This window comes from Anabrus simplex, chromosome 2, assembly GCF_040414725.1.
Source record: "Anabrus simplex isolate iqAnaSimp1 chromosome 2, ASM4041472v1, whole genome shotgun sequence".
Lineage (NCBI taxonomy): Eukaryota > Metazoa > Arthropoda > Insecta > Orthoptera > Tettigoniidae > Anabrus > Anabrus simplex.
In genome coordinates this window covers 1,043,986,671-1,044,130,849 of record NC_090266.1, presented here as the reverse complement: position 1 = coordinate 1,044,130,849, position 144,179 = coordinate 1,043,986,671, and the positions used below count along the sequence as shown (strand labels likewise).

The 144,179-nt window shown below is 39.2% G+C and overlaps 1 protein-coding gene across 2 annotated transcripts; it reads right to left on the bottom strand.

Moving 5' to 3' along the window:
* Positions 1–36,595: 36,595 nt before the first annotated feature.
* LOC136864674 (lysosomal-associated transmembrane protein 4A) lies at positions 36,596–136,639 on the bottom strand. Of its 2 annotated transcripts, none has more exons than XM_067141981.2 (6): positions 136,495–136,639; positions 108,570–108,682; positions 99,358–99,601; positions 61,411–61,549; positions 58,188–58,344; positions 36,596–38,862 (listed from the first exon to the last, which is right to left on the bottom strand). In XM_067141981.2, the coding sequence occupies exons 2-6, from the start codon at positions 108,672–108,674 to the stop codon at positions 38,542–38,544; spliced, it is 966 nt and encodes a 321-aa protein (XP_066998082.2). In that variant the 5' UTR covers positions 108,675–108,682; positions 136,495–136,639; the 3' UTR covers positions 36,596–38,541. The 2 variants fall into 2 exon arrangements, with proteins under 2 accessions (XP_066998082.2, XP_066998083.2); XM_067141982.2 differs by having other exon boundaries at positions 136,480–136,590.
* Positions 136,640–144,179: the final 7,540 nt, after the last annotated feature.

The window sequence follows — 144,179 nt, the reverse complement described above, 5'->3', positions numbered from 1 at the left end:
AGATATGCAAAGAATTATGTCACCTTTTACAGCTGAATCGTGGGGTTGTCCTTGAAAGCGTGGAGGGGACGTCGTCCTGCGGCGTCTGCGTCGTCTTGCGTTCGGCGTCGGCGTTGTCTTCCGTCGTTGGTGTTTTCTCTGTATTAGTGTTGATGGCGACTCGAACCTGAGGCAGGAACGGGGAAATGTGGAGCTTCCGCATCGGACGTCATGGGACTCTGGTGTGACACCTCTCTAAGGCGAAGCACACCGAAATAGTTCCCACAGTCAATGATGTTGAACGCACTTTAGCAGCAAGGATAAAGTCAGAGTCACAGTTCCATGAGAATAAGATGAAAGGAATTATCGTATTTGGAAAAATAAACAAACGAAAACAATCTAGGACCTTCCGAGGTGCAGTGATTAAGCACTTCACAAAGAAAATTAAATTCACCGGGTACAGTCTCTGCACTGTACACCATGAGCACAATATTCACACACTTGTTGAAATAAACGACAGTCCAAGTTCTGTTACGTCGTAATTTTCAGAAGATTATCACTGACACTTAAGATCATACGTGATTCAGAACAGGTTATGATGGGAATTGGCATGGTCCCTCGGAAAGAAATTACGATACCGTATTCCACAAGTTAATACTGTCTTTAAGAGGGAATGTTGGCACAGTTTATTACGAACACCGTTCAATGGATAGACACAGTCTTTAAATGAAATGAAGGCTGGCACAGTTTTATAACGAACACAGTTCAATGGATAAACACAGTCTTTAAATGAAATGAAGGTCGGCACAGTTTTATTACGAACACAGTTCCGAAAAATGGATAAACACAGTCTTTAAATGAAATGAAGGTCGGCACAGTTTTATTACGAACACAGTTCAATGGATAGACACAGTCTTTAAATGAAATGAAGGCTGGCACAGTTTATGTTAGAAAAATTATCGCTGTTTTCACACAGTCTTTAAATGAAATCAAGGTTGGCACAGTTTATGCTAGAAACATTCATAGTCCACAAACGAAATATAATCGCCCAGTCGTACAGACTGATAAAAACGAAATTACGTTTTTGTTCATGCACAAAGTTCAAGCCCACGGAGAAAGCTTCCAACACTAACGTTTCCGAACTCAAGTACACAGCCGGACCGAGTGACGAATTATATCGCGACGTGCTTACTTGCACACACACTGAGCTCACGGCTTACTGCCGACTCCTCTCACTCTCCCTGCCTACGGCACACTGCACACTAGCGCTGTGAAGAGGAGGCGGACCGCCTGTTGATTGAATCGGATAATACGATTACAGCGCTCCTCCGGAGACCTCCGGTAGTCCTCCGATTGAATTCACTGGCGGAAAATTCAAACGCTTTGATGTGGGCAATGTTGCAACGGTGATCTTAGGAGGAATTACAATTTAGATTTCAGTACTAATTCCACAGATGCATGTGTTCCCCTACGTTTGTCATTCAAATGATGTAGTCGCTTCAAGATCGCCGCATTATTTGTTACGTTATGAATAACAGATTTTGATCTGCTGACGTTCAGTTTGCAATAGGTGCAGGTGGATAGAATACTGTAGATTGAATATTGGCATATATTATACTGTTGCAAATGCGTTAACAATATTATTAATACTGGTAGTAAAATAGTTTAAGTGGTAATTATATTCCATTGCATGTAAACATGTATTATATACGATGTTCTTACATTAATTATACTCGTAGCTCATTTATTACGGAACAGTACATCCGGCTCCATGGCTAAATGGTTAGCGTGCTGGCCTTTGGTCACAGGGGTCCCGGGTTCGATTCCCGGCAGGTTCGGGAATTTTGACCTTAATTGGCTAATTTCGCTGGCGCTGGAACTGAGTGTATGTGTCGTCTTCATCATCATTTCATCCACATCACAACGCGCAGATCGCCTAAAGACGTCAAATCAAAGGACCTGCATCTAGTGAGCCGAAATTGTCCTCCGACACTCTCGGCACTAAAAGTCATACGCCATTTCAATTTTTACTGAAGAGTACGAACTGATTGAAACTGGTTATATGCTGTACTGGGCTGAGTAGTTCAGACGGTAGAGCGCTGGCCTTCTGAGCTCAAGCTTGCGGTTTCAATTCCGACTTTGCTCGGCGGTACCTGAAGGTGGTCAGGTGTACCGGCAGTAACGGCGATTGGGAATTAGAAGTATGGGGGGGGGGAAATATAAGACAACAAAGTACCCCAGTTTGTGGGATATAGCGGGGGGGGGGTATATACGTTATACATTAAAACTGAAAAAAAGCTACTAAATGGAATTTCGACAGAGAGGTAAAGATTCTCAGCCTACCAACTTACCTGTGTTGATAATATTTATTTGAGATTTTGATTCAATACTATACAACTTTGTCCTTGTGGCAGCCTCCGCATGGGGGAAGTTGTAATAATAAAAAATAAAAAAAACCTTCACGAGAGGAACAATATTACACATGTATTTCAATTAAATAGACGTACGGCGTGATTATATAATTAAAATCATTTAGTATTTGACTACAAACTAAAAAAAAACTGACACTAAATAGACTGCCAGACTAACGAATGCACGCGTACCCTTCCTCACAGCACATACAAAGTCTCCACTACAGTATTCGCTGTGGCGCTATACAAATCGGTTAACCGCGTGAACGACTTTGTTGCGTATTTCCGCTAATAATTTCGTTATTAATTAAAGCAAATAATTAGCTGATAAGACAACAGGGCTTGTACAAATTGCTTGTTTTAATAATTCCTATAATACCTTGTTTCATCCAGCTAAAATGGAATACAAATGCAAAGTTTTCTCCACAAAGTAGGGGGGCGAGACTGTCCCCTCTCGCCCCCCCTAATCGCCGCTACTGTACCGGCACATGAAAGAACTCCTGTGGGACAAAATGTCGGCACCTTAACGTCACAGAAAACCACAGAAGTGGTTATGGGAGTACAATTTTAATAATAATAATAATAATAATAATAATAATAATAATAATAATAATAATAATAATCCTTCCATCAATTTACCCTCCAGGGTTGGGTGTTCCCTCGGACGCAGAGAGGGATCCCACCTATACCGCCTCAAGGACAGTGTCCTGGAGCGTGAGACTTTGGGTTTTGTTTTATGTCGCACCGACACAGATAAGTCTTATGGCGACGATGGGATAGGGAAGGTTTGGGAGTGGGAACGAAGCGGCCGTGGCCTTCAGTTAGGTACCATCCCGGTATTTTCCTGGAGGAGAAGTGGGAAACCACGGAAAACCATCTTCAAGGCTGCCGACAGTGGGATTCTATCCCACTATCTTCCGGATGAAAGTGGGTTCGAACCCCACTGTCGGCAGCTCTGAAGATGGTTTTACGTCGTTTTCCATTTTCACGCCTAGAAATTACTCTCCTTAGCCGTTCCTATCACATCGTCGTCATAAGACGGCATGACGTAAAGCAAATTTTTACAAAAGTAATCGTCAAATGAAACACGAACGATAAATGAGAATGTATATATTTCCTATATTCTCCTTCGTCATACTTATAAAGCAGTATTTACTATGTCGCTAGCACATCCGTTGCGCACCACGGATGGAACGGCAAGCGAGGCACATATTCAGTACTGTTGCTCCGTCCTCTGCTCGCCCTCCGCTCGCGTGCCGAAGCACCGATTGGTTTCCCAGCAACAGTTTACTACCGGAGAATACCGGAGGGAGCGCTCACTCGCACTACCGATTGCAATCATAGGAGCAACTGCTCCGTTCCCAGCTCTATTCGCAACAGTAGCTCCGAGTGTAAGGATTTAGTGGGCTGTAATTTCAAACTTACGTCCATGAATGTAGGCGCCCTATAAAAATCGTTACCTACATAAACAAAAATTGATCTATATCACCGATATTCCATACAATACCCCTTAACAAAGAACGTATAGAATTCAGAATAATTAATGCATCCTCTCAGTTGTTATCAAGAAAATGCAATTATATCGACATATAATACATATAAACCCTGTAGATACAACAAACAATATATCTTCCTCAGAAAAGTACAGGCCCTACCTGTGCAGAACTTACACAGTGGTTCGTTCATTATTATTATCATTATTATGGAAATCATCATCATCATCTGTTTACCCTCCAGGTTCGGTTTTCCCTCGGACTTAGCGAGGGATCCCACCTCTACCGCCTAAAGGGCAGTGTCCTGGAGCTTCAGACTCTTGGTCGGGGGATACAACTGGGGAGTATGACCAGTACCTCGCCCAGGCGGCCTCACCTGCTATGGTGAACAGGGGCCTTGTGGAGGGAAGGAAGCGGCCGTGGCCTTAAGTTAGGTACCATCCCGGCATTCGCCTGGAGGAGAAGTGGGAAACCACGGAAAACCACTTCCAGGATGGCTGAGGTGGGAATCGAACCCACCTCTACTCAGTTGACCTCCCGAGGGTGAGTGGACCCCGTTCCAGCCCTCGTACCACTTTTCAAATTTCGTGGCAGAGCCGGGAATCGAACCCGGGCCTCCGGGGGTGGCAGCTAATCACGCTAACCACTACACCACAGAGGCGGACATTATTATGGAAATATTCCCATTATATTGGCGCTAGAATACAGTAATTTCGAGTTAAATTAGAATTCGTTTTTAATTTCTGGACATATGTAAAACACGTGAAAGACGTGGCAGAAGTAAGGGATGATTATTTACGAGCGGAGGGAGGAGTTCAAGCGGTTCAAATCTGTAAATGCTGCTCTGTAAAACATGGCACAAATGACTCCTAACCACTGGTCTTGCGGTGTAGGTGGCAACGCGTCCGCCTGTCACCCGGCGGCCCCGGGTTCGATTCCCGGCCAGGTCAGTATTTTAATTGTAAATTATTAATATCCCTGGCCTGGGGACTGGGTGTTTGTGTCATCCTTAACGTTCCTTTCCTCGCATTTAACAATTTACCCTACCGCCATTTGCATAATACACGCAGGTTTCCTCATATATGGTGCAAATAGGGGCAAAGGATCTTCATAGGTCGACGCCCCGAACAAATAGCATTAAAATAAGTTAAAGAAGGAGTGTAGTTTCGCGCAAAAACAGCGACGTCATAAATTCCTGTGAAAATGCTCGTTCATTCCTCCCGTATGAAGTTCACACTACGCGCTTGTCATTCAATGTTTTTTTTTCTTTGCTAGTTGTTTTACGTCGCACCGACACAGATAGGTCTTATGCGACGATGGGATAGGAAAGGTCTAGGAAGTGGAAGGAAGCGGCCGTGGCTTTAATTAAGGTACAGTCCCGGCATTTGCCTGGAGTGAAAATGGGAAACCACGGAGAACCATCGTCAGGGCTGCCGACAGTGGGGCTCGAACCCATCATCTCCCGAATACCATCTTCAGGGTTGCCGGCAATGGGGTTCGAATCCACTATCTCCCGGATGCAATCTCACAGCTGCGCGCCCCTAACCACACGGCCAACTCGCTTGGTCGTACCGACTGTAACAGCCTGCCTGTATATTGGTGGGAAGTAGCTGGGGGTAAGATAACTTTCTTCTTTAGCATGCCATTCCTCTGGTTCATACATTTTCCGATATATCTGGTACGTAACACACTGGTTCATCATTGTATTCGAGCTATAAAATCCCTACTCTGAGCCACTGATTGGAATGAGTAATGTGCATATTTAACGAAATAATGACAGAGGAATGGTCACGGCAGTCTGCGACCTGGTTATTCCAGTTCTGGAACTTTGGACTCTTAGATCGGCACCGTAGTACTGTTCGTTGAAAGTGAGAAAGTGTGCGGTTTTTCATTTGATCGAAGTAGTATAATTGGGTGGTTCGGCCGCCTCCTCCTCCTTCCGCGGCGCGGGAAATTTGAATTCTGGCGGGAAATTTGAATTTTGGCGGGAAATTTGAATTTTGGCGGGAGATTTGAATTTGTAAACAAAGCCACGTGCTTTTTGACAGCTGTCATCGACAACAACGCATCGCTAACCTCACTGCTGCCATCTTGACGGGCCTAAACCTCAGTGGTACCAACTTAACCTAACTAGCATGAGGTAAACAAAGCCATGTGTTTTTTGACAGCCACGTGCTTTTTGACAGACAACAACGCATCGCTAACCTCAGTACTGCCATCTTGACGGGCCTAAACCTCAGTAGTGCCAACTTAACCTAACTAGCGCGTGGTAAACAAAGCCACGTGCTTTTTGACAGCCACGTGCTTTTTGACAGATTTGTAAACAAAGCCACGTGCTTTTTGACAGCTGTCATCGACAACAACGCATCGCTAACCTCAGTACTGCCATCTTGACGGGCCTAAACCTTAGTGGTACCAACTTAACCTCACTAGCATGAGGTAAACAAAGCCACGTGCTTTTTGACAGCCACGTGCTTTTTTGACAGCTGTCATCCACCATCTTTAAACCACAGAGCACTGTGCTGCCCTCTTTCGTCACCTGTCATCGGCAGTGCTGCCATCTTGACGGGCCTAAACCTTAGTGCTACCAACTTAACCTCACTAGCGTGAGATAAACAAAGCCACGTGCTTTTTTGACAGCTGTCATCCGCCATCTTTAAAGTACAGAGCACCGTGCTGCCCTCTCTTTCGCAGTAGCTGTAAATTCGTCACCTGTCATCCGCAGTGCTGCCATCTTGGCGGGCCTAAACCTTAGTGCTACCAACTTAATCTCACTAGCGCGAGATTTGAATCGGTAAACAAACCCATGTGCTTTCCTGACAGCTGTCATCCGCCATCTTTAATCAACAGAACACCATGCTGCCCTCTATATCTTTGAAATGTGGTGGCGGATAATTTGAAAAATGCTTTTTGATAGCGGCCATCTTTAATCAAGAGAGCACCGTGCTGCACTCTATGTAGTAGCGGCAATTTGAAAACTTCTAAGTGCCCCTGTTTGATCTATAGAGCACAGCGCTGTCCTCTTTAGCTACTTACCTTTGAAATGTGGTGGCGGATAATTTGAAAAATGCTTTTTGACAGCAGCCATCTTTGAGCACCGTGCTGCCCTCTTTAGCTAGATACCTGTGGCGGCAGGCAATTCCACATGACAGCAGCCATCTTTAATCAAGAGAGCACCGTGCTGCCCTCTATATGGTGGCGGCAATTTGAAAAATTCTACATGCTCTTGTTTGGAAACAAACCCACGCGCTTTTTTGACAGCCGTCATCCGCCATCTTTAATCAACAGAGCACAGTGCTGCCCTCTTTAGCTAGATACCTTTGAAATGTGGTGGCGGCAAATTCCACGTGCTCTTGTTTGGAAACAAAGCCACGTGCTTTTTGACAGCTGTCATCCACCATCTTTAATCAATAGAGCACTGTGCTGCCCTCTTTAGCTAGATACCTTTGAAATGTGGTGGCGGCAAATTCCACGTGCTCTTGTTTGGAAACAAAGCTACGTGCTTTTTGACAGCTGTCATCCACCATCTTTAATCAATAGAGCACTGTGCTGCTATCATGCGGGCAATTTCGTCAGCTGTCATCCGCCATCTTTAATCCACAGAGCACAGTGCTGCTCTCTGTAGTAGCGGGTAATTTGAAAAGTTCTGTTAGCTGTCATCCGCCATCTTTAATCAAGAGAGCACCGTGCTGCCATCTTTAGCTAGATACCTTTGAAATGTGGTGGCGGAAAATTCCTACGTGCTTTTGTTTGGAAACAAACTCGCGTGCTTTTTGACAGCTGTCACCCGCCATCTTACATCGCAAACCTCAGTGCTACACTCTTTAGTTGAAATATGGTGGCGGATAATTTAAAAAGAAAAATTCTACAGCAGCCATCTCTCGACGCTAATTGCACAAGATGGTGGCTATACATGACTCCTTAAAGGTGCTTATGCAAGATGGCCGCTATACATAGGTTCTTATGAGACGCCCTTGGGATGCTTGCGTAAGATGGCGGTTATACAAGGCTCCTTATGAGACACCCTAGGGATGCTTGTGCAAGATGGCGGTTGCTCTTATGAGGTGGCTTAAGGGTCCTTGCACAAGATGACTAGAGACGCCCTAAGGATGCTTGCGCAAGATGGCGGACGCAAGATGGTGGCTATACACGACTCCTTATGAGACGCCTTAAGGGTGCTTGCGCAAGATGACTGCTGCTCTTAGCTTAGAGGCTAACGTGTCACGCTAGTTCGATTCATTAAATTTGGGGCTTAAATGCAAAATGTTAAATATCTCGAAAACGGTACATCGTAGAGCAAAACGGACAAAATCTTTCTGCCCAATACCTCGGTTCGCAGTACGAGGAACATGATAGCATAAGTCTAATGATGAGATCGACGGTTCGGTTCCTACTTAGGCCCTTTGGCATTCACTCTGTTTTAGCTTGTATTGAAGCAAGTCTTCGTAACATGATCAGGTCTAGCTATGGTAGAGAGTATAACGTGCCGTGCAGGTTCGATTCATTAAATTTAGGGCTTAAATGCAAAATGTTAAATATCTCGAAAACGGTGCATCGTGGAGCAAAACGGATAAAATGTTTCCACCTGATACCTAGGTTTTCAGTATCAGGAACATGATAGCATAAGAAAAACATAGTCTAATGATGAGATCGACGGTTCGATCCCTACTTAGGCCCTTTGGCATTGGCAGCTATCTAATTCTGCAAGATGGCGGCTATACATAGCTTCTTATGAGACAGCTTAAGAGCGCTTGCACAAGATGGCTGCTGCTCTTATGAGACTCCCTAGGGGTGCTTGCGCAAGGTAGCAGCGACAAGACGGTGACTATACACAGCTGCTTATGATACGGCCTAGAGGTGCTCACACAAGATGGTGGCTGCTCTGATGAAGAAAGCTAGCTTTGCATCGTGCAGGTATCTTTACAGCACTAAACCTCATACCTTTGAAATGTAATTTGAAAAATTCGACGTGCTTTTTCATAAGCTGTTAAGGCCTCCTCTTATGTCAAGGCATAGCTCCATCGAACAAGTTTAAACCTGCATCGGGATAGCTAGAGTAAGCGCGTGCTGCAGTGATGACGTCATTATGCATGTTTAGACTTGCAAATCACAGAAGAAACGTAACAAGGCTGGAATCGAAAACTGCACTCTATGCTGTTAACTTTATCATGTGATCGAAACATTGATTGAAGTATTTAGAACACGCAATAAGTAGAACCAAACACTGTACTCGATACAACATGTCAGGGGATACCTTTGTTCTAAGAAGATTAGATTACCGCACATTCCTTGTAGGGCTAATAGGCTAAAGGGCTAATGGGCAAAAGGGCTAATGGGCTAAAGGGCTAAAGGGCTAGGGTGCAACAACCTCATCGATCACTATCAGCAAGAACGCTTGTACTTTGTTAAGTGTAGAAAATTAATCTTTATTTGTAAATGGTTTCATGTTCAGAACAAGGAATGGAACCTAGGGGTTACGTCTTACCTAATAAAATCCCCGAGGTGCGATGAGTTACGTTTTTGGAACTAGTGTTTGGAACACTGAACTTTTCAAGATGATAGCAGAGAGTTTAGCAATGGTCTGTTGTTGGATTATAAATTCCGCGCTACAACATGCATAAGGTAGCAGCCTTGAGGTTTACCGCCGTAAAGATGGCAAGAGTGAGGTTAGCAATGTTCCGTTGTTGGATTTTAAATTCCGCGCTATAACATGCATAAGTTGGCAGCCTTGAGGTTTACCGCCGTAAAGATGGCAGCAGTGAGGTTAGCGACGCTCTATTGTCCTTCAAAGTGAGGTTAGGGTTCGTCAAGAAGACAGCTGTCAAAAACGCACGTGGCTATGTTTACCAAACAAGAGCACATGGCTGTGACGTCACGGTCATGTAATCAATCCTTAGCGTGACGTCGTTAAGAGCAGCATTAGGATTAGCTATGTTTATAAAACTTGGGAACAGAGCAGCAGTATGAATAGCCATGTTTTAAAGCGTGTACACATCACCTATCGATTTTACATGCATCGACTATCGTACTAAACTTCTTCAGCTATGCATCGACTCTCGTACTAAACTTCTTCCGCTAGGTTGTGCTGCTATCTTAGCATAACTTATACACATGAACTTAAAGTACGAAGAATAGCCATGTTTCAAAGCGTGTACACATTACTTATTGATTTTGCATGCATCAAATATCGCACTAAATTTCTTCCACTAGATTGTGCTGCTATCTTAGCATAACCTATACCCATGAACTTAAAGTACAATGAATAGTCATGTTTCAAAGCGTGTACACATCAACTATCGATATTGCATGCATCGACTCTCGTACTAAACTTCTTCCGCTAGATCGTGCTACTATCTTAGCATAAGCTATACGTATTAACTTACAGTACAAAGAATAGCCATGTTTCAAAGCGTGTACACATTACCTATCGATTTTGCAAGCATCGACTCTCGTACTAAACTTCTTCCTCTAGATTGTGCTGCTACCTTAGCATAACCTATACGCATGACCTTAAAGTACAAAGAATAGCCATGTTTTAAAGCGTGTGCATATTACTTATTGATATGACATGCATCGACCCCCGTACTAAACTTCTTCCACTAGATTGTGCTGCTATCTTAGCATAACTTATACACATGAACTTAAAGTATAAAGAATAGGTATGTTTCAAAGCGTGCACATATTACTTATCGATTTTGCAAGCATCGACTCTCGTACTAAACTTCCTCCTCTAGATTGTGCTGCTACCTTAGCATAACCTATACGCATAACCTTAAAGTACAAAGAACAGCCATGTTTCAAAGCGTGTGCATATTACTTATTGATATTACATGCATCGACTCCCGTACTAAACTTCTTCCGCTAGATTATGCTGCTATCTTAGTATAACTTATACACATGAACTTAAAGTACAAAGAATAGCCATGTTTCAAAGCGTGTACATATTACTTATCGATTTTGCAAGCATCGACTCTCGTACTTAATTTCTTCCTCTAGATTGTGCTGCTACCTTAGCATAACCTATACGCATGACCTTAAAGTACAAAGAATAGCCATGTTTCAAAGCGTGTGCATATTCCTTATTGATTTTGCATGCATCGAATCTCTTACTAAACTTCTCCCGCTAGATTGTGCTGCTATCTTAGCATAACCTATACCCATAAACTTAAAGTACAATGAATAGTCATGTTTCAAAGCGTGTACGCATCACCTATCGATTTTGCATGCATCAAATATCGTACTAAACTTCTTGCGCTAGATTGTGCTGCTATCTTAGCATAACCTGTACGCATGAACTTAAAGTACAAAGAATAGCCTTGTTTCAAAGCGTGTACACATTACCTAATGATTTTGCACGAAACGACCATCATACTAAACTTTTTCCACTAGATTGTGCTAAAATCGTGTAAGTGTGCTGCTATCTTAGCATAACCTATCGATTTTACATGCATCGAGTATCGTACTAGGCTTCTTCCGCTAGAGCATGTAGCAATCGCTTTTGTGTATCCCTAACCCATGTGCTCGAACTTAAAGCACAAAGAAGAGCTATGTTCTAAAGCGTGTACATATCACCTATCGATAATGTATGTATCGAATATCGTACTAAACTTCTCCTGCCAGAGCGTACGACTACCGCTTGTGTGTGCGCGAACTTAAGGCATAAAGAATAGCAATGTATAAAAATCTTGTAAACAAAGCAGCAGCATTAAGTATAGCCATGTTTAAATGCGTGTACACATCGTGTATCCATGATGCACGCAGTACTAAACTTATTCCATTAGAATGTACAAAGTTCGCATGTGTTTGTGCTGCTATCTTAGCATAGCATATGTGCATGAACTTAAAGCATAAAGAATAGTTATGTGTAAAAAATCTTGTGAACATGGCAGCGGTAAGAATAGCAATGTTTACAAGCGTTTTGATAATGCATGCATCTTCTACTAGAGCGTGTGACCATCGCTTGTATCTGGTGCTATCTTAACATAACCTATGTACACGAACGTAAAGCATAAAGAATACTTATGTGTAAAAATCTTGTGAACATAGCAGAGTGTTAACTACGTAGGTGTAGACATTGATCGTTTCATGCTGACGCAGCATACTACGAACCCTAACCTCACTTTGAAGGACAATAGAGCGTCGCTAACCTCACTGCTGCCATCTTTACGGCGGTAAACCTCAAGGCTGCCAACTTATGCATGTTATAGCGCGGAATTTAAAATCCAACAACGGAACATTGCTAACCTCACTCTTGCCATCTTTACGGCGGTAAACCTCAAGGCTGCTACCTTATGCATGTTGTAGCGCGGAATTTATAATCCAACAACAGACCATTGCTAAACTCTCTGCTGTCATCTTGAAAAGTTCAGTGTTCCAAACACTAGTTCCAAAAACGTAACTCATCGCACCTCGGGGATTTTATTAGGTAAGACGTAACCCCTAGGTTCCATTCCTTGTTCTGAACATGAAACCATTTACAAATAAAGATTAATTTTCTACACTTAACAAAGTACAAGCGTTCTTGCTGATAGTGATCGATGAGGTTGTTGCACCCTAGCCCTTTAGCCCTTTAGCCCATTAGCCCTTTTGCCCATTAGCCCTTTAGCCTATTAGCCCTACAAGGAATGTGCGGTAATCTAATCTTCTTAGAACAAAGGTATCCCCTGACATGTTGTATCGAGTACAGTGTTTGGTTCTACTTATTGCGTGTTCTAAATACTTCAATCAATGTTTCGATCACATGATAAAGTTAACAGCATAGAGTGCAGTTTTCGATTCCAGCCTTGTTACGTTTCTTCTGTGATTTGCAAGTCTAAACATGCATAATGACGTCATCACTGCAGCACGCGCTTACTCTAGCTATCCCGATGCAGGTTTAAACTTGTTCGATGGAGCTATGCCTTGACATAAGAGGAGGCCTTAACAGCTTATGAAAAAGCACGTCGAATTTTTCAAATTACATTTCAAAGGTATGAGGTTTAGTGCTGTAAAGATACCTGCGCGATGCAAAGCTAGCTTTCTTCATCAGAGCAGCCACCATCTTGTGTGAGCACCTCTAGGCCGTATCATAAGCAGCTGTGTATAGTCACCGTCTTGTCGCTGCTACCTTGCGCAAGCACCCCTAGGGAGTCTCATAAGAGCAGCAGCCATCTTGTGCAAGCGCTCTTAAGCTGTCTCATAAGAAGCTATGTATAGCCGCCATCTTGCAGAATTAGATAGCTGCCAATGCCAAAGGGCCTAAGTAGGGATCGAACCGTCGATCTCATCATTAGACTATGTTTTTCTTATGCTATCATGTTCCTGATACTGAAAACCTAGGTATCAGGTGGAAACATTTTATCCGTTTTGCTCCACGATGCACCGTTTTCGAGATATTTAACATTTTGCATTTAAGCCCTAAATTTAATGAATCGAACCTGCACGGCACGTTATACTCTCTACCATAGCTAGACCTGATCATGTTACGAAGACTTGCTTCAATACAAGCTAAAACAGAGTGAATGCCAAAGGGCCTAAGTAGGAACCGAACCGTCGATCTCATCATTAGACTTATGCTATCATGTTCCTCGTACTGCGAACCGAGGTATTGGGCAGAAAGATTTTGTCCGTTTTGCTCTACGATGTACCGTTTTCGAGATATTTAACATTTTGCATTTAAGCCCCAAATTTAATGAATCGAACTAGCGTGACACGTTAGCCTCTAAGCTAAGAGCAGCAGTCATCTTGCGCAAGCACCCTTAAGGCGTCTCATAAGGAGTCGTGTATAGCCACCATCTTGCGTCCGCCATCTTGCGCAAGCATCCTTAGGGCGTCTCTAGTCATCTTGTGCAAGGACCCTTAAGCCACCTCATAAGAGCAACCGCCATCTTGCACAAGCATCCCTAGGGTGTCTCATAAGGAGCCTTGTATAACCGCCATCTTACGCAAGCATCCCAAGGGCGTCTCATAAGAACCTATGTATAGCGGCCATCTTGCATAAGCACCTTTAAGGAGTCATGTATAGCCACCATCTTGTGCAATTAGCGTCGAGAGATGGTTGCTGTAGAATTTTTCTTTTTAAATTATCCGCCACCATATTTCAACTAAAGAGTGTAGCACTGAGGTTTGCGATGTAAGATGGCGGGTGACAGCTGTCAAAAAGCACGCGAGTTTGTTTCCAAACAAAAGCACGTAGGAATTTTCCGCCACCACATTTCAAAGGTATCTAGCTAAAGATGGCAGCACGGTGCTCTCTTGATTAAAGATGGCGGATGACAGCTAACAGAACTTTTCAAATTACCCGCTACTACAGAGAGCAGCACTGTGCTCTGTGGATTAAAGATGGCGGATGACAGCTGACGAAATTGCCCGCATGATAGCAGCACAGTGCTCTATTGATTAAAGATGGTGGATGACAGCTGTCAAAAAGCACGTAGCTTTGTTTCCAAACAAGAGCACGTGGAATTTGCCGCCACCACATTTCAAAGGTATCTAGCTAAAGAGGGCAGCACAGTGCTCTATTGATTAAAGATGGTGGATGACAGCTGTCAAAAAGCACGTGGCTTTGTTTCCAAACAAGAGCACGTGGAATTTGCCGCCACCACATTTCAAAGGTATCTAGCTAAAGAGGGCAGCACTGTGCTCTGTTGATTAAAGATGGCGGATGACGGCTGTCAAAAAAGCGCGTGGGTTTGTTTCCAAACAAGAGCATGTAGAATTTTTCAAATTGCCGCCACCATATAGAGGGCAGCACGGTGCTCTCTTGATTAAAGATGGCTGCTGTCATGTGGAATTGCCTGCCGCCACAGGTATCTAGCTAAAGAGGGCAGCACGGTGCTCAAAGATGGCTGCTGTCAAAAAGCATTTTTCAAATTATCCGCCACCACATTTCAAAGGTAAGTAGCTAAAGAGGACAGCGCTGTGCTCTATAGATCAAACAGGGGCACTTAGAAGTTTTCAAATTGCCGCTACTACATAGAGTGCAGCACGGTGCTCTCTTGATTAAAGATGGCCGCTATCAAAAAGCATTTTTCAAATTATCCGCCACCACATTTCAAAGATATAGAGGGCAGCATGGTGTTCTGTTGATTAAAGATGGCGGATGACAGCTGTCAGGAAAGCACATGGGTTTGTTTACCGATTCAAATCTCGCGCTAGTGAGATTAAGTTGGTAGCACTAAGGTTTAGGCCCGCCAAGATGGCAGCACTGCGGATGACAGGTGACGAATTTACAGCTACTGCGAAAGAGAGGGCAGCACGGTGCTCTGTACTTTAAAGATGGCGGATGACAGCTGTCAAAAAAGCACGTGGCTTTGTTTATCTCACGCTAGTGAGGTTAAGTTGGTAGCACTAAGGTTTAGGCCCGTCAAGATGGCAGCACTGCCGATGACAGGTGACGAAAGAGGGCAGCACAGTGCTCTGTGGTTTAAAGATGGTGGATGACAGCTGTCAAAAAAGCACGTGGCTGTCAAAAAGCACGTGGCTTTGTTTACCTCATGCTAGTGAGGTTAAGTTGGTACCACTAAGGTTTAGGCCCGTCAAGATGGCAGTACTGAGGTTAGCGATGCGTTGTTGTCGATGACAGCTGTCAAAAAGCACGTGGCTTTGTTTACAAATCTGTCAAAAAGCACGTGGCTTTGTTTACCACGCGCTAGTTAGGTTAAGTTGGCACTACTGAGGTTTAGGCCCGTCAAGATGGCAGTACTGAGGTTAGCGATGCGTTGTTGTCTGTCAAAAAGCACGTGGCTGTCAAAAAACACATGGCTTTGTTTACCTCATGCTAGTTAGGTTAAGTTGGTACCACTGAGGTTTAGGCCCGTCAAGATGGCAGCAGTGAGGTTAGCGATGCGTTGTTGTCGATGACAGCTGTCAAAAAGCACGTGGCTTTGTTTACAAATTCAAATCTCCCGCCAAAATTCAAATTTCCCGCCAAAATTCAAATTTCCCGCCAGAATTCAAATTTCCCGCGCCGCGGAAGGAGGAGGAGGCGGCCGAACCACCCAATTATACTACTGATCGAGTATTTTATATGATAACACTGCTTTCAATCGCTACATTTCTACTGACGTTTTTGTAATGACCTATGTTGAATTCAGTTAGGAAAACCACCAAGTCAGTCTTTCTGAGAATCCCGTAGCGAAGCACGGGTACATCAGCTAGTAATAATAATAATAATAATAATAATAATAATAATAATAATAATGGCTTTACGTCCCACTAACTACTTATAAGGTTTTCGGTGACGCCGTGATGGCAGAATTTGGTTACGCAGGAGTTCTTTTACGTGTAATTAAATCTACCAACACGAGCCAGACGAATTTGAGCATCTTCAAATATCACCGGACTGAGCCAGAATCGAACCTGCGAAGTTGGGGTCAGAAAGCCAATGCCTCAAACGTCCGAGCCACTCAGCCCGGCATGCAATGATAATAGTATTAATTATTTCATAACGAAGTAATTTACAGTCACGGACAAGGCCTAAATTATAACATGTTTATATTTAAGAAAATACATAATTATGTTTATACGTAAGAATGCTATGTGTAATATCGATAAATAGTTAAGGTATTAACTGAGGGGCCTAGTTTCGCACAATAGTAGCGACAAGTTTTAAATTCCTGAGAAAATGCTCTTCCATTTCTCCCGTACCAAGTTCACACTACGCGCTTGTCATTCAATCGGAGGTTCTGTTACATAATTATTATGTCTGTACGTAAGAATGCTAGGCCTATTTGTAAAATCGCCAAATAACTGAAGTATTAACGGAGGGGCGTAGTTTTTCACATTAATAGCGACAAGTTATAAATTCCTGTACAAATGCTCGTTCATTTCTCCCGTGCCAAGTTCAAATTACGCGCTTGCAATTCAATCGGAGGTTCTCCGGAGGCAAACGATTGAAAGCGCCCGGAGCCTCCGCTCCGTTAACAGCACTACTGCACACTCTGATTTACCCCAAGCTGGCGATTCGCTTATATTGCCGAAGGTCGGTGGGCGTGGCTACACCTGTGGGCCCCAAGAAAATTTTATATCTTGGCCATCTTTACACTGATTGACATGAAATTTCGGCTAGCAGCGTTCAATAATCCTGCCTGCAAGGTGACGTTATTGAAATATTGATATCACATTTCGTTCATGCTGCAATGCTATGGAACACGAAAGAACCTTCTGCGTGACGTCGCTTGACCTTGGCCGGTGTTCTAGAACAGCGCGAGCTTGCTTGCAGTTCCCACAATGCCTGTGCGCTCGGCGCAAGTTTTAAATGCTTACGGCCGGGTGTTAGCGAGTTCCTCTCAATAAATGAATGAAACGTGAATGCTCGTAGGGCGTTCCCGTTTCAATATAGGATATATTATAAGGGCGCCCGGAAGGGGTGAAATCGGAAATTTTTTTATTAATTTTTTGCAGTTTTATATACCTGTGACTTTCTTATTTCGAATACTTTTTGTTTCAGACTTCTGCGACGTTTGAAAGGGTGTTAATTTTATATTATCTAGAGTGCTGCAGAATGTTTCAGAACGTGGTCATTTTCTGCGAGAGGATCTCTTTGCTGCAGGAAAGTACAACTTTCAATTGTTGGCTAACCTGGATGGCAGAATGATTGTTATTTGTTTTGGCGGCTTCTCTTACAACAGTATTCAGCAGCTTTGTCTCCATTCCGTTTCATACATTGAACAAGATAGCTAGACATACAGTAGTAACAGGATTTTCAGGGTGCACAAGAATGTGGGACAGCAGAAAATCACTGTTGTTATTCCGAACGTTATAGGTGAGTGTGCAAACGTGTGTTCCCCAACTGACTACAAAAAAGATGCAGAATGAACAACCACAGTACGGTTTGTGTCCAAAAGGAGAGGACAAGTGGTGCAAATGCCATAAAAATGAAGGAAACTACGACCACAAGCACAGTCTCCCGTATGCAATCGTGGAATCCAAAGGACCAGTCTTCAGAGACTCATCCTATGAAGAACTCCTCCAGAAATGCCTTCACGGTAAAACCCAAAACCCTAACGAATGTTTAAATAATTTGATCTGGACTCGGATAGCCAAGAGAGTATTTGTGAGTATAAGAAAAATCCACTTTGGTGCTTATGATGTAGTGGCAACATACACTGGAGGCAATATCTCGAAGAGCGAAGTTCAACAAAGACTATGAATACCTCCAGGACACAACCCTGAAACAAATGTCAATTATAGATAAGGAAAGAAAAAAGAAAGCAGATGCAGCAGAAAGGGAGCTGGTGAAGCTTGGAAGACAGAAGAAAAGAAGTGTAAATAGAAGATTACACGATGAGATGGAAGAGAACCCAGATGATCCTCTGTATGGATGTGGAATGCATAACGAACTTTGAGGCTCGTTTCCTGAAAAGTAGTTTTTTATGTATCTAAGGAACATTTATTCGGATGCCATTGAACGTACATCAACCAAACTTGTAGGTTATATATAACTAGTCATTCTACGTATTTTAACACGTGATTTTTAAAATCAAAGGTACAATTTCTGAATTATGGAACAAAATGTCTCATTTTAAAACCTAAAATTTTGATGTTTACTGAAAAATGTATATTTTCAAAAAACAGAAGATATTAAAAAATGATGTCGTCTACTACGTGCGAGGGTTGAATAAATGTGTATACAAAAAATACTTTCCTTGGTTCATAACTTTATGAGAAAATGTTCCTTAAAAACGCCCATTTTAACATGGCAGACATAACCCCTTCCGGGTGCCCTTAAAATAGGTTAAAATCAACCATCTTTGGTCGTTGGGCGTATTAATGCTTCCTAACGGACCAATCAACGCTGCCGGCTTCGAATGAAACTCAGGGGTATGCTTTTCTACGGCAACTCCCAAGCGGCAAGTCTAAGCTTGTACGTAGCATCAGGTAGCACGCTGGACAGTACCCCAGTAGAGAACTATATACTGTAGTAAGGGTTTGGTCCACTGCGGCTTGGAATGTGTCGTCTCATTGGAGCGATGCGTGGCGTCATCAGTCGGACAACAGTGGGCAGCGATACTGTAGGCCAGGTACAAAGATTTCTAGTCTGGCTTAATTCGTGCTATTGCCACGTCATAATACTATAGGCCTACTGATAACGAATTATAATACCAAAGCCTTCATTCTAATAGCTGTTGATAAACGTGCAGTATATACTTTTGCTTGCATTTGCTTACAGTGCAGTAACCGCAAGATGACTGACTTCACATATTTGAAGATTTCAAAATTATTTTACGCTTATTGGTGTTTTCCTTTAAAACGCTTTTCAGCACTGTACAGATCCAGAAAATGCAAATAATGTTTAACACAATCATGCTGAAATGTTTCATTTAAAAATATACTCTATCTGGTCGCTTTAAAACAGCCAGTTTCAGTATATTTTTACAATGTCTTTTTACGTCACACTAACTACTTTTAAGATTTTCAGAGACGAGGTTTTGTCCCCCAGGAGTTTTTTTACGTGCCAATAAATCTACCGACACGAGGCTGACGTATTTGAGTACCTTCAAATATCACCGGGCTGAGCCAGGATCGAACCTGCCATGTTGGTTTCAGAAGGCCAGCACGCTATAGTCAGAGCTACTTAGCTCGGCAATTTCAGTATTAACTTACTGCTGCTAAGTAAAAACAATTACTACAATGTGGACCAGAATACATACATAGACTAAAAATAGAGCAGAATAATAATAGCATAACCAGGACAGCAACATTCATAATACTTACTTCAGAAAAATTCCAGTACCTGTCTGATCTTAATTCCGGTGGCTTAGTAGGATATAAAAAATAAAAAATCATGGAGAAAAACCATTCACCTGAACATGTTAACGAAAGTCGTTAGGCCGTTCAGGTGGGCTTACTAATGCTACAATTACCAAGCTTACCAGCTATTACAGGAATGCTTTTGTACAGAACACACCTAATATTGCAAACATGAAAAATGCTATCTATGCCACACTCTGGCATTACATGTCCACTGACATTGAGCCCCAACATAAGAAATGCCCCCGAGGCTTAGATTATAGGCACTTCTATAACAAAAGCATAGCAGAGTCGTGATTAAGTGTCGGTCAAGCTTTATGAGCCATTAGTGTACAGTGTATAAGATTATGCCTGTGTGTCAGAGGCTGGCCTCTGGTACAGATATTCATACTTATACATACTTTCAGCCAACTAAATATTAAGGTGATATCTTAATTTTTACATGAATTAGAAATTTCAGTCCCAGTGTCCGTTAAGGAAATTATTGATCACATGTTGAAAGATGGTATTATTCGGCCTTCCAAATCGGCGTGTTCATCGCCCATTTTTCTTGTACCGAAACCCCAAGGTTGTTTCAAGCCTGTCATGGATTACAGGGCTTTAAACCGTAGGGTCGTACTACAATCTGTGCCCCTTCCTGATCATCATTCTTGTTTTTCATGGTTTCGCAAGGCTAAGATCTTTACCATCTTAGATCTTAACCAGGCATATAATCAGATACCTCTGGTAGAAAACTCCAAACATCTAACGGTTTTCGCCACTGACTGGAATTTGTACGAAAACAACCGCGTGCCTTTCGAGCTCCCCATGGGCGCGGCTGTCCTTACTAGACTGCTGGAAAGGGTCTTCTCCGAGATCAAATTTGAATATCTTTTATCATCATCTCGATGATGTTGTTGTGTTTTCGGAGACCTTTGAAGAACACTTGGATCACCTGAAGGAAGTCCTGAATCGCCCTCTATACCATTCTTAGGGCACATTGTGTCGCCCGATGGTGTTTCTATCGACCATTCTAGAACACAGGCTATTACTGATTTCAAGCCTCCTAAGAACATCAACGGAATCGCTAGGCTCATAGGCATGGTGAATTTCTTCCGGAAATTTATTCCTAATTTCGTTAATAGGGCGCCCTGTACCTACTTCATAGGAAAGGTGTCAAGCTCGAATGGGGGGCCGTCGCAGCAAGCTGATTTGAGTATCTTAAGTTAGCTCCTTGTAACGCCCCAGTATTAGCCATGCCCGATTTCTCGAAGAAATTCACAGTCCAAACCGATGCCTCTTCATCTGCTATCGCTGCTGTCCTTCGAGAAACTGAACTCGGAAGGCGGTCTATCGCCTATGAGTCTAGGACTTTATCGGCTCAAGAAGCCAAGTACTCCATCTATAAATTAGAAGGTTTGGCAGTCCTGTTTGCCTTGGAGAAGTTCCACCTCTATCTGGACCATGTAAAATTTGAATTAGAAACCGACAATCAAGCTTTAAGTTGGGTTTTAGCTAGGCCTCGTCGTTCTGGACGTATTGCCCGTTGGGCTATCAGAATTTCAGCCTTTCAATTCGACGCGCGACACATTAGAGGATCAGAAAATGTAGTCTCAGATGGACTAAGCATCATGTTTTCTAGTAATGTTGAGACCAGTGAACAGGATAGTAGTTCTCCCCCCATGCCCATACCTTCTAGTGTTAGTGCTATTTTGACTGATAACCCTACGTTATTTCGTGCTATCGAGAAATATCCACGAGAAGATCCAATGCTGGCTCCTATAATGGACACCCCTTCTCCTGGAGAACATGTTGTCCCTTATGTGTTGAGGAACAGGGTTTTGTGCTGCCCTTCGAGGCACGATCAAAAGATGAAAGCAGTGGTTCCACTGTTCTTGAGCTCATTATCTTCAAATACTATCATGAGATCCCATCAGGGTGGCATTTAGGCATCTTCAAAACCAGAGAAATGTTTATTTGGAAGAGAGTGGACGACGAAGTCAGAAAAATGGTTAAAGATTGTAATTCTTAGTTGCTTAGCAAGCCCACATTGTCGACTAAGCTAGGGCTATTGTCATCGCATCAGGCATCCCGCCCCATGGAGCGTTTGTACATAGACTACATCGGACCTTTCCCTCAATCGAAGGGAAACGGGAATATGTTCATCCTTGTATGCGTAGACGGCTTCACTAGATCTTCATGGTTATTTCCGACTAAGCTGGCTACCGCTCAGTCTACCATTTCTTGTCTTAATACTATCTTCGCTTCTTTTGGTCCTTGTCAATATATAGTTTCCGATAATGCAAAGGCTTTCACATCTAACTTATTCCGAAAATTCTGTTTTGATTTGTCCATATCCCATGTAACTACTTCCGCTTATTACTCTCTATAATCTCTGGCTGAGCAGGTCAATCGTAATCTTCGATCTGCTTTGATAGCTTTCCATTATGAAGATCATTCCACGTGGGATACTTCTCTGCATTGGTTATCTTTTGCTCTAAATTTTGGCGTTCATGTACCACAAGTTCACTCCTGCCTCTCTCATGTTTAAGTTTGTTCCCAACACGCCGCTGTCTAATCTTTGGTCCCTCAATGAGATATTGCCAGAGACAATAGATCCCAATAATATTAGGGACCCGTGGAAGAAAGCTAAAAGTAACCTTAAGGCTCCTCATGAGAAGGTTAGAGAGAGATATAATCATTAAAGGAGGCCAACCAATTTAAAGGTCGAAGATCAGGTCATGGTTAAGAATTTTGTGCCTGCAGGCAAGCTTGCCCCAAGATATCACGGGCCGTGTATTATTTTGGATTTCTTAACAACGGTCACACTTTTGGTAAGCAATCCAGCCACCGAGATGATATTTTGAGTTCACCTTTCTCACATAAAACCTGTATAAATTTCTTGTTTTTGCAATATAGGCCACTAAGTTATGGCAGTAAGAAATCATCTATATTTATTTCCCGAACAGCTCAGTAACTTACAATCCATTAATTAAATAATTTTATAAGGGGTATGGGGAGGCCCCCTGCCCCGCCCATATGCATCTTGGATATTATCCGATTGCTGTTTTTTCCCTCCCGTTACCTTTCCCCAGCTCCCAATTCACACACACATCCTCGAAAGCCGCCCGCCTCATCTGAACCTGCAGGAAAAAAAAAAAAAACCATCCTCTCGCTCTCCATAAAAACAATATCTGTCGCCAAGTACACGACTCGGTGCCCTCTCTGTCATCTGCGGCATTTGACACAAGTCCCAGAGATACATATTACTCAGCAAGGCAGACTTTTTTTTTTTTTTTTTTTTTGCTAGGGGTTTTACGTCGCACCGACACAGATAGGTCTTATGGCGACGATGGGATAGGAAAGGCCTAGGAGTTGGAAGGAAGCGGCCGTGGCCTTAATTAAGGTACAGCCCCAGCATTTGCCTGGTGTGAAAATGGGAAACCACGGAAAACCATTTTCAGGGCTGCCGATAGTGGGATTCGAACCTACTATCTCCCGGATGCAAGCTCACAGCCGCGCGCCTCTACGCGCACGGCCAACTCGCCCGGTAGGCAGACTTTCACCAACTAAGTACACAAGATGGTTATTTTAATTTTCAACACCAGTGTAACAGCCCAGCTCAAATTTTAATATTGTATGTGTAACAGCTCAGATCCAATTTTAATTGTACATGTACAAATGTTACTTATTAGGAGTCTTAATTTTAGATTAATACCAATGGCAATGTCACATATCTAGTGTCAAAAATTTCACTTTTAGGTTCTGTATTGAATCAAGATTTACATTCAAAATTGCTAGGTATGGGGATCGCCTATTCAATACAAGAAATAGTGATAATTATAACGTCATCACATATTCATTTTATTCGGGACCGGTTTTGGCAATAGGGTATGCCATCATCAGCCTAGGAAGTAAGACAAAGACAATAGAAATAGAGTACATTGCATTTCTTAAATTTAATAACAATCCTTTTTTTTAAATGTATGTGCTTGGAACCGAATTACTTTACATACATACAAGAAATTTTATCATTAAAATTGAATATCAAACACTGCTGTGTTTAAACAAGTATAGACACAATGAGTGATGATGCTTGTTGTTTTAAGGGGCCTAACATCGAAGGTCATCGGCCCCAGACACAATGACTAAACTTAAGATGGTACGATTGAATAATTTTATAGAAGAGACCTTGCAAAACCAAAAAGGACTTGAGTCAAAATCGTAATTAACGAGCTGTTTTGTCGATAAGGTTCGTACTGAGCAAATAGGTCTGGAAAGGGAAGAAAACTGGAATAAACTCACGTGATAAAAAGGAACAAGCAGCTAAACAAAGTTGTATGAGACCCACCCCTTCACGATGTCAAACTATGCGGCCGTCTCATCTGGCCAGTGATGCTGGTGTGGGGTGAGGGCCCACCTGCTCTCGTCCAGTCTTCTTCATAACAGCGTGCTGGAACACCATCCTTTCTGGCAAGGGCTGAGGGTAGGATGGTAAAGGGTTTGTGTCACCTATTCAATACGTACAGATTTTAAACATTTAGGAATTTATTATCAAATCCATTTGAGACATGTTTCGCCCTTCACTGAGGGCATCATCAGTCAAATTACCTCCACATGGCAAAAATCAGGTACCTGATTAGTAATTAGTATTTTTAGAATGTCAAATGAGGTTCTATAGGCGTAGTCAAGCTGAAAGTTGTCTGGTTGAAGTCCTGGGTTCAGTACGGTGAATTTGGTCGGCGTGGACGGACACTCATTGGGTATCACCGAGTACACGGTGCATTTGAATGGCAACAATGACGGCAGTTATTTGTTAATTGTATTTTTGGGAATATGTTGCGGATTGGAATCTTTCGTTTTTAGTTTAGTCAACTTCAGTAGCTTTGAATATTGTGTGAAAACATGCGTGTGAGACTTTAAATTGATAATATTCCGTAAATGAAAACATGAAGGACCTCTAAAAATAAAACTATGGAATACTTTTCCCTACCCCCTGTGATTATAAACTAAGGTTGGACCGCTCTGCATATTACTGATGTGTTAATGCTGCAATCGTCATCCAACGACTAAAACAACGGGATGCACTGATGCTAGACATCTTTTTATCCTTTCTCACCAAACTGCTCTTGTAAATATGTATATAAGCTGTAATTTCTCAACTGTCCAATTAGATATTGTAAATTTTCTGTATAGTTACCCTGTCAACCTGTAATCAATCAACCAACGGCAATAATTAATGTTTACGAACATTGACACCAGATACTATATACCCTTTATCCCCTGACTGTTTTAAGTAAATGTTTGTATAAACTTTAAAATTTCCTATGATTTTCTAAAGAGGCACCAATTATTCTTCGGAACACCACTGCTGGACTCTGCTAAAATACCCAGTGATTTTATGCATTGGTGCCGACTACTATGTCTATAAACTTATATGTTTAACTGTATCACCAGTGGACAAGTTTTTCTTGGTTGCTTAATCTTCTCATTGTAACGTATCTTAATGTTTGAATGTAAATATTTGTATAAACTTTATAATTTCCTATGATTTTCTAAAGAGGCACCAATTATTCTTCGGAACACCACTGCTGGACTGTGCTAAAATACCCAGTGATTTTACGCATTGGTGCCGACTACTATCTGTATAAACATATTTTGTCTAACTGTATCACTAGTGAACAAGTTTTTCTTGGTTGCTTAATTTTCCCATTGTAATGTATCTTAATGTTTAGAATTTTAATTACTAATCAGGTACCTGATTTTTGCCTTGAGGAGGTAATTGGACTGATGATGCCCTCAGTGAAGGGCGAAACATGTCCCAAATGGATTTAATAATAAATTCCTAAATGTTTAAAATCTGTATGTATTGAATAGGTGACACAATAAACCCTTTAGCATCCTACGTTCAGTATCTTCAATACGGATTAACAATGATTTTTAACACTAACAAGGGCTGAGGTGCGGTAACATTACCGCCTACTCCACCTTCAAGCAGTGCTTTTTACCCAATCTGCAGCGACCATCACCATGACTACCCCTCTCATGGTAACGGAAGAGGTATATCTGAGGGTACTCGGGGGGTGGGGGGGGTCCGGGGGACCCCACCCAGGTATCAGCAGCAGCGGCTGTTCTTGCCGTCAAACTTGAACGGTGCATCCCGGATTTCTACAGCTTCAGGAAGACTTCAAGATTGTTTTCGACATAATTACTTATAAATGAACTCTCATCAAGAAATTTCCTGTCTATAAAATTCAACTTCAAATTTTTCTGAAAAGCAAAATTTCAAACTGTCTCCGTGAGGAAAGATTTTGGGGCGGAAGGTACACCCGCCCTGTTCATTTAAATGAAGCACCTTGGAGAATGCCATCTACAATCTAAAACCTGCAACTAATACAAGAAGTTTGGACATTTCTCTACAAATGTCTACTATAAACTTATGTTATGCCCTTTGGTGTTAAGATTGTATTCTAAGGTTTCCTAAACTGAATTGATTATCCTTTGTTTTTGGTGTGTTAAAGTTTAAAACACACTTACCTCTTCCTGCCAACGTAAGATGTTAGCCAATAGAAAATTGGTGCATCGCGGCTTAGCCTAGTGTGTTCTGGAACCTTCCTCTCGGGTATAAAAGCTGGCACATTTTCGGACCAGGTTGTCTTATTGATCATTCCAGTCTAACAGAGTGTGTGTTTATAAAGGAGGCGGCGGTGCCTCATCCGTCGTCGAGAAGTCCATCAGCTCAAGGTAATGGCAGTCCTGGTTTAACTAAGTGATAGTATTTGAAAGCTAGCTCGAGGGGAAGGCTTCCAATCTTTAATAATGCAACTTTAATTTTCTAAAATGTAAATTCCAACATTCTAATGAAATTTTCAAACAAGCCAAAGGAACTTCACCAAAATCAGGGAATAGAGTGAGCAACACTCTCGTGTTCCCTATCATCTTAATTTTGAGGTGACTATGATTTTGTAACCTTTTTCAGTTTGTAATCTTTGTAACTTAAATACTGTCTCCATCTAATCACCTCAGTAGTATAGGCTTAGCCTCTGAAACTTAGGGCCATAAGCCCAAATAGAGTATCAGCTTTTTGTTTCAATTTTAAAGGAGCAAAGTATCTGCCTCCTCACCATTTTTGGGCCAATAACTTTAACCTGTTGTTTTTCATAAAGGCCTGGTACCCCTGTTAAGCTTTCTTCATTCCTTTTATGTAAGGGTGTTAAGACTGTTGAGCATCTAAGACGGTGAACACTGTTGGAATTTGTAAAATGCAGGTTGTGCCTTTGATAGGCCTGGACGTTTCTAGAAATAGGTTCCTAAATGTAAATTTCATAGAGCATAGATGCTTTTTCTATTAAGGTAAAGGTGTTAATGTAAATGTTGAATGGTGCCTTTGGAAAGCTGGAATGGTGTAATGTTTGGTGAATAGTCTCCTGGATAATTTTCCTGGAGCAAAGGTGCTCTTGTAATTTATTATATTATTTCTATATCGCATTATTGTACCAAAAATCTTGTTTTCGCTTAGCAAATTGTTTGTTAAAAAGGAACACCTGAAAAGAAACCCCCCCCCCCCAAAAAAATGGAAAAAAAAAGAAAATAGCAGAGGAAGAAATAAAGCTTTAATTTTAAAGTTTTAAATTAATCTTCTGATTGTCTTATATCGACTCATTCATGCCCACACGTTCTTTCACCTCTGTAAACCACTGTATCCCTGTAACAATAATAATAATGCTGTCATTTTCTACAACACACATTTAGTCAACAAGCAAAATAGGTTTTCAAAAGTGGGGGTGTATAAAACTATAATGTAATAAGTGAGAAGCCTCATACATTGACCCAAGGGTAGAATGGTGTTCCACTCAACTTTATGGAAAATTGTTTCATCTGCCTAGATCAATATAAAAACCCAAACTAACTTTAATAAATTCATGGAAAAATCTAACATTGGAACAAAAATCAAAATCCCCACTCCAAATCCAGTCTTTCGTCACTCTCTCGGTGGCCTCCCAATCCACCTCCATCCATCCGCCCTGCCTTTAAACTGTAGCCACACCTCCCCTCCCCTCCAACTGACCCCTCCTTTTGTTCCTTCCGATACACATTTCCCTCTACTTGGATCAGTTGTTTGTTCCTGGGTATGTGCGCATAGTTTGACATCGTGAAGGGGTGGGTCTCATACAACTTTGTTTAGCTACTTGATCCTTTACATCACATGAGTTTATTCCAGTTTTCTTCTCATTTCAGACCTATTTGCTCTGTACGAACCTTATCGACAAAACAGCTCGTTAATTACGATTTTGACTCTAGTCCTTTTTGGTTTTGCAAGGTCTCTTCTATAAAATTATTCAATCGTACAATCTTAAGTCTACTCATTGTGTCTATACTTGTTTAAACACAGCAGTATTGCATTTGACACAAGTCTCGCAGATACATATTACTCAGCAAGGCAGACTTTCACCAACTAAGCACACAAGATGGTTATTTAAATTTTCAACACCAGTGTAACAGCCCAGCTCAAATTTTAATATTGTTTGTGTAACAGCTCAGATCCAATTTTAATATCTTAATTTTATATGTACAGATGTTACTTATTACGAGTCTTAACTTTAGATTAATACCAATCCAATGGCAATGCCACACATCTAGTGTCAAAAATTTCATTATTAGGTTCCGTATTGAATCGAGATTTACATTCAAAATTGTTAGGTATGGGGAGCCACCTATTCAAAACAAGAAATCATTATAATTATAAAGTCATCACATATTCATTTTATTCGGGACCGGTTTTGGCAATAGGGTACGCCATCATCAGCCTAGGAAGTAAAACAAAGACATAGGACATAAAGTACATTACATTTCTTAAAATTAATAACAATACTTTTCTTAAATGTATGTGCTTGGAACTGAATTACTTTACATATACTCAAGAAATTTTATCATTAAAATTGAATATAGAAAGGTGTACACGAAAAAGATTTGTACAGTTAATATTACAAAAGTGGAATGAGCTTTTTTTCACATTTTAAGAACAATATGGGTCGTTAGCTACTTTGGAGTCATAATGGTATAATATATGAAATTGAGTTTCTTAGTTCAATATCAATATTTGTAGTCATATAAATAGGCTGATGGACTAGTTACAACAACCAGTTGTTTACTTAAATTTCCTCGTAGGTGTTCAATAATTAAACTTGGATATAGCAAGAGATACCTCCAGAGTTTTTACAAGATCCACTCGATAATACTACTCTCTCAAAACCTCGCCTATTTTTCTATATTAACTTGCAATTTTTTAAGTTTCTATTTACGGTCACGCAAAAACCAAGCCATACAATGAACTTACCCATTTTACTTAATGAACTTTTAGGGATATAATAACATGTGATACTGTGTCATATCATTAGATTTTAGCTATATAAGATATTTTTATACAAAATCCACACAATGATAAGTCCAAGTTGAATGCCTCAGAAATTTTAATTAGAACACATTTATGAGGAACTTCTTTCACTTGCATAACAGGTTGTAGCAACTAGTTCATCAGCATATCTATATTGATCACAAATGTTTAAAAATTGAATCAAGATGTTCAATGGTTCATGGTGTGGGTTACTGTAGTCACGTCCTAGTTCGTGAACCATGGGCAACGGCTGAGTGGCTTAGTAAGTGGTCCTGACAGTCGGGATACCAGTTGCTATTTAATGGGAGTGGGGCATCTCGGACATATTCTGAGTCATGGCCCTCCTTGTGCTCAGGCGGCTAGGACTACACAATTCACCGGTGGTCCATAACCAGTTAGAGGAGAGATCCTAACTTGGAACATGTGCAAGTAGGGTAGCATCCTGCTTCATGAATTTACCGAGCTTAGAACACTTTAAGCAAGCCTCGGACCTATGGGAGTAACAAAGTCCCACTCCCATTTGACAGGCGAGGGACTCCTTGGAAAAAACTTGGCGAACAGAATGGAATTCGATGCAGAGCTATCAATATTAATGGGGCTTATGGAAGAAAGAAAGTAGAAGTGGCTGAGTCAGCAAAGAGGATGCATCTGGATGTGCTAGGAGTAAGTGATATTCGGGTAAGGGGAGATAACGAGGAAGGGATAGGAGATTATGAAGTGTACTTGACGGGTGTCAGAAAGGGAAGGGCAGAGTCTGGGGTAGGGCTCTTTATCAGGAATACCATTGCACGCAACATAGTTTCTGTTAGGCATGTAAATGAGCGAATGATGTGGGTAGATCTGGCAGTTGGAGGAATTAGGACTAGAATTGTCTCCGTGTATTCACCATGTGAGGGTGCAGATGAGGATGAAGTTGACAAGTTTTATGAAGCATTGAGTGACATCGTGGTCAGGGTCAACAGCAAGGATAGAATAGTGCTAATGGGCGATTTCAATGCGAGAGTTGGGAATAGAACTGAAGGATATGAAAGGGTGATTGGTAAATGAGGGGAAGATATGGAAGCTAATGGGAATGGGAAGCGTTTGCTGGACTTCTCTGCTAGTATGGGTTTAGCAGTTACGAATACATTCTTCAAGCATAAGGCTATTCACCGCTACACATGGGAGGCTAGGGGTACCAGATACATAATAGAGTATCATAACAGACATCGAATTCAGGAAATCTGTTAGGAATGTACGAGTTTTCTGGGGATTTTTTGATGATACAGACCACTATCTGATCTGTAGTGAACTAAGTATCTCTAGGCCTACGGTAGAGAAAGTGAAATCTGTCTGCAAACGAAGAAGGGTAGAAAATCTCCGGGACAAGGAAATAAGACAGAAGTACATGGATATGATTAGTGAGAAGTTTCGAACTGTAGACAGTAAGAAGGTTCAGGATATAGAAAGTGAATGGGTGGCATACAGGTATGATGTAGTAGCAACAGCAAAGAAATGCCTAGCAACGACTGTGTGTAAAGATGGGAAAAGGCGAACATCTTGCTGGAATGACCAAGTGAGAGCAGCTTGTAAACGTAAAAAGAAGGCTTATCAGAAATGGCTCCAAACAAGGGCCGAGGCAGACAGGGATTTGTACGTAGATGAAAGAAACACAGGAAAACAAATAGTTGTTAAATCCAAAAAGAAGTCGTGGGAAGATTTTGGTAATAACCTTGAAAGGCTAGGTCAGGCAGCAGGGAAACCTTTCTGGACAGTAATAAAGAATCTTAGGAAGGGAAGGAAAAAGGAAATGAACAGTGTTTTGAGTAATTCAGGTGAACTCATAATATATCCCAGGGAATCACTGGAGAGGTGGGGGGAATATTTCGAACATCTTTTCAATGTAAAAGGAAATCATCTTGGTGGTGTTTTGAACAGCCAATCTCATGGGGAGGAGGAAAATTATGTTGGTGAAATTACGCTTGAGGAAGTGGAAAGGATGGTAAATAAACTTCATTGTCATAAAGCAGCAGGAATAGATGAAATTAGACCTGAAATAGTGAAGTATAGTGGGAAGGAAGGGATGAAATGGCTTCACAGAGTAGTAAGATTAGCATGGAGTGTTGGTAAGGTACCTTCAGATTGGACAAAAGCAGTAATTGCACCCATCCATAAGCAAGGGAACAGGAAGGATTGCAACAACTATCGAGGTATCTCATTGATTAGTATACCAGGCAAAGTATTCACTGGCATCTTGGAAGGGAGGGTGAGATCAGTCGTTGAGAGGAAATTGGATGAAAAACAGTGTGGTTTCAGACCACAGAGAGGCTGTCAGGATCAGATTTTCACTATGCGCCAGGTAATTGAAAAATGCTATGAGAGGAATGGGCAGTTGTGTTTGTTTCATAGATCTAGAGAAAGCATATGACAGGGTACCAAAGGAAAATATGTTCGCCATACTGGGGGACTATGGAATAGAAGGTAGATTATTAAAATCAATCTAAGGCATTTATGTTGACAATTGGGCTTCAGTGAGAATTGATGGTACAATGAGTTCTTGGTTCAGGGTACTTACAGGGGTTAGACAAGGCTGTAATCTTTCACCTTTGCTGTTTGTAGTTTACATGGATCATCTGCTGAAAGGTATAAAATGGCAGGGAGGGATTCAGTTAGGTGGAAATGTAGTAAGCAGTCTGGCCTATGCTGACGACTTGGTCTTAATGGCAGATTGTGCCGAAAGCCTGCAGTCTAGTATCTTGGAACTTGAAAATAGGTGCAATGAGTATGGTATGAAAATTAGCCTTTTGAAGACTAAATTGATGTCAGTAGGTAAGAAATTCAACAGAACTGAATGTCAGCTTGGTGATACAAAGCTAGAACAGGTAGATAATTTCAAGTATTTAGGTTGCGTGTTCTCACATAATGGTAATATATTAAGTTAGATTGAATCAAGGTGTCGTAAAGCTAATGCAGTGAGCTCGCAGTTGTGATCAACAGTATTCTTTAAGAAGGAAGTCAGCTCCCAGGCGAAACTATCTTTACATTGGTCTGTTTTCAGACCAACCTTGATTTACGGGAGCGAAAGCTGGGTGGACTCAGGATATCTTATTCATAAGTTAGAAGTAACAGACATGAAAGTAGCAAGAATGATTGCTGGTACAAACAGGTGGGAACAATGGCAGGAGGGTACTCAGAATGAGGAGATAAAGGCTAATTTAGGAATGAACTCTATGGATGAAGCTGTACTCATAAACCAGCTTCGGTGGTTGGGTCATGTGAGGCAAATGGAGGAGGATAGGTTACCTAGGAGAATAGTGGACTCTGTTATGGAGGGTAAGAGAAGTAGAAGTAGGCCAAGACGATGATGGTTAGACTAAGTTTCTAACGATTTAAAGATAAGAGGTATAGAACTAAATGAGGCCACAACACTAGTTGCAAATCGAGGATTGTGGCAACGTTCAGTAAATTCACAGAGGCTTGCAGACTGAACGCTGAAAGTCATAACAGTCTATAATGATAATGTATGTACTGTATGTAGATGTTCAAATAGAGAAACCAAATTTTACATATACCACAAGAACTGGAAAGTAGCTAACATTTGCGGACACGCAGACCAAGCTATACAAAGGACTTATACTTTTTGTTTACTCAACTTTTGTGGATATAATAACCTGTGACACAGAAGCCATACTATATTTTAGCTGTATAAGACATTTATTTAAACTTCACACACTGCTATATCCAGGTTGAATAATTATTGAACATCTACAAGGAACTTGAAGTAAACAACTGGTTGTTGTAACTAGTCCATCAGCCTATTTATATGACTACAAATGTTGATATTGAACTTTTTTTTTTTTTACTAATGGCTTTACATCGCATTGACACAGATAGGTCTTATGGCGACGATAATACTGAACTAAGAAACTCAATTTCATATATTATACCATTATGAATACAAAGTAGCTAACGACCCATATTTTTCTTACAATGTGAAAAAAGCTCATTCCACTTTTGTAATTTTAACTGTACAAATATTTTGGTGTACACCTTTCTATATTCAATTTTAATGATAAAAACCCTTGTACATATATAAAGTAATTCAGTTCAGGCACGTACTTTTTTAAAAAGTATTGTTACTAATTTTAAGAAATGTAATGTACTCTGTGTCCAATGTCTTTGTCTTACTTCCTAGGCTGATCATGGCATACCCTATTGCCGAAACCGGTCCCAAATAAAATGAATATGAGATGACTTTATAATTATCACTATTTCTCATATTGAATAGGTGGATCCCCATACCTAGCAATTTTAAATGTAAATGTCACACATGACAAAATTTGACTAGTGGACTTTAAATTCACTAATTATAGCATTACAGACAGATTTTTTGCCTCTTTTGTAAAATAATTTGTAATCTGTAAATAATATTTTTGAAGTGTTAATTTGATTGTATTTGTACTATATATTGTCAATTTTACTCCATGGCTGAAGATGACCCATAATGGGGTCAAAACCAGTCCCTTTTTTTTGCTATTGGCTTTACGTCGCACCAACACAGATAGGTCTTATGGTAATGATGGGATAGGAAAGGCCTAGGAGTTGGAAGGAAGCAGCTGTGGCCTTAATTAAGGTACAGCCCCAGCATTTGCCCGGGGTGAAAATGGTTAAACCACAGAAAACCATCTTCAGGGTTGCCGACAGCGGTATTCGAACCCACAATCCCCCGGGTGCAAGCTCACAGTCGTGCGCCTCTAACCGCACAGCTAACTCACCCGGTAAATCCAGTTGCAGGGTATAAGTGATATGAAATTATATTAAATGGTATTGAATAGGTGAACCTTCATATTAATTTCTTATTAATGTGAATGTTTGTGAACACAGATCATGATGAAGTTTATCATCATTTTCCTTTATCCAGCTGTAGCCGGGTAGGGGCAAATATGGTTCCTCTCCACTTTCTTCGGTCTTTCTACCACTCCTCCTCCAACACTGTGTCCCAGTCCAGGTTTCTTTGCATAATACTGCATTGGATTGTGTCCTTCCATCTCAATCGTGGTCGTCCATGGCCTCTCCTCATTCACTTTATGTGCCCAAACAATCTTAGTCAGCTCTTCTCTATTCTATCATTCATTTTTTCCACTCCAATTTCTTCCCAGATTTCCTCATTCCGTATTTTGTCTCTTCTACTCTTCTGTATCATGCTCCTCAAGACCTTCATTTCGGCTGCCTGTATTCGACTCTCATCCTCCTTTGTCACTGTCCAAGTTTCTGCTCCGTAAGTTGTTATGGACATGTAAAACATCTTTTATATAGTTTCCTTTGCTTCCATTGGCACATCTTTGGCCCATAACATGTTTCTTACATTACGATAGAAACCGCATCCAGCTTGAATCTTCTTACTAATCTCAGCATCCGGTTGAGCCTTCTCCATTAATTCACTTCCTAGGTATTTGAACATATCCACTACTTCCAGGGGCTTGTCTGCAAGTCTAATTTGACCTTTCCCTTCTTTTTCCCCTCTAGTCAGAAAGCCACTGCTTACTGCTTGAGCCTCTCAGTCTGGCAATAATAAAAAATATCAGGATAAGAAAGAAAGAAAAACTTCACAACAAACAAGAGCAAAGTACAAAAAACACAGAGCACTCATACAAATGGATATACACCTAACTGTATGAACCACATTCAATACAACATTAGGCACTGCTTCATATGTCTTCCTCATACTGAGCATACTGTTCATAGACAATGAATTTTGAAAAATAAGCTTCATATGCCTCTCACACAGAGTGCAGAGAGTCCTAAAATAAGAGAGAAAGCATTCTGAAAAAAAGTCCGACCAAGGGAAAACAAGGAAATTAACCGTCTACAGAGATCTTTAATGGCTGAGAACTACATTCTGATTACTTGACAGAGTCCCTGTTGAAATTACTGGAAATGTTTCACATTTCCTCTCCTTTCCATATGATCCTAGTGTGATTTTGCTCTAGGCAAGTTTCATCACTTTGGAACATCAAGACACAGAGTTGTTCTCAGTTACTGCAGATTTGTCTGATTAGAATGGGTATTATTTTCACACTCCTAGAAGCATGTCCCAACCTACGTCTCGCCACAAATACAGAGCGTTCCGAACACCCCACCAGCAGATGAAGGTGTTACTTGAACTAAGATAACACTGAAAAATGTGGCTTCAAGCCAAACTATTTTTACAAACATATGCAAGGCAATGAGCTAAAGGTTTATGACATCAGAACTTTCCCAAATTAAGTGAATTTAACACTATCTACTGATTTCATCAACTGTTTAAGGAATAAGTACACAATCTAGTTTTGTGAATTAACAGAATGGTAATTAAAAGTGCTTCAGGACAAGCTATAAGCACATCGATTTTTGAAAAGAAAAAAAAAAATTATATTTGTGTCTAAATAATAGGTATTAAAAGTTATTGTAAAACTATTTTAAATTTAGTACTTTCATTGGATACTTGCTTTAAATATGAATTTAGTTCAAGTTATATTTCACAGAAACTTGTTTATTTTTCATAAGTACTATTTTGCCGAAATACATGTAATAGAAATACTGTAGTTTGTATATGAATATTTTGACAGAAAAATGTAGAGTTGAATATCACTTCAACTGTGATTGCAATAATGAATCACATCATGATGGAACTATCAAATTTTGTTTTAATAAGTAATTTTATCTCCCTCTCAACTGTAGTGGAGTTCATTTACGAATTCTGTCAGTCAGTTTCAATGTCAGAGGACAGGTGTCCATACTGTACTGGGGAAGAAACTGTACATAAAAATATACTGGAAAATTTAAACTTTTGTTTTTTTAAACAATTTTCCAAACAACTGGTGGAATATTTACCACAATTTTTTTTAAATCAGTGCTTCTTGTTTGTATGTAAAATATAAAAATAATTTGTAAATTTCCCACAGATACTCAGATTTTGTCAACTGTCAATTATGATCTTAAATATGCTCAACAGCTGGGAACATGTAAACTTATTATACTTACTGCAACTTGTCAGGTAGCCGACAGCTTGGATAAGCTAGTGTTTGATACATCTACATGTTTTTGATCAAGTGGGTCGTGCAAAATACCATGCTTTAACAGTCATTTTAAAAGAAGTACCACAAGCCATCAAGGATACATCAAATGACTTATAAGGTATCCATTTTATGTCACAATAAGTCATGATGAAGTTAAATGAAGTCAAGATAATCATCAATAGGATATGAACAATCAATACAATTACTGTATAATGGTATTAAAAGGTTTACTCATGCAAAGGACACTCATGGAAAAGAACCTGCTATCACTCAAGGTATTACAGTATTTCACAAAAGTGGAGAGAAAAATCAAACATATGTACAAGAAATCTCATTTACTACAAAAGCTGCAGAAATTTCCATTTCAAAATATACTGAATTAATTTCCCTCCAATTCCGTTAATGACGGAAATACTCTTGGTGCCTTTCAGCTCTCACTTTTCTCCAATTATAATTTTCTTAAGACATTTCTTATGTAACATATGTCTTTACCAAATAAATCTCACAAAATAAATAACATGTCAAAATATTTCAAAGAGGAGAAATATACGGATAATTATACAATTATACTTCTCATTTTCAATGATTTATTCTCCTATTCATATCTTTCCATCCAGTATTCTATTTTGAAGTATTCAGTCCTGTGTACTTTATAAGGAGAAAAAGTACAAGATATCACAGAGGAGTGGTCAGTGAGTTTGCAACTACTGTTACTCCCATTTAAAAAATACTGCAACTCTAATTTCTGCACAATCTTTTTTCAATAAAAAAATAAAAAAGGATTTATAAGGAGAAGAAAACCATGCATGCACACTCCTCCTCCCCCCCCCCCAAGCCACAAAATCATTAGTCAAAGAATTAGCAGCATTGAGATGATAAAATAAGCAACAATTCAACAAACTTTGTATTATTTCTAAATACTGCCAGGGGCACATATCTGCAACCAATCTGAACTCCAAACCAACTATAATATTATTCTCAAATACATTTGATTATTTGTTTCATTTCATGATTCCAGTAAACACCTACAGAAATATTTTTAAACATAAGCCTATTTGTAAAACTAACTCAAAATACTGTTTTAAAATAACAAAGAACACACAGCAAAGACATGGGCATTTTTCTTCAGTATTATAGTCATATGAAGAAAAGTAATCTTACAATGTTTATATTACATATAAGTCAAGTCACGCAAGCAAACATGTTCTCATTTTAATAAAAAAAGCTATAAACATCAGAAAGAAAGTACCAGGAATGCCAAATGGTAGTACATAAAAACAGATGGCACTAGCAATGCCAAACGTTGCACTACTCAATTTATAATTCATAACAATTAAATGCCAGCAGACATATACTGGACATTGCTTTATATACTTCCGTTTTGTATCAAAATGTCACTTCGGCATACATAATGCACTTCAGCCCTGTAAGCAAAGTTTCCAAGATAGTCAGCTTTTTACAAGTAAACTATCAAAGCAACAACACTCGCACACATATGCATATTGGTGTAAAATATGTTCAGTACAGATAACTAACAGTAATATAAATGACACCAAACATGTAGTTTTACATACAAATGCAACAAATGTACTCTGACCTCTTCTTCTGTAATTACTAATCTCACTGAATTAACTAGAAGAGTAGAATAAGGTCATTATTACAACCAATAAGAAAGGGAGAAACATGACAGCAATTGGTCTTCCACATAACAAGGACAAAATGTAACACCTCTTGTCAGTGCAAGGAGATATAATGGAACATTTCACACTATTGTTGCCTATGTATAAATCTATTCTGCATACTTTGTTTCCTCTTTACTGATAGCAATCTCAAAACTTCAACATAAATTACAATGTTTTGATGAAGTATTATGCATACTTAATGAGTAGTAATGCAATATCCTTTAACAATCCCTAAACCATTCTGACTATGTAACGTAAGTTACTTAAGAATAATATCAGGATGTAATGGATTAGTATGTCCAACAAAAGCCTAAAAAATAACTTTGCTACTAAATAAACAACGAGATAGAAGATAAAGAGCATTTATCATTGACTGTACCTGACGCCACATACATAGATGTGTATTACAATGAAAGAAATACACAGAACACCCAACTTCAAATTATCTACAACTTACACTAAAAATATATGCATGTACTCATGTTGTAAGCTTGTCACAACTGAAATATGGTTCCCTCTTAGTTTCCTTCACTATCCTGTAATTCAGAATTCTACAATGAATACATAGTTGAATAAAATAGCAACCCATAGTAAGGAACTACTCAACTGCTAAAGGATCCCAACTACAAGCTTAAAAAAAAGTGAACCAAATGACATGACAACACCCCTGATCTCTGAAGGGCATTAGGAATTCAACATAAACCCTTTGTTAAAAATTAACAGTTATAATCTTAAATGTAGCCAAAAATACCTTGTTAACATTCTGCATTCTGATACCCATATTTTCATTCATTTTGTAAGTGGATGGCATTCCTAGTGAACACATCTCTATTTTTAGGCATTAGGGTGTGATTCAGAAGACTGGCATGGAACAGGAAGAGGAACAGGAGGTACGGCTGCAGGTACTGCTGGAGGATTTGGTGGTAGAGATTCTTGAGCAACTTCTGCAGCAGCAGTTGCACATGCATATGAAGGTGGAGGAGTAGGGAACTTCTTCACAGCAAAGCGAGGATCACACATTGCAGTCTCGTAATCAGGCAAATCTGGCAGAAGAGACTGGCTGTCAGGATCAATGTAATGAATAGTTCTCTGTGCAGCAGCAATACGGAGACTCAAGTACTTGTAGCAACTCCAAACCACACCAATGAAGTATGCCTGAAGAAGAGTAATACCAATTTTCTATATTTCAATCAGTTCCACTGAACAGAAAAATATTATTTCAGATTTAATATTTGGTTGAAACTGGTTTGTACATAAAGTAACTTAAGAGGCAACTAACTACACAGCCCAGAATTACACAGAAATCAGTTTTATTTTTGGGGACTTATTTTCATTCGATGATACCGCATTTCACCGCATAATCGTCGCCTCCATTTTCAATACAAAAAATCGGATTTTAAAATTTCTACACACAATCATCGCATATTCAAAATGTGTTCAAGACGCTTAGAAGGTAAATGAAACTTCAATGTAAATTGCATGTGAAAGAGCAATTTAAGTACTGAACGTGTATGGCATATGGGGAGTTTAACAACACAGTCACAATTGCTAAATACTTTGCCATTGACAATGCGGAGACTTCTTCAGATGACTGGGATCTCGCCATGTTGATCAGCTGTGATCACATGACGCCAGATCAATCTGCTGCTCCAGCTGACAAACGCACGAAAAGAATATCGTAGAAGTCCACTATACTGAGTACGGTGTATAACGAGAACCCCATTAGAACGACAAGTTTTGTCTGTCCCTTCAAAAGTCCTATACTAAACTGTGTATTATCCTTTGGTTACAGCGAGAGCCCTATCTCTGCTGCATCCGTTATTACAAGCGATAGAGCGAGCGCAAGAGTTCTTCCGTTACCGATATATATGCATCTCAGCAATTATGTTGTGCACGATCGATCACCTTCAGCATCATTTCCTCACTATGTCCACTAGCGAGCTCTCTCGTCGACATTCGAGGGCGACATCAGAGTCAATTAGTAATACCCGTCGACTAATGTTCCGTACAGAAAATTCGAAATAAAAGAGAACATGTTTTGTAATAAGTGCGTAAATAACGTGGCCGATAGCAGTTGTTAACTAGTTGAAAATTAAGGCTGAATAAACGATCCCTTAATTTTAATGCTAAATACTGGAATTAGTAAGAATGGGATACACCTCAAGATATGGCAGAGTGCATCAGTGATTTTAGAAGTTAGTTTATGTTTTCTCGCGTCTGATTAAATTAGGTATGGAAAGGCTATTATCATGTATTTTTATAGCGAGAAGGTTATCATTTCTCTACTAGCACTGGAAGTATGTTATCATCATACGTACAATACGGTTAAGTTAGGATAGGTGACGCTGTTTGAATAAGAAAACTGTAAAGTTTGCCACAAAATGCGACCAACCATGTTCAGTACGGTAAGTTTTCTCATCATATGCACTGCGAGCACTCTCGTCGACATTCAAAGGCGATGTTGGAGTCGATTAGTAATACCCCTCGATTGCTGTTCCCTATAAGAAAATTTTAAATTAAAGAGGATAACATGTTTTCGTAACAAATGCGTCAATAACATGGCCAATAGCAGTTGTTAATTCGTTAAAAATAAAGGCTGAAGTAAACGCTCTCTTAATTTTATATACTGAAATTAAATAAGAATGTGGTACCAGTACACCTCAAGATATGGCAGAGTGAAAAATGAAAATCCACAGCCTGTTTTCAGTCATTCGACCGGGTCGGGAATGCAATGAATGAAGCCCCAATCTAGCTGCGAAGACAGGAAATGTGCCGGCTCCCGAAGCCTGTCGTACTCATGTGGGGCAATGATTAATGAATGACAGATGAAATGAAATGATATTGGAGTGTGTTGCTGGAATGAAATAGACAGGGAAAACCGGAGTACCCGGAGAAAAACCTGTCCCGCCTCCGCTTTGTCCAGCACAAATCTCACATGGAGTGACCGGGATTTGAACCACAGAACCAAGCGTTGAGAGGCCGGCGTGCTGCCGCCTGAGCCACAGAGGCTCTATGGCAGAGTAAATCACTGATTTCAGAGGATAGTTTATTATTTTCCTGTCTCTAGTTAAATTTCAGAAAGGCTATTCCCAAGTACATTTTTAGCGAGGAGGTTATCATTTCTCTACTTGCGTCTGAAATGTTTTCATGATACATATACTGCACCCATAAGCGAATTTACGTAATTAATTTACAAATTAAAAGTTGAATATTTCGCATATGGGATACTACAGTAGGCTGTGAATCTAGCAGTCACAAAGGGACTTTCTGGCGCCAGTCTAACAGCCAGGAAAATCCACGAAACTCTTCTTAGAGCACGACCAACTTGTAAACCGCCCTGAGTACTCCATCCAATAAATTTTATGGTACCGCCTAGGAGTGACAACTTTCTACTTGGTTCCCACGAGAAAATCACGCATTGAGGCCTGACCTACTTAGCAAGGACAAAGAGACAACGACAATACCCACCAACCCTTGGGAGGAAATGGAAGCATCCACGCTACGAAGAGCGCGAAGGTCTCAGCCAATCACAAAATTCTAAATTTGAATGAACTGTCATAGCGGGAATCTACAGTCAGTATTTCGCTATCTGAAGCCCGGAGTAGTGGTGAAAAACAGTGTCCTGACTTCTTTATAATATTTGGAAATTTATCAGTGCGAAAGTGTGGTTAATTAGTGCCTACTTAATAGAATTTTAACTTCACACGGAATAGTAGTATTGTCCAGGAAAATGAACTGTCATGGCGGGAAGGAGCCATTCGCCGGAAGAAAATAACGCCGGTGACGCGCGCCGTCGTGTGGATTATCCTGTGATCGTTTCCCACGGCGCAATATAACAAGTAAGTCAGACCGAAATTAGGAAGTTTTTGTACATAAATTTTGAAACTTTAACCTACGGATGTACGATAAAGCGCTCCCGAGGGCTAGATCACTACGCCACATCCCTTCCACAGAACTATTTTCAAGGTGGGGGGAGAACTCATTACAAAACCCCAGCGACCAGGGTGTTGAATCCTCAGTGAATCTTGAGTGATAGAGTGACAGTGGCACAGTGTGACGGTGTGACTGTGTATTTCACTGTATTCTGTTCGTGGGTTAGTTGAATCTTCAGTGTGTTTGGAGTGTGTCAGCTAATTCAGTTAGTCAGCTTTACTTTTGGCTGGTAAGAAAGCGATTAGAGACACTTGTTGGCATTTGAGAGAGCCATGTATTTTACTTGGGAGAGTAAGATTTCAGAAATGAACACTTTAACAAACTTTTACTATTTATGCAGAGATAACAGGCAATAGCTACACTTTCAACACTGGGCTTAAATGAACTCACATCACGAGTCGAGAGGGACAAGTCCATGTTTTCAGCATAGCTACATAAAACCTCTCTAATCCACGGGTAGTTTTGGACATTTGTTGGAAAGCTATTTTATTCTTCATTTTGGAGGACGATCAGCATAAAATTTCTCCACAACATTGGAAACTGTACTTTAGCTTGCTTTCACCACTTATAATAAACTGTTTTGGCAAGCGAGATGTTTGCAGGGAGAAACTAGTAAAGGCAGACAGGGAGGAGAATGACTTTTCTTTAATGAAGGCTGCAGTGGTAGACTTTGAGCAAACTGTTATGGTCCGTAGGGGTGAATGATCGGTAAGCTGTATATAAACAAAAGCTGAGAGAGCGGTGTGCAGATCAGCAGGTGATTTTTTCAGGCAGGTAGCGGAGAGGAACTTCCAACTTCACGACGGGAGTCTGCAGTGCTATCGTCTAACCTTCACTGGAGTGCGAAGAAATGCGAGTTTTTTTTTTAATGTTAATGTAAGCGTGTGTAACGGCATGATAAAAATGTATCAAGTTTGCGTGTGTGAAAATTTGGAATACCACATCAGCTTCAAGATGGAATTCTAATTCACCATGACGGAGTCCGGAGGGTAATCCAACATGCCTCCATCACCCAGGTATGAGCATCAATAGAATAATGTAAATAAATATGTAGGACCGTGCCTAATCGATGATCAATGTAGCTTAGACTGTTAGGTAGGATTGTAAATAGTTCACATTTTAATAATCATAATATAACTACTATAATAATAATAATGATAATAATAATAATAATAATAATAATAATAATAATAATAATAATAATAATAATAATGTTGCATTTTCAGCTAGGGTTATTTCCGCACTTCCTTTATGTAGATGTGTTTGCGCATTTATTTTGGTTTATCCTGTAGTATGTCACTTTGACAATTTAGGAAGCTATGTTATTTGATCTCTATGAGTGTAATGCCGATTTGTAACAGTTATCATCATCCTGTTATTAGATCGTTGGTTTTGAGTCATATTTCTGTTGGAGTTTTGATCTTGTAGACGCCGCCTTGTTGTTTTTAATGTTTATTTTGCTATTTTGGCGCTTTCAGCTGGTTTTATGTTGTGGAATCATCCTTCAGATGACCGTTTCTGGTAGTACTTATCCTGTGTATTTTTGCGACGATTTAGGTAGACGCGAGTATTTATTTCTGTGTAGTTGCGGTTACACATCTTTCAATATCTGTGATTTGAGAGGCAATCTTTTCTTTCTTTTTGTTATATAGAAACAGTGAGTACCAGGAAGCCATTGATGACTCAGCTCTGATATTTTGTGATATGTGAAGCAGAGAATGATCTAGAGATCGAGCTAAATGAGTAATATCCCTGATGATCTACGTTGATAATGGAAAGGTGATATTTGGACCATGTCATGAACTGTCGTAAGAAATAGTGATGTGCACGACAGATATTTCGCCCGCCGGATACGAGCGAGGCCGTATTATGAAGTACTACGTCGAGATTAATGATGAGTAAAATAGAATTGGGGAATGAATAATTTAACCAAGAGTGTTAAATATGTTGCGGCATGGGTTATGATTGTAGGCAGAAGCCTGTATTTGTTTTAAATAATTCCAGGGAAAGTAGATGCTCGGCAAAATGTGCTAGCCGTTGTACATGTGAGCAGAGCGACGAGTCAATGTGTATTTGATAGTCATGTAAAGTCATGGATGACGTGAAATAATGGTAATTATTGTCCATAAAGGTTAAGTAGTATCATGGCCAGACATTTGTCGTCTGAGGTTAGAGATTGCCGTCAAATTCACAATATTTTTGCTACTCGCAGTGGGGTATATTTTCTGGAGACTCCGATTTTATTTTGCGCATTCCATCCTTATTAATTTCCAGTAGGCCGCGATGTTGGGATCTAGTGTTGTTTATTTGTTATTCTTTCTGAGCGTACCTTTATTACCGTTTATTTGTAGGATGTGATCGTATGTGAATTATTTATATTTGATTTGATGTAAATAGATAGGTGTAGATAGGCTAGTTTTGACTTCTGTATTTTTCTTATGTTGGAGCAGTGTTTCTCCGTTAACAGATTTAATTATGTAAATAAAATTTCATGTGTTAGGTTAACGGATCATCGATTAGGTCACAGTCAAAACCATAGTAGTGGTATGCTCATACTAGACGTTCAGTAATTACCAAACCTTTTTAAAATCCACTATATTTTATTTACGAAATGAAGCGATCTTTAATAAACCAATTGTATAAAAACTGCCGCAATGAATGAGGTAAATAAGATGGCATCTGCCTCCATCTAGTGGTGATACCACAAATAATGAGTTGATAATGGAATGCAGTTAGCGGCAAATTCAGTAAAATTTTAATGTACAAGGATCGCTGTCATTTGAAACGTAAACATGAGGCACTTGGCCTAATCATTTGGATTACTTTTAAGAAGTCCAGTCTATCACAGTCATGCAAGTGAAGTTTAAATAATTAGATGAGTGGTTGTAACACTCAGATTCATGTTTCAATAATTTATTTTGTTTAATCACGAGGTGTTTGAATAAGACAGTGGTTATGTGGTAAATGAAGTGTGATGTTCATGGCTGTTTTCTTTAAATTTTTTCCTTATTTGTTACACATGGTTAGCGCAATCCACGAGTATTTTAAGTTGGGTGTTTTCCCAAATGAGCCACATGTGTTAAAGATTTGATAACTCCTCTGCGTCAGTGGATTGATGACGTAACAAATTACTTCATTATGATTCAACTACTTTTAATTTATTTGAGAGATGTTTTCTACGTAATATAATTCTGTACTTAAAGTGAGGTGGTATTTCTGACCAGAGTTTTCGTATTTATTCACGTTATCGTCTTGGAGACAGTGTCAACATAGTCTGGAATATTTTAATTAATTTGATTGACCTTCAGTCAGTTTATTAGGCAGACTTTTGTTATTGTAAGGCAGATCCTCAATCTTTAATTTTCTTAGTCTCATTTATTTCACTTCGTTTACTTTTTTTACCAGTTTAGTTTACTTTCATTTTGGCACTTTGCACTTTATTCAATAAATCAGTCTTTTATTTAAATTTTAATTCAGTCTTTGGGTACCGTCATTTTATAGTTAGTTTACCCCTACTTTTCATTTCCTCACTCCTTGATCGACGGGTGGCCTATCTTCGGGGATAGCGGACGGTCCACGACTGAGGAAGAAGAGTCTACATGCAGCGGTGAGTATCATTTAAATGTCATTTATTACAGGAGCAGCCGGCGCACAGAAGAAGGAAGAGTTCACCGCAGTTTTTGCCTTGAAAAGGGCACAATACAGTTAGGTTAGCTGACGCCGTTGGAAGAAGAAAACAAATATCTGCCACAGAAGCTTCTGGAGTGATACTGTATTTCTCCAAATCCAAGACGATGTTTATTTCTCAGAATCTCATGTGAAAAATCAAGGGTCATCCTGAAATCGCGCCCTAACAGTAATGAACACCACTGGCAACTACCGCGGTAACCAAGCCGCTTCCTTTCACCCCCGTGCATGCGTACACACAACATTCACTGACAAACGATCACCTCTTTAATACATGTACATCGCCAGCTGTGGCAACCGGTTGTACAGTGCCTCTGCGTAACGTCACGGGATCTCAGGAAATAGTGAAAAAAGAACGACGTTCTATTAGCCTCTACAAAAACGGTTTTCAAATGTGCAGAATGGCATCAAAACATGGGAGCCTTCGAATTCTTAGAGTTATAATAATGCATCTACTGTAACTGACGCTTATTAAAATTAACTTTTAAAGACAGCAGGGATATTTTCGTGATGGGTAGTCGTATTGTAAAGATACGTGGAACGGGTATTACCGACAAATTTTCAATGGGTTCTCGTTGATATTATAATGCCAATTTTCAGTTCATGTTTATTAAACACTCTGACATGTAGAATAATTGTGTAGCCGCAAGAACATAAGGCATAGGCCTGACTAAAGCCAATATTCGGTACTTGCGTGAAGACAAAGATAGCTAAACAATGCGTACTATACAAAAAAAATGCATTCAGTGGCTCACAAGGATGCTTTAAAGAAGTCTAAGATGAAATTGTGAGGTATGTGCCTGAAAAACGCAAGGGCAGAATGACCAGTCCACGGCGCAGTAACCTCGCTCATTGACATTCAACGCCCACGATTAGGCCCATACATTGCTAGCCACTTTAGTTGGCTGAACATGGCAAGCGTGATGCGCGTGAAGCAGCCGGTTGTAGCTGACACTGAGTAAAAACCGTTTTATAGACAGCAAGAATATTTTCCTGATGGATCGTTGTATTGTAGAGATGCGTGGAATAGATATTGCCGGCAAATATTCAACGGGTTCTCTTCGATCATATGATGCCAATTTTAAGTTAACGGTTATTAAACCTGCAGAAATAAAGAATAATTATGCAGCCGCAAAAAAATACGGCATAACTAAAGTCAGTGTTCAGCGCTGACGTGAAGCCAGATATAGTCTAAAAATGTGTACTGTACAAGAAACGCGTTCATATTACTTTATAAAGTACTTTTTAAATTGATTTAAATTTTTGGAAGAAAAAAGTGGGGGTCGTATTGCATTCAGGGTCGCCCTGAATGAAATTAAACATACATTTTCACATAGTATCGGATTTCGATGATGATGATGATGAAGCAGCTTGTTGTTTAATGGGGCCTAACATCGAGGTCATCAGCCCCTAATGGTACAAAATAAAATAACAAAAAATTCAAAATCATCCACTGACCAAAATTAAAAGAATCGTCATGAAGAAGGAATGGATGGACATGAACCAAAAAACAAAAAACAAAAAAATGAGCAAACAAAAAAGGAGTGGACCCAACACAAAAAAAGATCATAGATAATTTATTACTGACCAAGGGACCACTCATGAAGCACAATCCTGAATCTAGGATGCTTGATGTCTAAAGGGGTCCAAAATCCAGGTCTAAGGCCCCTCAGATGGTAAATGTCACGAGTAAAGTAGAGCCATGGTATTTGTCATGTTGGGGTACTAATCAAAAGTAGCGAAGACTCACGGTGTTCCACACAAGATGGCACTACTCGCAAGTATTGTACTTCGTATAGGTAACGCAAACCTATGGTGTTTCTCACACAATGGCGCGACTCATAGCCAACGCAAACTGATGAGGTTCCTCACCTAGGTGTACTAACCACACTATCCCATGGTGTTCCCCACATAGTGGGTACTAATCACAGGCAACGCAGACCCACTGTGTCGCTCATATAGTGGTACAACTCGCAGGCAACGCCCAGACCCGCGGTGTAGCTCACATGGGTACGACGCACGGGTACTGGAAACCCCCAGGCCAAGCTCATGACTGCTACTAATCACAAACCTATTTTGTACCGAATATAGTGGTACAACTCGCAAGTACAGACAACCCATGGTACGAATCAAAAGTAGTTTCATGGTTCTAATTCAATCATCCCTTGGTCGCCCCTTTTAGTCTCCTCTCACGACAGGCAGGGGATACTGTGGGTGTATTATTTGTCTGCGTCCCCCACCCACACGGGGTAGAGAGAGAGAGAGAGAGAGAGAGAGAGAGAGAGAGAAGAAGAAAGAAGGTATCCGTCACTTCGAAAAATGAAGTAACGGATGAAGAAAGGCCAGGGCCACCAAGAGCGTGAAATGAAAGACTCCCTAGGCTTCGAATGCTCTAATACCATCGGGGTCGGAAAAGAACAAGAGTTGACCAAGGGAGGTCGGACAGGATAGACGAAGGGGAGGAGCCTGGCACAAGTAAGTGGAAGCAATGCCAAGACTCAGCTAAGGGCCTCGTGGTCGCCAATCCACACTCTCAAGTTGAGAGCCCCTTGGGCTCCTGTTAGTCGCCTCTTACGACAGGCAGGGGATACCGCGGGTGTATTCTACATGTGCGTCCCCCACCCGCAGGGGGTGTATCAGATTTCAAAAAATACCAAACAAGTAAGCTGTATTGTGGGTATAATCCACAAAAACCCAAGTTTTGAACAAGCTTATTGCCATTTCATACAACTTTAGTGTGTATAGGGGTATTCCCGACTTTTACGAAAAATCGGGTATAACAGCATTCTGCTATAGCGAGTAAATTTTCGCTGTTGTGAATTCTCGCTACAGCGAACTTCTACTGTAGTTCGCGTTTCTTAGCTTGTCTTTTGATTTCCACCAGTTACGCACCACCATTTCACTTAGGGAAAATTATTTCCTCAGCTCCGTTTCCATACTGATCATTGAAGACAATTACGTTTAGCTTGAAGACCGCAGAATAGTTTCTGTAATTACCCATGATCACAAATGCTTCATGCATTAATATATTGCTATGTAAACTACTGCCATTAACTGTTCAGTATTATTATATTATTATTATTATTATTATTATTATTATTATTATTATTATTATTATTATTATTATCATCATCATCATTATACAAAGGGCACTAGGAAAGTTTTGCAATGTGAGTGAACGCTTTAGACTTTTTTCAAAATAATTTCCACCACACTCAATACACTTCTCCATACGTCGAAACCCGTCACTGAACCAACTCTGCCACTTTTCTTTGGTTACATTTTCACACTCTTGATCCCATGCTGCCAGAAGCTCCTCGTCGGATGCAAAACGTCGCCCTTTCAGCTTCACCTTCACTTCTGGGAAGAGTGCGAAGTCACATGGGGCAAGATCAGGACTGTATGGAGGGTGATCAAGCACAAGTCAACCCTGATCTGGCAAGAAAATCCATTGTTACATTAGCACGATGTGCTGGAGAATTGTCGTGATGCAAGAGCCAAGTGTTGAGCTGTGACCTTGGACGGAGCTGCTTGAGAGCTTGAATGACCTGAGGCAGACAAGTCTCACTGTACCACTTCACAGTAACTGTCCTTTGTGTTTCTAACAAAACCAGAGTCAGGATGCCCCGTTTAGTGAAGAATACTGCAATCATTCTTTTCTTCACTGACCTTGAATTTCGCACAGTCACAGGAGTAACCTCATCTTCAAACAGCCACACCTTGTTCTGGATTTTGTTGGGACATCATAATAATAAAGCCAAGTTTCGTCACCTGTAACGATGCTACTGACGTTACGCGAAGTCCCACTTTCAAACTGTTTTAGCATTTTTCGGCACCATTTCACTCGATGTGCACTTTGTTCCTCTGAAAGTGAATGGGGCACCCAAAGGGAACAAACCTTTCTAACATGGAGATGGTCATGTTGAATGAACAGCTGGTGCAGGGATGTGGAGGGTCTCTTCTACCTGCCGATATGTCAACCGCCTCTCTTGCTGCCACATTTTCCTCAGTCACTGATTCAGACGGTCGCCCAGAACAAGGATTGTTTTCAACCCCAAAATTTCCCCTCTGGAACTCTTTGTACTAGTGGAAAATTGTTGTCCAATGTGGACAGTCTTTCCCCAGCACAGGAGTAATTTCCTCCAGGCACTGGTCAACAGTTATCCTCGAGCAAAATTTTAGCGGATAATTGCGCGATATTCACCTTTAGACTGCACTGACATCTTAACTTGCTTACAATCCCACTTCTTGGTAACAACTGGTGTGAAGGTCACACCTTGCTGTCTTGTAGACCGGTTTTCACCCCTTTTTTCATCCCTCACCATAACAGGGGTGTTCAGCCAATTGTTTTTGCATATTGCAAAACTTTCCTAGTGCCCTTTGTATTATTGTATTAAGAATACTTCTACAAACACACCAAAAAACAAAATAAAACTTAAATTAGCACACAGAGAGAGAGAGAGAGAGAGAGAGAGAGAGAGACACACACACAGTAATCATGTCACTCACAAACACACACTTGCATCTGTACATTCCAGATCAGTTGATCCTTCATGAGAGTCGTCTACCTAATAAACATGAAATGGGGAAAACCTACATTATACCCCCAGGACATGGAGGGCCCACTTGTGCTGAACTACAAGAGTTGCAAGCAGGGGTGTACCTACTCAAAAATTTCCCAATACTGGAATGTTCGGTTATGTACTATAGGAGACCACAAGAATGTGGCCCACGGCGGCTTATTACACGACAGTGTTAATAAAAAAAAGGACACATTCATTTCGATGTTACCAATGACAAGAACAAATACCGTACTTTCTCGTGTAATTAAAGCACTTTTCTGACGAAAACTATGGATGCGTAAATTATTCAAGGAATCCCGATATTAAAAAAATTATTTACAATTCATTTACATTTAAAAGATACATCAAATATAACATAAAAAGAATTGGTTCAACTCCTTTGTGGTTATCGTCATTTGACGCAAAATTCTGGCATGAGATTTTTGCTTAAAAGTCAAATGGGGTACATCAGGTAAGTTGGACATGTGTGTTTTAACTCTTTGCAGTCCATAACGCTCCAGAGCGCTTGAGTATTATCAACCGCCTGCCACGCTGAACGCTCCAAAGTGCTCGTCACACTCGCGTTCATTAGAAGTGTGTCGAGAGAAATATTGAAGGGTCATGTGAAACCCCATTATATTCCCTTGACTCAGCAAGCTGCGCTGACATTGTTGACAGCATTTCCTGTGTGAATTTCCCAAGCAGACCTACTACATAAAGACAGTCTTTCAGTTATAGATTATTCTTGTTCAACTTCACACCATGTCGTCTAATAGCAGAGTTGTGTCGAAAGGTATGAAAGAATACAAAACTGAAGATAAGTTAGAAGTTAGTGGAGATAGTGAGCTTTCTAGTTGTGGTTCAGAATTGTATTCTGACGAATGTAGTAGTGATAATGATTCCAAAAATCATGAACGTGAACAAATACTGTGTGAAGATCGAAGGACAGGACTACAAAGAAATGTTACTAGCGATATCTGGATGAACTGAAAATATAGGAAAACAATGCTGGTCCAAATCACTCTCTACCTTCCGGGAGTTCAGAAAAGATCTTTTTGAATTATTTGTGAAATCGGAATTTTATGAACCAGTAGCAGAAAAACAAATATTTACAAAGAAAAACTGACACTGTTGATACTACCTGGCAAGACACTAACGCTGATGAATTAAGGACATATGTAGGAGTTCTAATTTATATAGGATTGGTTGTTTTACCTGAAAGAGACTATTACTTCCTAGGAGACTTTTGCACGTGCCCCTTAGTGAGGTGGGCAATGACGCAAATGGTTTAGGAAACTTGGGCAATATTTACGTCTAAGTAACCATGTAAACAGGCCAACACCACAAGATGAACATTACGATATTCTGTGCAAAGCAAGACAAGCTCTGCAACTTACCGCGAAAAATTCGGAATTTTGTACTCACATGGCCGGGAACTGACAGTAGATGAAGCTACGATAGGTTTCAAGGGAAGATTTATCTTGAAACAGTACCTCCCAGGAAAACCCACCAAATGGCGTATCAATGCATGGGGTATTGACAGTGGAAATGGCTACGTTCTGAAATGTGAGATTTACAAGGGGAAGAAAGAAACACGGACCAGAATTTATTAGGAGAGCAGGTGGTTTTACACCTGACAGAGTCATACTGGGGAAAGGGGCATCACGTTTACTTTGATAACTTTTTCAGTTCTGCAAAACTGATGAAATTACTGCTAACCCGTAACACCTATAATTGTGCGACAATGAGGGTAAATAGAAAGGGTTGGCCTGATCAGTTTAGGAAACCTGCACAGCTGAAACTGAGGTGGGGAGAATGTAGGAAAATGCAAACTGAGGGTGTAACAGCAACAGCGTGGCAAGATAAACCTACGGTTCTTATGATGTCAACAAATTCAGATTCTGTGAATGATGGTACAGTGAAATGAAAAACCGGTGAATGCAATGAAGAAATAGAAATTGTATGATCTCGTGCTGTCATAAATTACACAAAACATATGGGTGGCATGGATATCAGTGATCAGAAAAGAGAATACTACGGGGTTGGGCGATCGTCGAAAAAAAAAAAAAAAGTAGGTGGAAATTTTTCATTTTGTGATCAATGTGTGCGTTGTCAATAGTTTCATTCTTTAAGAAATAAGTAACCGACCAACTCTCTCAGCTCATGGAAACAGACAGCTGAACTTCCAGCGCAACTTGGTACAACAGCTGATCGGGAACTTCACGTCCTGCAAACATACGGGCAGGAAAAGAAGTTTACCCATCGGCTGTCCATGCCCTAAATTATTTCATTCTCTTGTGAAGATACATGATCGTGCCAAAGTGTGTGCTTTGTGTTTACAAATGAAAAATAGGGCAGCTTCTGGGCGAGGCAAGAAACAACATTCAAATGTAAGCAGTGCAATCTACCAGTGTGCAGGACAGGGTGCTTTTTGGAATACCTTCAGGAGCAAAATGTGGATATTCAAAATTAGGGTGAGTACACATTTATATGCATTAATCAGTTAGGAACGTAATGCAAAATAAATTACATTTATATCTTTATTCAATTGACTTCTAGTTATTTTCGTTTAAAGGGTGGTATTTCTGCTGCTGTGCCTACTGGTATTTAAAGGACGGCCGGGCATCCGCCTTTAAGGGGGGAGACCCAGCTTAACAAAGGAAAAAAATAGGTTAATATTCATTCGATTATTAAATATGCTACAATTGTTGTTAACAATTGCTGCACATATCCCAGTATTGGCATGCTTCCTGGCAACCAGAAGCAACTTTAATAATGTCAGAATTTTAATAATTTTAATATTTTAAAATAAAATGTTCAAAATTTCCCACATTTTTAACAATATATCACGTTTCCCTTATACATTCCATGTTTATAAGAATTTTCGTACTTTTCCTTTTTTTAAAGTGTGTATCAAAACTCCAGCTACAAAATGAACCTCAATCATTAGCATAGACTGTGATTTGGATTTTTTGTGACGTTTTTATTCCGAGCACCAGAAAATATTAATAGTTTTTAAAATAAAAATGTTATATAAAATCTAATTTAAAATTCTATTGATCTGAACGAGGTAAAGATTGTAGTACAACACTATGGGAGGAAACTCTGAAAAATTCATAATTATCCGTGAATCAGTAAGAGGGTTGTGAAGGTTGTGGTTTAGTGTAAGAGAAGGCCTAATGGCCTTAACTACGCCAATAAAGACATTTATCTATATATCTATCTATCTGATAACTGATCTTGTGTAGTTGATGCAAGGTTCATGGAGCGTTACACCACCATCGATAGCATCCCATAAATGCTTGACTGGTTTCAGATCGGGGGATCTGGAGGGCCAATCCATGGTCGTAACTTCACTGGAGTGCTCCTCCAAACACCGCGTGCCACCACAGAGTGGTGACATGGCACATTGTCTTGTTGAAACATGGCATCTCCATCAGGGTACTCGAGGGACAGAAAGGGATGGAGATGGTCTGAAAGAATGACCATATAACGTGCACCTGTCAGCGCTCCCTGCAGTCGTACAATGGTACCCGATTGCGACCATGAGAATGCTGCACAGACTAGAACTGAGCCACCTCCCGCCTGGACACAACCTTTTAGACACGAAGGATTCATAGCTTCATGGGGCATACACCACACACTCACACGCCCATCAACTCGATACTACTGGATTCGGGATTCAACGGACCATACCAAACATCGCCACTGTTCCATGCGGCCCATGCACGTCGTTGAGCTCTGTGCCAAGGGAAGCGAGTTGGTCGTCGGCTCCTGCAGCCTATGCAGTGCAGTTACTTCCTTACAGTCCCGGCAGAAATGGGTTCCCGACACCCAACAATCAACTGGGCGGTGATTTGACTCACAGTAGCCCATCCAGCACCCAGTATGGTTCTGCGGAGGCAATGTGGGGTCAGTTCGTTAAACATTTGTAGTCTTCCCCCGTGGTGGTTTACGCAGATGGTAACATTATCTCTCCTATATTAAAGATCCACCCTCGACACTGTTGACCTCCGAAACCTGAATTCGCATGTAATCTCCACAATGACATGACCCATGTGCCGTGCGCCGATGATCATCTCACGTTCAAAGCCTGTTAACTCGCAGCGTGTTGCCATCTTCATGACACTGATGTGACAGGCTGCTCAGCTATGTCGCAGCTAGCCGCAACGCTCAGGGATCTTACACGGCACATTTTCTAATGAGACACACCTTCTCGTGACTTTTGGCCACTTGGTGCATGTATTAAATGATATTTCAGTCGGACCTGCAGCATGTTTACCTTAGATTGCAGTACAGAGCAAATGGCGCATGCTCACGTTGTTCCCGGATTTCTACTACCGAGTACGAATTCAGTAGCTGAATTGAACTTCCTTGAATTATTGTCATAAGGCGCATACAGTAAAACCTCGTTACTTCAAAGTCGTTGGGATGCGAAAGTCAGACTTCAAATTAAGTAATTTCGAATTAACCGCCAACTCGTAGTTCAGAAATGCCAAACCCTTGCTGCATCACAAAACATTCTTAAGACCCGTTACTGCATGCAATTAACTTTGATACACAATTTAAACCTTTCAAATGCCATAGAAAAAACTATTTCCAAAATGTATCCAACAATGTGAATTTACAGTATTCAAATAATACACTTGGATAATTCACTGACAAACATAACCTCACGCAACGTAAGAAAAAAAAACATGATTCAAAGACAAGGAGAAATCTATGCTGGCTTTCCAGTGCAAGTTCTTTATTCATTGGATTACTGGACTATATGCATTTTAGATGTCCTGTAGTGTACTTGCACAGAATGTATCCGATGCTCTTAAAACATCGTGACTTATCAAACTTTGATTGAAATAATAACAATAAGTTATTTATTAGACCATCTAATCAATACAAAGTCTAGTCTTGGATGATTTACATAAATTTGTTAACTAATTGAGGTACATGTTTGGCCTTCCCTGAAGGCATCATCAGCCATAGTCTTAACCTTAAATTAAAAATAAGCATCTAAATAACATGTAATAATGAAATGAATTTTAAAATCTTGAGGAGATTTGAAGTAAAATAACATTAAAAATAACAATGATGGTTTAAAAAATACAATGTGATGAGATATAATAGTGGAAGTATTAACAAAAATAACATTAGAAGGCTGCTAAAATAAGTGCAATGGATAAGATAACAGATTGTTATACAACAAGTAGTAAGATTGCATAAAAATAAAGTTGATAGTCTGGTGGTTATAATTAGACGATGGCGAAAAATCGTATATAATCAAAGTAAAGAAGATAGAATAAAAGTCAAAGGTTGGTCGAGAGATCCGAAGTTAATCATAATCTTGAAGATAAAAGACGAAAGTCAGAGGCATATGGTGAAGTTGTAGAACACGTTGAGGATATGAAGTTGTAGAATAAAAGTTGAAGAACAGTTTTAAATAGGATCTCTATGGACCATCTCAAAATTTGAAGTAATGCTCAAATGTTGCAAGTTGTGAGTTTGTAGATATTCTAGTTGAAAAGGCATATAATAGTAGAATCTGTAAAAGGAAGCAAGAAACGTAGAGTTAATTGTGTGAAAACACGTTTGAAAATATTGAAGTAGAATCGTGTGCACTTTCCATTTGATGGTGGCAAAGATAGCTTGTAATGTTATGAGTTAGAAGTATTTGCAACAGTAGACTTCTTGCTACGTGTGTTATAGCTGAAGGTTTGTGTTGGAGGGGGATCTGTTTGCGTTGACGTAACTATTGGCTTGTTTGTAGTATTTGGAGGGGGGCTGCTATTGGTGGGAGGGAAGGAAGAGAGTGTATTACTGCGCATGTTGTATCGGTGTAAGGCCATTGGAGGGAGCGATGTTATGGTGGGTGTGGCTATGGGTTTATTGATTGTATTTGAATTAGAGGTATTAGCGGTGGGGGGAAGGGAGGGAGGTATATTAGCTGTAGAGGAGGTGGGAACGCTAATTGATGTGAGGTTGAAGATTTTTAAGAATATGTTGGTGAGGGGAATTGATTCTCGTAATAAAATAAGGATCTGTTCATATAAGGGTCTTTTTTTTAACAATAGTGTCATTTAGTCTTTATTAAAATGTTGGTCGAGGAAAATAAATAAGTTTTCATATTCTGTCATGAGTTTACTTTTATCGACTCTTTTTAGGATATGGAGGTCTTGTTGTATTGTGGTGAATTTGTGCCCTGTGTCCCTCGTGGTTGGCCATTGCAGAGAATTTGTTGTGTCTTTGGGCATTGTAATGTTCGGCGTATCTGGTGGAGAAGCTGCAGCCAGTTTGGCCAACATAAGAAAAATTACATGTAGAGCATTTCAATCTGTATATTCCTGATCCAGAGTAACTATTGTCTGTGATGTTAATAGAGTTGTGATTAAAGAATAAATTACGATTAGTGTTTTTTGTTGTGTAGGCTATTTTTATTTCGTGCTTCATTAATGAATTGGTTATCGGATAAATACTATGGTTAGTGAACGTGAATTTAGTGTATTTTGGTTTGACGGGTTTCAATGGAGTTAAATTTGTAGCTAGTTTCAGTTTGGTTTTATTAATGATTTTATCAATTTTTTTATTAATGATTGAACACGAGTATGACTTTGAGGCAAATTTTTCCTCCAAGCCAGAGGAGAAACCCCCTCTTCACTGCTAATTTGGGATAAAATGAATGTAGAATTTAATAAAAATGAGGAAGAAGTTTTCCTTAGGAAACGGCTCTTTTCAGGGTTCAATGTTGAGTTATTTAGTGAATTGTGGTGCTATAATTTGGCATAGCCCTAATTGTTATTCCAGACTGGGCCACAGACCTTAAGTATGCCCACTGCTCATTCAAAACAGCGTGCCAGAGTAGGGATCGAATAGCTGGAATACTATGATGAACCAGAGAGTTACGTACCCAGCTGTATCAGAAAATGTATGAACCAGACGAATGGCATGCTAAAGAAGAAAGTTTTCTAACTCCCCGGTCATTTCCCGCCAATATTCAGTCAGGCTATTATACTCGGTACGCAACAGCAATCCCATCTATCAGAGTTGAGAGGCAGCATAAGAGACAAAGAACATCACTACAAACAATGGTCAATGTTATGTTATTGTTGATCAATGTTATGCACTTGCGATATTGTAGCCCTTCACATTCAGTTTTCTTCCGACGCTGAAATACCACTCTTATCATAGTCGGTAACTTTAAACTGAATGAAACGTAAGTGACCAGAAATTGTATTCTCTATAAATTTTTTCATGTAGTACTTTTCGAAAGGACCAATAACATAGGTATTTAAAAAATACATTTTAAGTGCCTTTCCCTAAACTACAATTTCATCCACGGTGAATAAAATTGTTTATAGCTTAGACTATAGTTTCTTATTCCCCGACTCTATATACCGATTTTCATTCAATTCTGTGAACCCATTTTCTCGTGGCTCGGCGTTGATATGGACTTAGCAACAAAAATACAAATTTAGGAATATCTGTGTTATCATAGCTGCTACGGTAAAAATCTATAAGACATAAAAGGTCGGAAATTTAATTCTATATAACTTTGGTTATGTAGTATTTATCGGTACGACCACTAATAACATACATATTTGAGAATTAAATGTTAGGCCTTCCACTAAACCACCATTTCACTCAGTGTGAATTAAATTATTTATAGCCTAGATTTTAGTGGCTCATTCTCTGACTTCGCATACCAATTTTCAATGAGATAGGACCATTAATAATGTAAATATTTAAGAATTAAGTTTTAGGCCTTCCCCTAAACTACCATTTCACTCAGCGTGAATAACATTATTTATTGCCTAGATTATAGCTGCTTATTTGCCAGCTTTGCATACCAATTTTTATTAAGATAGGACCACTAATGACATAAATATTTGAAAATTAAATTTTAGGCTTTCCCCTAAACTACCATTTAATTCAGCGTGAATAAAATTATTTATATCCTAGATTGTAGCGACTTATTCTCCGACTTTGTATACCGATTTTCATTAAGTTCTCTTTAGCCATTTTCTAGTGATGCGTGTACATACATACATACATACAGGCAGACATTACGGAAAAGAAAAAAGTGCATCTTCTTGTTACTGTGGACATGACCGATAAAGAAATACAATTCTTTTGAAATTCTGAGCAATGTACAGACAAAACTTATTTTATATATATAGATAAAATTTCACTATAACAAATTAAATTCTGAAGTCCCCAAAATTTTGTTATACTGATATTTTACTGTACTTATGAAAAGCAAATAAATAACAGAATGAATGGATTAATATACCAATTGATACTAACCTTCAGCATCATTGTGAACATAAATGTCAACAAAACAAGCAGAGACAGACACTGAGGATTCAGCTGCAACAGCTTGTCTTGGAATGGTAGATGAGGATTGTCAGCAACCACACGATGAATGTCTGGTAAGTAGCACAGGTATCCAACAGCAGTCAAACTGAAATAAGTTGTAAGTTAAATAGGATAATAAATTCAATGTTAAGCACAACACTTGATACAGGAACATTTCAACTTCCCACAATTACCTGCCAGATATGCAATCTGTAATATCGTTAGAATTGTGAACAATTATGTGGTATGTGGTCCACCATCTGTACAATATCACATCCATAACATTCATACCTGAACGCATTTATTATTTCTATTACAGATTTTTCTTTGTTTATAAACTGAGCAGCTTGAATCTTTTTCATAACTGATAATACATAAAGCAGTAAGTGCAAATCATAACTACAAATCGGATGCAAGCCTCGATACATACTGACGTTATATTCAGTCAGTGGCTAACACCAGGAATTTATAATCTTGGAGGTCAAAGTTATGAACATGTTTAAGAAGAAGATAATGACAATATCACATTCTTTCAAAACATTTATTTAATTGGACTTAAACTGTGAGTACCAAAGAGAAAAACTTACTAGAACAGAGGGTGACAATGAAATTCCACTTTAATCACCATGCAATTACATGTTAAATTAAAATGTCAGAATTTTTGGAAGCTTATGGTTTTCTTCCCTCTCATCTAGTATTTCACATCTTTTCATCCACAATTTTTACAGGTTTAATGAAAACGGGTTTTACTGAACCTGCATAGCATTAAAAGGTATCTCAGTCATGCATATAAAGGAATAGTCCGGCTCCATGGCTAAATGGTTAGCGTGCTGGCCTTTGGTCACAGGGGTCCCGGGTTCGATTCCCGGCAGGGTCAGAAATTTTAACCATAATTGGTTAATTTCGCTGGCACGGGGGCTGGGTGTATGTGTCGTCTTCATCATCATTTCATCCTCATCATGACGCGCGGGTCGCCTACGGGAGTCAATTAAAAAGACCTGCACCTGGCGAGCAGAACTTGTCTCCTGACACTCCCGGCGCTAAAAGCCAAACGCCATTTCATTTCATATAAAGGAATATTATTAAATAGAAAATAATTACAACACAGTATGGTTAAAAGAAAAAGAGTATGTCACAATATTTACTTGGGGACAAAACATGATGACGTCGCCTCACACCACTACCCTCCAGCAACAGCCTGATGTCTATTAGGGGCTAATAGGATTTACTATGTCTGTCGTAGTCAGAGTTGCCAAATCGTCTCCCTCATTAGCACCAAACGAGCCAGAGCAGGAATAAAATCTTCTTATGGAATCTATTTGTCATTCCGATGTAAACTGAATTACTATTATTATTATTATTATTATTATTATTATTATTATTATTATTATTATTATTATTATTATTATTATTGGAGCTTTGGAATTTAGCCATGAAAAAATAATATTGCATTATGGGGATCTAAAGTAGGTTACGAGGTAACGAAGAGAGACCCTGAATACCAAAATGCAAACTTAAACGACCCACAAAACTGGACTAGCTCAGTGATAGTGTGACGGGCTACTACCCGAAGTCGGCAGGTGCCGTGGGTTCAAATCCCACCGGTTGTTCTTGAAATGATTTCTGTAGTTTTCCATTTCACGTAAATGCTGGAACATTATAAGGCTGAAATAGCCACATAAATAATAATAATAATAATAATAATAATAATAATAATAATAATAATAATAATAATAATAATAATATAATTTCATGCTGTTGTTGCTATTATCATATAATTGTTAACAGAATGAATGTTCAAATTACCCAATTTTATCCCACCAATAGGCTGCGCAGTTTGTAATATAAACCATTTTGGAAAGTGAAAATGATAATTTATCCATACTGAATGAAGAGAAAACTGAATTATTATTAACTTTTCATAATTAGTATAATTATTGGCTCCTCCGTGTCCCAGACGGTAGCTTCTGACAGTTAAGGGAAATCAATACAATTTAAGGCATTAACTCCCACTTTAGGGTGTTATGCAAACCATAAAATGTTTCAAATAGGTTTGGATTATTGTTATTTATTTACTTTATTTTCATAAATATTTGTAAAAAGGAAAAAAATACATTTAATTTGACGTGTGGGTCCCCAGAAAAACTAATTATTATCATTATTATTATTATTATTATTATTATTATTATTATTATTATTATTAACAAATACATCGCAATTGGGAACAGGTGGCAATGGTCACTTACATTAATGTGATAATAAAGTAATACAAAAAATACTCAAAAACTGTTCGACGAAGCAGGTCCCAAGTGAAATAATCTATTTTATCAAATTTAAATTTCTGCTTCCGAACTTTCTTTTTAGTGGGGGTTACATAGGTGTTGACATCACTGATTTTAACTATTTTTTTTCACCGTAGTAACACAGATTCCTGTCGCTTTCGGCGCTAAATTATTTAAATTTTTACAAGTTATAACACCGCCATTTCCTAAAACACCTCGTGAGAAACATTTTAATGTTCCTCACCAAATCACAATTTGTTTTCGTAATGTAACACCTCTGCCAATCACATTTTTGTCACTTTTAGTTGGAGTTCTCGGGTGAGAAGAAGGAGGAGGAGGAGGTGGTCCAGGCAGCCGATTTAATTCCGCTTTGTTACACTGCGATTCTTGATTTACCCACGGCCGGAAGAATACCGACATATTACTGCTCTTGCGCTAAACTGATAAGTTATACATATTACAAATGTCAGTTATTTCATATCTTACTATTAATAATGCTCACTAGGTCACTGCACTGCACTCGGCATGAAGAAAGAGTCAAGAGTGAAGAGAGTGAATTGGCAACCTCTCCATACCAAGCAAGGATAACACGAAGCTCATTAACTCAGAAGGGTGCAGGGTGGGATTTACAGCTGGCTTCCAGGTCGCTTCCAAGAACTGAGGTCGTCATGTTTTGCCCCCAACTTTAATTACACCTCTTCTGAGGCATGGGGAAAGAATCGTGCATTCAAAGATCCACCAGAGAACAGGTTGAATATTCAGTAGTAATGAGTGGAGCAGAAACATTTTGTCACACTGAACTTAAAGTTCAGATGATCTACTGTACACTACTTGCTGGGAAGCCATTTCTGACCTATCCTTAATTTACTTTAAAAGAATAATTTCCTTACCTGGCAATGCAGAAGTCAAAAACTTGCAAGCAGAAGAATGGCATGAGGTAAGATGGCTTTCCTTTAACAGCTCCAAACACCATCAGAAGTGTGATAGCAAAAGTGCAGAATGTCACAACAACACCTACATTTAAGTCTTCTGTAACATAAAATAAAAAACGCACTTATCTTACAACAGTGACAAACAGGGTTCAGATGTTTAGGACCTAAAAATTGTCCAAATTTGCTCTTAAAAATAGCTAAATATAACCCACAAATGGATTATATGACCACACATATAGTGTACTTCCAATGAATGATTTTCGCCACTAGTTCCTTTATATTACAGATTCAATTCATTACACTGGTCGAAAATGAATTTTTGCCAATTTTTTTTTTTAACAAACAATCTGCTTTACGTTGCACCAATATAGATACATCTTTTGGCAATGATGGAATAGGAAAGGGTTAGGAATGGTAAGGAAGCAACCATGGCCTTAAAAGCCCATTACCTACGGTTGCCATACAGCAATTAATGTCTTAAAGAATTTACTATTATCTGATTTGAAAGTTTGTAGTAATATTGGTAATTGCTCTATTAACAGACTTTTTATATCGGCCGCGTCGGGTAAGTGAATACATACCATTAGATCACTGTAAAAGCACAATAACACACAATATTATTCACGTGAATTTCCTTTGTTACAGACTTACCATCATTCAAATATTGTGAAATAAGAAAAAAATCAACACCTCACGATTTTGGATTGAGGGTTTTGACTAAACCCTCACAAATACAAACTACTACCAAAGGAAAATCTGATTGTCAAAACAAGACTAGTTCGATGAAACTACCTAATTCAGCATTTTACTGTTCAAAACTAATAAATTACAGTAGCATGCCTCAAAATTAATACCTGAAGCAGAATTCCAACGTATCCAAGATTTTAATCTTCAGACACCAAAAGTTTTATCAAAGATTACAACTCAAATTTTAACATAGAAGTCAAATTACAATTGTTTTTAATAAACAAGAACTTTGGAAAAAAAAATTAGCCAAATTTTCAACATTTTGAAGATATTACTGTGTTTTGGACGTCAATGTCTTTAGAATTAACGGATATTCCAATTTTAGTATAGTCATTCATATTGTTAAACTATCAATGTGTTCACAAATTCCTACATTTATGTATTTTACTACTTAATTTTAGAATTATAATTAAGCACAAACTTGTCAAAGCAAATTAAAAATGACAGGTCTTAACCTTGAGATGATTACATAGGCTGAGGATGCTTGAAATCAAGCGAAACATGTCCCAATAAAACAGTGTTGTAGCATTATGATTTTCTAACAACATAAAATCAATTGTATTGAAAAGGTGGAATAAAAAACACAATTTTTTAAGCATATTATAGCAAATTTCAATACGGGTCTAAACATGAGATTAGTTACATGTAAAGCATTCTCACTAGCCGAGACTGTTGATATTATATATAATGAGGACATCAATGGCAATGTTGACATACTTGTTGAGCCTCCAGAACCAAATATTGATACGGATGAGGATTCAGAAGAAGATGAAGGAGGGTAAGTTATGTTTAACCCGCCAGTGGTCGCTATATGAGCAAAATGCTCACTATCATTGAAAATCATCTACTCTTTTATACCATATGTAGTTTCCAACTTCAGCCCTGATGAACCTTCGCACTGCAGTTTTGAGAGAAGGACGGATGCATTGAAACGCATATCTGTGACCTTGAGAAGGGACAGGGAAGGAGAAATTTTCAGCGAGCGTCAACGGTGAGCATTTTGCTTCGCGTGCGACCAGTCACGTTGGCGCTAATTTCTGTGTATGTTGTAGCTTCGCTATTGTTGTATCTTGTCTGATAGTTGAAACAGTTCTTTGCAACTCATTGTATTAATGTGTAATTAGTGCGTGACGATGGCTTCAAGTCGTGACATTTTAGCTTCATTTGATGAAATTCCTACTGATCAACTCAAGGGCGAAAACAATGACTCGGACTGTGAAAGTGAACATAAAATGGATACTGAACCATCCTAGACAGAAAATCGTGCTGATGGAACCGTACCTGGAGAGTAATCTGTAGCTGGCAAACAACAAATGTTGGAGGTAAATGAGAATTTCATGTTTAGTGACAATATTTATATAGCTAAGTATAAGGTGACAAAGTAGGGCAGACACCCACCAAGAAGAATTCCACGCTCGCGGACTTGTCCTGTAAATATAGTGACTCATCCTCCTTGTGTAAAGGGCATTGCGAAAGACGCACAGACTATTTTAGAAAACTGGCAATTGTTTTTTCCAGATACAGTTATAACCATTTGAGGTTTATTACTATTTGTAATTTTATTTTATTTGTAATTTTTAGTGTCCTTTATAACAATGAGATTTTTCTTATGTTAATTTAATGTGTTAATACATTTACGCTTGAAATCTTTTGGTATTTATTATGTAAACACGTTATATCATACCGTGAGCATTTTGCTCAACGCGCGACCACTCGCGTTACTTTCATCTTAGCGACCATTGGCGGGTTAACTGTACGTACCAAACTTCTAAGGTAACATTTCTTGGAATTATTATTATTATTATTATTATTATTATTATTATTATTATTATTATTATTAGAGACTGGTTGACAATCTGACATCCCGACAGCTACGAGCTTACGCTGAAATAAGATTGGCTAGTGGGTGTGACCTACAGTGACAACAATGGCTCAACACAACCCACAACTCCGTCGGATGTGGGCACAACTTGTCATCCTCCAACCTCTACTCAAGCAAAATCGTGGATATTGGAAAAGAAAAAATCAAAATTGAATCGAATGGGTAAAAGAGGCAGATTTTGACGCTGAACCCCCTTTTTTGTTTCCAAATTCAGATTACTCCACGTATGAAAATATGTCTATAGTAGACATTTTTGAACAATGGACAGTGAAATTGTTGAGAACTTAGCTGTGGAAACTATTATTATTATTATTATTATTATTATTATTATTGAACCACCCAGCTCCAAAAATCACTGTGGATGAAATACAGTATTTTATTGCAATTGCATGTCAGTGGTTACAATAATTGCCATCCAAGCGACACTACTGGGACTCAAATGATGACCTGTCATTTCCTGCATTGTGCAGACAATACACGATCAAACTAAAAGACAAGGCATGGAAAATCAGGCCACTGTATGGAGATGATCGAAAGATGATGCTTCGAAAATTTAATTCCCGAAGAACATCTGGCTTATGACGAAAGCATGGTGAAGTGTTCACGGCGCCATTTTATCCACAGAAAGCCAGATAGATTGACTGATTTATTGATTGATGTTTGTTGTTTAAGGGGCCTAACATCGAGCTCATCGGACCCTAATGGTAAGAAATGAGACAAAATGAGATGACAAATTAAAAGTCCAAAATCTTCCACTGACCAGAATTCAAAGCGTGAGGACAAAGAATGAATGGATGGATATGAATTTATAACGGTCAGTGGAACCGACCCACAGTGCCTCGCATGCAATGAAGCTCGCACAAAACAATAGTATTACGGACCAAGGGACAGCTTATATAACACGAAGCTGAATAGATTATGCTTGTTGTCGAAACGGGTCCAAAATCCAGGTCATCGGCCCCTCATAATGGTATTTATCGCTAGAAACGTAGAACCATGATATTTGTCATGTTGCAGTACTAATCAAGAGTAGCGTAGGCTGGCGGTATTCCACACATTATGATACTACTCGCAGGTAATGAAATTCGCACATGTATTACAGACCTAATGTGTTTCGCACATTGCGGCACCACTGACAGGTAACACAAACCTATGGTGTTCATCACCGAAGTGTACTATAGGGACTCGTACTATCCCATGGTGTTCCTCATATTGTAGGTACTAATCATGGGCATCCATCATCCCATGGTGTCGCTCATATAGTGCTACTATCACAGGTACTGTAAGAGCTGTCGCGCTCTTGTTTGCTACTAATCAAAAAACCTATTTGGTACCTAACATAGGGGTACTACGTACAATGAATAGCAACCCATGGTGTTCCGCGTGTGGTGGTACTAATCACGAGTTGTTTCATGGTTCTAATTTGATCATCCCTTGGTCGCCCCTTTTAGTTGCCTCTTACGACAGGCAGAGGATACCGTGGGTGTATTCTTTGTCTGTGTCCCCCACCCACAAGGGTGTGCCACTTAGATTTGGAGACAAAATCTGGAGTCTCAAAAAGAAAGACAGGTGGCTAGTAAATTTTTAGCTTTATCAGGGCAAAGGTCCTAAGTGTAATGCAGATTATGAGAAGTCATTCTGCAAGGTGGTTACCCTGTTACTGTGCAAGTGGACGAGCTTCCAGATGAGACAAATCACTATCATCAGTTTTACATGGATAATTTGTTTTCGTGCCCTGCACTATTCTCCAACATCACATCCCTTGGTCATTCAGGTAATGGGACCATCACAGAGAACAGAATTCCAAAAGGATGGCTATTGTTGAACAAACAAATGTTCTGTAAGAAGGATTGTGGATATTTTGAGACAGCAATGGAGATAAATGATGGACTTCTAGACATCGGAGCTGTAACCACGATTTCCTCTTCATGTGGCACAAAGGAATTCAAAACATGAATATTAAGAATGAATGGATGAATATCAATTTAAAATAATCAGCGGATCCAACTCTCAATACTGAAAGTTAAACTGACTTGAATTCAATCAATTTGAAACAATCAGTGGTTCCAACCTGCAAAACCCCACCTTCCAAGAAACTGTCTTAAAACAATAGTATTACTTACCAAGGACCTGCTCCCAATGCACAATCCTGAATCGATGATGCTTGTTGTCTAAAGGGGGCCCAAAATCCAGGTCAACAGCCCCTCATAATGGTACTTATCGCTAGTAAAGTAGAACCATAGTATTTCTCATGTTGCGGTACTAATCACAAGTAATGCAGACTCACGGTGTTCCACACATTATGGTACTACTCACAAGTATTGTACGTCACACAGGTAACGCAGACCAGTGGTGAATCACACATAATGGTACTACGCATTGGCAATGCAAACCCCGGTGTTCCCCCACATAGGTGTAATAAGCACAGGTGCCGGTATTCCCGTAGTGTTCCTCACATAGTGGGTACTAATCACAGGCAACGCAGACCCACGGTGTCACTCATACAGTGGTACTAATTACAGGTACTGTAAACACAAAGTGAATCGCTTTCTGCTGGTACTAAACAGAAAACTATTGTATACATAACATACTGGTACTACTTGCAAGTAAAGGCGACCCACGGTGTTCCCCGCGTGATGGTACTAATCACAAGTAGTTTCATGGTTCTAGTTCAATCATCCCTTGGTCACCCCTTTCAGTCACCTCTTACGACAGGCAGGGGATACCGTGGATGTATTCTTCGTCTGCGCACCCAACCCACAGGGGGTTGGTTGGTTGGTCCCCGAGAGCTATTTTATTTCGTTCAAGCCCGGAGGCAAGCCAGTTAGGACCCCCCTACATTGAATCAATAACAGTAAATTTTCACCTTTTTGATACTTATATTTGTTTTAAGCAAATTAATCATTTACAGTTTCATTCCATTTGGAACATCTTCAGCTGTATTACAACGCTTAGGTGAAATTATAAAGTATATTTATCTTCTTGAAAACATCTTAATAAGTACCTAGTTATGCTTAAAATCTATGTGAATTTAAAAAGTTAAAATAATTAAAATCAATGTGGAAGGTTGAATGGGGCAGTGGAATGGGAAGGGAAATTTATTTACTTATTTTAACCATTTCCATTCCACCACCCCATTCAACCATCCACATTGATTTTAATTATTTTAACTTTTTAAATTCACATAGATTTTAAGCATAACTAGGTACTCATTAAGATGTTTTTAAGAAGATAGATATACTTTGTAATTTCACCTATGCGTTGTAATATAGCTGAAGATGTTCCAAATGGAATGAAACGTGTACTGTAAATAGTTAATTAATTTGCTTAAAACAAATATAAGTATCAAAAAGGTGGAAATTTACTGTTACTGATTCAATGTAAATAAGATTTGCTACGGGAAATGAAGCTGATTTCTTGCAGTAGGACCCCGCTATCCGACACCTGGAACGTGCCACGTGGAAGTATCACATCTCCCGCTGCTATGCCAGCGTAGTAGGTTCGTGGAAGTACAACTTATTTATGGGTGGTACTGATCAGATGAATCAAAATTTCAGCTGTTACCAAATCGGAATCCAGTGGGGGGAGGGGAGAAATTGGATCTGGTGTCTGATTACATGTATGATGGATGTAGCCTTACAGATTAGCTGGATATTGTACAACAAAGCCAGCAGACAAAGGATCCATCGACTGGATTTCAAGTGACAGTGAAATCGTACCTAAAGCCCTGCATGGGAAACCAAAACAGTGACTGGGTGTGGGTTAGTAATAGAGATAAACCAATTATTCAACCCTTTGCAGGCTCTCCAGGGGTATCAGGAAAACTGAGAAACAAATATTTGGATAATACTGCATCGGAGTTGTCTGTATTCTTGGAGGTTATAAACCAGTCGTCTCCCACATTGTGTGGGGAAACAAATATTTATGCTATGGAACAATTATCGGACCCACCTGGAAAAAGACGGTGAAAAATGGCTTGACACTAATGAGGATGAAATTAAGGCCTTTACCCTCTGCATTCTGACATCCCCAGTTCGTAAGCCTTGCATCCAATTCTATTGGAGCAAAGACAAACATATCGAGATCCCAAATTTTCGAGAGACAATGAGCAGTGTGAATTGCCTCTACATATACCCGAATGTTTCGAGATTTACCACAAAAATCTTTGTGCTAACATCACTGTTGTCGAGTGCAATTATTTTCAATGCTTCACTGAAAACAGTGCGTGGAAATTCTGGTTGCTGTTCCATTTACGGCATTTATTTCTGACCGGTGCACAGCAGTTCTGGACCGGGTGGCTTACACGTGTTGAGGAAGATTTAAATCTGATTCCTAAGCGAGCATGCGGGACCATTAAAACTGAAGCGACAGAGATCAAACCTACCAACTCCCGAATGCAATTGAAAGTAGTAAATATATATTTGTGTGTATATATAAATGGATTGATTTCATATTTAGTTTGAGTTTTGCCCCATCAAGTACAGTTTTCTATTTATTTGATAATTCCATATTGTTAATTTTCATGCAGCTCACCGCAGAACTTCCCGGCATGGCACTCATGGCACTGGAATTTCTTTCTTATCTTCTGCTGACGCATGACTTTTCGTCATAGATAAAGCTTATCTTGTCCTTTCATCCACATAGAATCATCTCCCTCAGTCACAGTTTGTATATCGAATACAACACAGTCTTACAAGTAATAGTGAATCTTGTGAGATAGTGGTATGAAGATTATGTGGTGCTGTGTAATTTACATCAGAAGTATCTGGCGTCATCAACAAGATGAAAGCTAGAAATTCCTCTTTCTCACTCCAAAATCAAAACAGCGTACAATCACTCCATGGCTTCAGAAATTGTACCAACTATACTTTGGTAATTTTTTTGATGATCAAGATAAAGGATTGGCACCACATATGTATGTAAACCTTGTTCAATGGGCTTAGGGGACCGGTAAGAAAAGAAAATGTCAATGCCATTTATCATCCCTATGATATAGCAATCTTTGAATAACTAAACTCATGACTATTATTTTTGTTGTGTAAATAACAAGGGTTTCTCAGCAAAAAACAAACAAAAAATTATATACACAATTACCTATAGAATCTGCAAGGAGGGCCCTATCCCTCATGATGAAAACTTACCAATTCTGAAACCTCCAGAAAATGAAGTTTTCTAGAAAATGGAATGTGACATAGGTATTGGTTGTAGAAAATTAGAATGTGCTTTTTATCCTGAATTCATTCCTGAGGTGTCTGGTTCCAAACCACAGCAATTTACCCAATATGATCTGAATGATCTCATTAGAGATCTTTCACCAAAAATATGAACACAGTAAAGAAATCAAATCAATACAATTTACACCAGTGGCATATCTGTGGAGATTTGAAAGCCATCGCCATGTTAATGAGCATGCAGGGAGGATTTGCACAATTCTGCTGTTTCCTTTGTCTACGCCAGAGTCTAAATACAAGTGAACATGTCAAACAAGAGTGGAAAGTTGGAAGCAGTTACATGATGATGATGCTGCTTGTTGTTTAAAGGAGCCTAACATCTAGGTCATCGGCCCCTAAAGGCAAGAAATGAGATGAAATGAAATGTAAGGATAATTAAAAATCCATAATCCTCCACTGACCAGAATTCAAAACGTGGGGACGAAGAATGAATGGATAGATATGAAGTTAAAACAATCAGTGGATCCGACCCACAATGCCCCACATTCCCAGAAACTAGCCTTAAACAATAGTATTACTGACCAAGGGACTGCTTCCAAAGCACAATACTGAATCAATGATACTTGTAGTCTAAACGGGTCCAAAATCCAGGCAACGGCCCCTCATAATGGTACTTATCGCTAGGAAAGTAGAAGCATGGCGTTTGTCATGGTGCGGTACTAATCAAAAGTAGCGTAGACTTGCAGTATTCCACACATTATAGTACTACTCACAGGTAATGTAATGCGTACTTGCAACACAGACCTATGGTGTTTCACACAGTGTGTCGCTATTTACAGGCAACACAAACCGATTGTGTTCTTCACATAAGTGGAGAAACCACAGGGACTCGCGGTATAACGTGGTGTTCCTCACATAGTGGGAACTAATCATAGGCACGGCAGAACCATGGTGTCGTTCACCCATGGTGTCGTTCATTTACAGTAGAACCTCGATAATTCAAAATAGATTCATTCAAAATCCCGCCTAATTCGAAGAAGCTCTCGTTCCCGGAAACATGAGATACAGTTTTGCATGTTATTTAAATTGTTTAATTCGAAATACGGATAATTCGTAATTCGAAGTACAATGTCGGCCCCATTACCGAAATTCAGACTTTTAATTCGAAACTGCCTTTACATTTTAAAACAATAGTATGTTACAGAGTAATTTCAACTCTAAATTAATCCGCATCATAATAGAATGCATTTTCCGGAACGTGGAGGGGTAGCTTTCTGCACTTACACTCACTTCGGCGGGTCTACAGTGCGCTTCATGATTTCTAAGTTGAATGAAATCGGAATTCTTTTGTATTCAACCTTTTAAGGAACGCCGCAATATCACGCAACAGGCAGTGTGTGGAAAAACACAATCCGCGAACACTGGCGATGCCGACAGTTGACGAAAAAGCGTGGCTCACATAATAAATTCGTAGGCACTGAACAATATTGTCATTGCCGATGAAACTGCACTGCTTTATTTTAATGCGAGCCCAAATGGTCTTATGGTTTTAAAGGAGAAAGTGCCAGCCAGGGAATCGTACAAGGGTGGGGGATGGGGGTCATTGTAGTGCGTTGCAATGCAAATGGAAGTGAGATACTTTATCCCCTCGTCATAGGAAAGTTCGATAAGCCACAATGTTTTAAGGGCGTCGGGCACTTTCCATGCCAGTACAAAGCATCTAAAAATGCACACAGTACAGCAATCCAAAACATAATGCATTTGCACGGGGGAACCAGCATAATTTATCCTAGTCTTTGAATTGTGTGATTTCTTTCCTTCGTTGCGTGAGGTTATGTTTGTCAGTGATTTATCCAAGTGCATTATTTGAACACTGTAAATGCACCTTGTTAGAGACATTTCGGAAATAGTTTTTTCCATGGCATTTGAAAAGATTTAAACTGTGAATCGAGGTGATTGCATGTGTTAATGGGTCTTAGAATACTTTGTGACGTGGCAAGTGTTTAATTTCTGAAGTACGAGAGAAATGCTATGTCGGGAAATCGCACAAGGATAGAGCTATAGGAAAGCTCAATTTTAAGGGCATCGGGTACTTTCTGTGTAAATACAAGGCATATAAAATGCATACAGTACAGTAATGCAATGAATAAAGCACTTGCACATGGGAGGCAGCATAGATTTCTCTTCGTCTTTGAATCATGCTTTTTTTTTTTTCTTTCGTTGCATGAGGTTATGTTTGTCAGTGAGATATCCAAGTGCATTATTTGGATACTGTAAATGCACCTTCTTGGATACATTTTGGAAATAGTTCTTTTTTAATGGCATTTGAAAGGTATAAACTGTAAATTAAGGTTAACTGTATGCAGTAACGGGCCTTAGAATGTTTTGTATCGCGGCAAGGGTTGGCACATCTGAATTGCAAATTGGCGGTTAATTCAAAATCACGTAATTCGAAGTCCGATTTTTGAGTCCCAGCGACTTCGAATTAACGAGGTTTTACTGTAGTGGTACAAATCACAGGTACAGTAAAATGCATCCTGAGCGCACACTGTCGCTACTAATCACAAACCTATTGTGTACCTAACATAGTGATATTATGCGCAAGTAAAAGCGACCCATGGTGTTCCCTGCGTGGTGATACTAATTACAAGTAGTAACATGGTTCTAATTTGATCATCCCTTGGTCCCCACTTTCAGTCGCCTCTTACGAGAGACAGGGGATACCGTGGGTGTATTCTTCGTCTGCGCTCCCCACCCACAGGGGGTTGTGTGTTTGGTCCGTGGGAGGTATTCTATTTCCCACAAGTCTGCCAGCATGCCAGTTAGAACCCTCCTATCTGCCACCTGGGAGTATCACCTCTCCCCCTGCTAAGCCAGCGTAGCAGGTTCGTGGGAAGCAGTTACAACACAGGAGAAGAAAGCTTCCAGCATATCCCACTACTTGACCCAATAAAAAAAAGTACTGCTTCCATCTCTCTATATAAAGCTTGGCTTAGGAAAAACCATTTTAAAAACACAGAAGAGGTGGTTCAAAAGGATTCCTATATCTCAAAAAACAAAAAAGGTGTCTTGGTAGGCCCACGATCAGAGAGCTATTGCAGGATCAAAAATTTGATGAAAATTTGGATGAGACTGAAATGAAAGCTTGGAAAAGCTTCAAGTGGCTGTATATGAACTTCTTAGGAAAGACGAAGTCTCCCATCTACAGATGAGGAGTTCGTTAATTACTGGATACCTATAAAGAAATGGGTTGTCAAACGTCATTCAAACTATTTCCTACATTCGCATTTAGATTTTTTCCAGCCGAGTAGATGGGTGAAAGGTTTCACCAAGACATTAAGTTTATAGAGAGCTTCTGGGACAAGTTCATGTCAAATTACTGCTGGATGCTATGTTGCAATTTCTCAGAAAAAGAGTATTAAAAAACAATAGTCAATTAAGCACTTCCGGCCTCCAGTTCTGTTCACTGATCTACAGTATATTCCCATTTTTGATCATTATTAATAATATGTATGTATGATCTTATTTTCTTTGTGAAAGACTTGTACTGTTGCACTGATTACATTTAAATACAGTGGACCTCTGATATCTCAAATAACATCAGGAGCTAAATTTTATTTTGATTTTTAAAAATTTTGAGATATAGAGAATACACTACCATTTATGAGCATGTATAGCACATAACTGAATCATATGTATCTACGAACATAAACTGAATACATTATTTTTAACAGTATTTAAAAATATACAAACAAACTCTTATTTTATGGCACCACTTTAATTATAACCCTTATTACAGTAACTTTTTAGAAGACAATACAGTACATACAGTAGTGAAACAAGAAATATACCTCAGTAAACAACTTTGTAAAAATTTGTTGGTCTCTTCTGCTTTTTACCATTTACCTCCTTTTCTTCCATACACTTTTCAACAATATTTATTGCTGTGAAAACACCGTCATTTACATTCGACTGATGCTGTATGCAGGATCAAAGAATAGCCACTGCACTTATTGCCTGATCTGCTGACTTTACAGGAGAGGGCAGCTCCAACTATTCTTGTTGGAAATCATCATCTTGCTCGCCAGCAGCGTTGACTGTATTCGTAGGAGGCTCGGCCACTATAACGTCAGAGTCCTCCTCTTTGTGTTTTGAGGCTTCTGAGTCATCTTTAAAAATCCTGCTTGGCGGAAGCACGGAAGCAGTTTAATTGTTTCCTACTTCACACCAGCCCACGATTTACTCAGCACTGTTATCGTCTGTAGTGGTTCTATGGAAATGCTTCAAGTTTTTAATCACCCCTTGGTCTATAGGCTGTAATTCAGATGTTAAGTTCAGTGGCAAGAAGACCATGCACACCTTGGGAGGAACACGGTAGTTGTCTACGAAAAGGAGGATATTCCTCTTCACATTGAAACTTCTCGTCAATACCATGCAGCCAAGATTTGTAAATTGAGCTTATGCTCCATGACTTCCGGGTTGTTTTCATATGTGACCGATAATGAATTCACACCCTAGAAACAGCGAGGCTTTGCCAATTTTCCGATCACTAGAAATTTTAGTTTCTCAGCTCCCATCATCGCTGTAACCCTTCCATTACTCATTAACTGTTCCTCACAAACTGCAAATGCTGTATTGCACAGTTGATGTTGTATAAAATTTGAGTTACAGAGTATTTTCTGCTTAGGGCCGTTTTCCCCAAATGAGTTTAAACTAGGTTTATTTTAATCTAGTTTAAGTCTGAGTTTAAACTAACATTCATTTTCCCCATATTGGTTTAAACTTTGAATCACGTTTAAACGTGGCTCAGAGTTAAACCTTCTATATTGTTGGTTTAAACTGCTGTTTATATTCAACCTTCTTGATATTTTATTAACGTATCTGTGATTTTCCTAATAGAAGGGTTAGTTTTGACTACCAGTACTGCAGCACTTTAATGAAAAACGTACTAAAATTATAACCTAGTATTAGCATTAGAAAAATGGGAGAATTTATTGAAGTCTTTGGTTAAATAGGAAATAATTTTGATGTGCAAGAGAGGTTAAGAAGCCGCGTTCCAACAAAAGTTTACAATCTTGGAAAATCGGATGTAACGGAGTTCTTTGATGGATTTATAATTCATAAGCGAACAGCAAGGATTGTCTAGTATCGAAGAAGGATTCATTTAAAACGTCAACTGCACGAAATAATGCTATTTCGCTACAAGGAATGATTCTGGTTGCTTTAAGATATGATGCAGCAGGCATTTTTTTCATTAACAACGGGGACCACAGACCTTAAATTGCAGTCTCCTTATAATATTATATACTGTAAAATACTGTTGGCGGTATGAATACTGTAATGTGAAGCATAAGAATATTCGTACATAACTTGTGTAATATGTCCGCTCTTCATGCGGTACCTGGTGGCTGTGGTCGCTAAAGCGTAAAGTCCGCATCGTCCGAATCCGTGACAAGACGGTTCGAATCCCATTTGTCGAAAATATTTTTACCATCAGAATGTTGACCGGCACGGTAGGAGAGGCGGTGGTATACAATTTCTAATCGCTAGATTATATATTTATAGGATCAGAAAAACAAAAAAGTGTTTCATGCTTGCTAGCAAACTTGTAATAGAATAAATTATAGTGAAGAATGTTTCATCGTATCTATTGCCAGCATACCAGCAATAGAAATATTAATGCTATAGGGAGAAGAGTATTATGCATACAGTACGACACATCGCGAACTTGGTTATGTTATAAACGAATATGGAATCAAGTAATACATCTCCAAATAATACATCCTCAGTGGTCTGTCTGCTGGATCCAAGGTTTGTGAGATTGATCCCGGCCGAGGGCGATGGATTTTGATAGGAGATAGATCCCGAGCATGCTTAGAATTTGTTTACTTGAAATTCACATAAATGTTGATTTTCTGAGGAAAGGAATACCGTAGGCCTATTGCTGAAAGACTAGGATTTTAATATTTCAACGTTCCCGTGTGTTCCATAAGACAATACAGACATCAAAAGACACGTATTAGGCCCACGGTACTTGTTTATGGTAAAGCATGACAGAAAAATAAGAAATAAAAGTGCGTTCCAATAAATTGTAGACAGCAATAGGTAGAATTATATGACACAACACTTCGCACAAATGTTAACAATTTATTTATCAGTAAAGCTAATATCCCGCCGAATTTGTTCTTTATTCACTACGTACGATAGCATTAATTCGCCACAAACAGCTGATATTATTACAAAAATGTCGGTCATTGAATTACTTGGCTCTGATTGGCCAATTCCAATCGACCATGCCTTCGACTATTCCTTCAGTGCAGCCAACGTTAGCGCCAACGACAGCTCGCCCGTTTAAACTAAACGAGTGTCAGAAATTGGTGGAGAAAATGGACGCAACTTTAAACTAGGTACTAAAGTTAAACGGGTTTAATTTATACTAGGTTTAACTCGATTTGGAGAAAATGGCCCTTAAAGGGAGGAAATGTTTGCTTTGAGAAATCAAGAAATTCTGTAACCGAATTTCAAGTAATAGAGAAATGCATACACATGAAGAATAGGACAAATGACAGGGAAATTTTTGTTACTTAGAGATATTGAAAATTCGAGTATTGGAGGTTTGAGATATCGAGGTTTGACTGTATGTGTGTATTCCATCAAGTTCATATATTTAACCTGTTATGTATAATTTAAAATCTGTATGCGATGTGAAGAAACGGAAGATACAGGGTATCTCATATAAACTCAGAACGAACGCACTGTGTTTGTATTCTGCACTACAGCAGCTGCCTCAGCCAAACTTATGTTGCGTGGCAGCGGCCCTGCTTTAAGCTTGTATACAATCTCATAAAATCATCATCATCATGATCATCATCACCAATGTCCCACTCCAGTCGCCCGGGTGTGTTTAACAAGCCTCCTCCACTCCTTTCTGTTCTTCCACTTTTCCTGCTCCATTACTTCTGCCACATCCAATCCAGCTTCTCTAATGTCCTTCCAAATCTGCTCCATCCACCTTCTTCTCTGTCTTCCAACTGATCTCTTTCCCTTAACTTCTCTTTCCAATTCCCTTCTTGTTACCAGTTCCTTTCCCATTCTTTTTACATGTCCGAACCATCTCAGTCTTGCTTTCTGTATGTTCTGTACTAACGGTTCTATGTTTAGCTCTTCTCTGATTTTAATATTTTGAATTCTATCTCTTCTTGTCTTTTTAGCCGATGTTCTTAAAAATTTCATTTTTACTGCTTCAGCGTTTCTAGTCCGTATGTTACAATTGGTATGAAATATTGTTTATATAATGTTAATTTCGTTCTCTTGAGTACTTTGTCATCCCATAAAAGCTCTCTGACTTGATGATAAAATGTTGTACCTTTACTTAGTCTGTTATTAATTTCAGGACTGATTTCATTACTTCCATTAATAATGCTACCCAGATATGTGAACTGTTCTACATTCTCTAACCATTCTCTGTCTATGTACACCTGGCTTCTCTTTCTATTTCCACAGTGCATGACAACAGTTTTCTTTTTACTAATTACCATTTCAAACTCCAGATTTTCATTCCAAATGTCCAGTCTCCTATTTCCTTTTCTCCCTTTCCCCAAATCACCACATCATCTGCAAATACCAAAGCATCCATTCCATCACTACTGATACTCTGTTTTACACGTTTTAGGATTTCATTCATCAACATAATAAACAATAATGGCGACCTTGCACTTCCTTTCTTGAGACCTTTTTTTGTATAAAATGTTTTCAGATTCACCACTCCCCACTTGTACACTGCTTTTACTCTCATGATACAACATTTTTAACTTTTTAATAATTTTGGTACATTCCTTTTCAGTAGGCATTCCCATACATGTTTTCTCTTAACTGTATCAAACTTTCTCCAAATTCAAAAATACGAAGACGATTTCCTTGTTCCTTTCCAGATGATTTTCCATTATCGTTCACACTGTAAATATCAAGTCTATTGTTGATCTATTTGGTCTAAAGCCATATTGTTCGTTCTTCCTCCAACTGTGTTTCTATTATATCCCTCAGTCTTTTGTCTACGACTTTCTCCATTTTTTTAGCCCATGTGATAATAGAGTTACACCTCTATAATTTTCACATTTCTTCCTATTTCCTTTTCTGAACAGTGGTACAATACTTCCTTGTTGCCAATCCTCAGGTATCCTTTCATCCTCCCATATGGCATTGAGGGCTCTGTATAGCCACTGTAGTCCAATGCTTCCTGCTGCCTTAATCATATCAGCATTGAATTAGTCTTTTCCACTTTCTTTACCTCTGGCCATTGCTTTCACTGCCCTTCAAGTTCCAACCATGTTATCGGGTTCTCTTCTTTTTCTCCATCTATTATTTCTATTTTCTTATCTCCTTCTTCCTCCGAGCAGTCATCCTCATAAAGTTTTCCAAAATACTTTGCCATCACCTTCTGATGACCCGTTTCGTCATGTACTATGGATCCATCTTCCCTCTCTAATGCCCTGAATTTTTCTTCATTTATTCTTTTCGATTTTATTACTCTGTATAACAGTTTCTGATTTCCTCAACTATCTTGCTCAATTTTGTTGGTAAACTCTCCCCAACATTTCTCCTTTTCTTCCTTGATACTCCCCATTACTTGTAGTATCAATCTTTTGTACTCCACATGTAAACATTCTATCTTATTCTCATCCCTCTGATATGTTTTTTGCTTTTCCTAATCCATTTTTTATTCACCTTGTTCCTTTCTTTTATTTCTGTTTTTATTTTGCCTGTCCACCACTGTCTCTCCTTTCCCTTAACCTTTGCTTTTGTTTTCCCGCATACCTCAATTGCTGCTTCTACAAATGCCTTGTCTTAAATTGTCCCACCCTTTTTCACCACTTTGTATTTCTGTGTTAGGCTACTTCCTTTTTATACAATCTTGGAATGCCGTTCTTTTATCCGCCTACTCCAATTCCCAAATCCTGATCTTTGGTTTCTTCTTATATACAATTTTAGGGAATTTTACTTGTTTTAATTCCACAATCAATCTATGATCACCTTCCATACGTTCACTAGGGATTATCTTCGTATTCATGACGAATCTTCCCCATTCTCGGTCTGTTGTTAAAAAAATCAATGAGTGTTCCATACTGTCCATCCCAACTATATCAGCTGATGTTATGGCTATTCCATGTGTTCTTTATTATCAGGTTATTTCTGATACAAAAGTCCAACAGTTTCTCTCCATCTTCATTTCTATCGCCATATCCATGTGGGCCCAGAATGTTCTCATATCCTATTCTATCAGTTCCCACATGAGCATTCAGATCTCCCATTATCATGAACCCATCTCCAATAATATGCGTTTCCTGTTCATTGAGGAACTCCTCTTTTTCTTCCACGCTTCATCCTGTCTGTAGAGCATACACCTGTATTATCTTCAGTAGTTCCTTGTTTACATCTATGTGCATTATTATAATTCTTTCATTTACATACTCAACTTCAGCTATTGGTTCGACATTCTGATTCACTACACATCCCACTCCATTCCTGTTCTCTTTACTGTTACCCATCCAGTAAAAGGTGTACCCCTTTCTTAGTTTATTCATTCCTTTCCTTTTCATTTTACTTAATCCCAGGATGTAGAGTTTTTGTCTCTCCATTAGGTCAATTAATTCATTTTGCTTCCCATTCATTGTTAAAATATTTATTGTTCCAAATCGGGTTTTGTTCTCTGATTCAACACTTGCACGAACATCAGGATTACCATCACACCGAGCAACTGTAGTCAGAGACCTGTCAAATCCATTTCCATTTTTAAACTTCCATCCGAGGCTTGTATTGTAGTTGAAAGCAAGTACAAATATAAAATCTACTTTATAAAAGATGCTGGAAGTGTCTTCCTACCTGCGTTATACAGGCATAGTATCTGGTAAACACATTCTGGCTGATCCGAGTGAGTTCTGCCAATGTAATGTTTCTGATTTCATTCACAATATTTTCTTTCTGTTCCTCCTATGTGTGAGGATTTATTTCATACTCATTTTCCTTCATTTTACACCACAAGTAAAAAACACACACAGATCTGGGGAACAAGGGGGAAATAGACCAACACTGATCACTCTGTCTGCAAACACTTCCAAGATTGTAAGAAGGGAATCTTCTGCTGTATGAGCAGAGGGTGAATCTTGTTAAAACCACCCACACAATTTTTCTTCTTCCGCTAACTGATGGAAGAATGGCATCAAAATGTCATCTTGGTACCTCTGTGCATTTACTGTTGGCTCAAAAAAAAAAAAAAAAAAAAGCCAAATTATTTTTCTTGCACTAACAGTACACCAAACTTCTTATCAAAACGAGGGACTTCATAAACACTATTAAGATTTTCTGCACATCAATAGCGAGAATTATGACTGTCCACACAACCATTAAGATGTAACCAGAACTTTTACATACTAAAATACGGTGTTGCAATGATAACTGTCTTGCCATGTTAACAGCTGAGATTCAGACTGACAACTCATGCTTGCCAGGTCGAACACAGGCAGGCTGCTCGCAAGGTCAAGAACTATGCGCGTGCCTCCCGTACTGCAGCTGCCGTAGCACTGAGTACAAACACCGTGCATCCAGTTTGGGTTTACATGAGAGACCTTGTATATCCATAATCTACATAAAAAATTGGTGTAGAAAAGTATAATTTTATCTCCAGCAATTCAAACTTGTTTCTTTTTGTCGACTAGTGTTATACAATCTTATTGCACTACTTCAATTAATTCCCTCATTCCACTAGTCTCTATCATAAATTCATAATCAATCACAAACTATGGTCAGTACCAAAGGTTTTTATAATTAATATTGCAGTCTTAAACTATGGCAACAGACCAAATCACTGCACGTTATGAATCTCATTCCGTATTGGCGGTTATCACTTTACAAATAAAAAGTATTTATACGATCCTCCTTTGCAATACAAAACAACCATCTATATTAGATGGGACAATATCTATACATGTTTCAGCCTAATCTAAAGGCCATCCTCAGTAGAAGCTCAATATTACATTTATACAAACAAATTAAAAATACTGATGAAATGTATAGAATTAAAATACAATGATCATGATTGACACAATTTAAACATATTGAGGTAAAAAATCCTCTCGTCTGAAAACTCGTTTGATTGACATAAAACTTGCAGATTCTTTAAAAAAAAGTTAAACACTGTGTTGCGCAGCGTAGTGAGACCGTCAATAAAGGTCTCCCATACTATTGATAACAATACAGTACGTGAATTACTTAATAGCTTTGACCCTCATATAAAGTTGACGATAGAATCCGAAAACAACAACTCTCTTAATTATCTCGATCTATCACTCGCAACAATAATAAAACCCTGTCCTTCGATATTTACAGGAAGCCCACTCACACAGTTAACACAATTCACCAGACTTCTCTACACCTGGGGATGCAGAGGAAGGCAGCTTTTAATAGTATGATTTCCAGAGCACTTACTGTTCCTTTATCCCGTAAGAATTTTAGGAAATAAATCAACACCATTTGTACAAGAGCCGAATGTAATGGTTTCAGTAAATCCTTTGTGAAGAAAATTCTTAATAAATTTAGAAATAAACCCAAGACCACCTTGGAAAAAGAACCTCCCCTAAAGAGAAGTTTACCACGTTTACCTTTAATAATAACATACATCCAATTTCTAATATTTAAAGAAAGCATAAGTTAAAAATAGCTTTCAAAACCACTCACACAAATGCTAAAATAGTTTTTAATTACCATACCATCAATGGCAACAGCAAATTTATGAAATCTGGGGTATACAAATTAAAGTGCCAGTCTTGTTTTTCAACGTACGTAGGACAAACAGGCCTTAATTTCAATATAAGATACACCGAACATCCGAACGCCTTGAAGTATAACTGCTACTCAGCCATCAGCGAACATTGTAAGGAACAAAATCATAAATACACAACAATTGCCTAGGATTTAAAGATTTTACATTATGATCAGAAAGGTCCCTTACTCAATATACTGGAGAATATTTACATCGATATTGACAAATACAACAATTCTTCATACAACCTACTGTAAATGAAATCAACGAGAAGAAAAATGTTTTACTGGAAATGTCTGTCCCGCTCATCTGTCAACAATTTATTAATAAAAATGAGTTTCACAACAGACTATCCAGAACTAGACCTGCCCTTCCCTCAATATCCCCCTCCCGTACCTTACCCCTCCTCCTTCCCCACCTAACCACATCAGTTCTGACACGTTGTAAGCTACACACAAGCTTAGTGTCAACGTGACATGAGACCGACAAGGCCGTACCATTTAAGACGACAGCCTTTTAACAAGTAAGTTGATTGAGCCTTTTCTTTCACGCGATATTTTTGTTTTCTTGTTTCATCCATTCATTCTCTTTTTTCCCATTACAGTTGATGCACACCTATTATTCCCTTTATTGATGGTCTCACTATGCTGCGCAACACAGTGTTTCACTTTTTAAAAACGAATCTGCAACTTTTATGTCAACCAAACTAGTTTCCAGATGAGAGGATTTTTTTACCTCAATGTTTTTATTTTGTCAATCATGATCATTGTATTTTTTTTTGTTTTGCTAGTTGCTTTACATCGCACTGACACAGATAGGTCTCATGGCAACAATGGGACAGGAAAGGGCTAGGAGTGGGAAGGAAGCGGCCGTGGCCTTAATTAAGGTACACCCCCAGCATTCGCCTGGTGTGAAAATGGGAAACCACGGAAAATCATCTTCAGAGCTGCCGAGAGTGGGGTTCGAACCTACTATCTCCCGAATACTGGATACTGGCCGCACTTAAGCTACTGCAGCTATCGAGCTCGGTGAGCATTGTATTTTAATTCCAAAAACTTCATCAGTATTTTTAATTTGTTTGTATAAATGTAATATTGAGCTTCTACTAAGGATGGCCTTTAGATTAAGCTGAAACATGTACAGTAGAACCTCGATAATTCAAAATGCCGCGTAATTCGAAGAATCTCTCGTTCCCCGAAACACGAGGTACGGCTTTTCGTGTTATTTAAATTGTTTAATTCGAAATATGGATAATTCGTAATTCGAAGAACAACGTTGGTCCCAGTATTGAAATTCAGACTTTTAATTCGAAATTGTCCTTCAATTTGTTAAAAATAATACTTTACGGCACAATTTGAATTAAAAATTCTCCGCGTCACGATAGAACGCGTCTTCCGGAACGTGTATCTTTCCGCACTTTCACTTGAGTTTGGTGTGTCTACAGTGTGCTTCAGAGTTGCCAATTTCTAGTGAAATCATAGTTCTTTTGTATTCTTCTAGTTACTCATTTTATTTAAAGTTTTAGTGTGCAGTTATAAACTTCGAAGTTGTTATATTTTATTAATACTGTGTTTTAGTTTATTGTTACGATATTTTAGTTTAGGGCACGTGTGTTCCTTTTTTTGTGTTGCGATGGCTAAGCGTCAGTATTCTTCAAAGACACTCAGCGAGAGAGTGAAAATTATAAGGGAGGTTGACAAAGGACAAAAGACGAAAACTGAAATAGCTAAAGAATTTGGAATTCCTGTGTCCACACTTTCAACGTTTTTAAAAAATTGTGAGCATAGAAGCTCAGGAAATGCAGGGTGTAAATACAGCAAAGCGAATGCGCATTCGAGGAGCTAAACACTCCGATTTGGAAGTACAATTGATCGAGTGGTTTCGGCATGTTCGGGCAAACAATATCCCAGTAGATGGCGAGATTATTAAGGGGAAAGTGAATGAACTGGTGCTGAAGATGGGTCTTGAATTTCAGTGTTCGAACAGGTGGATTCAGCGTTTTAAGGAACGGCACAATATCACGTGGCAGGCAGTGTGCGGAGAAGCCGAATCAGTGAACACTAGTGATGCAGACAGTTGGCGAGAAAAGGTGGCTCACATAATCAATTCGTATGCACCAAACAATATCTTCAATGCCGATGAGACTGCATTGTTTTTTAATGCCGAGCCCAAACGTACTTATGGTTTTAAGGGAGAGAAGTGTCATGGCGGGAAATCTTACAAGGATAGGGTCACAGTCCTTCTGTGTTGCAATGCGGACGGAAGCGAGAGACTTCCTCCCCTCGTCATAGGCAAGTTCGAGAAACCGCGATGTTTTAAAGGCATCAGGCACTTTCCGTGCAAATATATGTCGTCTAAGAATTCCTGGATGACAGGCAAAATTTTTGAGGAGTGGCTGGTATGCCTTGAGCGCAAAATGGCATGCCAGGACAGGAAAATACTTCTGTTGTTGGATCAGTGTGCTGCACACAAACATAGTCTTTTTCTGCCGGCCAACACTACGAGCTACTTGCAGCCCCTAGACCAAGGCATAATTTCATCCGTGAAAAGTGCCTACAGAAAGCGACTGGTGCGTTACTTTCTCCGGGAAGTTGCTAGAAATATTCCGGCGGGAGAAATACGCAAGTGGAACGTAATTGATGCAATGCGGAGTATGACAGTTGCCTGGGACTCTGTTTCTTCATCGACCATCAAGAACTGCTTCGTCAACTGTGGTTTTGGTTCGTTGAATGAAGTAGAAAAAGGAGCAGAAGAAGACAACGACGATAATGAAGATGAATGGGAGGAGTTACGGCAAAAGTCCGATGTCTGTATGACTTTCTCCGAATACATCGCCACAGACCATGCGGAGACTACTTCAGAAGAGCGGGATCCCGCCATGATAATCAGCTGTGATCACGTGACGCCAGAGGGAGATGCAGCTACAGCTGATGTTGAACACGACGAAGATACGGCGCAGACGGCAACTATTCCGTCAAAGAATGATGTACTTGCCGCTCTCGCCGTGTTGGATTCAGTGATAAGTGCTAGTGATGCTGACGACGCTACAATTAAGGCTATGGCCCATATGAAGCAGTTCGTAGCTAGTGTTTATAAAAAAAAGATGAAGCAACCTCTAATACATTCTTTCTTTAAAAGGCAATAAGCCTAATGTGTGACAAAAAAGCCCTACTGGATCATTAAACATTTGTGAACTATTCAGGTACTGTACATAGTTATCTACTATTCTTTATATTTGTTTAAAATGTATGTCTGGGTTTTTAATGTTTGTTTTGTTGGTGCCATGTGTTTCCCATATATGTCTGGGTTTTTAAAGTTTGTTTTGTTGGCGTAATGTGTTTCCAATTTGGACAGCCTTGTTGGCTCCCCTGTGCAAGTGCTTTATACTGCACTTAAATCAAGTAGGTTATAACATATTTGCTTAAATTGCGTCGTGCATATATACAGTAGATTACCGTACTGCTTGTCTTTGAATCGTGTTTTATTTTTCCCGGGTGTCAGGTTATGTTTGACAGTATATGGCGTTATCCAAGAGCATTATTTCAATAAATGCACCTTGTTAGATACATTTAGGATTGTTTTTCCCTACGGCATTTGAAAGGTTTAACTGTGAATCAAGGTTAACTCGTGCAGTAACGGGCATTGGAACATTTTGTAACGCGGCAAGGGTTGGTACTTCTGAATTGCGAATAGGCGGTTAATTCGAAATCACGTAATTCGAAGTCCGATTTTTGAGTCCCAACGACTTCGAATTAACGAGGTTTTACTGTATAGATATTGTCCCGTCTAATATAGATGGCTGTTTTGTATTGCAAAGGAGGATCATACAAATACTTTTTATTTGTAAGGTGACCAAATCACTGCTAAAAATGTTGTTAGTTTCTGGAATTAACACCTTCGCTCTGGTTTAGTGCTCGTTCAGTGTACCGCGCTCCGATATGCTAGTGTTTAAGGAGACCAGAAGAGTTTTACCTAGAAGTTTCTTTCCCTTCCAATAGATGATTGGAGTGTTCTCTGTTCTCAACACCGTACACTTTATAAGCCCATTTTGGCACTTTTCAAACAGAGTGAAATAGCAAATGACAGTTGTTATGTAGTAGATAAAGCTTCAAACATGAGCGAATTGTATAGTAACAGTGATTCCGGAAGAAGGAATGTGATATTTTGCACAATAACGATTCAGGTAATGATCTCATAGCTTCAGACAGTGAAAGTGAAAGTAATTATGTGTGCAGTGAAAGCACAGGAAGGGTGAATAGTTAGCTGGACATGAACAATGACATCCTTTTTATCGTCCACCGGCTCCAATATTTAACGTACATGCGACTGAAAATAAAAAGTGAGGTAAACAATTAAATGTCTTTTGTAAATACTGTTTTCAATAATAATTTCTACGAATATTTGTGCGATCAAACTAACTTATTAGGTGGCTTTCTGAAAATAGCCCCAGTAGTGACAAGCTGCTAGGGAGCTGATTGTGAAAGTGTTAAGAATGCACAGTCAGCTGCCATGGGCACAAAATATTTCAATGAAGTAAAATGTACAAAAAAATAAAATACCTCTTATTCCCAATTCATCCCAACTTTTGTGTGTCTAGAAGGTGCTATGCTGCTGGACTTTAAAACATGTCATAGGACTTTAACTGAGCATATCTATTTGAAGACTGCAAGTGTATGAAGATATGGAGATTGTACTTTTTGTGTTTCCATGTTTGTCCTAGTCTCCTATTTCTGTTGCTCCCCCTGCCCACATTGACATGCCATTGTGTTCGTCCCATTACATGTGTTTCTTACTTATTGCCATCTTAGCACCACCTGTTGGCCTGAACCTTGAACTATGTGATGAAAGGAGTGACGGGAACGTGACCATACAGGAAAAGTCTTCAAACTAACATTGGAAGAAAAGCTCTGCAGTCTAACAAAACCATACCTTAAGTCGCAATGGGAATTTAACACTGGCGACTTAAGGTATGGTTTCTTAAATGAAGTTCCTGCATTGTCTTCTTGTACCAAAATGCAAAATAACCAGTTTTTGCATCAAGATACTGGATAGTTACAATACAGACATTTACTTGGCTGCATGTTTTATAATTGATAATTTTAACTGGACTGCCTGCAAAGGAGCCCGGCCATAGTGTTGCGGTTTGTTTCTTGACGTTGACAATTGCGTCCCACAAAATAAAAACCTTATCAACTGGAGAGTTACGTCAGGCTTACATAAAGAAATAATGCTTTTCAGCCAGTGGGTCATACGATTATTATTATTTATTTACTTTTTTTGACTGAACTTTTGGTCTCTCAATAAGGAAGTCCCGAGTGACATATTGTCTAGATCATTTAAGATAACACAGCTGAGTCAAGCCTTAAAGCTGTCATTATCAGAAAAGAAACTGGCAAGCCGTTAATGAATATACCGTATTTCACAGCATAATCGTCGCATGTTTTTACCAAAATTTTCGAAAAAAATTGTAGGGTGCGACCATTATACGATGAATATTTAATACCAGTATTTGTATTACTCAAAAAAATGTATTTATAACTAAATTGTATTTGATACAAATTTAAGATGCACGTAATACTCGCGTTTATACATCAAAATAATTAAAAGTCTAAAACAAAATTCATAATTTTTCGCAACAATTCGGCGAACGTTTTTCCAACCTGAAAATAAAAATGAACGTATTAAGTTCATTTGTCATTAATTTGAGTATTAAAGTTAAAATATTACACTTGCAAAAAATTATCGCTTTGTTGTGAAATGCGGACTTACCGGTACGCAATTTATTCCAAATCTTCGGTGTCGCTATCGCAGGTTTCGCTATCTGATGCGCCGTCCTCGCCTCTGTTAATACCAGTATCAGATTCTTCGTCTCCCTGCCATACTGCGTCATCTTCGGAACCGTCTAGTGCATTCGAAATCCCAGTCCTTTTGAAGCTCTTGGAGACTAGTTCAGGTGGTATAAGATCCCAACTCTTCTTCACCCACGAGCATAACAAGTCCAAGGGTGGACGCCTGATATTTCCGGCGGGCGTCAATTGCTGATCGCCGCTCATCATCCACTCGTTGTAAAATCGACGTAAGTGGTCTTTAAAGGGTTTATTAACACATACGTCTAGTGGCTGCAAAGCATATGTTAGGCCACCAGGAATGACTATCTGTCGTGTCTTACTTGTAGTGAGAATTTGCTTCACTTCGTTCACGAGGTGACCTCGGAAACTATCTAAAACAAGCAGAGCTGGTTGTTTTAGTAGTGCACCAGGTCTTCTATTCCACACAGTTTTAACCCAGTCCAGCATGAGTTCTACGTCCATCCAACCCTTTGGTTGCACTCGTACATGAATTTCACGGGGAAACTGTATATTCTTAGGCATCGTTTTCCTCTTGAAAATGATGTAAGCGGCAACTTTCTCCCGTCAGCTGTAATGGCTAGCATTGCCGTGCATCGCAACTTCTCACTAGCGCTGGTTTTCATTAATACACTCCGTGATCCTTTTAGCGCAATAGTGCTGTTGCGAGGCATATCAAAAAAGATTGGAGTCTGATCGGCATTACCGATTTGAGAAAGCAAGTACGAAGTTTCCTTGCGCAAACGTATGACAAATCGGTGAAAATTTACAATCTTGTCTGTGTAATCAGCAGGCAACTTTTGGCTTAGTGTTGTTCTCCTTCGCACTGACAGATTGTGTCGTCGCATGAACCCCTTAATCCACCCACGAGTCGCCTTAAACTGAGTTACCGGTATGTTGTGTTTGCGCGCTACCTCCTGTCTCTTAATTTGTAACATTTCATATGATACACTGCAGCCATTGTTACGTATTTCACTGATGTACCTAAACACTTCTTCGTCAATTATAGGAAACTTCCCTGTTTTAGGACCTCTAAATGCGCGTCTAGAAGGGTTTGTGCTTTTTAGCTTGTTTTTTACTTTCCGCCAGTCACGCACCAACTTTTCACTCACAGAAAATTTTCTTTCTGCAGCTCTGTTCCCGTGCTGTTCAGCGAAGGCAATTACGCTTAGCTTGAAGCCCGCAGAATAGTTTCTATATTTACACATAATCGCTTATAAATGCTTCACACGTTAATGTTTTGCGATATAAATGACTTTCCGTAATTGTGCACTATTAAAACAAATTATTTCTGCAAACACCCAAAACACAAATTAAAAACATAAATTCTCACGCACACATGTCTACAGTAATCACGTAAATCTGAAACAAATAAATGCATCTGCAATCTGTCCATTCCAGAGCAGCCAATACTGTTAGGCAGCAAGGAAGCATGCAACAATTTATCAGTTTAGCTCGTTGGTTGCGACACACTACTGCGCTTGCGCAAAGCTCGCAAACCGGAGCTCTAGCTAGCGCGGTGTAGATCTACTGTATAGTTGAATGTATTCTGAGACGTCAGTAACAAACATTCATTTTTTCAATTTCTTTTAAACATACGGTAATTAGGTTAATATTTCTTCCCAGTTATTGATGATTTTACATTACATTACTGACGAGTTTATAAAATAAAACTTTAATAGCATTGGATAATAATTATCTTGACTGCCTGGATAAAAGTTTTCATCCCATGCCCGGACACTTATGACGTAGTAGTAAGATAAGAGTCTAGCGATGACAACTGAGACATCGTAAATAATTCGGCTGAATAATTCAGTGGAAATCTGCGTTATCGTCTTCGATTTCACTTCGTGCGCAATAACACAGGAGCCGGCCCCATGGTGTAGGGGTAGCGTGCTTGCCTCTTACACGGAGGCCTCGGGTTCAATTCACGGCCGGGTCAAGGAATTTTACCTGTATCTGAGGGCTGGTTCGAGGTCCATTCAACCTACCTAGCCGGTATTTCCTGGCGACGTTGCCGATAAGCGATAACTTACAGCCTTACGTATTTCAAATGGGAACTCATAATATGTAGGTGGTGAATAAATAGTACACTGTCTCGCGACCACGTTGTCAAACTGCCGATAGCCTACCGGTAAGCATAATATGTAGGTGGTGAATAAATAGTACACTGTCTCGCGACCACGTTGTCAAACTGCCGATAGTCTACCGGTAAGCCATGCGTCGTACATATACCGGTATTATTTATTTATACGTTGTGCAACATGTCGCAAACGTGACTGTGTTGCCAAATTGCCCATAAACCATACACGTATTTAAATTGCACATTCATGTGCAACTTATGTTGCAGTTCCATTTACCTTTTAACCAGATTAGTGAACAAAATTTGGACTGCGACGATTATGTAATTAAAGGTTTAAAGTACAATTTTTGTATTGAAAATAAAGGATGCGACGATTATGCCGTGAAATACGGTATATGACTGGCAACGTATTAGAAAAAAGTTCCTTAGATCGTATCTTTCAGTCATTTTACAGTGAAAAAAATATATCCATGGTCAATACCTATCAACAAAAATTGGACCGTTCAACTGTAATAGTGAAAATTTGCAAGGCAGATAATCTTCCTCAGAACGTACCTAAGAAGTTGGAAGTAAAAGGTATGACTGCAGAAAGGATGAAATAATATCTGTTAAAAAACATTAGACAGTACTGCACAGCAGAAAAGAGGGATTCCTTGTGCCAACGGCCAGGTGACATTAAGGCCACCGAACCTGGGCCAAGTAGCGAGACAGATTGTGTTCGCAAATGGAAAAGCTATACATAATTAAGAACATTCCAGAAAAATGAGCAACAATTCAGTTTTGTTATTACAGGATACAAGATGCAATGTAAATCTTATTGGATACCGACTATGTGTAGAACGTACCTAAGAAGTTGGAAGTAAAAGGTATGACTGCAGAAAGGATGAAATAATATCTGTTAAAAAACATTAGACAGTACTGCACAGCAGAAAAGAGGGATTCCTTGTGCCAACGGCCAGGTGACATTAAGGCCACCGAACCTGGGCCAAGTAGCGAGACAGATTGTGTTCGCAAATGGAAAAGCTATACATAATTAAGAACATTCCAGAAAAATGAGCAACAATTCAGTTTTGTTATTACAGGATACAAGATGCAATGTAAATCTTATTGGATACCGACTATGTGTAGTTCCAGAATGATCTTTTAAAATATCCAACATTATTATTATTATTATTATTAATTATTATCATCATCATTATTATTATTGTATTCTTATCTTATTTGCACATATTAAGGCAGAACTTGTGCATATACGAGTGCAACTAAACTAAAATTTCATTTTTCACTTTTTTGCCATTTTTTTACATTTTTGATTTATGGAGAACAGAACTCCTAAATACAGTAAAACCTTGTTAATTTGAAGTCATTGGGACTCAAAAATCGGACTTCGAATTACGTGATTTCGAATTAACCGCCAATTCGCAATTCAGAAGTACCAACCCTTGCCGCGTTACAAAATATTCTAAGGTCCGTTACTGCATGCAGTTAACCTTGATTCACAGTTTATACCTTTCAAATGCCAAGGAGAAAGAACTATTTCCAAAATGTATCCAAGAAGATGCATTTACAGTATTCAAATAATGCACTCGGATATCTCACTGGTAAACATAACCTCACGCAACGAAAGAAAGAAAAAATAGCACGATTCAAACATGAGGAGAAATCGATGCTGGCTCCCATGTGCTAGTGCTTTATTAATTGGATTACTATACTGTATGCATTTTAGATGCTTTGTATTCACACGAAGTACCCGATGCCCTTAAAATCGAACTTTTCCATGACTCTTATCCTTGTACGATTTCCCGCCATGGCACTTCTCTCGTATTTCAGAAATGTAAACACTTCCTGCGTCACAAAGTATTCTCAGACCCATTAATACATGCAATCACCTCGCTTCACAGTTTAAACCTTTCAAATGCCATGGAAAAAACTATTTCCGAAATGTATCCAACAAGGTGCATTTACAATGTTCAAATAACGCACTTAATAAATCACTGACAAACATAACCTCACGCAATGAAAGAAAAAAAATCGCACAATTCAAAGACGAGGATAAATTATGCTGGTTCCGCTGTGCAAATGCATTATTTTTGGATTTCCGTACTGTTTGCATTTTTAGATGCTTTGTACTGGCATGGAAAGTGCCCGACATTGTAGCTTATCGAACTTTCCTATGACGAGGGGATAAAGTATCTCGCTTCCATGTGCATTGCAACGCACTACTATGACCCCCATCCCTCACCCTCGTACGATTTCCCGGCTGACAATTTTTCCTTTAAAACTATAAGACCGTTTGGGCTCGCATTAAAATAAAGCAATGCAGTTTCACCGGCAATGATAATATTGTTTGGTGCCTACGAATTTATTATATGAGCCACGTTTTTTCGCCAACTGTCGGCATCGCCAGTGTTCGCGGATCCTGTTTTCCCGCACACTGTCTGTTGCGTGATATTACGGCGTTCCTTAAAAGGTTGAATACAAAAGAATTCCGACTTCAATCAACTTACCAATCATGAAGCGCACTGTAGACCCACCGAAGTGAGTGTAAGTGCGGAAAGCTACCCCTCCACGTTCCGGAACGCGCGTTCTATTATGGCGCGGAGCGGATAAATTTCGAGTTGAAATTACTCTAACATACTATTGTTTTAAAATGTAAAGGCAGTTTCGAATTAAAAGTCTGAATTTCAGTAATGGGGCCGACAGTGTACTTCGAATTACGAATTATCCATATTTCAAATTAAACAATTGAAATAACATGCAAAACTGTATCTCATGTTTCCGGGAACGAGAGCTGCTTCGAATTAGGCGGGATTTTGAATTAACCGATTTCGAATTATCGAGGTTCTACTGTATTTATGAAAATTATTTTAATACCCTTTAATTACTTTATCCAGTGAAATGGTCTGATTTTCTTAAATCCATTACATATTATCAGAGCACAATACCCCATTTTCCAATCAATTTTCTCGTAATTGAATAAATTCTGTCTCACAATTTCAAAGTTACATAAAGTGATCACTTTTTGAGCTAGAAACTTCTTGTTTTCATGAAAATAATCGCAAAATTATCTACGATCAAAATATTAATTTTTTTTTAAATGTGATTTTCCAACTAAGGTATGGTTTCCTGCAGAGCGTCACAATTCTAGTACAGTCCCAGGATTTACCTACAGTGAAAAAGACAAACCATCTGCAGGGCTCCCGACAGTAGGATTCAAACCCACCATCTCCCAAATGAAGGTTTACAGCTACGCAACACTAACAGTGTGGCAAACTTACTCGGTATAAGCCAATGAACAGTGACGTGCACATTAAGGACATTATGCTGGAAAAAATTATATTTTTCAAATTTGTGTGCAAAATCATCTTCAGACAAAATTAGTCTTGCCAATAAGACAGAGTTTTTAAAAATCAAGTAAATATGTTATAATCAGGATAATCGACTGTAAAGATAGAAGGTACATAGAGCAGTAGCTCTACCAGATACCGTATCACCGAGGATTTCTTTGTGCAGATGAAAGCAAAAGCACTGTGGAAATCTGAGTCTGTGGCATTGGTTATAAAGTGTGGGAAGTTTGATGTTAGGCGAACTTTAATACCACGAGAGAATTACTCTGCAACCAAAGCAAATACGACAGGATTGAAGAAAATAGAGAGAGAAATTCCAGAAACAAAAAGCTATTAATCTCCAAGGTTTGCCGTGTATTATTTATTTATACTAGTGACCCATCCAAGCTTTGCATGGGAGCAATTCTCAATTTATGATCACCCCCCCCATAACATTACCTTATCTTTAAGTACTTCAGTACTTTTTGTACTTTAGAAAGGAGAAGAGTGGTGGAGAGACAGGCAGTGATTGGCGTCCTTGATTCACAACCTGACCCGGGAAGCTGGAAACTGGAAATGATGATGAAGACATTACCATAGTAGTTTTTCCTCCTGAAGTATGGTCATAGTTCACAGCTGCGTTCTCTCAAGGTCCTTCCAGCCTTCCGCCTTGCTCCTTTATACTCGAAGGGATATTTAAAAACTATTCCAGCATGACAATAAGTCTTAACCCCCCATGAAAATTACATACTGTAAAAGGTATTCTTATACAGTGGAACTTTGATTCACCATTTTTGGGAGGGACCACGGAAGAAAAAAAGCGTACAACATGGGAAAACGGAAAATCCGGGAATGAATGGAAACCAATAATTTGGCTAAACGTCACAGAAACGAAATATGTATCATTATAATCTTACAAAACACTCCTAAACCAAACTACAGCCCCAATGGGCCTTCGCCTATTAATCGACCGCTGCTCAGCCCGAAAGCCTGGAGATTATGAGATGATGCATGGTCAGTGTAACTAATTTTTCTCTGCCGTTATTCCTGGCTCTCTAGACAGGGGTCACCAGTGCTCCGTTAGATATCTCCTTAATTCAAGGTAATCGTAGGCTGAGTGGACCTGGAACCAGTCCTCATATCCAGGTAAAAATGCCTGACCTGGCCAGGAATCCAATCCAGGCCCTCCGGGTGAGAAGCAGGCAAGTTAGACCACAGAGCCGGCTTCAAACATTATTTACCAGCACGCGAGTTAAAAATTTCTATACATTCAGTTTTAGCAGGGAAACTTCGTCATTTTCCATGTAAACTTCTTTCAGTTCAGCAACTTTGATCAGCCACACTCTAAAAAATTTAATTACGCCAAACCAAACAACAATCTACCACAAGTAGTTTTTAATTCTCTAATCTAATAAAGCACATCAGATGCAAAAGCACTCAGCATGATGGCAAAATCCATTGTATATGTAATTTGGTCATCGGTATACTGTTCATAGTCAGTTTATAGAAATCTTTTACCACGTAAATTAGGACTACTTTTAAAAGTTATGTTGAACACAAGAATATGGTTTCGAATGTATCGATTCTCAAACATTCTCAAATGCATTACATTCAATTCTGCCCATCACTAATTGCAATAAAATTGGAAAGAGATAAAATATCATCAAAACTTCAGAAGTTATGGTTATTTGTGACCTTAAACTCAACTGGAAAGCGTGCTTGCAGCACAAGTCATATTAGTGGGAAATGATACAAAATATTTTTAAATGCAACGTTACGCAAATAAAACGACTGCGGTATTTTTGACATTTTAATGTAAAATTCCCAGTCTTAGATTAGGATCAAAACAGTAATAGGCAATCCTAAGACCTTCAATGCCTTTATGTATGAAAGGTGCAACATCAGTTCTGGTCTAGATAACATAATCGTATACGATAATATTAAAATACTAAGGTTTGTGTTAAGAAGGAGCAGTTTCGATTTCTGCCTGCAAGCCCAGTGACTACGCAATGCCCTGAGGTAAGAGTCGAATACCTGTTCAGCTATGTAATCTAAAACATCTAACCCTGGACATAATGTAGACATTTTACAAGTATGAACATTTGACGAAACACGTTCAGTCTTCAAGTGGAGCTGTCGATATGCGCTCTACCTCCTTTCGGTTGTTGTGGCCACTCTCTGCTTTATGACTCCCGAGAATTCTCTAAACAATATGACCCGAATGTGATGCTAGGATGGTCCATTATGAAAGTTACTGCCGATCGCTTTTTCAGTATAGTATTTGCTCTAATTATTGCAATGACGGGACGTTAACGCCAAGATCCATAGGTATGCCATAGCCGTTCTTTTGTGAGATAGTTTCTTGAAAAACACTCTTTCTACGACTTAGCGTTGATGGGACTGTAATTTCTGGACGGCTGATCCGGGAAATCATTTCTTTGAGAAACGGATAATGCGGAATTTTTACAACGTGATTTAATTAGTGTGCTCGCAAGACCACGTAATCGGAACTAATAACCCGGGAAATGTAGTTCGGGAAAGGATAATAGAGGTTCCACTGTATTAATAAAATTACTGAGGTAAATAAACAATATTGTTAAGTATTACTGGATTATTCTCAAAATATGGTTTCTAATTTTAAGATCGATTTTTTTACTATAAACTATAATATAATAACACTTACGGGGATTACCTTTTACAGATAGGTATATACTATTGCAGACCTCTTACTAGAGATTTTTATGCTCAACAATTCTTTCACACATGATCGGGATCTGTCGTAGACGGTTTAGGCAGTGTCAGACAAGAAAACGCTCTGATGCAGTCTTTTTCTTCGAGTTCCTTTCCTAAAATTACCACTTCTCAACTCCCTTTTCTCGCAGATAAACGTTTCATACACTTAAATCTTCAATATGCTCTCTACAAAAATGAAAAATGCATAAAAATCTGATGGTTCTTGAGATTTGTCCACATCGACAAGACACCTACTGGTATTGTATAATATGGATAGATAATGTAGCATCCAAGTTTCTATTCATCTGTCAATCCTAAGGAACTTAATTTTGCATGTCTTTAATCCACTCACATCTCATTTCTGTCACGCATAGTGTAAATCAGTGCAACATTTCTCATGTCATCGCCCAGCATCATATTGTTATGCAATGACATGGCCTTTATACATATAATTTTGCTGGGGCCATCGAGTCTTGTTACATTCAGCAGTGGACTTGCTTTCCTTTGAGCCCAGAATTCCCTCATTCTTTCCCAGTGGGCCTGCTTGCATCGATCTGTCCAAAGGACATCGCGTTGTTCATCTCGGTTCAGCCCGTTCATAACTATCTGGTAAGAATGGAATAGGGACAAAACAGAACAAAGAATCAGAAAATGGAAAGAAGGTGCAAGAAAGTGGTAAGAGAAGAAATGCTGGGAAGGATTTACATGAGATTTGGGAAAGTATATAGATAGGAGCAAAAGGATGATGTATGGATTTGGAAAAGGTAAGAGAAAAGAAAGTCCATGCAAGACAGATGAAAGCAAAAGGAGGAGAGAGAATACAACCAAAGGAGATAAAGGAAAAGACGGAAGGATTACTTTGATGATCTCCTGAATGTGACAAGGCGTGTAGACAAGATGATAGAGGTAGAGTGTGAGGAGACTGAATCAGGAGTGAAATCACAAATGAATAGGTGGAAACTGCTGTCAAACTACTAATGAAAGTAGGAAAAGTAGTAGAATTGGATGAACTGTGTGGAAATGTTAACAGCAACAGAACCTGTTGGTCTACAATGCCTTAGATAGGTCAATCACGATACAGTCCATTTGACCTCCTGAATCCAGGCTATCTGCTATATCTAGCTGGAATTACACAAGTTGAGCTTCAGTGGAATAACCTTTCCTAAACACAAACTGCCTTCTATCAAACCAGTTATTAATTTTGCAAACATGTCTGATATAATCAGAAAGAATGCTTTCCGAAAGCTTACATGCAATGCATGTCTAACTGACTGGCCTGTAATTTTCATCTTTATGTCTATCGCCCTTTCCATTATTCACAGCGGCTAATATAGCAACTCTCCATTCATTCGGTATAGCTCCTTCATGCAAACAGTAATCAAATATGTACTTCAGATATGGTAATATATCCCAACCCAGTGTCTTCAGTATATCCTCAGAAATCTTACCAATTCCAGCTGCTTTTCTAGTTTTCAACTTTTGTATCTTACTATAAATGTCACTGTTATCACAGGTAAATTTTAATACTTCTTTAGTATTAGTCACCTCCTCTATCCAGACATTATCCTTGTAACCAACAATCTTTACATACTGCTGACTGAATACTTCTGCTTTTTGAAGATCCTCGCCTACATTCTCCCCTTGTCCATTAATGATTCCTGGAATGTCCTTCTTGGAACACGTTTCCGCCTTAAAAGTACCTATATATACCCCTCCATTTTTTACTAAAATTTGTACGACCGCCCATTATGCTTGCCATCATGTTATCCTTAGCTGACTTCTTTGCTATATTCAATTTCCTTGTAAGTTCCTTCAATTTTTCCTTCCTTTCACAGCCATTTCTAACTATTTCTTTCCGACCTGCACCTCTCCCTTAGTCTCTCTACTTCTCTGTTATAATATAGTGGATCTTTACCCTTCCTTACCGCCTTTAAATGTACAGACCTATCTTCACATTCCTCAACAACTGCTTTAAACCCATCCCATAGTCTGTTTACATTTTTATTTACCATTTTGCACCGATCATAGTTACTTATTAAAAACTCCCTCATGCCTGTTTTATCAGCCATATGATACTGCCTTATAGTCCTAATTTCTTTCACATTTATTCTTAATTACCACAAAAACAGCTTCTTGATCACTAATACCACCTCTATTACTTCAGTTTCTGTATAGAGCTCATCTGGTTTTTCCAGCACCACATCCAGAGTATTCTTCCCTCAAGTTGGTTCCATCACTTCCTGAATCAGCTGCCCTTCCCATATTAACTTATTTGCCATTCGTTGGTCATGCTTCCTGTCATTTGCATTACCTTCCCAATTGACATTTGGTAAACCGAGATCAACTGCTACAATCACGTTCCTTTCCATACCGTTTCCTACATCGCTGATTATCTTAGCAAATAATTCTGAATCAGCGTCAGCGCTACACTTTCCCGGTCTGTATACTCCAAAGATACCGAGTTGGCTATTATCTTTAGAGATGAGCTTTACAACTAGAATTTCATGTTTGTCATTACTTTTTTGTAGCTTACAAATCATTCTTTCATCAGAATGAATACTCCCCCTCCTACCATTCTTATCCTACCTCTATGATACACACTCCAGTTTTGTGAGAATATTTCTGCATCCATTATATTATTTCTCAGCCATTATTCAACTATTACAATATATATATCTATCAAATTACTTAATTCTATTCCTTTCTTTACAATACTTCTACAGTTGAGCACTAACATTTTTATGTCATCCCTACTTGACTTCCAGTTCCCTACACCCTTATCACCGCCCCCTAGGCCACCCTGTTTCCCTGAATCCTCCTCCCTATGACAGTTCGAAACAAATTTCCTAACTTATATGTACCACTGCAGTTTAAGTGAATGCCATCTAACCGCAGATCCGTATCTCCTACCCACCCATTAGGATCCAGAAATCTGACTGGCAGTTTCCCATATACCCACTCAATAGTCTCACTTCCCATTCACCCAGTCAGTATGCCTCCTACACAGTATTCCACTGATAATTTCCACTTTCTTAAACTTCACCCATGCTGCATTTACCAGATCCCACACCTCCCAACTACGGTGGTACTTATACCTGATTGTCTTACGTTGTTAATATCAACGTGAAAGAACTACCACCACCTACTTTCCCTCCTCCTCTTCTACTTTCCTCAACATCTGCCTCAACCTAATTCCTGGATAACACTCCATCCTGGTTCCCTTTCCTCCACACACTTGCCCCACATGTCTAACAATGGAATCCCCAATGACAAGAGCATCAACCCTACCCACCTCATTTTATCCTCTCCCCTCCTGATCAGCCCTATCTTTCCTGACAGCTGCAGAGGCTACTTCCTCCTCCCTTTTCTCCCTCTCATGACCCTGTTCCACCTCCCTTTTCCTATCCACTACTCCACATTTCCCTTTCCTACCTTTTCCCTTCCTCCTACTTCCACACTTCTCAGCAACAGTTCCCTGTTCATCTTCCCTAGATTGTTCTACCCGCAGTGACTCGTACAGATTTCTCTCTCTCTCTCTCTCTCACACACACACACACGCGCGCGCGCGCGCGTCCTAAATTCTGATCCTGAATAGAGCCCTTAGCCTGCAATCTCCTTCCTCTTAAAACAATAGGCCACCTGTCTTCTACAATTCCCCCCTTTCCTTCCCATCCCTCTGACACCTACTGTGTCCTGTACATTTTATGAAGGAGGCCTACTTTCCTTCCTGCCCTCTGAGAGAATCCTAATTATCTCCATCAAACTCTAACTTTTCCTTCATACTCCTCAATGCCTGGCCACACCCACAGTTCCAACACTTGCACTCCTAAGCCATTCTTTCTTCTCTTTGTTCTAATTTCATTGTACAATTGGTTCTGCTGATTTGAGAAAATAGAAAAGTAGGGCAGTTCAGGTGGTGATTAAAATAAGAAAGGAGAAATTAATTACTGAAATAATTCTAAGAGCAGAACAGTTAACGATGAGGAGAATGTATAGTACTTGGGAATGGCAGATCATAGCTGTATACATGTTCACCTTCTGTCCTCAAGGTTGAAGGATCAAATCCTGGGTCAACTGACACAGGGACTGTATTAGTGACAAAGATCCCTCTGCTATGTAAAAAATTCACATAACTGATACAAAGCTGAATCATATTCCTTTAAAAATTAAATTCATATGACAAGGCCGGGATGTTCCATATCACTCCCGTTTTTATTTATCCATTAGTTGAGTAGTTCTTTCAATGTATTCACATAACAGGCTGCAACAACACTTCAAATAACAGGATGTAACAAAACTTACGATGATTAAGGCTTCGGTGTCCAAAAATATCACGATATCCATGTGCCGTGGCAAAATCTGTAGGATGTCTAGCTCTGCTGTCTCCTTGTGACGGCAAGTCCAGGATATTTATCTCCACAATATGTTCTTCTTCTACCTCGCTTAATGGTGTTGGTAGAACTGGATCCCTCGCATTATCTTCTTGCACTAATTCAGGATGGCGCAGAACCACTGCTATCACCGACAGTGCCAACACATGCAACATCTGTAAATTAGAATAGCATCACATGCAATGCATTAGTGCCAAAACATTACCACAGAGCAATAACATTTTTAAAAAAGGAACCAAATTGGAAGTATGAAATTTCTGCTTATGAAAGACATAATTGGATTTTAAACTAGTAATAAAAATTAGAAATGGCCAAGAAAAATGGAAATGATAAGCATGATTCATTTCAGACATTTTGTTTTATGTTGCTCTTTAATACCACCTTCAGATCCTGCCAATATATAGCCTGAAGTAATATCACGTTGACCTTGGCTAAGGGATGGCTACACTCCTCCCAGTTTCCATAAAACAGTACATCACATTAATAGTAATGAAACATGAATTCCCAGAAAATATGGCAGCATAAAAATTATTTCTGAGAAAAATGCTCCAGGATGTTAATTTTCTATGCAGCTGAGTTTGCTGCAGATGTAATGAGGAGCTAATTACCCATTCTTCTTGGATATTGAAAAGATGACTTTCTATAGTGGATCACAACAGAATTGAATGGGCGTTTTTGGAGGACAAAAATTAAGCAAAACTCAAGAAAGAAAACTGATGGACTTCAAAGAGACATGTGAAGGGTATCTCTGTATCAGAAAAATCCTCAGTTCCCCTCCCCAAAAAGACTTCTTTCACAGGGCGAGTTGGCCGTGCGGTTAGGGGCGTGCGGCTGAGAGCTTGCATCCGGGAGATAGTGGGTTTGAATCCCACTGTCAGCAGCCCTGAAGATGGTTTTCCGTGGTTTCCCATTTTCACACCAGGCAAATGCTGGGACTGTACCTTAATTAAGGCCACGGCCGCTTCCTTCCAACTCCTAGACCTTTCCTATCCCATTGTCACCATTAGGCCAATCTGTGTTGGTGCGACGTAAAGCCACTAGCAAAAAAACTACTCACTCTTCCTACAATAAAATTCAGGCAAAACAAGATTAGAAAGATCTTGTCCACATATAAAATCAAATAATTTTCGTAACTTGGCAACATACTTATGTGTCATTCATACTCAGAAAGGTATGTGGAGTATGGCTAAAGCAATGACTGTGAAAAGAGGCTGTTTTCCCTCAAAGTTAGTTTGAACGTAAATATACAGGTGAAGCGTAATTCGCGCACTCGGGCGTCGCAGCGCTACTCCTCACATGCCAGCAATAAAAAAATGTCTCTTACAAAATTTTGTCTTGCGAGTACATCCGGCAGAAAAACGACGTTGAAAAGTAACAATCTGGCAACACTGTAACCACATGTAGGGTAACTACCTCTGTCAGCAGAAGTTAGTCGTACTGTACAGTTGGTGCAGTGGATAGAGTTTTGGGTTAGCATGCAGGAGGTCGAGTGTTCGATCCTGGTTTGAGGCGTATGTTTTTTATTTCGTAAATGTAGTCCAGGTGGTATGGTACCTGGCATCTTAATCGTCAACAGCGATTGCAGTGGGTCCTCTAGAAACCATTTGCACTTGCATACTACGATCCTAGAAATGGATGAACAATCGTTTTCATTGGTCAGCTTTGAAAGGCGCCCTTTCCACGTCGTGGGCGTGAATTTATTCGCACCACTTCATCTACTAGATGTGAAACCTGTTTTCTTTGTACCCTCCTCCAATGATCCCATAGATTAGTACCAACTATTATTCTTGCCTCGTTCAGGTCCATTACATTTCGTTAGGGCCTTACGTTACCAGTAGGCCTAGCAACGTGCTCTGCGAATAATGTCCAAACTCTGTTACAGTTTGTATGAGTTATCACCATGGTCCCAATAATTCTGCCTTTCAACATTGCGTCTGGTAACCGCATGCTGTTTAGTACGTATCTCAATGCATTATTATTATTATTATTATTATTATTATTACTATTATTACTACTATTATGTTGTTGTAAATGTAGGATACATATGACCTCAGAAACGGTGTCTTACTGTATTACAGTAGGTAATGTCAGATGGAAATGAGCAAATAAAAAATGAGCCTCAACCCAGGATCGAACCATCGACCTCCTGCATGCCAACCAAAAACTCTACCCACTGCACTAACTGTACAGCACGACTAATATGTGCTGACAGAGGTAGTTACTCTACATGTGGTTACAGTGTTGCCAGATTGCCACACTTCAACGTCCTTTTTCTGCCGGATATACTCGCAGGACGAAGTTTTGTGACAGACATTTTTTTATTGCTGGCATGTGAGGAGTCGCGCTGCGATGCCCGAGTGCGCGAATTACGCTTCACCCTGTATATACAAGCTATCATACAGAGGGTGCCAACAAAATGAACACACACTTTGAGAGGAGATATTCATTTAATATACAGTAGAGTCTCATTAATCCGAACTAATTGGGACTGGAGACTGTTCGGATTACGAGATTTTCGGATTAACTGGAAAATATTTTCTAACGATAATGTTAATGATTTTATGTCCCGCTAACTACTTTTGCGGTTACCGGAGACGCCTACGTGCCGGAATTTTCTCCCACAGGAGTTCTTTTACGTGCCAGTAAAACTACTTACACGAGGCTTACGTATTTGAGCACCTTCAAATACCACCGGAGTGAGCCAGGATCGAACCTGCGAAGTTGGGGTCAGAAGGCCAGCGTCTCAACCGTCTGAGGAAAATAGTTTCTACAATACAGTACATTCTGTAATTTGAAATGTCCATTCTTTAGCAGTTACATTAATAAAATACTGTATAAAATTACAGTAGGGTAGTTAGAAACCGTAGAGGAGAAAACGGCAATGAAAATGACATTAGGGAGTGGTTGGAAGCTGACTGTCGTCAATTACAAACAGACCAAGTAACTGTAGCTAAGGTGGAGAAAGAATCTGGAGTTGACGAGGAACAGAGTGATGACGAAGAAGACCACAATGAACAACTAGTGTCACATTCAGATGCCACGGCCGTCTTAGAACTTGCCGTACACTACGTCGAGCAACACTCCGCTGCTACGCCCACTGATGTGATGTTTATGAGAAGGCTGGTTTAACACTGCATCTTTGAGTAGGTTCCAATCACTACGACAAAAGAAACTAACAGACTTTGTAAAGATAAATGACCAGTGATTGACGGTTTATGATGTGTAATTATTTTTACATTAAGTTGTTCTAGTAAAATATGACTAATAAAATGCAAGTAAATATTCATTCTATGATATGTTCTTTCATTTCAATACGCAGAATTTTTAAAAAAATGAATGTTTCATTTCGGATTAACAGAACTTTCGGATTAACGGGACTCTAGTGTATTACAAAATTGGACCGAAAAACAACAGTAATGTGTAGTATGATGTTCTGCAAACAGATATACTGTATTTGTAGGTAAGTATATGTATAAAATGAGGCATTTAATTCATGTCAAGTAAATTAATGTGAAATTCAACTCACGCGCTGGTATTTCCTCTGCTGCGTGCACCATGCCACCTCACACTACTGTATTGCATTGCTACTGCATTCAGACAGAAGACTGTGTTATATTGTTGTGTAGTTAATCTACAGTAGTAGCCGCGAGGCGCATTAGAAGTAGAAGACTGAGCAAAAAGCACGGGTATGTTACGCTAATGTTGCTATGCGATAGGCAACAATGAACAAATGTAGCCAAGATTATCATACGATGTCCTGTAAACAGATGTGACTTACATGACGTTATGTTAGCGTTGCTACAATGAAATGGAGACAGGATTGTCATTTGAACAGTGGAAAGTAATTCTGAACCAGTTTGGAAAACCAAGAATGTTGTAGAAGTTCAACGGCAACGGGTGAGACATGTGTACAGAACAGAACCGCGAATGCGAGTGACAATTGCACACAGTCGAGACAAATTCGAGACTCGTGTACCATATGCGATGTTCACAAGGGCAGATCTGAGAGACCTTGCACAGCAACAAGCCCCACGTCCTCGGCTATGGTTTTGAAATGCTTTGAACACTCACCGCAGAAATCTACAAAGCAATGTGCACGTGAGACTGGAATTAGTGGAATCAGTGTACGCCGTGTTATTAAAATGGCAAGGCTGGAAGTTTTCGTCCCAAGACTTCTAATGCATTGAATGAAGATGACCCTGATCGGAGAATGCAGTACGGCGAGTGTTTTCGGAACATGGCACAAGAGAATGAGGCTTTCTCCTGTATCACTTAAGCTTCATCACTAATTCGGCCATATCAACATCGCTGTCATCAGAATCATCACTAAAATTATTGTAACTATTATCCTCAATCACTAACACACTCATTTAATATGCCTGGTATAGCATCGCTAGAAAAATTATCCTTGTTTACAGATGCCATTTCAAGAAAAGTACACGAACTTGGCGCAAAATAGTTAAAATGCATCGATAGATACACGAAACGAAAGAATAACGCTTTATATAGATGGCTGTGAAGAGACCTTGGACATTGTTTGAAACAAACTCTCGTGATTGAACAATAAATCAACGCAATGGGTGTGACACGTCACTCCACAGCAGCAGATGGCTTATGCATGACATGTGCTACACGTCGCTCCAAGCTGTCGGTTTATTTATTTATTCACGAAGCACAAGATACAGCTACACTGAGCAAATTTCACTTGCACTGTCAACAGACTATTTACCAAACGTAAACTTTCATAGACAAAGTCTCTCATAGTGCATTGGCACCGCTGGTGGCTCCAAGTAGCCTACGCAGTGGCCTCCACGGTATGCACTAGCCAGCGTCTTGGTGGGTGTGCTAGGTACCAAATGATGAGCCCAACCTAGCACACAAAGGCGATACGCTGGCAACCAGGAATGAGTTAGCTGGAAAATTTATAATCTCCAATAACGGACCATTTATATTGGTATTATAAATTTACTCATTCGGGACAAATATTTCAGATTCACTATGGGAATCAACATCTATATCAGTACTACGGTGCCGACCTAACAGTCCAAAATTCCAGTGTTGGAATGACCAGGCCGCAGATAGCCGTGAACACTCCTCTGCCATTATTCCGTTAAATGCGCAGATTGCTCAATCCACTCAGTGCCTCAGAGTAATGACTGAATAGCTCGAATGCCATGATGAACCAGTGTGTTACGTACCAGTAGTATCAGACAATTTACGAACCAGAGGAATGGCATGCTAAAAAAAAGGAAGGTATCTAACTTCCCAGCTACTTCCCGCCAATATTCAGGCAGGCTGTATACTCTATACGCAGCAGTAATCACATCTATCGGAGATGATTTGCAACAGAACGCACAAAGCACATCACAACAAACAAGGGTCAATGTGATGTAATTGTTGAATTTTTATGAGCTTCCTATATTGTAGGCGTTCACATTTAGTTTTCTTTCGACTCTGTGATATTAGGGCGTCTTATAAAATTATATTTCTAGCATAGACTGTAATTTCTTATTCCCCAACTTTACATACCGTTTCATTAAATTCTGTTTACCCATTTTCCCATGCCTAGGCGCTGATATGGACTTAGCAACAAAAATCCAAATTCATGAATCTCTCTTATCAAAGCTGATATGGTAAAAATGTATAAGACATACATGACCGGAAATTTAATACTATGCAACTTTAGTTATGTAGTATTTGTCGATAGGACCAGCAATAACAAATATTTGAGAATTAAACATTAGGCCTTCCCCTAAACTACCATTTCACTCAACATGAATAAAATTATTTATGACCTAGATTGTAGCGACATATTCTCCGACTTCACATACCGATTTTCATTAAATTCTCTTCAGCCGTTTTCTCGTGATGCGCGTACTGAAACGGGAATGCCCTGTCGACATTCGCTGTCAAAGTATTTCTTACGCAACTCGCGGTAACACCCGTCTACTATGGTCTGAAAAGACTGCCGAGAGCTCCAGCAATGGATGTGACAGCGAGGCAGGTGATTGCTCGCTGCAGGGAACTAGCCAAGGCCAAGTGATGCCACGATCGAACATTCCATTGCTTCCATTTTGTTATCTCTAGAGTGGAATGTCCGATCAAAATTTTAACCACGTCATCATGTAGATCCTTATAACAGATGATAATGTACCAAATTTCAAGAAAATCGGCAAAAGAAAAGCCGCGTTACTAAAGATTGAAGAATCTTGTATTTGAAACCTCGCAGTCCAACCCATACGTATAAAAGAAGCGTGCTAGCTCAGTAGAATTCAGTGTGTGTGTGTGTCTTCGTATCCCAGCTGCCACATCGTGCGGGCCAGCTGTGGAAACTGTACTCGAGATCGTTACTCTGTCCGGCTGAGTGCCGATGACAGAATGCGAGCGGTACTGTTAAATTTTCTAAGGGTTGGAAGTGCGATCTTAGGACTTTAACGTTGTGCGAGATTGAAGGAGGCAAATTTTAGTGACTAATTTGTACAAACACTAATACAAGAGTGATAAAATCGGTTTCGTAAAGTGTCGAACTCAAAGGGCTTAGATGATTGATATTTTAAATAATCACAAAGTGACTTGTGAATTTCATTTCAGTTCGCAAAGACTGTACCTTAATTTATTTTACGGGACTGTTCCACCTGGACTTTTCTCAAATGACTGTGATTTTAAGACTGTGCGTCCAAATTCATAAAGACTGTGCCTCAGTAAAAAGTTTCTTTTCGAGATACTGAGCTTAACTCATTTCATAAAGACTGTGCCTCAGTGAAAATTTCTTTCCATAAAACTGTGCATCTCATTTCATAAGACTGTGCCTTCGTGAAAGAAGGTAAATTTAGTTCATAAGATTGTGTGTGCTCTAACTTGCATTCATAGAACTGTACATTCATTTTATCGTATTCAAACATTACATAAGACTGTGTCCTAGCGACTTAATTTCTCTTCATTGCACTGTGCCATAGTAATGGTATATTTCATTTTGTAAGACCAGATCATTGTGTTACCCCATTAATTTCGAGTTCGTCGACGGTTGTATCACACGATAAGTATTTTCTTATTTTGAACTGTGCTAATTTTCCTTGTCACAAACTGTGATACTGAATTTATTTTAATTTCTTCAAAGTGTTTCCATCCAATCCTATTAACCGTGGAACTTGTGAATTTTACGAACAGTGTCACGTCACAATCTTTAGTGCAGTGCGGTAGAGAAGTGTCATCAGATTCTATTGACATTCTGTGCGAAGTCCACCCATTTCTCTACTTCCTTCATGGAATTCGGTAGAATTAAAACTAATTAAATATTGCACGCAGGCATCACCAGACGTCAGACTCCTAGGTTCGAACCTCATCCGAACTTCGAAGGTTATCAAACACCGTGGGATAACGTGGTGCCATGGTGCTGAGAGGAGTTCTATGGTGAGAGGGAAGGAGTTCAACAGCGTGGGACATCACCGACGCCGACGTCTCTCCCTACCTCTACCTGGACATTCAAAATATCAACTGTTCGTATGTAAAAGGTGATATAATTTGTCAATTTTTTAAATAAACACAAGTTTCAACTTAATAAGAACTTATTAAACTACCCATCTCTCTCTTACTCTCTGAGCATGGACCACACGCCCTGGCGTCAATCCGTGCTATCCACTGAACTAAAGTAGGGCGTTCCTGTTACAGTACATACAGACAGAAAATTAAGAAGTGCATTTCCTTGTTAATGTGGACACGACCGATACAGAAATACCATTATTTTTAAATTCTGAGCAATGTACACACAAAACTCTTATTTTATATATACAGATAATTTTCCAGGTACCCAACTAGAAACCTTGCTCTACCTATCAACACATCCCACTTATACAAACTACATTTAATTTCTGCCAATTAATTTCCCTTTTCACATTCTCTAATGAACCACAATCTTAGTAGCGAAGCGTCCATGGTGTGTAGGATTATTTAGTTCTTCTTCCGGGTTGAATCGTGGTGTTGTTTTTTGTACATTCCGTACAGTTTGCTGACAATTCTTGGATGCCTGTCATACATAAAGAGATACAGACCTCAACATAAACACACAGGACAAACCTCTAATTAAACAAGAGCGCGGGCAAGTCCTACTACTTGGCTGTGATACATAACATTCCAGAATTCTCATGAGACAGCCAGGGAGCTTACATCAGCCAGAGAGGGTAAGATATATAAAGCCAAGGTCAGGAACTACTCTCGTAGTGTGACTGCTGCCTGGGAGATTGATTACCTCGGATCGAATAGGGGTATTTCAGTCACCTTGACAAAGAATACTGCAATGTATTTGAAACATCAGCAAACTGCACGGAATGCACAGAAAACACCACGGTTCAACCCGGAAGAAGAACTAAACCTACCACAATGTTTCATATTTCTCACATTCCAAATAATGACTTCCAGAATGTCAGTATTCATCTTCCTAACAATTGCTTCTTATAGGAAAATTCCTATCTAGAGATTCGAATGCGGTTCAATTTTACTTCCACAGTATTTTACCTGAAAGGAAAGGGATTTGAACCCATTATCTCCCGAATACTGGATACTGCCCACACTTAAGCGACTGCAGTTATCGAGCTCGGTTCATCCCTACATAACATAAGCTGAATACCCTCAAGAAATACACATGATGCATTTCAGCATTACAGCTGTTGCAACATCAATCTTCCAGACTGCTTCCTTCTGAAAGGTCTGTTGCCCCTTCTGATGTCCCATTTATTAGTCTGACCACATAACAGATACCCACGCTGTAGAGCACAGATTTTCTGAGCCCAACTTAGCTCAGTCCACTGGTAATTGAAGGTGCGCTTATACCCCAGCCGTGTGTCTATAGAAGTAAAAGAACTCCCGAGGAATAAAATTGGTGGCACCTAGGTATCCCTGGAAACCGCAAAAGTAGTTAGTGCGACGTAAAACACCAATAACATCATTTATTAGAGATGCTCATCCGATATGGTTGCACTCATTACTACACCAAGTTTTGCTACCACAGCCAAATTAAAAGCACAGACACACAAGAACCTGTTCCAATCCAATTTCTATGAAACTAAGTGACTTAGTATGAATGCACTGGAAAAACCTCTAGTCATCACAATGATTATGTCTACTTACAAGATGCCATATCCCCAGAACTATAGTTCCAGTTCTCACGTGACAGCAGAAACAGCACCTCCAGTCATTCTGGCGATGACCAAACTTGAGCCGCATTCCTTGCATAAATGATGCTGTTGACAAACAATTTGTTACATATTTCAGAAATACTTATCTAATTGAATAGACAAACAAGCATTACAAGGATTACATGACAAATATCACATCATAGCTTATTAATTTTCAGAGTTCAATCTGTACTAAAATAAAATATCAATAATATGCTACTGTACCCATCCAAATGGTACCTTATGGGAACAAATGGATATTTGGTTTAATTTGCGTAAATTTCATGCATACGCATGGACCAGTTATCAGCTGATAGCCAGGCTGTAGAGCAATTTGAGCCGGAAATGGGTCGAGCGGTAAAGGACACGTGAGCTACGTCACAGTGGTGTACTCATCATGCAAGAGAAGTTTGGAGAACGGGCGACAGATTTCTGAAGTGATCCATACTCTCGCAAGAGGGGACAAGTCTCGACCAATAGAAACTCTAATCGAGAGACTAAGTCACTTAAATTGTTCGTTGGTCGAGAGGTAAATGTTAGTGCGGTGTGAGAGGTGAATGCTAGTACGGTGTGAAGGAGCGAACAGATACGTTAGTACAGTGTGAGAGAGGCGAAATAATAATACGGTGTAAGAGAGCGAACAAATACAGTCTTCTTCTTGTTTAGTCATGAACAGTCATATTCCTCTTCTGGTATTTTCTAAAGAAGAGAGAAATGTCAAGGGAAGAACTTTTCTTTGAAGGAGTCTAAATGATACAACTTCATCTGAAAGGAAACTTCTGAAAACCTTCAATACGTTTACCTAATTTTATGGACTTCGTCTGTAAAATGTCCTAATGAGTTTGGTATTGAAACGGGAATGCCCTACGAGCATTCACGTTTCATTCATTTATCAAGAGGAACTCGGTAACACCCGGCCATAAGCATTTAAAACTTGCGCCGAGCGCACAGGCATTGTGGGAACTGCAAGCAAGCTCGCGCTGTTCTAGAACACCGCCCAAGGTCAAGCGACGTCACGCAGAAGGTTCTTTCGTGTTCCATAGCATTGCAGCATGAATGAAATGTGATATCAATATTTCAATAACATCACCATGCAGGCAGGAATAATGAACGCTGCTAGCCGAAATTTCATGTCAATCGGTGTAAAGATGGCCAAGATATAAAATTTTCTTGGGGCCCACATGTGTAGCCACGCCCACCGACCTTCGGCAATATAAGCGAATCGCCAGCCTGGGGTAAATCAGAGAGTGTGCAGTGTGGGCAGTGTGCAGCTGCAGTGTGCCGTAGGCAGAGAGAGTGAGAGGAGTCGGCAGTAAGCCGTGAGTTCAGTGTGTGTGCAAGTAAGCACGTCGCTGTGTACTTGAGTTCGGAAACGTTAGTGTTGGAAGACTTCTCCGTGGGCTTGAACTTTGTGCATGAACAAAAACGTAATTTCGTTTTTATCAGTCTGTACGACTGGGCGATTATATTTCATTTGTAGACTATGAATGTTTCTAGCATAAACTGTGCCAACCTTGATTTCATTTAAAGACTGTGTTTCTAGCATAAACTGTGCCAACCTTGATTTCATTTAAAGACTGTGTTTCTAGCATAAACTGTGCCAACCTTGATTTCATTTAAAGACTGTGTGAAAACAGCGATAACGTTTCTAACATAAAACTGTGCCAGCCTTCATTTCATTTAAAGACTGTGTCTATCCATTGAACTGTGTTCGTAATAGAACTGTGCCAGCCTTCATTTCATTTAAAGACTTTGTCCATCCATTTTTCGGAACTGTGTTCGTAATAAAACTGTGGCAACATTCCCTCTTAAAGAAAGTATTAACTTGTGGAATACGGTATCGTCATTTCTTTCCGAGGGACCATGCCAATTCCCATCATAACCTGTTCAGAATCACGTATGATCTTAAGTGCCAGTGATAATCTTCTGAAAATTACGATGTAACAGAACTTGGACTGTCGTTTATTTCAACAAGTGTGTGAATATTGTGCTCATGGTGTACAGTGCAGAGACTGTACCCGGTGAATTTAATTTTCTTTGTGAAGTGCTTAATCGCTGCACCTCGGAAGGTCCTAGATTGTTTTCGTTTGTTTATTATTGCAAATACGAGGTGTCACACCAGAGTCCCATGACATCCGATGCGGAAGCTCCACATTTCCCCGTTCCTGCCTCAGGTTCGAGTCGCCATCAACACTAATACAGAGAAAACACCAAAGACGGAAGACAACGCCAACCACAAGACGACGTCCCCTCCACGCCTTCAAGGACAACTCCACGATTCAGCTGTAAAAGGTGACACAATTCTTTGCATATCTATTGAATAAACTGAAGGATCCACTTAATCGTAAAAATTTTTTGCACTACCCTTCTCTCTCACTCTCTTAGCATGGGCCGTACACGCCTTGTTTCTCATGCTCTCCGATAAACTGAAGTACGGGCGTTCCTGTTTCAGTATTTTGACTTTGAATCTCATTCCACGATTTCGTGTGGATTACTTCATTCTGCCACGATTTCATGTGGCTTACTTCATTCCGAAGTACACTTGGAACATTTCAAGTTACATGTTATGAGTCTCATTATGATAGCCGTATTGGAGTACAGAATGTAAAAGTTTCAAACAAATTTATGTTTTTTTTAATAAATTTGTTTGAAACTTTTACATTTCAAGTTGTCGCGAAGAGGTTATTTTTTAACAAGTGAACTTGTGGAAACGAACAACATAGAGTACTACAGGGCGAGTCGAGGGACACTTTTAGGCAGTTTACGGTGCGTGGTACGCAACTGTAGGACATCTATCAAGAGATTAACAAGGAGTTAGATGTATTGGACATTATTCTATGGTGCCAGAGGAAATGGGGCATCAACTGTTGTACATATTTCCATCAAGTGTTAGACAAGTTAAGTACGATAGTGCACAACTTAGTCATGTAATACAAGTGGATCAAACCTCTAATTTGAATCTCAGTTTCAGCCTAACTACGAGAGCAAGATCTTCAGTTATGGATCAGTGAGGGAGGATCTCCACAAGAATTTCAAGGAATTATCGCCACAACTTCATATTGCCTGACTGTGCACACATCGTGTACTTCTAAGCTGTAATTGTGTGCGCCAGCACAATGAACTTGTACGACCCAACGTAATCGAGAGAGGAGACCTGTGATTATGTCTACACATCTCCGCTGAATCTGTCTGCATCGAAAACATGAGTACCCACTAAACCATATTTTTTCTTTTCTGTAGATTTCGTAAGATTGTATTCTAGACTGATTGATTTCTCAACTATTAGTTAGATTTGAATTTTCTTTCACTTTGGTGTTGGTTACGTAGAGCATGTGTGTTTTTAGTTCATCAGTGGTATATGTGTGTTAATTATGATCTTCAAAGTTTATCACTGGTATAATGAGGCTATGATGATGATGATGATGATGATGATAATAATAATAATAATAATAATTGTTCCGAGATATCTGTGGAACAGCAGAGGTGAAAGAAGGTGCAGGCGGGAATAGGTCTCAACTTACGAAATTAAAGTTAATTTAAAACTTTAACAAAGGTTATATTTTCTTTTCAAGATAAATAAATAACAGAATATAACAGGTACCAGATCAACAAATTAAGAAAGTACAATTTTAGTTTGTTACAAAATTTGGGCTTCAAGCCCGACACTCACGAACCTTGAGCTATAAGCCCAACTTTACCTATATACCAAGTTCAAACAAAGGGGCAGAAAACCCCAATCATGCCAAGGAGCACTGGCTCCTGATTACCATATTAAGCCTCCTCGAGGCACACAGAAACCAAATTTAAGAAAGAGAAAACCCGCTCTCAAGGTTCAAGCCCATCAAAGGCCACAACAAACTATACTTAAAACTGCCCTCAAGGCATACCAAGAACAGGGGTAATAAATACCCAACCTACTGGGCCTATTCAGTCAAGAAGCAGGTTAATTACATGGCCCAAAATACCAACTTGACTGGAGGCGTAACTTGCATTCCTAATACACTTTTAAAACCTACTTGGCAGGTAGGCCGCATACACAAGGGCTAATCCCATACTAAAGAGGTGACTTGTATAAGAAGACTTTATTACATTAAGAAAGGAAGAAACAGTTGTGAAAACAAAGTCACCTCAAAACAATAGGAGTGGGAGCTCAAGAGGGTTTAGCACTCTCTATCCCAATTTATAGTTAAAAAGACGAAGTTTTACCAAGTGTCTATTACATTTTAAAGACAGGTTACATGAGAAAAGTTTTCGAACCTGCCACGAGGGTTAAACTGCTGAGCTAGCGAGAAATGAAGTTATTAAATGGCCATTACCTTATGGATGAACTGCTGCCCGAAGAAAGAGGCACTTCCCGCCCCCTGCTATATAATCACACTAGGAGAGATGTTACTGAAGTGGACCCGAGACCAAAAAATCAGCAGTTTATATACCCTCGTGGAACATTCGAGACCTTTCATGAATGATAACAACCCGCCCATAAAATTTTATTGGTCGGCTAAAGATTACAAGTCAAAACTGAAGAAGACATCTAGGATTGGTGGAAAATTAATTACAGAAATAACTCATTGGTCAAATTCAAAACTGGCGGAAAGAGAAGGGTTATGCTGCCAACCCAAACAATGACTGAAAGAAATTTAACAAAGAACAAACTTATGAATACCAAATTTCTTCAAAAAAAAAGTTCCTTCACTTCGCACTAGGGTGCACAATTGTAGTTCTCACGTAGTGCCATCTAGAAGAGAATGTTCACACTTCTTACTACAGAGCAAACAAATAAAAATCGAAACAGACATAGTTCAGAACTCTTCAAAAATTTACTGTAGAGACATCTTCTGAGAAACCTTAGAATTAATATGGTTCTTAAAGTTCAGACTTTCTCCAGTAGAGGAGTTTCAACTGGCGCAATGTTTGAATTAGCGGTGTGGAGGTGTACCGCCCGGTACAATAATAATAATAATAATAATAATAATAATAATAATAATAATAATAATAATAATAATAATTTCGTGTGGCTATTTCTAGCAGAGTTCAGCCCTTGTAAGGCACACCCTCACATGAGGGCGGGCGGCATCCGCCATGTGTAGGCAACTGCGTGTTATTGTGGTGGAGGATAGTGTTACGTGTGGTGTGTCAGTTGCAGGAATGTTGGAGACAGCACTAACACCCAACCCCCGGGTCATTGGAATTAACCAATGAAGGTTAAAATCCCCGACCCGGCCGGGAATCGAACCCAGGACTCTCTGAACCGAAGGCCAGTACGCTAACCATTCAGCCAACGAGTCGGACATAATGATGAAGTATTCTATTAATAATAAGGATGAAAATAATACGTTCAGTAGTTGGCATTAAAGTGATGATTTAAATTAGATGATGCTTGTTGTTTAAAGGGGCCTAACATCGAAGGTCATCGGCCCAATTTAAATTAGGATATTCATCGAAATTGAGACATTCTCATTAGTTAAATCTGATTTTAAGATTTATTTCATTCCTTGGCAGCCACGTGATAGGTACTTCTTCGGAATATTTCTTGAGATCGAGAATAATAATCGTGGAGATATGAGTAAAGATTTAGGGCAAGATAATTAAACATATTGTTAAGAGATATATTTTGTTGAAGTGATTGTTGAAATGCCGAAAATGCCCAATTCGACTGTAATGATGTAGAATTGAATCCATACGGCGAAGGTGGTGCATGATGGGCTAATTGAAATGAGGAGTGAATTATATCCACATGGTGACTACTAGGGTATACATTGGTCATTACTGATAATATGATTAAATAACCCAACAAGAAATTAAAGATGTGCTCGGTGTAATTTCGGATTTGGTTTCATGTGATTCAGCATGTGTTATATAAATTTATCCTAGATTGTACGTGGCTGTGGTTGATCATTTTTGTCTGATAGTGATCATCTGTCGTCTCATTCTGTGTCTATATTCATTGCTATGAATCATGGGCGTCATCATGGTAGGGTCATCTACAAAATCTGAGGGCTCGTGATATAATAATAAAATGTTATAATAATAAATTAATTCCATAATTTTGAGGTGATTGTGTGGTTGTGATGTATTTATGAATCTGAGTATTTTATTTTTGTGTTACTCATGTGGATTTTCAGATCTCTGTGTGTATTCATGTAGCGAGAGATTCTGATCATTGTCGAACTCAGGACCTTTGTTTTGTGATAGTGATACTCTATATTTCCAACTAAGGGTTTAATATTGTAAATGTAAAGTTTATTGATGATTAATTAATTGAATACAATCGAGCGAGGTCTCAGGAAAGAGGAAATAAACCAAAGAATCTGAAAAACGGAAGAGAAAAATTAGGAATCTGAAAAGAAATTGTAAATAAGGAATCTGAAAATAAAGAACCTGAGAATTGTAAGAATCTGAAATGTAAGAATCTGAGAAAGAATCTGTTAAGAAATCTGGTAAATAATTGATAAATTATTCAAGTACAAAGTGTTGTAAAGATATTGAGCTATAGGGATATAATAATCATAATCCCAGTAGATTTTGTTAATGTGAGTAGGATAAAGGTATAATTAAAACTGAATAATACAATAAGAGTAGGGTTAAATTGTGACAAATTGAGAATAGGAGTAAACGTTGCCCATAATTAGTTATGAACTAGAAATGGTAACTTGTGACTTAAAAGAAACATAATAAAGAGACTTATAAAACCTAAACCATTTAAATTATTGCAGATTTTAAATCAAGACTGTAACTGTACAATAGTATAGCCATGATTTAGGACATGAATTAAATATTCTAATTTCTAAAAGTATATAAATAAAAATAAATAATAATAATAATAATGAGAATATTGAGATGGAACTCTACATGGTTAAATGAACTACTCTGAAGGTAGGGTACACAATTTCTCAAGAGTAATGTGTCGCTGGAAACAAATGGAGTTATCTGGAATGCTATATTGTTAATTGAGTATCACAAACTTTCACTAATGTTGAAATTTTTATTTTACAGTTATTTCGATTCACCATCGATACCTGAAGTGGAGTAACTGATGATGATAATTAAAATTTTGATTTAAAATGTAAAATCCGAGGAATGTTCAAGAAGCATCTACTTGTAAATAATATTTTTTTCTTTATATTCAGAGAACTGAACACAAAGGTTTTGTTTGAAAATGATGTCCAGAATTTTCTGTGTTAATAAATGTTCTTGGTTGTTTTGTTGTGTACTTTATTGTGCCAGCTGTCACCTATCCTGTCACTAGTGCCCTGCGATTATAAATTTTTAAAAGATAATGTTCCGATATAGTGACTTCGGCTCTGCAAACGTTCCACCCGTGGGACTCTCGTGCAGCTGGCTGAGCGAGCCCGGAAAAGGGGACATTACAGTACCTGAGGCGAGACTTATAATTAATTTACATGGATGTTCTAACTGCGGAAAACAAAGTTCAGTCAACATTATATCGTCTGAAAAAAGTCTTCAGCCCAACAATGAGAATTAAACACCTCCAAGGAATAAAATCAAACCATATCCTATGTTTACAAAACCTAAACCAACTCCACTGGTAATGTTGATGCCAAACATTTTACTTCATCAACCATTCAGCATCACTACCCTATTTCTTAAATGTCATTTGCAGTAAATAATATACTGTAAAACTCTCCTTATGACAACATATTTCTGGCCTCCCCCATGGCAATCGACATTACTATGATCAGAAAATATACAGCACATAATTTAGTCTCTCCTGGGCATGCAGATCAGTTAGCGACGTGGACAGACTTGATAATAGTAGGAATAAAGGCTAGAACCATCAAAGTGTATTCACAGTGTGAAGGAGCAACCGGGGATAAGATACACCAGTCTCGTGAAACACAATGCAATATATTAGTTCTATAAATTAAATATTGTATTGCTTATGGACAATTTCTATTAGCATAGGACAGGGATTCTCAGCCTATGGTCTGCGAAGATGGGGCAAGTGGTTCATGGACAGAATCGTAATTAAAAATTATGAATAAAATTCGCACATAAAGTGGAAACCGTAAAAGTCAAACTTTCCAAAATCTTTGAATATCTCCAATTTAATATACAACTGTCTGACGTTCCATAGATTCTAAAATTTGGAAACATATTTCAATGACCAGACCAAAATCTAGTATTTCCAGGAAATGATTATGATGGGACTGTCACTGATCTAAGAGAACTGCGGTATGTGCCAATAATTTGTGAGCTCAAGTGAAAAGTCACACAAATCATTACTAATGATCGCTGATGTAAGTTCAGTTATGCATCTTTTCTTTTTCAAAACCCCAACAAAATTACTTATAATTTCCCATGAATATTTCACTACATTTATACTAACCTTCATTTATACAACTATTCTCACAGCAAGATATGATCTAAACCAACTGAGACAGAAAATAATCTGAATTTGGTCAAGTATGGACTGTCACTCTTCTGAGACTCTCAAACTGATACTGCAGAAGGAAGGGAAACACATGAGCAGTGAAGAAAATAAGGATTTTTATTTTATTTTTTACAATTTGCTTTACATCGCACTGACACAGATAGATCTTATGGTGATCGATGTGATAGAAAAGGCCTAGGAGTAAGATGGAAGAGGCCTTGGCCTTAATTAAGGAACATCCCGGCATTTGCCTGGTGTGAAAATGGGAAACCATGGAAAACCATCTTCAGGGCTGCCGATAATGAGGTTCGAACCCACCATCTCCCAGATGCAATCTCACAGCAGCGCGCCCGTAACTGCACGGCCAACTCGCCTGGTAAATAAGGATTTTATTGCTTCTGCTTTCCCTTGCTGTTTGAAGTAGACACGTGTTCTTAACATTTCAATGAGCAGGTTGTTGTTTATATAATAGTTATTTATTACTAAGTTTCCTCCATCAATCAAAGCTCAGCAAATCTTCAGAAGTGCTAAGTTATAGCTTGACAAAGGGTGTCATAAATTAACTCCAGTTTTATTATATTTTTGAAAACAGTTTTAATAATGGAAAAGTGATTTTGAACATGGAATTTGCAAAGAAAAGCAACCAATGCTAATTCTAACTATGAAATGGGTGTTATGGCAAGTAAATGGTACTACTATTAAAGTCAAAACAAGCATTTAAAACAAAAAATACATTAGGAAATATGACCGTTCATAAATGGAATTAGGATTTACTTGGTGCGCACATGATGTGCAATGCACTTTGTATTATGAAGTGTTGTTGAATGAGTGCATTAAACTTCAAAAAGTACAGCACATTTAGAAACAAAGCACCGAGCTCGATAGCTGCAGTCGCTGAAGTGCGGCCAGTATCTAGTATTCGGGAGATAATAGGTTTGAACCCCACTGTCGGCAGCCCTGAAGATGGTTTTCCGTGATTTCCCATTTTCACACCAGGCAAATGCTGGAGCTGTACCTTAATTCAGGCCATGGCCGTTTCCTTCTCACTCCTAGCCTTTTCCTGTCACATCGTCGCCATAAGACCTATCTGTGTCGGTGCGACGTAAAGCAACTTACAAGAAAAAAAAAAAAAAAAGAAAGAAAGAAAGAAACAAAGCACTGTGATGTGAAAAATAAATCAATTGAATTGTTTCAGACACGCTTAGGGACACTGAACTTTGGGAAAGCTAAATTTTGGTCATTGGTTTCATTAAAAACAAGCCACTGGAAATATCCTACCTCTATGTTTGCACACAGCTAAAACAGGGAACCTCATTCTATCCAAGAAAGTGTACTTTTTCAAGCTATAAATGATGTGGTAAAAACTACACTGCCCTCCAAGAAAACCGGAACACTTTATATTTTGGTAGAAGTCTTGTTAAATTTTGTTTTGAATAGGATTACCCTACATTTTCCAATATTTATTGACTGGCTAGTGTTCTATGAACATTAATGACAGAGAAGCAACTATGAATAATAACGAACCGAGCCAGTATCCAGTATTCGGGAGATAGTGGCTTCAAACCCCACTGTTGGCAGCCCCGAAGATCGTTTTCCATGGTTTCCCATTTATACACTAGGCAAATGCTGGGGCTGTACCTTAATTAAGGCCACGGCCTCTTCCTTCCCAATCCCAGCACTTTCCTGTCCCATGGTTGCCATAAGACCTATCTGTGTCGGTGTGATATACAGCAGCTCGAATAACAGAAGGCCTTTTAATGCAATACTGTAAACCCTTTCAAACAAGGCGAGTGCTCCCGCACTTCTCTTATTCATTTCGTGCCAAATATGAAAACCAGAATTTCAGCATGTAGTCATATGCGAAAGCAGTAGCATTGGTGAATGATGGCTATGGAGCAGAAGTTTTGAATACACCTCCTATAAGCATTCATCAGGATGTGAAACTTTTCAAAATTATCATACCTACCATAATACACCTGGTTTAGGTCATCCTAGGTGCACTTCTGTCTCGCAAGATTGCTTTTTGAGGCTACAAGTATTGAGGAATCGATATCCTACAGCGGTTGGGGCTCAGAGTAGTCAGATGGAGGTCCACAGCATAGCTGTTTACGAAAACAGAGTCAGGAGAAGGCTCCATGAGGCAAGGCATCTCTAGAAACCCAGGCAGAGGACCAGAAATTTTGCCACAACACCGGAGAGAGTGTCTTCATTTCATGCAGGTGCATGAATACTGCACTGACAAACAACAGGGACTCATACTCTTCAGTGACGATTCCAGATTCAACCCGAGGTCACCTGACTGAAGATACAGGGTGTGGAACACCTTTCCCCCCCGGTACCTTCCGAGATCAAGTTTGGAGGAGGTCTCATGATGGTGTGGGGTGGTGTAACCTTCAGGTAACCATACTGATCTTGTCCTCATTGAGAACGATTCCCTCACGGCACACAGATATGTTGAGGAGATTCTCGTTAATCACATACCATTTCATTCGCTTTCAACGAAAACTTTGTGCTTATGCACGACAATGCAAGAACCCATACTGTTCAGTGTCACGGAGTTTCTTTGGGACTGACCAGCCAGGAGTCCAGACCTCCACCCTATTGAGTATGTGCAGGATGATTGGGCGTAAACTTCGGCGCCGAGTTTTCAATAATCTGGCTGAACTTAAGATGGCGGCGCAAGAAAAATAGGAGAACGTACCATATCTCCGGGGCTTGATCAGGAGCATGCCCAGAAGACTTGCAGCGGTAACTGCAGGCAATGATGGCAATACCTACTATTGATCTCGCAATCAATATTCAACAAGTTTCCAGTACATTTCCTTGAACTTACATCATTTAAATCAATTTCTGTAATCAGAAAATCTGTCACATTCTGTTGTTTTATTTTTAAAATATATATTCTTCAATGAAAAGGTTTTGAGCACTGTTGACTCTGAAACAGGTATGGAAAGAATCTCTTATTGTGTAGCGACGTTTTGAAAATAAATTTTGCTACCTTAAACTAAGATTAATTTTAAAATATCAAGCGTTATGCTTTTTTTTTCGAAGGCAGTGTATGTTTGGTAATATTTTACTAAAAGATACTGATTTGATACCTCTTTCAAATAACACTGCTGGTCGCAGCTTTAATGATATCGTGGGTAACCGAGAATCTGTTAACCAAATACACAAAGGGTTCTTAATAAGTCCACCCCGAAAATATTTATTATTTTCACTAAAAAATAGTTCTATATTATTCATTATTCGTACATGTTTTGAGAAACTTATACCATTCTCTTCATCAGTGACATCAAAAAACCTGCAAAACATCCTTAGGCCTACTCTCTACGACCCAAGACAAACATTACAATTGGTCTCATGATGGTCCCCTGGACATCACAAAAGAAGGGACATGGTTCTTAAAAGAGTGTGTGATCACCACAAATAACGATGCATGCTCTGCAATGTGTTCCCATGCTGGCCACAAGACTGGTAAGGAGTTCTTGTAGTAGGGCATTCCATTCCTCCACCAGCGCTGTTGACAACTGCTGGATGGCCGTTGGTGCACGTGAATGTGCTGCAATACGTCTGTCCAACATCTCCTGCATGTGCTCGATGAGATTTAAGTGGGGGAACGGGCAGGCCAATCCATTCGCCGAATATTCTCTAATTCCAAGAGCTCCTCCACCTGCGCTGTTTGATGCGGTCATGCATTGTCATCCATAAAAATGAAGTCAGGGCCGATGCATCCCTGTAAAGACGCACATGGAAAAGGAGTACACTGTTACAATAACGTTGACCGGGGACTGTAGCCCGTTCAAACATCTGGAAGGTCGGTACACACATGCAACATTATGCCACCCCACACCATAACACTTGGACCACCAAAATGATCATGTTTGACAATGTTCCTGGGTGCATTACATGTTCCCACCTCTCGCCAGATGAGGGTAAATCTAGGATCACTACTCTGATTGAATCTGCTCTCGTCTGAGAAGAGCACGCAACCCCACTCCTCGTTGGTCCAGACCTGATGCTCTTGGCACCATTGTAAAAGGTGTCGCTGATGTCCGGATGTCATCAGAACACAGGGTAAAGGTCATTAGACAAATAGACCCCCCCCCATGCAGTCGCCATGTCACTGCGGACTGTGAGATTGGGTGCCTAGCAATCCTGTTAAATGTGGTTGCAAATGCACCCGCTGTTTGGCACGAGTCTCTTCTTGCCTGTTGCACAATGTAGCGGTCAACTGCTGCTATATTTGACCGTGGTCAACCCACCCCTTCGGGCTGCACTGCCTGTGGTTCCGAATGCCCTCCATGCATGTGTAACAATGCTGTGAGTAATACCAAACACCTGGGCTAAAGTCGTCACTCTTTGTCCTCCTTCCAGTTTCCCGATGATTCTTCCCCATGTGGAGTCATCCAAATGTTGTCTCCAGGCTATGTAATGAATAACACCACCACAATACACCGTAACAGCCGCTGATTGACTCACACTGTTTTGTCCCATTCCTTCAACTGCCTCATTTTGTGGGCAGACCCATTTGACGTTATAGTCGCGCTGACCTCACGTCAGGTTTCTATGCACGTGTGGGAGACATCTGGCAAAATGTTACCCCACTTTCCTTCATTTCCACCGAGTAGTTGATATGTTATGTTGCTTTATCTATCTCATCCGTAAGTTTTGCAACAGCAGTGTATTTTATAGAACTTTGCCAACCCGAACAACTGGAAAATAAATATTTTTTCTCTCAATAGCAACATGAGCAAGAAAGGGATCCAGTAGGAAAAATGTGTGGGCTTATGTTTGGATGGAGACTGCCACAGGCATAGTGGGGTTGTTTCCAAAATCACTGAAGTAACACCGGATATGAATTGGGTGCATTGTTTCATACATTGGGAAGTAATGACCTCCAAACGAATGCAATCAGAATTTAAAACTGCTTGATAATGCTGTAAAGCTAGTTAATTTATATAAGGCACGAGTGTTAAACAACAGGTTATTTTCCGTATTGTGTGATGAAATGGCCAGTGAATATATGCACCTTTTGCTTAATTCTGAAATTCACAAGGCTACTTCATTTAAGACAAAGTTTTTATTGTTCATAAGTGGACATAATTCTGATCTTGCATCACTCATTATTGATAAAGCATCGTTACCTGCATTATCCTGTCTTTCAGACATTTAAAATAATTAAATTACTGTAAATAAATCTTTCCCTTCATGGGAAATCTTTCCCCGTCCTTGATGCTTACAACAAAATAAGGGCATTTGAGAAAAATTTGGTGCTATGGAATAGTTGCATATAAACCAAGCAATATGCGCCTTTTCCAAATCGGGAATCATTTATAGTGAATGATATTTTTGTCACTTCTGAGTTTCTTGAAGGGTTTGTAACTGCCTCAATTCTATGAAACAAAAGTTTGAAACATATTTTCCAAATAATTTGTATGAGAAGTTTCAGAGGATTCACAATCCATTTGAGGCTTTCAATCACGAGAATGACCTCTCATTATTGAAGAAAGGACAGACAGTTACTTGATATGTCAAGTGACAGCAGGCTTAAAATGCAATTCCTTGATCTTAGCTGACCGTTGGCCTTCAACGAGAAGTGAATTTCCATTATTAACTAAATAAGCATTGAAAATCATTGTCCAGTTTTCAACAACCTACCTTCCTGAAACAGGATTTTCATCGCTCATTCACAAACAAAATACAGAAACTAACTTAACGTGCCAATCTTGACTAAATATGACTAATATTGAGCCAGATATCCACGAACTCTGTTAAAGGCGACAAGCTCAACCATCTCATTTAAAGTGAGTAATGATCTAATTGTAACTTCTCATTAATAAGTAGGCCTAAATATTAAAAGTCTGTTCAAAACATAATTTCACTTTAAATAGCTTACTTTCAACTCATAATGCTATTAGATACATCATATCATAATTATGGCTCGAATGTTCAGGATTTTTTTTTTCTGAGTGTCTGAAGGTGAAATCCAACATTTTCATTTTGGGTCACTGTATGCCAGAAAATAGGGGGTTTTATTTGTCTTCCTTTTTGCCTTATAGGTTCTTTATCCTTTTTTTTTTTTTTTTTTGTCTTAACGGCTTTTTCTGTAACTTCACTACATCTGTACTGTCCATTCTCAATTTAAGCCATATGTTCATCACCTCTTAAATACCGTATATTTTTTAAAAAAATATACACACATACAGTCAAAACTGTTCATTGTGACATTTTTAATGACATATTGGATATAATGGCAAAACTAATCGTCCTGTTTAAATCCTATATAAACACTGTATTTTTATCTCATTTTTGGAGAAACGTATAGATTATAACATCCAACGCTGATTTTTGCTTATTATGCATTTTGGGATTGCACACAACAATGTATAACTTATATTCAAACTCTTGTTTTCAGTAGATTTGAAATCAGTATCTCTCTTTAAATAGTTTAGGCAAGCATCGCTGTGAAGGTGTCTCAACAGAAAGGGAAAATGTTTAATAACGAAAAAGTTACAAATAATATGGCAATTACAAAATAGGAAACAAACGCCAGCTTCGTCAAGGAATTGGGAGTACCACACTCACCAATTTCCACAATTTGGAAGGAAAACATCTCATTTATTAGGCAAGACAATGTGCGACATTACTGATCAATTTACATTGTTGCTACTTCCTTCCTCGCTTATTTTATATTTTGCTGACATTATTGCAGTACGTACTGTGTAAACATTAGAAGAGAAATTCCTCTCAATCCCACTCCACAATTACTGTACTGCAAATACGGTAGTTATTTCACTGATGATTTTTGAAGTTTAACTTTATTCTGTAAATTAACCATGTAAGTGTGCAGCCTAAAACTTACAAAACCGAGCATGTTAGCTGCAGTCGCTTAAGTGCGGCCAGTATCCAGTATTCGGGAGATAGTAGGTTCGAACCCCATTGACGGCAGCCCTGAAAATGGTTTTCCGTGGTTTCCCATTTTCACACCAGGCAAATGCTGGGGCTGTACCTTAATTAAGGCAACGCCGCTTCCTTCCCACTCCTAGCCCTTCCCTGTCCCATCGTCGCCATAAGACCTATCCGTGTCGGTGCGACGTAAAGCAACTAGCAAAAAAAAAACTTACTAATGACATTTTTAGCAACAACAAAAAAACTTGTTTGTGCGACTATTGCCTATAACAACAGGTAATTGGTGTTCCCTTCAGAATAGTTATAACTGGTTTTGAGTGTATATTTAAACCATCTCTGGAGAGAGAGAGAAACATGCAAGGACGACAGAAGCAGGTACAACCAGACAACAGCCGCTGGCAAAGGTTACAAGTCACATAAAGCGGTGCCGCGTCTTGAAAATTACCTCAAAGAATGGGTAGAGGCAGGGAGACTGTGTTCAGACTTTGTGTTTGATTTCGGCCTGTGGAAGAAAGCCAGACCGTTAACATGCCTAAAGTGAAGCCTAATATATATATATATATATATATACACACACACACATACATACACACTTTTTTTTTTTTGTGAGAGTTTGTGCCTGAATTTGGAGCAGAGGTGTTTTCTACTGATGGAAGTATCCTTTTCTGCAAATACTGTGAGATGAGTTTTTTAATTATAATCTGCTTTATGTCGTACCGATACAGATAGGTCATATGACAATGATGGGGTAGGAAAGTGCTAGGAGTGAGAAGGAAGCAGCCCCAGCATTTGCATGGTGTGAAACTGCGAAACCACAGAAAACCATCTTCAGGGCTGCTGACATTGGTGTTCGAACCAACTATCTCCCGAATGCAAGTTCACAGCTGTGCGACACTAACCACATGGCCAACTCGCTCTGTTGCGAGTGAAAGTTAATGCAGAAGAGTGGTTCCATGCCTAACAATATGTTGGGCACATGAAACACACGAGAGCAGCTTCCCGAACCACAGAGAAAAGGAAATCGCTGTTTCTGTTAGGGTAAAGTGGTAGTGAATATTCTAAGCCATCTCCCTTTTCCAAAGACCTTTGCAGTGCCCAAATTAAAGAAAATACCCCACTTTTAAAGTTTTTGGAACAGTATACAAATCGGAACATTCCTAACAAGTCTACCCTCCAAAAGGAATAAGTGCACAGCTGCCAGTACTCAGAGCTGCCAACCTCTGTACTTGGGAACTAATGAGTGGGTGGTGCTTCGATAGCTGGTGGTGGCGATTAATGTTACATGATTGGTGAGGAGTTGTTCTTGCCGTGCAGTCGTTAAGATAGGACCTGGACGAGACCAGCGATATAGGGACACGCAAAGGCTTATGCCCCCAGGTTAGATGCCGCGAAGCGGCCCTAGGCCTCTAGTTTCGTGTGGAAACATGATTGGTCTGGACTGGTTCTTGCCATGTCGATGGTTAGGATAGGACCTTGACAAGACCACTGGTTTGAAGTGGTTCTTGCCATGCGGACGGTTAAGATAGGATCTAGACAAAACCTGAGATACAGGGACAAGCAACATGTTACATTTTATTGTGCTGAGGTTGGCGAGTAATTATGATTAACATTATTGACGGGAACGAAATCACGTACCACTTTACACTGGCCAACAGGAATACAAGTAGCTACTTCAGAAATGAAAATGGCGTGTAATAGTGTTCATTAGGTTACAAAAGTAAATGTACTTCTTGGGGCGGGATGGTGGGTTCCGAAACGTCGCAATGAACACATCTCTCCTTTGAGATGCTCTCTAAATAAGATTTCATCAATTTCCACTTACTTGTAACATTCGAAATATGATGTCAACCGGGCTAAAGTAATACCCAAGATTGAAAAAAACAAATAGTGTCAAATCTCCCTTTGGGAAAACAGAATGATCATAAATATGTCATGGCCATTCATCAATAGTTGCTAGGTACCATCGTGTTATACATTTTGTATTGCTTATGTGAAAATTCACGACTACGTTGCAGGTATGTCAATTTTCTGTCTATTGACAAATCAAGTGATGAAGTGGGGCACCCCACTGCAAATGGCTTTGTTGATACGTTAACAGGATGACAAACCTACGTAAATATTTCTGGAGAACGTGAATCACCAAACTATTTGCCAGGGTACTTGGTTAAGCACTTTCATGTATTACCACAATAATGATGAAGTGATTAAATCTGTAACAGCTTTGATACGGAAGATGCTGCTTCCATATAGCCATGTTGTAAGATCTAAGGTAAATTTCTGTAACCACAGAGTAGTTAAGCCAAATATGATTCTTGTTATACTAATATCAATTTCTTTCTCCAGGACGTTCACTGAATTTATTCTAGGTGGCAAAACTCGTTCATTCTAAATTCTCCGTTACTTTTTTAACAAACACCGAATTCCTTTTTCAAATTATGTTAATTTAAAAAATATAGCCTATAATGTGCGAAAGGAGAAGCATTTCTTTCACATCGGTTTTCACACTGTAGATTGAATACAACCAGAATTTTGTAATATTTTTCACATTATATTCATGAAATATGTAATGAAAACTAAAATTACTAATTAATTTGGACGACATTTTAAAATCCTTTTCTGCGCAGTATGTAGGTCTTTTATAGGCAATTTATAGGCCTTCAACCTTCATGCCCTAATCATAAAGGTAAAATTTGTCCCAAATACTGCGAATATCCCCATAGTAAGAAAATGAAGAAAAAACAAAATGGCCCACATAAATTAATTTTAGTGGTCCTTATGCTTAAAAAGGTTAAGAAATGCTGGTATAGGAGAATCAAATTAGTAGCAGAGTATATGAAAATGGAATTTAAAACTTGGGCTAACTTATAACGAACAAGTGCTGTATGCAAGGGAATTGTCAACAATGCAATAGTGAGGTCTTCCTGCAGACAGTATAGGTGTAAAAACTAAAGAATAATTAATTTAAATAGAAGTTTGGAAACATGGCAAGTGAAAGGCTCCCAAAACTAGACACCAATGGTTCTGAGGGCATGGTACTGAAATGTACTCGCTTGTATACAGAAATGGAACAGCAAGGATTTGGATAAGTATATGCAGTACTATATAGACAGGGTGGGATAAAACACCTTCATAGAGTATTTTATTAAAATGGGATTTGGATACAGTAACTACTGATCAGAATTTCATTTGTGTGAACTGTGAAAAAGTGTATGATCATTAGTACTGTAAACGAAGATGGATAGAAAACCAGCGAGTTTGGACACACAAGGAATTGTGAAAACTAGATTATCAGCATGTGGCAAGTGCTACAGGAATTTTACTAGTGTGTTCATAATTAAAAAATACACAGAAAAATGAAATAAAGATAGAATTAAAACTATTTATTATACCTCTGGATCCTGGCACTGAAGTACAGTCAAACCTGCCCTAATACCTTTATTCAAAGGACACCTCAGTACAGTATATGGATATTCTCAACAGAACAGATTTTATTTTACGTAATACGTGCTAAATAAAGCCTTATTTAAGTGGACACCTCAAATCCCAGACAGGTGACGTTACCATTCATCTCACCAACTTGTCTTAAGCAGACACTTTACACATTCCAGGACATTTTTTTTTTTTTGGTACACTGTGCTATCATCTATTCTTTTAACTCTTCGAGATACAAGGGACATGTGTCCCAAGTTTTATTTCATTTACAGGTCACATATTACATTAATCAGCCTGATAAAGTCTCATATTTAATATATCTGTCACTTTTGTTGACTGTATTGTTTCTTGATACTAATTTAAAAACAACTGAAGTCGTGCATTATTTGATCTACTGGAAGTGCTTCAGTCTTGAGTCACTATTCCTTTTTGGAGCTACTATTACCACTAAGTTAATCACTTTACAACTAATGGTCTTCTGAGAGTGTATTTCGGACATTTTGAAGATAATCCACCTATACTTCAGCTGATTACACTTAAAATTACTCAATAGAACACCGGTAAGTAACCGTATATTTTTTAAGATTGATCAATATATGTGTGTAATGCATGTACGTACTGTATGTAGGCTGTGTTCATACTAGAGGTGTAAGAAAGTATGATTTTTATTTTTTGAAGATTTGTTGTGTTTGTTTTATTGTCTTCTCAGAAAAAAATGTTAAATTTTGGAAAGCAATCAGGTTTATATAATAAGCATGTATAAAATTGATAAAACACAAAGTAAAAAACAAGATAACAGGTAAACCATCAAATGTGCCTATGGAAGAATGAGAAAACACATTTGTATTTTACATTCAGCTCCATGCAGCATCAAAACATTTTAAATCAATATAAGTTACCTTTTTCAGTTTTATCCGATTACTCCAGTGAAATAATTGAAAGCAGATCGTGGTCAGTGTCTCAGCATTTGCACCTGTCAATCGTTGCCTCGTATCACTTACTATGAGACTATAGTCTGAAAAAGACCTTTCACAATCCAAAATGGAACATGGATACCACACATATTTTAATGCAGTAATTGCATAGTCTCAGTGTGCAAACCTCAATCACACGAGTATCTCGGGAATATTTACGTAATCGTCTTTGACAGCTGATTCTTGAAGGCAGTCAAGTAGATGCTGTGAGCCTCTAAAAACTGTTTGAGACTCCATCTTCTTACAAAATTGGGCATTCTTCTCAAACTGGAACAGTTCTGTACAGATACATTCTTACGCACATGCCAAGGCTTCCACAGTCTTTTTGGCCGGATCCGTAGTGTTTAAAGTACCGATTTTTATTACAGCTGACTGGGCAACACACATAAGCTTGGACTTATCCTGTAAATTCATCCGTTTGAATACTCTACCATTCCCTAATAGTTTTAGATTTCCCTCATGGTCATCTACCTTCCCAGCAAGTACATGAATTGTTGGGTACATAGATTCCCCCAAGAAATTAATCAAGTTGATAAATGAGGCACCAACAACAAACAGACACTGCTTGTAATTTTATCATTTGTATTGTTGACTTGAATGCTTGTTGGAAAAATTCAACCCCAGAATTTGAATCTTCCCGCGTTTTGAAAAATGCTACCAGATCATCCACAAGCATGGCCATATACATTGCTGCTTTAAACCAGAATTCCATCTTGTACATACAGGCATTGGAAAAGCCAGAATTTCATCTTCTTGTCCTGTGTTTTCATATTTCTCTCTTAGAAATGCAGCGTAGTTGCATTTCCTTTTTCACATATTTAAAAGGCATTCATTGTCTTTACTACAGACATGTTCAATTTGGTCAGATCATTTTCAAATATGCAGCCGACAAGGTTGACTTGATGAGCCCAGCAGTGGACATGACCTACTCCTTCAATCAATCCATGAATAGTAGCTGCATACTGTCATGTAGAGTGCAGAATCCGTAACTACTGCCACTACAAGCTCCATTCAGTTTAGTAGAAATTCAAAGTCTCTAATACAGCATTGGCACAATTTTGCATTATGGGCAGAATCTAGAACAGAGGCAGCCAGACAAGTGCTCATTTCAGTTGATACTGACGGATGAAGTAGGATGTTACAAACACAATTGCATAAAAACATTTTTAGCTCTTCCTTAAATTTTCCCCTCCTTCCACCGATCATGGGGACGAATTTCTGACGGATCTGTTTGCTGATGGTAAATCTCCACTTCCGCAAATGTACTTATTAAGCCAAGTACGGACAGCAAGATTGCCTAGGATCTTTTTTTGACAATTTATGTCACACCAACAGAGATAGGTCTTATGGTGATGATGGGATGGGCCTAGGAGTGGGAAGGAAGCGGCCGTGGCCTTAAGGTACAGCCCCAGCATTTGCCTGGTGTGAAAATGGGAAAGCACAAAAAAACTATCTTCAGGGCTGCAGACAGTGGGGTTCAAACCCACCATCTCCCGGATGCAAGCTCACAGCTGCGTGCCCCTCACCACACAGCCAATTTCTTAAGATGGAGTCTCAAACAGTTTTTAGAGGCTCACAGCATCTACTTGACTGGCATCAAGAACCAGCTGTGTCAAGACGATTATGTAAATATTCCAGAGCTCCTTGTGGGCCTGAAGTTTGCACACTGAGACTATGCAACTGCCGCACTAAAATGTGTGTGGTATCCATGTTCCATTGTGGATTCTGAAAGTTGAAAGAAAAGAGTGTGAGGGATTGTTTCAAGGAACATGTTGCACAAGGACTAAATGAAAAGGCTGAAGGAAACACTATAGAGGAAGAGTGGAGAGTCATGAAGAATGAAGTCAGTAGGGCTGCTGAAGAAATGTTAGGAAGGAAGAAAAGATCAACTAAGAATCAGTGGATAACTCAGGAGATACTAGACCTGATTGATGAACGACGAAACTACAAGAATGCTAGAAATGAACAGGGCAGAAAAGAATACAGGCGATTAAAGAATCAAGTGGATAGAAAGTGCAAGGTAGCTAAGGAAGAATGGCTGAAGGAGAAGTGCACGGATGTCGAAGGCTGTATGGTCCTGGGTAAGGTAGATGCTGCATACAGGAAAATCAAGGAAACCTTTGGAGAAAGGAAATCTAGGTGTATGAATATTAAGAGCTCAGATGGAAAGCCACTTCTAGGGAAAGAAGACAAAGCAGAAAGATGGCAGGAGCATATCCAACAGTTGTATCAAGGTAAAGACGTAAATAATTTGGTTCTGGAACATGAAGAGGCTGTTGATGCTGATGAAATGGGAGACCCAATTTTGAGGTCAGAGTTTGACAGAGCTGTGAGTGACCTCAATAGGAACAAGGCACCTGGAATTGATGACATTCCCTCTGAATTACTGACTGCCTTAGGAGAAACCAGCATGGCAAGGTTATTTCATTTAGTGTGCAAGATGTATGAGACAGGAGAAGTCCCATCCGATTTTCGGAAGAATGTTGTTATACCTATTCCCAAGAAAGCCGGTGCTGACAGGTGTGAAAACTACCGCACCATTAGTTTAGTATCTCATGCCTGCAAAATTTTAACACGTATTATTTACAGAAGAATGGAAAAACAAGTAGAAGCTGAGTTGGGAGAAGATCAATTTGGCTTCAGAAGAAATGTAGGCACACGTGAAGCAATACTGACTTTACGTCTGATCTTAGAGGATCGAATCAAGAAGGACAAGCCCACGTACATGGCATTCGTAGATCTAGAAAAGGCATTCGATAATGTTGATTGGACCAAGCTATTTATGATTCTGAAGGTGATAGGGATCAGATACCGAGAACGAAGAATTATCTACAATCTGTATAAAAATCAGTCTGCAGTGATAAGAATCGAGGGCTTTGAAAAAGAAGCAGCAATCCAGAAAGGAGTGAGGCAAGGCTGCAGTTTGTCCCCTCTCCTTTTCAATGTTTACATAGAACAGGCAGTAAAGGAAATCAAAGAGTAGTTTGGAAAGGGAATCACAGTCCAAGGAGAGGAAATCAAAACCTTGAGATTTGCCGATGATATTGTTATTTTATCTGAGACTGCAGAAGATCTCGATAAGTTGCTGAATGGTATGGATGAAGTCTTGGGTAAGGAGTACAAGATGAAAATAAATAAGTCCAAAACAAAAGTAATGGAGTGCAGTCGAACGAAGGCAGGTGATGTAGGAAATATTAGATTAGGAAATGAAGCCTTAAAGGAAGTAGATGAATATTGTTACTTGGGTAGTAAAATAACTAACGATGGCAGAAGTAAGGAGGACATAAAATGCAGACTAGCACAAGCAAGGAAGAGCTTTCTTAAGAAAAGAAATTTGCTCACTTCAAACATTGATATCGGAATTAGAAAGATGTTTTTGAAGACTTTCGTGTGGAGTGTGGCATTGTATGGAAGTGAAACATGGACGATAACTAGCTCAGAAAGAAAGAGAATAGAAGCTTTTGAAATGTGGTGTTACAGAAGAATGCTGAAGGTGAGATGGATGGATCGAATCACGAATGAAGAGATACTGAATCGAATTGGTGAGAGGAGATCGATTTGGCTAAATTTGACGAAAAGAAGAGATAGAATGATAGGACACATCTTAAGACACCCAGGACTTGTTCAGTTGGTTTTTGAAGGAAGTGTAGGTGGTAAGAACGGTAGGGGTAGACCAAGATATGAATATGACAAGCAGATTAGAGCAGATGTAGGATGCAATAGTTACGTAGAAATGAAAAGGTTAGCGCAGGATAGAGTGGCATGGAGAGCTGCATCAAACCAGTCTATGGACTGATGACTCAAACAACAACAGTCTCAGAGTATGTGACAGGCTCTTGTTCTTATTGAAAGCAAATGTACTCAATACTCTCCTGCTGACTTGCTAGGCTTAATGCATAAGAGGATTTTCTTTCATAGGAGGATGCCTTCCTCATCCTACAAGGCAGTAGGTTCCATCTGTACACCCCCAGAAAGATGGGTTGCCTCTTCCACCATCTTCACCATACCAAAGTCCATCTTCTCCCCCATAGATGCTGTTGAGGTCTTCACGCTTAACACAAGGCAATTCTACAGCCCCCCAGGAATTGGGCTACCTGTTCGTCTGTGGGTTGTATTGGTTATTTTAAACCAGCCCTACATACTGTAGGGACCCCCTATCCGCCACCCGGGGATGCGCTCTGTAGGGGTCAGGTTCCCCTGGTTACTTATTGGAAGTTATTTTATTTTATTTTTTTTTTGCTAGGGGCTTTACGTCGCGCCGACACAGATAGGTCTTATGGCGACGATGAGATAGGAAAGGCCTAGGAGTTGGAAGGAAGCGGCCGTGGCCTTAATTAAGGTACAGCCCCAGCATTTGCCTGGTGTGAAAATGGGAAACCACGGAAAACCATTTTCAGGGCTGCCGATAGTGGGATTCGAACCTACTATCTCCCGGATGCAAGCTCACAGCCGCGCGCCTCTACGCGCACGGCCAACTCGCCCGGTTATTGGAAGTTAACCCCACACACAAGAAGTGAGGTTATTTGCAGAGGACTGGAAGATGGGCATCATTGTACCTCTGTTCAAGAAAGGAAACAGATAAAAATGTACTAATTATCATGGCATTACACTACTGTCTCATGTCCTGAAAATATTGGAAACAATAATAGAGACAAGAATCAGACACATTGTTAACCAATTTTGGAAGAACAGCATTATGGTTTCAGACCAGGAAGGTCAACTACAGACCTTATATTTGCAATTAGGATGTTAATAGAAAAATACTGGGAGAAGAACAAGCCTTTATTTCTAATATATTTGGACATTGAGAAAGCCTACAACAGTGTACCAAGGAAAAGAATTTGGCAATGCATAAAAGAACTTCAAGTGCAAGACAGCATCATAGACAAAGTGAAAATGTTGTATAGTGGGAACAGAAGTTGTATTCAAGTAGGACGTGGTTTGTCGGACTAGTTTGAAACAAAGAGAGGAGTGTAGCAGGGCAGCTTATTGTCACCACTTCTATTTATTATTGTGATGGATGTAGTAATGAAATCTATTAAAAGGAAACATGGAGATATCAAAGCCTTCACATTTGCAGACGATGTTGCGATCCGGAGTGACTCAGAAGAGGAATTGGGAGAGAGAATGCAAAGCTGGAATGAGGAGTTTAAGAAATATGGTTTAAACATCAGTAAGACCAAGACGGTGGTGATGAAAGTGTATAGGGAAGGAGCAAAACCAATAGTCATGTTAAATGAAGCCCAACTGGACAGCGTTCCAGTTTTCAAATATTTGGGTAGCGTTCTATCAAATGACAACCTAGCAAAACATAAGGTGAACAATCGAATCGATAAGGCAACACAATTTTACCACCAGGTAAGACACCTGCTGTGGGATGAGCAAATACCTATGAAAACAAACATGACATTATACAAGTCCTATTATACACCAATTCTTACACACAGTCTCAAAACCACAACACTGATCAATAGAGATACGGTAATTCCAAACTCCAGGCAGCTGAAATGAAATTCCTACGCACTATGATCCAGAAAACCAGGAAAGAAACGATCAGGAATGAAAAAATTAGAGAAGTAGGAATAGATGAATCTCTCCTCAATAAGATTCAGATATCAAGACTGAAGTGGTTTGGTCACATGCGAAGGATGCCAGTTTACCAGGCAAGTTGGCCGTGCTGTTAGGAACGCTCAGCTGTGAGCTCGCATCCGGGAGATAGTGGGTTTGAATCCCACTGTCGGCAGCCCTGAAGATGGTTTTCTGTGGTTTCCCATTTTCACACCAGGCAAATGGTGGGGCTGTGCCTTAATTAAGCCCACAGACGCTTCCTATTCCTAGGCCTTTCCTGTCCCATCGTCGCCATAAGACCTGTCTGTGTCGGTGCGACGTAAAAAAAAAAAGGATGCCAGTTAACCGAACTGCAAGGAAGGAATTTGACAGAAAAGTAGAAGAAAGATGAGCCGTGGGAAGGCCACGAAGGAAATGGTTAGATTTAATTAAGAACGATGTACTGCTGAGAGGTCATGAGGTACAAGGACAGTACGAGATGGAGGAGGCTCATATACCACACCTGGGAAACTGGAGATGGTTTAGGATGATGATGATGATAAGTGATACGAAGCAACGATTGACAACTGCAAATGCTGAGACACTGACCATGATCTACTTTCAATTATTTCACTGGAGTATTCGGATAAAACTGAAAAAGGTAACTTACATTAATTTAAAATGTTTTGATGCTGCATAGAGCTGAATGTAAAATACAAATGTGACTTCCCCATTAGTGTTTTCTCATTCTTTCACAGGCACATTTGATGGTTTACCTGTTATCTTGTTTTTTACTTTGTGTTTTATCAATTTTATACATTTTTAAATGCACTTATTGTATAAACCTGATTGCTTTTCAAAATTTAACATTTTTTCTGAGAAGACAATAAAACCAACAACAAATCTTAAAAAAATAAAATGCATACTTTCTTATACCTCTAGCATGAACACCTAGCCTACATACAGTACAAACATGCATAACACACACATATTGATAAATCTTAAAAAATAATGCAGCTACTTACCGGTGTTCTAGATTGTCTAGTTTCTCTACTGCTACGTTAGCTTTCACCAATGCAGTAGTAGTGTTCAAAATACTCTCTTCTTTCGAATCCTTCATGCAACTAGTATTTGTTAACGTATCTTTCAATATTGCCACTCTAGGAACACTAACTTTGAGGCGCAAAGTTTCTCATTACATACTATCCACTTGAGTTTCTCTGCGTTTTGAACACTTCTCCGATTTACAATGATTGTCTAAAGCACCTTTCCTGCGATAATCTAAGCGGCAATAACAATATTTGCACATAAGAATTCCACAAGAAATTATAAATCCTTCATTCTCACATTCTTTTTAGTCTGTTCATGGCAGAAATTATGTTGAAATTTTAATGTTTAGTAAATAGTCATATCAATATAAAACATGTCATAATATTGAAAATAACTATCTCCTCCTTAAATACTCTAAATATCAAACCTTAGCAAGCAGGCTCTTAGAGAAACTAAACTGGAAAACTTAACATTCTTCTTCTTCAAATTAATACCCAATTTTTTGAAAACTCTACCCAAGATTTTCGACACAAGCTATATGTAAATAATGTTTTCCTCCTTCTAAGTAAGTAGGCTACTAATGTAATCAAATTACTTACCTAGGCAAAAAAGAAAGAAAGAAAGGAATCCAATTTTAGTCAATCTACCAAGCTCAGTACTTTGCAAATCACAAAACCAAGCTATGTTAACCAATTAGTAAACCAAATGACCTTTCAATTGCTATCAGCCTATCTGATAAACAACATTGTCAAACATATATTGCAGAGAACAAAGGACTATCTGGAGAGCTGTAGCAGATAACCGAAAAATTTAACATAAATACTCATAATTTTTGCTGTCATTCATCCCCTCCAACCACCACCACATGAAGCAGACAAACAACTTAGGTTATATTGATGGTAACAACCCTCCAATTCCCAATTAGATTTTCGTCTCGTATTAAAATGTGAAAATCAATAACAATCACATGAGACAAGTACGATACAGCGCGAACAGTAACTGTGCACAAAAAGGAACGAGAAATTAGTATGAACACAGTCCATACTTCATTTTAATTAACGATCTGCAATTAGCAACACCTTACAAAGATGTTCAGTTGAAAGGACAGTGGCAATAGGAAAACTACAAAAGATTACGTCATCACATCAAATACAGGCCATAACCTTGTTTCATTATTAAGAGTTTGGAATGATATATCAGTAAAACATAAGAACGTAAAATGTAAATAGCGAAGCCTTCCTCATAGTTTACATAACGTATAATTTCCATTCATGACTAAAATATTCCTCTTCTTCACTCGCCAAATATAACGCACAAACTCAGTAATTAACATCAACTTAGCAACTTTAAAGTAGCACAATATTTGCACCACAAAATGATCAAGTCCACAATATCTGTATATATAAATAACCAAGCTGTTACTCCCAAAACCTTCCGTTTTGAAAACACAATTACTACAGGCCAGACAGAAACTAGTAAACGAAAAAGGTATCAGTATTTTATTAAACAAGGTAAACACTACATCAAAACAACTCTAGGTAGATACCAACACTATTTACCATAAATAGCAATACCTTTGAAATAGACACTATTGACGAACTGAACACCTGCACCTACAAACAGCTGTCAAAACAACAAAACAAAATCCAAATACCACACATAAATGGACACCATGAATACCCTCACAAAGTACTACCATAATAAATTCAGACAATATCGTGGAAACTGGTATTATAAATCACAAGGAAATTTACGTCTCCCTTTTCTAAGTGTTGAGAATAATTATAACTGCACATAGTACATAAGTGAAAATCACGAAAATATTAATATTAAACTTAAAATAGTTTTTAACTTGAAATTACCTCAATGAGTAGTTATTGTTAACAACCAAGACAGAAACTTGTACTCTTTGCTTATCATCAACTATGTATTTTACATGGATTTTACCGCTAGCATTTTACTCGAAACTTTAGGTGAAGAAGACAGAAGAGACATGCCAAAATATATAGCTCCAAACGGTACGAGCGCAACGGACCTAACATTCTGCAAAGGACACAACCTTACAATAGCAAACGAACAAGGATTGTGGACTTGTGAAGCTTAAGATGATTAATTGGAAAGTAGAAGGACTTAAACACGTCGTGCCTTTTCCTACAGCCAGAAGAAATTAACAAATATGATATCACGATCTTCATGAAACATTCATAATGGAACCGATGCACATAAATGTTTTTTTACGGAATACAATCATATGCTATCCCAAATAAAGGAAGACCATACGGGGGAGCCTCTTGTTTTATAAAGCCAACACTGGGAACCTTCAAACTTCTACACAAAGAGGAGAACATGCTGATAACAGGAACTATAAACCTGACAATAATAGCTATGTATATTAGACCACAAACAAGCACTGAAGACATAATAGAAGTCATCATGACAGCAGCATCTAAAACAACAGGAAACGAAAAAGTCATATTTGCAGGAGATTTCAACTGCCGGATTGATAAAGAAAACTCTAAAAACAGGCATTTTACTCGAAACTTTAGGTGAAGAAGACTACACTCTGGTGAACAGAAGAGACATGCCAACATATTTAGCTAAAACGGTACGAACGGAACGGACCTAACATTCTGCCAGGGACACAACATTACAATAGCAAACCAACAAGGATTGTGGATTTCGGCCGCTGCCCCTATCAGAGAGCATATCCCTATTGAAGCAGATATTCAAATTAAGATACACTTGAGACAAAATACTCCAGTCACTCCAGAAAATAAAATATCAAGACTTCTCGATAACGATCTTTTACTAAGAAACAAAACGACTGAGGCAGAAGCAAGAAAACATATACGGTAACAGAAGGAAGATTAGATGCTGCATTAGAAATAACTAGCAGCCTAATTAGAGGAGCTTATAAACCTTTCGCAAAAAGAAGAGCACATCCATGGTTTGATAAGTCTTGCTATAAAGAAAGAAAAATTACTCTGCAAACACTGTGGACAGCGAAAATGACCAAAATAATACGTAATCTAGAAATCTACGCAAACCAGCGGTGGAAATATAAAAGCATGATAAGGGACAAAAGGAAAAAACATATTGAAGAAGAAGCCATAAAACTGGCCGAGGACGCAAGACGCGATCCCTTCAGTGTTCTTAAAAAGAAATATCAACGAAGGAATGCAGAAATTCCATTGAAAATGGAAAAAACACTTCTCCGGCATATTGAACACAGAACGAAAGAATCAGGCATACTTAATAACCCAAGATAAATGTAATACCGGTACATATATAGATAGAGAACTAATACTTTCACGGGAGAAAGTTGAATTTACCATTGTAAAAATGAAAAAGAAAGCAACCGGACCGGACCAAATAGCATACGAACACCCAAAGGCATCAAATGACATACTTGGTCAATTCTGGACAGAATTTTTCAAGTGAATGGCTAAAATCAAGAATAATCCCTGAAGAATGGAGACGAGCAACGCTAAGGATTCTCTACAAAGGGAAAGATCACACAGATGACATGAACTCTTATCGAGGAATTGCCCTGGATAATACGAGTTTTAAAACCTTCATAATATTTCGACAAGCAAATTACGAGAAATTATAGATGAAAAAGTACCTGATAACCTTTTTGGATTCAGAAAAGGAAAATCGACGCTTCATGCGGTGAAAGTTGTATTAACGACATAGAAAACAACATGAGGTTTCCAATCTTCGTAGATTATACTAAAGCCTTCGACTACTTACACCGCGGAATATTCATTATCAAAACTCGCAGACATGATTGGAGAAAACCATACTATAAGCAAAATCATACAAAACATTTTAAAATACAACATGCTTCAGATCAATGATGAAGTCACAGTATCTAAAGATATTGTACAAACATATGGAGTCCTACAAGGTGACCCCATGAGCGCCCTTATTTTCAACATTGTAACTGCTGACATAGGAAATATTTAGGAAGGAACTAAATAAACATTGCTTATTCTATATGCTGACGATATAGTTCTAGGTTCATCCAACAAAGAAGACCTGCAATCAGCTTTAAACAACCTTGAACAATGGGCACAGAACAACAAGATCAAAATAAATCTAGATAAACGAAGCAAATCACTTTTAGAAAAGGGGGAAGAAACTCAAGAAAGGACATCATATTACTAGAAAATGAAGCTTAGGAAAATGTCAAAAAATGTAAATATCTTGGAATGACACTGCAGATAACCACCAAACCTTTGAGCATGCATATCGAAGAAAGGACAACAACAGCCATATGTACAATTTATAATATTAAGAATTTAACATCCTTTGCATTAGCAACAGCTATGACACTCTTTGAAACCACAATAACGCCTATAGTTACGTATGGGCTCACTCTCATTTTGGATAAACTAACCACTCTGATCTTAGAAAAACTGAAAATGTCAAAACAAGATTCCTGAAAAGAGCTATTGGATCTGGAAATTTTGCACCAAACAGAATGCTCTACGCTCTGACGAGAGAAATGTTCTTCGTAGAAGAATTAAGGATCAAACTAAACTACCTTCCACCGGACCGAACAATGAACTAATAGCAGAAAAAAAACGGAAAGCAGAGGAGATAGACTACAATTTTCTGGGACGGATGCAATGATATACAGGGACTGGAGCGGAACAAACACAATACAAAGACATGCTATCATTAGGCTAGCGATACATGGGTTTCACCATAAACTAGTCAGCCTCCGTAGCGTAACGGTTAGCGTTATTAGATGCCGCCCTCGGAGACCCGGGTTCGATTCGCGGTACTGCCAGAAATTTACGAATGGCAGGAGGGCTGGTATGTGGTTGAAATGGTACACGCAGCTCACCTCCATTGGGGTTGTGCCTGAAAAGAGCTGCACCACCTCAACATGAGGACACGAGTTTACTTTACTACCATAAACTATGTGTTAACAAAAAGTTTCATTAAGCAAATGATCAATGTATTTGCATATTATGCGCCCAGAAATGTAAGCAGTATCATTTTACGGTTTGCAAGATTCGAACAAATCTCTATGGTCTTATAGCACAGAAAAATTAACAGAATGTTTTAAATGGCCTTTCGGGCGCACTTTTTCATTAATATATAAAGGCTAGCAGAATACGTCTGGAACATAGACATATAGATGTAGACTGGCAATGAGCAACAGGATTCTGAAGCCAAAAGTGTGCGGCTTACGTCACAACACTACCTCGACGCATAAATGTCAAATAGTAGCCGAAACGGGAATATTAGACAGGAGATAATTCAAAAAATTGAAAGCACATCGAAATAAGGTCCTTTATTTTACTGTTAAAAAAAGAAAGAATAGTATATCAATATACGAATGCTTAAAAATAACCAACCTCTTTTAGACATCTTTGGTCAAATCTGTTTCCATTCAACTCTCTTACAGCATGATTCAAACGTATTTCCAGGCTCATTTGTTTGTCCATTCCTTGTCCCGTTTCTCTACGAGGTCGTGAGATGTATCTGCTGTGACGAGTTTTTAAGACCGGATGCCGTTCCTGACGTCAACCTCATCCGAGGAGTTAGTATGATGAAATGAATGACGTAATATGTGATATTAGGAAGGAAGAGAGTGAAACCCATTGCCGGCACCTAGCCTACTCCTGTCGAATAGAACAAATGTGTCTCTTCAGGGCATAACGTCCCCATCCCACGGACGAATCGCCATCAACAGCGTTATATGCCCTCACTCCATATCAGTATTGCGGAGAGGTTTGCAATTTAATCCAGGCTTTTGTCACGCACGGTAGTGATTAGAAATTGTATATCACCACCTCTCTTACTCTGCCAGCCAACATTCTGATGGTGAAATGTTTTCGAACAACGGGACCCCAACCGGCTAGCCACGGTTTCAGACCATTTAGACTTCAACGCCTTAACGATCCTGGCCACCAGGTGGGCTCTCCCACGTATTTTCAGGTACAGAGATGAAATTACACTAATAAGGCGATAAAAGTGTATCTTTTGAGTTTAGGTCTAAAGTATTTGAGATTTAACTTGCAAAATAATGTTACATACAACTGAGCTGTGATTTCAATCGGTATGTTCCCTTTCATGACTCAGCTTGAGCCATTACATGTATTCTCTCCGAAATGCATCTCAGTAAGTTTGCTCACATGAACATCTTTCGTAGGAACATACAGATTACCTTTATTCTGGAAAGATATGAATAGATAGGGATTTCCTGATAATAATATTTAATGTTAATTATCTTACGTCCCACTAACTACTTTTACGCTTTTCGGAGACACCGAGGTGCCGGAAGTTTGTCACGCAGGAGTTTTACATGTCAGTAGGCTGATATATTTAAATACTGGTACTTTTAAATACCACGAAACTGAGCCAGGATGGAACCTCCTAAGATGGGGTCAGAAAGCCAGCGCCTCAACCGTCTGAGCCACTCAGCAAGGCTAAGGATTTTCTTTTTGTACAACAGCTTCCTTACAATATCACATTGCAGAAAATTGGCTAACATCCTTACCACAAATCCTGAGATATATTCAATAATATTCTGTGATAATAAACCTAATACATCGTCGCCATTAGACTTATCTGTGTCGGTGCGACGTAAAGCCCCTAGCAAAAAAAAAAGCCTAATACACAATTTCGATTGATGCAAGCTTACCAATCTTTCCACTCTCATTTTAACAGTAATTTTGTCATCCTAATAATGTATCATAGATCAGAGAAGACCGAGAACGCTGTTATTCAGTTACTAACACCAGCAAAACAAAAACTTAATTTGTAACCAAATGTTGTAGTAACATTATTTTTATTCTACAGCTTTTCCCACACCTTGTGGGGTCGTTGGTACGAACTGCTCATGTGGTTATGGCACTTTCAGCGGTCGGATGCCCTTCCTGACGACAACCCTATGTGGAGGGATATAATCACTAGGGCCCGGATATTTTTAAAATCCATATGCGCATTATCAAATGCATATTTTGAACGTTTGTGCATATACAGGCATATTATTCTCTTATGTGTGATCTATTATCTAAGATTTCTGAATGAAATGAAAAATCTAATGAACTCTATATGTTTCACATCCCTTGGCAACACAAAAAGCCTTCTCCTGATCAAGAAAAGGTCTTTCAGTGTCGCAATACAAGCAGGTAGACGGATTATGACCCATTTCGCGACAGGTATATCCTTCTTTCTGGCATTCATTGCTCCTTACAGTAGCCTCCCAAGGTTTGCTTAAAACAAGTGCGTTCATCTGCTAACTTGCTGGTCGTCTATTGCAGTGTTTACCAGATTAAATTGCAAAAAAGCCTAAAGAAAATAGCTCTAGGTCTTTTTTAATTTAACAGTGGATACCAAGCAATAGTGACTACACAAGTGACGGTGATGTAATTTACTGTCAAGAGTAGGAGGGCAAAAGGCGTTCCCACTCCAGGAAATGAATTCAAAAATTTTCGGCTGACGTCAGCAAGGTAATAAAAGGTCATTGACGCCCAAGATCATTGACCCCGAGGTCATTGACCTCGTGACGTCATCACCCAGTGCTCTTGTTTGTAAACAAAGCCACGTGCTTTTTTTAACGCTGTCATCTTGACGGAACCTAAACTCACTTTTAAGGATAACAGATGATCGCTAACCTCAGTGCTGCCATCTTGACGGGGCTAAACCTCACTGTTGCCACCTTTGGCACGCGGTGCCGGGCAATCTGAAAAATTCCACGTGCTTTTTGACAGCTGTCATCCAACAACCTGCATCGCTAACCACAGTGCTGCCATCTTAATAACACTAAACCTCACTGTTGCCACCTTAGGCACGTGGTGGTGGTCAATTTGAAAAATTCCACGTGCTCTTGACAGCTGTCAACGGCCATCTTCAAACTAAGCCACGTGCTCTTCATAGCCACGTGCTTTTTTGACAGCGGCCAACTTGCATCGCTAACCTCAGTGCTGCCATTTTTACGGGACTAAACCTCATCCTTACGCACGTGGTGGCGGGCAATTTGTAAAAATCCACGTAATTTTTGACAGCTGTCATCCGCTATCTTGCATTGCTAACTTCAGTGCTGCCATCTTGATGGGGCAAAATCCTCATGGATGCTACCTTAGGCAGGTGGGCGCGCGAAATTTGAAATTCACGGCTCTTATCTTAGGCTAACCTAAGTCAATGGTTATGCTTTATTGACTTCGGGAGTGTACTCCCTCCCTAGAGGTCTACCCCCTTAGCGATGTCCCCTCTCCAAAAATATTGCTCTGGGGGCCAGGGCACGGCCGCCTCTTACGAAGCAAGCAAGGATGCATTGTCTTACACTCGTATTTATACATAGAGAATGCTAAGATCAACATGTGCGTGTGCACCTCCTGCTATCTACTGAGGTGAGCAGTGGGAAATGAGTCAACATATTTTTGCAGAGTCAGCACCTGAGGTCTAGTAGTGTAAGAATGCAGGATCCAATGCAAGATCATAGAACGCTATAGAACCCTAGTATAGTCGGTGAGAAATGTCGATTTGCGGATTTTGCATAAGAGTGCGAGCCTAACCATACAGTTACCATCTTGAGGGGCGTAACCTCACTTTAACGGTTAGTTGCCCTTCCCGAAACCTAAGAGAGCAAGCCTAACTCCACATCTGCCATCTTGAAGGGGCTATCCTTAGTTTTACTGCAAGATGCCCTTCCCAACTCCAATTGCACAAGATGGCAGCTATACAAGGCTCCTTATGAGACGGCCTAGGGGCGCTTGCGCAAGATGGCTGCTGCTCTTATGAGACGCCCTAGGGACGCTTGCGCAAGAAGGCGGCTATCTAATTCTACAAGATGGTTGCTATACATAGCTTCTTATGAAACAGCTTAAGGGAGCCTGCGCAAGATTCCTGCTATACATAGGCTCTCATGAGACGCCATAGGGGCGCTTACGCCAGATGGCGGCTACCTAATTGCACAAGATGGCTGCTATACATAGCTTCTTATGAGACGGATTAAGGTCGCTTGCGCAAGATGGCTGCTTAGGATGGCTCTTAGGAGACTCGCTAGGGACGCTTGCACACGATGGCGGCTACCTAATTCTAGAAGATGGCTGCTTTATATATCTTCTTATGAGACGGAAGGGCGCTTGCGCAAGATGGCTGCTGCTCTTATGAGACACCCTACAGACGCTTGCGCAAGATGGCAGCTATACGTAGGCTCATATGAAGAAAGCTAGCTTAGAGGGTACTGTACAAGATGGTGGCTGCACTTATGAAGATCCTTATGCATTCGGTGACG

Bases quoted from the DNA above. Each gene is read 5' to 3' on its own strand.
- LOC136864674 (XM_067141981.2), bottom strand. From the start codon at position 108,674: ATGCAAGGAATGCGGCTCAAGTTTGGTCATCGCCAGAATGACTGGAGG. The intron at 58,345-61,410 runs GTAAGGAAATTA...AACTTATTTCAG, and splicing joins TTTGACTTCTGCATTGCCAG to TTTGACTGCTGTTGGATACC. The intron at 38,863-58,187 runs GTTAGTATCAAT...ACTCTTCTTCAG, and splicing joins TGTTCACAATGATGCTGAAG to GCATACTTCATTGGTGTGGT.